Source organism: Hesperophylax consimilis, chromosome 1, assembly GCF_061612785.1.
Source record: "Hesperophylax consimilis isolate HC1 chromosome 1, BYU_Hcon_1.0, whole genome shotgun sequence".
Taxonomy (NCBI): Eukaryota; Metazoa; Arthropoda; class Insecta; order Trichoptera; family Limnephilidae; genus Hesperophylax; species Hesperophylax consimilis.
In genome coordinates this window covers 33,529,331-33,637,215 of record NC_142836.1, presented here as the reverse complement: position 1 = coordinate 33,637,215, position 107,885 = coordinate 33,529,331, and the positions used below count along the sequence as shown (strand labels likewise).

At 35.4% G+C, this 107,885-nt stretch overlaps 5 protein-coding genes across 8 annotated transcripts; 2 read left to right on the top strand and 3 right to left on the bottom strand.

Moving 5' to 3' along the window:
* Nucleotides 1-3,550: 3,550 nt before the first annotated feature.
* spz4 (Spaetzle domain-containing protein 4) lies at nt 3,551-23,899 on the top strand. Its single transcript, XM_089632963.1, has 4 exons — nt 3,551-3,956; nt 20,914-22,067; nt 22,283-22,444; nt 23,395-23,899. The coding sequence occupies exons 1-4, from the start codon at nt 3,882-3,884 to the stop codon at nt 23,639-23,641; spliced, it is 1,638 nt and encodes a 545-aa protein (XP_089489089.1). The 5' UTR covers nt 3,551-3,881; the 3' UTR covers nt 23,642-23,899.
* A 5,368-nt stretch (nt 23,900-29,267) lies between these two features.
* LOC149426698 (uncharacterized) lies at nt 29,268-30,870 on the bottom strand. The gene has a single exon (XM_089632922.1). It carries the CDS (start codon nt 30,868-30,870, stop codon nt 30,109-30,111), a length of 762 nt encoding a protein of 253 aa, XP_089489048.1. The 3' UTR covers nt 29,268-30,108.
* Nucleotides 30,871-30,936: 66 nt separating this feature from the next.
* Dlg5 (MAGUK family member discs large 5) lies at nt 30,937-70,535 on the bottom strand. Of its 4 annotated transcripts, none has more exons than XM_089632905.1 (25): nt 70,442-70,535; nt 69,977-70,030; nt 61,833-62,143; nt 60,173-60,288; nt 58,706-58,855; nt 56,511-56,628; nt 55,429-55,670; nt 53,428-53,664; nt 49,574-49,680; nt 49,290-49,429; nt 49,086-49,181; nt 48,788-49,000; nt 48,533-48,696; nt 47,722-47,918; nt 45,499-45,578; nt 45,268-45,410; nt 44,749-44,990; nt 44,594-44,667; nt 44,412-44,484; nt 42,303-44,335; nt 41,760-42,037; nt 41,167-41,396; nt 35,559-35,788; nt 31,839-32,058; nt 30,937-31,073 (listed from the first exon to the last, which is right to left on the bottom strand). In XM_089632905.1, exons 2-25 carry the CDS (start codon nt 70,017-70,019, stop codon nt 30,967-30,969), a joined length of 5,844 nt encoding a protein of 1,947 aa, XP_089489031.1. In that variant the 5' UTR covers nt 70,020-70,030; nt 70,442-70,535; the 3' UTR covers nt 30,937-30,966. The 4 variants fall into 4 exon arrangements, with proteins under 4 accessions (XP_089489031.1, XP_089489018.1, XP_089489038.1 ...); XM_089632892.1 differs by having other exon boundaries at nt 70,406-70,527; XM_089632912.1 differs by having other exon boundaries at nt 42,303-44,326; nt 70,406-70,527.
* A 1,984-nt stretch (nt 70,536-72,519) lies between these two features.
* LOC149426696 (U5 small nuclear ribonucleoprotein 40 kDa protein) lies at nt 72,520-75,763 on the bottom strand. The gene is made up of 6 exons (XM_089638036.1): nt 75,506-75,763; nt 75,284-75,416; nt 74,794-74,997; nt 74,375-74,617; nt 73,962-74,140; nt 72,520-73,444 (listed from the first exon to the last, which is right to left on the bottom strand). Exons 1-6 carry the CDS (start codon nt 75,626-75,628, stop codon nt 73,265-73,267), a joined length of 1,062 nt encoding a protein of 353 aa, XP_089494162.1. The 5' UTR covers nt 75,629-75,763; the 3' UTR covers nt 72,520-73,264.
* Nucleotides 75,764-92,963: 17,200 nt separating this feature from the next.
* MAGE (necdin, MAGE family member) lies at nt 92,964-100,290 on the top strand. The gene is made up of 5 exons (XM_089638023.1): nt 92,964-93,255; nt 94,024-94,192; nt 96,977-97,089; nt 99,032-99,127; nt 99,579-100,290. Exons 1-5 carry the CDS (start codon nt 93,037-93,039, stop codon nt 99,645-99,647), a joined length of 666 nt encoding a protein of 221 aa, XP_089494149.1. The 5' UTR covers nt 92,964-93,036; the 3' UTR covers nt 99,648-100,290.
* The last annotated feature ends 7,595 nt before the right edge of the window (nt 100,291-107,885 follow it).

Genomic DNA, 107,885 nt, shown 5'->3' with positions numbered 1-107,885 from the left:
ATTCAATTGTTATTGAAATCGTCATAGAAAACTAAAAAAAAATTCTCTCAGATGGGAGGTATTCCTAGATTTAGATGGAATTTATTGAACTTAGAAATGCGTTACATAATTTTCTTGTTCCTGCAACATTGCGTTAGAGCAAATGAAACTTTGTCACCGGTCGAATAAGCAGGAGGAAAAAGCGAAACGGTAATGACTAGAAGTAGATAGATACTAGTAGTATGAACATAGGTACTGTAAATATATATTACGATGTAAATAGGTCATTTCAATGTTTACACCAACTAGTACCTAATATTTGTACTTGTACCTCCAGATCGACATGTTTAACTTTGCAGTCGGTGGGGTACCTACGTGTAAACTCAATCTATTTGTCTAAGGCCGGGAATACGTCTGATTTTTTCCACCCGATAGTCTGGACCTTCGTTCTATACATCTGTTGATATAGTCCATACACAACCATTCCGACTGTCAGATCAGGCAGCCGAATCGGAAGGGCGTGGCCTATTTTCTGATGACGCGTTTTGCCTACTTTTGCATACAACTGAAATACATGTCCGACTTTTTCTTCCGACTATACAGGGTGTATCGGCACGTACCCGACAAACTTTAACCAGCTATTCCTTAGCACATTTGGAGTACAAAATGTCATGGGCACTTTGCTGTCCGGTAACTTTTTTCTTCAATTAAAAACAAAAAATTATAAAAAAATCCACACTCCGTCACTGTCATTGGCATTGTTTCCCGGGTTCAACAGCTGTTATTAGCAAGTGTGTCAAAAAGCGTCGTCGCTCTTTCATACACACTAAATAATAATAGTTAAAAATGAGACGAATGGTGCCATCCCATTTCGTTGTGATTGTAAAAGCGCGCCAATGTAGGTAAGTTCGTACATTATTCAACGAAACTCGAATAAAATATGGCCAGATGGGTTTTCAAACTTTGACAAATGATAAAACATTGGTGACATGTGGTGAAAATATGAATGATAATTTTTTTATTAAAAAAAAATGTTACCGGACAGCAAAGTGCCCATAATATTTTTACTCCAAATGTGCTAAGGAATAGCTGGTGAAAGTTTGTCGGGTACGTGCCGATACACCCTGTATAACGCAAGGAAGGAATACCATAATAGGGAAATAAAGGACTTGTCCTGGGAGAAAGTTTGTAAATAAATTGCGCCTCAGATATAACATTTTACAGTGATTGTAGTGTTTCGCTATACAGTTCGGAAACGACTGAGACCACAAATAATCGGACTTGTATTTGGTTCATCCAATCCGATAGTCTGATCGGACATGTATTCCCGGCCTAAGGTGTTTCAACATCCGTCATATTTGATTGACGATCAACGCCATTTTGATTTTTTGACATTTGAACTGTCCCTGCGTCGATTCTCGGCCCGTTTCAGTTTTGATCAAATTGTGAAAGCCGTCAAGCGTAATAGCATGACATTTATACGTGACGGCTCGTTTATTTCAAACCATTATTAAAATAGTGGAAATAAAAGTAAAACTTTAAATTAGAACTTGTCCAGAGATATTAAAATTACCGGGGGTGTTAAAGGCTTGCATGTATCACTTTTCATAGGTTTTCCCACTTGTATCATCCCATGTAATTTTTACTTCTTATTTCGGCCAGCTTTAAAGTTTATTCAACAACATAAATAAATAGGTTATGTGTCATTAAAAAAAAAATGAGAAATTAAAATTAAAATATTTTCACGGGTCAGCAATTAAATGGAAGGTTGACTTTAGCGTCTGCTAAGAGATGTCGTTTGTTACCTACTAGATCCAAACAAGATGTATCAATTGCTCTTAATCCGTCGCTTTCTTCTGTTTGTTGTATGTGTTTGGTTTTCGCAGGAGTTTGTATTCGATCCATCCAATTTGTATGGAGAGTTTCGCAATCATTATTATTACCTGCCCAGTACAAGAGGCAAGCTCCCACAATACCTGATACCCACATCTTCAAGAAGAAACTTCGCTCTCCAACAAAAAGAAACAAGACATCGCAAGAACTTGAAAATAGTCATAATACAATTGATTAAACCTTTTTACTGCAATCTGTATTTTCTTCGGTACCTACATTTTCACGTTCGAGACCAGGCCAAATGCACGATACTTCATTCAACATATTGCTTAGCGCGGATAACGGTACGTCTCACATGAAATCTCACCTGAGGCTGTGTTGATGCACAGTCGTCCCTCTCTGAGACGTTGTTTTCTCATAGGGGGGGAAGGAGACGGGCCCGGTGGCCTCCGCGATGAGAGTGACCTACTGAGTGCACACACTTTTTCTTACGGTAACCGCGGGACCCAATTTCTTCGCTAGTCTCTTTCTCTCTGCTGTATAGTACGGTTCAAACCGTATGGCAACTTTTTAATACTGGCCATAAACATAGAAGAAGAAGATTTAAAAAAGTTTTATAACTGTATCTTAAGATCAATCATGCAAATCTTTTCAACTCATTCTTATTCATTATTGTGTAGGCATCCCTTCCAGCATTAGCTAACTATTTGTTTAGGCATCATATAAACATTATTCTTCATCACGTTTGGTGCAATTGGTAGTTGGTTGAGTCACACAGGAAACATTTTGAATACGCAATGCTGCATCTTCATAAGCCTACAAAAAGCGTATAAGATTAGGCAACTAGTAGCTTTTGTCAATTTACCATTGATAAATCGATAAAAACTTTCCACTAACGGGGACCTCTTTAACTTATTTATCATCCCTTATACACATGTATCTCTCGATTCCACGATGACCTAAACTAAAAATGTTTCCCCGAAGGCTCCAAGGGGGAAGAGTCCACTTTTGACCCATGAGTATCTAGGGAAATAAAAGGTTCACCCCAGCAGAGTCCTTAGTGCTGGGGTAAGGTCTAAATACTCGGAGATGAGACCCTGTATTTCGGAGGCACCGTTCGTGACTCTGTTCCCAGAGCCATTTAGCCTGAACACGATAGCTCACACCTTGGCTTGGGATTGCTATTGCAGGTCATGTTTCCATTCGCAGAGCGATGGGTTCGCCACACCCCGCGCTACGATAAAACAAATAACAAAACGCTGAAACTTGCCGGGATCGCCAGAACGGGTACCGTCTCAAATGTTCAAAAATCAAAATGGGGTAAATAATTGATTTGATCCTCGAAGATATTTGACGGGGGTTCAAACAACCTAGGCTAATAAAAGATCGAAAATGATAAATTGTAAATGTAAAACGTGAAAGGGATTTGCAGTAATTATTTTGCCAAGTACGCTTGCCCGCACTTTGGTGAAAGAAGAAGGGTTACTATCAGCCATCAGCGGCAAGTGTCTGTGACGCCTCCAGTGGTCACCTGGCCCTCGCACCACACCACCACCACCACATCACTGACACCACCATCACCACACTCGGCAAACCACCGCCCGCGACCACCACAGCCGCCCCCGCCCCCGCCCCCGCCCCACACCAGTGCGCGCCGCCCTAGCGATGTCATTCTGTCACTGTCACCCACCGGCTCACTGGCACTGGCTCATTCAGTCACCAGCCGTTGTCACGGACACACGCGCCCAACTCCAAGAGACCTACAGTGAAAACGAAAATCATCGTCTGTTATTATCAACACAAATTTACGAAACTATCGACACTTAGCAAACCAAATAAACAGAAATAGTGAACAAAACTAAAAAAAAAACAGTGAATATATTAACAAAAATCATTTCGTGAAAAGCGTCTCGGGTTTCTTTGGAAGTTTGTGAAAAGGAGTTCGGAAAATTCAACGATAACTTTACCAGATTTGTTGTGGACCTTTGGATTGTAGATTTGTTGTGTTATTTGAGTTGTGTAGTGAAATCAGAGCATTAGTGGATGTGTGAAGTGAGGTGTGTTTCAGAATGGAGAAGAAAAGAGGTGAACATGTCTCACCCCGCTACTCCACCCTGACGATGCACCCTTGGACCACCTGTATTGTAAGTATATTTAAGATTTTGTAAATCTACCTTATTACTGTGATTATTCCTGAAATTCCACACTTACTGAAAAATACTAAAACACATTTGAAACTGGTGTCACTAACCTGAAACTCCATTAGTAATCGAAGAGCTTTCTTTTATTTAAAACTTTCATAACTTGGTTAGGTTCTTTAATCTTACGTATTTATACATTTGAAACTGGTGTCACTAACCATAGATATTCAATGAATCTATTAGTAATCGATGAGCTTTCTTTGATTTAAAACTCTTATAACTGCGTTAGATTCTTTAATCTTACGTATTTATACATTTGAAACTGGTGTCACTAACCATAGATATTCAATGAATCTATTAGTAATCGAAGAGCTTTCTTTTATTTAAAACTCTCACAACTGGGTTAGATTCTTTAATCTTACATATTTTTATTTGTGATTTCGTTTCTTTGGAAAGACGTTCAAATAGTGTAAAAAGTTTAATGCCAAATCACTATTTAGATTAATCTTTATAACGAATTGGTGTACATTATGAATACCACAAAATATGCTTTAGATAAATTGTAGGTTTTCCTATCGCTTAGCTTGAGTAGAATACAAATAAAAAATAAATTACTCAATAAAAAATATAAATTGAAACTACTAAAATAAATATTTTTTCAATAGAAATGTATGAACGCATAAAAGAAACAACTTTTTAAAAATACAGTATTATAGCAAAAGTTTATCTGTGACAGTTTCACTTGATTAACTTTTTTGCTTTCTTATAAAATTATTTACAAAATAAATAAAAACCAGTTTTTTGCTTGAAATCGAACGTTACTAGACTCCGTTTGTCAAACGATTTTAATGCCTATTACCTACGATATAAGGTATACCAAAAATGTACACATTTTTGGCTTGTAGCTTCTCCTCTTAAACGTCGATAAATAATGTTTGTTTTACATCCATCTCGTATTACGTTTAGACAGAAACGAAAAAAATTACTGTTATGAAATAAATACACTTAATAATAATAATATGGGTAGCTGCATTTCTCATTCGTTATATTTAGAAGCTGACATGAGTTTAACCGGTAATAAAAATCAAATTCGATAATTTCCTCACAATATTTGTTTAATCTCTATATTAATCAATTTAGACGGTAAAATATTTTCGATACTCTATTTTCGTCTAAATTTCTGAATATATTTGTTTAATCACTATATTCAGCAATTTAGACGATAAAATATTTTCGATACTTTATTTTCATCTAAATTTCTGAATATATTTTTTTAATCACTATATTCGGCAATTTAGACGATAAAATATTTTCGATACTTTATTTTTGTCTAAATTTATGAATATATTTTTTTAATATACTATATTCAGCAATTTAGACGATAAAATATTTTCGATACTATATTTTCGTCTAAATTTATGAATACATTTGTTTAATCACTATATTCAGCAATTTAGACGATAAAATATTTTCGATACTCTATTTTCGTCTAAATTTCTGAATATATTTGTTTAATCACTATATTCAGCAATTTAGACGATAAAATATTTTCGATATTTTATTTTCGTCTAAATTTCTGAATATATTTTTTAATCACTATATTCAGCAATTTAGACGATAAAATATATTCGTCTAAATATCTGAATATATTTTTTTAATATACTATATTCAGCAATTTAGACGATAAAATATTTTCGATGCTTTATTTTCGTCTAAATTTCTGAATATATTTTTTTAATATACTATATTCAGCAATTTAGACGTTAAAATATTTTCGAAACTTTATTTTCGTCTAAATTCCTGAATATATTTGTTTAATCACTATATTCAACAATTTAGACGATAAAATATTTTCGAAACTTTATTTTCGTCTAAATTTCTGAATATATTTGTTTAATCACTATATTCAGCAATTTAGACGATAAAATATTTTCGATACTTTATTTTCGTCTAAATTTCTGAATATATTTGTTTAATCACTATATTCAGCAATTTAGACGATAAAATATTTTCGATACTTTATTTTCGTCTAAATTTCTGAATATATTTGTTTAATCACTATATTCAGCAATTTAGACGATAAAATAGCAGCTGACCCAAAGCTTCATACTTCAGTGAGAACGCAGGTGGGTTTAACAGGTAACTCAAGCCAACTATAATCTGGTTTTGTGTTCCATTAAAAACTTTTAAACTCTTGCTCTTCTGGCGTCACGAAAATTGCAAAGTTTTTTTTCCTGCCAACGTCTTTATTTACAGCTAACAATGTCATTTCCATTTATGGAGATAGGAAATGTTAATTTAAGTGTCATAAAATATGACCACAATTAGGTAGTAATTCGTAAAAATACCATCGAAGATGTTATAAAGACTTGATCACATTATGTAGAGTAAAGATTAAAAAGATAAACCGTGAGAAAAATATGTTTCGTGTTGTTGTGTGTTTCTAAAAATATACAGTAAGTTACTTTACAAGTTATCCAACATGTCGGCTAGTTCCCAGTTCCCGCGGATGTTCTCAATGATAAGGAAATGTTACAGTTCGACGTGATCTTGCATTGCATTGTATTGTTTTTTTTTTTTCGAGGAAAGCGCTGGGAATGTGTTCTTCATTTGCATTGTGACCGGCGCTAGCTACCAATACCGTCACAGCTAACACCTAGGTACATTCAGCTGCATACTGTTGAACGTTGAAATAACAGACCCAAATTACGATTCTGCGTCATTAAATTGCAGCCGGACAAGCGAAAAGGATATTTTCCTCAACCGTTAAAATTTCAGTTTGAGAGGCGGGTATGGGAATCATTAATTGGGTAACCTACATCTCTGCAATATTTCACCCCAAATGTTTGGTGACTTGTGGTGGGGGTGCCCGGTTCATGGGGTATGGCAGCGAATGCGTTTGCCCACTGGCAGCGGGTGCTTTACGCAGAAGCGGCACCAAGATGATTGTTACTCTTTGCATTCATTCTGAATGTCCGAGGTGATTGCTTTCTAAGTGATAACTTCCTAAATGTTTTATAGTAGGTACATAACTAGATTTTTTTACAGTTGACTGTCATAAGATTTTGCTGCCATTTATTAGAGCTATGTTCATAAGTGAATCCAGCTAACTGTACCAACCCACTTCTTTAGAAACTGGACTGTCTACATTCGATTTCTACATTATAGTGGGCTGGCCAAATACAGCAGGGACAAATTCGTCGCAGTTCGCAGTCGTCAGGATACCACATACCTCCTTGTGGAATGTTAATGATTGCTATATGATTGTATTACTGGGCCAGCGAAAATACTTCCTTCCTAATTACAATGACACTGTCGTACTTGGTTATAGTTAATTGAATAACTTTCTATTATTTATTGTATCTTAATTCTAAAACTATAATAAACTTGTGAAGAAAGTGACATCATAGTTTTTAGATCTTTTCTAACTGTGTTAAACGTCCTTGATGTGATAATGGCGTTACATAAATTGGCTAAATAATGTCATCATTATTATGAATCTCAACGTCGGCGTTGTTATTTTTTATCGTCTTTCTTTAAATCGGTCCAGTTGAGTTTCTTTCAGAAATAAATTAAAGTTCACAGTTTTTAAATAACTTTGGCAGGTTGTCCTAACTCAATGTTATACCTACTGCATTATAAATATTAAAAAAATGAAATTGACACTCGTGAGATTCGTGGGAAATATTCCTGGTTATGTTTAGACCGGTCAGTGGATGATTTTCAGGGCCGTGATTATTGCCGAGCAGGATGGGCAGTGCCCGGGACCTCGGAGCGAAGGGGGACCAAAAATTTTAACCAAAAATAGATCGATTTTTTCGCTGTTCCTATAAGCATTTTTATCTAAAAACTCTTTGCTGTTTTCTTCTTACCAATCCGTTAAAACTTTCACTCTACAAGAGATAATAATGGACTACTGCTCACTGTCGTCAAGTTACAGCAGTGGTGTCACGACACGAAATACCTAAAAGTTTGTGGTGTTTCTGGGGAAAACAAAGAAGCCCCATTGTCAACAACAATAGAGGGCCAACAATTGTTAAATCGGCATTTTAAGAAAAAAGGTTTGATATGCAACAAATGTATTATTATTGCAATGGAATATAATCTGAATCGAAACGGTGACCGGATAAATCATCACAGTGATAATTCATCGCATCTTTAAAAAGTTAAATAAAGTTATGGAAAGTGATGAAACAAAAACTTTATTAACTGGGTTAAGTAGGTTAGGTTAGGTTAGGTTAAAAAAATGTTCATTGTTTCTAATGACTTTATATCACTTTTTAAAAGTGTGTTGAATTGTCACTGTGTTGAGTTATCGTGGAACCAATCGAAACATATTAAAAAAAAACGTTTAGAATTTTAGTCCATGGGAAAACATCGTTAGCAAAAAACAAATAAATAAGATATTTCTCGGCTCAATCAAATATTTTGTTAAGTACAAAATTTATTTATTTTGTTAAATACAAGAGTTTTGATATTATTTCTCAGGAGCAATCGAATGAATTTCTGGGTGTTATGATCAAAATGTTCAATGGTTTCTGTTTTGTTTTGGGCGGCTAGTTTTAGTCCTTCCAAATTACTAACAATTTTATTTTTTTTAATTTTAATTACATTTGGTTGAGATCTAAGTTTGATACAACTTAAAGGTTTCCGTTTTATGATTTTCAAAAGATTTTTTTGTTTTTGTTTATAATCTGACTTTCCTAACGATAAGAATTACCATAATTTTTTGGTTTGACTAGGGCCTAGCAAAATAATTATTTGAGCATAATATATCATAAATGACATTTTAAATAAGTTCCGTTTTATGGGGAAACGCGACCAATTAAGTTCACTTCACAAAATCAAAAACACCCATCAACAAGAGAGGTGGGATGGGGACAAAAAGGGAAGCCTCATTATTATCTGTTGCCCGGGCCCCCTAAGCCTATAATTACGGCCCCGGTCTGGTATCCATCCAGGCCACGTGAATTGAGTTTCTCAGCTCTCTAAGTCCTCCATCATTGCACAAGCAACATCGTCGGTTTATAATTCTTTATTTCAAAATTTAACTTTATCTGTCCATACGATTTCTTCCTTTTAATTATTAATACTCATATATTCATTAGTTAAGATTAAGGTTCTGTAGTAAGCGTTTAAAGATGATTTAAAAGCGAAATATGTAAATAAGAATGTTACAGCTCTGCCGTTCTTATCCCAGGCGAAATTGCTAATATTTTATAGGTACTTTAACCATGTTTATTTTATTATACCTTATCAGTATCACTTTTAATACAATGTACTCTGTATGCCTTAAAAAACAAATAATGATGGTAGTATGTGATCTTCAAATATTGTCAGGTTATTTCGTAACCCGGTAATGTTTGTCTTTCTTTGTATTAACCCATATTGTGCGGCTGGCTACATTTGCAGTCCAGTGAAATAATGACTACCTTGAAGTGCTAGTGCGTGTCCATACAAATTACAGTGTGCGGCGTGTTGAGCTAGGTTTATAAAAGTTTTTAACGCATTTAGTTACTGTCCATAAAAATAGAAGTAAAAAAAATGAATTTTTAGAATCGTATCTATTATTTCAAATCTAATTTTCATTATTAAATTTCGCTTTGAAATATTTACAGTATTTAACCAGTCTCATAGGCAGTGGCGGCTTATGACTATTGGAATTACTATAGTGCTAATGTAGGCTAAATCATTATTTTTTTTTTAGAAAATTCATCTTAAACAACATAATAATAGCGTCGTAGGGAGAAACATAAACGATAACACTCCATTTGTATCATTTCACATTGTTAGGAGTTAGGTTATTTTATGACTATACTTGATCTCAACTCAATAATTCATTAAAAATGATTGTACTTTTAGCACATATAAAATAAAATATATATAACTTGGCGTTCTTACATGTAAAAATACCCACATAATGCTTTATAAATAACAAAATTCTGAGAAAAATCACTTCTGAGATACATGGGAAATGTTCCTGGTTTAAAAATTGCAATACTCCATTTGTACCCATCTAACACCGGGGTTCACGGTTACAATGCTCCCCAGTATATAAACCAGAGGTGACATTAAATAAAACGGGTTTTAGACGATTTTCCACGAAACCCGCTGCCAGCGAACACATGACATGAGTGACCTACACAGAGCACCGGCACAAGTACCCAGCCGACTATATCGAGAGACTAATCGAGACTCGTACGAAAGTAGTATGGTCTAATCGAGTGATTGATTAATTATTGTCGAGTGCTTTTTACTGAGAACCGCTTGTTGGTCTCCATCACTATTCACTGCCTGCACAGAATAAAGAAGAAGCTCTTCGGTGACTGCCTGACTTTTATAAATTAAATGCCCTTGCATGGACGCCATTATACATACAAGAATGCAAGTAAACTCGCGAATTCGAAGAAAGCGCAGATTTATTGCTCTGATCGGAGGGATCAGACTGCGAGAAAAAATGTATTTTTTGCAATATTATGCTTTGTAATGAGAGCGGATAATAATAAAAATATTCTGCAATTAAAATACTCTTCGTGTTTCAAGGGCTACATTTGTTGAAATACAGTAGGTACTAATTTGTAAATAATTGATAGCTATTTTATATCTCGGAATATTTATCAAAATAGAAACGTTCGGGGCACGTTTTCATTTAAGGCCAGTTATTTCACAGAATTCTAACAATTCATAAAATTTCAAAGTTAATTTTCAAGTTAATTCTGCCTCAACACAGGCTAGCCTAGTGAGGCGGTATTTGATAAACCTCAACTATATAACTGTACTTTTATTTTCTTTGTACATTCATCATATTATTTTTATATTTTTCTGTTAATTTTATAACCATAAAAAAAAGTTACAAATCAACGTACAATATACACCATATTATGCATTTTTAGTTGTAATGTGCAAACTTTCTTAAGTAAAGATATATGTTATTATTATTATAGTTCTGTGTGGGTTCTATTCAAGTTATGTTATTATTTCAGTTATTTAAAACAACTGGACAATAATGATATAATAACAGAACCTAAATAGAACCTTTACAGGACATGATAATTACTTTTGAAATTTGATTAATTGTTCAAATTCTGTGAAACAACTGGCCCTAAGTTTTTCTACCTGACTAACCCAGAGGTGACAAATCAAACAGAAACACCATTAAAAAACTTCATTCAGCTATTTCTAGTTGATAGTCTTTCTTTTCAAGACCGCCCACGATCCCTGATACGTTTCTTCTACTTAAATTTTTAGTAAGCATGAAATCTTCATTGTTTGTTGTTTTTGCGACATAGTTCACGCATTGAAAAATTGTTCTACTTTTGAAATGATTTTATTATTATTTTTAAAGTCTTTATTTTTTACCAGATTTTACTAGATAAATAGGAACGCACATTTTAGAAGAAAAAAAGGATATGTATAAAATATAAAACAAAGGTAAAAAAATACTTTCGTTACTTTACATTATAACAAGCAAGTTATAATGTAAAGTTATGATGTAGTAATGTAATAATGTCGTAAATATATATAAAGAACACAATTTTAAACTTTTTTCCACTTGTTTTTAATGTTTAAGTTTAAAATTGTGTTCTTTATATATATTTATAATGGAATTCCACCACGAAATAACAGTTTCAAAAATTAAAATATTAATAATGTCGTGAAAAAGTGTAACATAAAGTTTTACGTTTTTTTTAAATACAATAACAAGTAGGTATATATACGTATAATGCAAATTTAGACGTTATGGTAATAATGTAGTGAAAATGAAAGTTTGCAAAGAATTTATATGAATAGCGTTTCAACATCTAAATCATTCAGCCATAATTTTATTTATTTTACATTTGAATTCGGTTAGCGATTTTCTTGGAGAAACGAACGAAAAGTCTACACAAATGTTTCATATATTCAAAGACTCACTTCCTTTTCAGGTAATTATGTAATTTAAATAATATGCTATCGTTTTAATTGGTAGATAACTAAGGTTCTGAAGAGATATTTTGGTTGGAAAATATAAATCCCACACATATTTAAGATGGAATAATTTGACAAAATGACTTTTCATGACATCAGCTGTTTAGTGTGAAAGTAAATACAATTGCAAAGCGAGTCAGGGGTCGGAGGTAGCGATTGGCCCAGAACAAGCGAGACCAGTGGGCGACCAACACAGCCCCAGGGCTCTCAACACTTACAGGTACAGACACCACATGTACACTCTACCAGTGTACAGACTTGTCGGTACATCCGATACACGGTCCGGTAGACAGCACGCCCACTTCATTGAACAAGTTCCGTCATTATCGACACCATCATTCCCATTCACAGAGAAATGGAGCACCTGTGTAGATTGAGTTATCGCCGTCAGATTATTTAGTGAAACCATCACCAGGCGATTAACTTGCTAGATGCTAAGTGGTAGATACAGACGAAAAACGCTTATCATCATATCAATAGCGAGTGGGTTCGAATCTCTGATGTGATTCGATAAAATCTTGCTAAAGTTGCAATCTGTCTACTGAAGCAACAAAACTCTCCAACGGACATCATGAAATTGGCGCAACCCTTTCTACGAGGGATTTCTAGATCAACACTTCTATTTTCAGCATGCAACATAATTTTCATCTTCAGCTGTATACCTGCCCGTGCCTAATGCAAAAGCCCATGTTCTTCGTTCCATATGTTCAATATAGTTCAACAAGCAAAAAGATTTCAAAGATTGCGACAACCGGGTAAATACAAACGGTTTCGTCACGAATATAAATAGTCACACAAAACTAGTAAATGGTTAATAATTTGAATATTTCGTAACACATGAGCCGGTATTAATTAATTTAGATTGATGTGATCCCACTGCAGTGGGTAGGTCTACTTGTTATTTGAAATCCATTGACGCGAGGCTGTCGAGAAAGAAAGTGTTAATAAACTTTCTACGCGACCAAGGACACGGTCAAAAGTAAGATTGGTTCCCTCGGAGGTCCGCGGCGACCTGGCCACGGTGGCTACCTGTTGTAGACCTAGCTACCTAGCCTTGCCGGGAGACCGGCGTAGACCTTTACCTTCGGAGCACCGTATGTTCAGGTTTTTATCTGAGAACTTTCGCTTATTCTAATGAAGTCGGATGGAATGTGAATCATTACTATCATTGTATCATTAGATTAACATGGGAATATTGTTGTGCAATCTATGACAAACTTCTTCGTAGCATATTTGTGTCGATGGTTATCAAATAAACCTAAGTCAGTTCAATTTCACTAGCATTTTCAATTTACAATCATTTATCTCACGCTAATGGATTTTTTTGGAAGATGAAATTTAATACAACATTTTTTTTAACGAAATCAGTAATTTTTTAATTGTATTTCAAATAGCTTATAAATAATTAAAAAAAGGTTTTCGATCTGGACAAAGGCACTTTTGACATTAACTATTTGTTTTAGCTAATAATTATTAAAAATAACACGCGCCACTCCAGGCCACCGCGCAGAAAAGTAAAGTCCGAGAGTAACGTAACGGTTTAGAGCCCAGTTCGTTGTGATACTTTTCTGCGCGGCGGCCTGGAGCGGCGCGTGGTACCGCCGCTCCTAAATGTACGTGTGGCAGAACCTATTACACGCTCTCAAAACAAAAATTCAGCCTGACAAAATATGTCATGTAGACTTGTGATGGCGTCCTTGATAATATACACGATGACTTGGAATTAGGCACTTGTGAAATAAACTAACATTTTCTATTCAATTTCATTCAAAATACGGACTTAAATTCGTTTATCACGTACACAAAGTATTTCCATGTTTACGTACATAAAATGAGTAGCAACAAAAATCTTAAATATTTCATGTTGGACATAAACGAATTTGATATTTATCGACTTATTTCAGATGTGTTTAAATAAAAGGAATTAGCATAGATCGGTACCGAACAGATGAACCATGTTAGATTATAAATTATAATACATATTAATGTAATTAATATTAGGTATTATTTGTCGTCATGTAATGCCTGCATATCATTTATATGCCTCGATCTTGTTGTCAGCAGTGGGATTTTTCAGCTTTTGTGTTTCCTCCCTCCTAAAACTCGGATCTTTTCAAGATCCTGTCAGACACCTTCCCATCGTTGAAGACGTTCTCTTCAAAGTATCCCTAAATATGACATAGGCCACGAGGGAAAAATAACAGTACAAATTTTTTTTCAAAAAAATACTAAGTGGGTACAATTTTTAACTTCCTGAATTGGCTTATCTTTCAGATGTATTTTATTACGTATCTCTTCCTATTGAATATTGGAAAATATAGATACTAACATGCACGAAGTAATCTAATATAATATAATATAGTTTAAACGTTACATCGATTTTTTAAACTTTGCAACTACGTACCTATAATTATTAGCCCTGAAGCCCTGACCTAAAAAAATCAGTCAAGTACCAACTACCTAGCAAATTTTCTTTTAAGAAGGCTTATGCTATCTTAGGGGTTGATGTGTAGAGTTTATTTTGAAGGCTCCGTAGTAAGCGTTCAAAAAGAAGAAGAAAATGGTTTGAAAGGGGAGATATGTAAATACGAATAAAAAAAACCGATTATAATTGAGCAACAATAATTATGAAAATATTTAATAAAACACGATCCGTTTACAATACAGCAAAAATCTCTCGACAAATTCATAAATTGCCTGCATAAATACCCTGTGAATTATTTCATACCTATTATAACAGAACAAAATGTGTTTTAACGTTTTTTTTCTATCCAGGGAATTTCATATAATTACCGATTCGGTTTTACAAATGTATGGATATTATCTTCTAAAAATGTTTATCTTCAAAAAAGAAACTTAAAGTTTTCAACAAACATATGTTATAAATCGGTAGAAATTCGGGTAGTTCCCGGGGCAGCGGTACCCATATCCACCTCCCAAATATACAGTAAAATGTATTATGTACCTATCTACGAGTATATTGTAAAATAAGTCAATAATTCATTTGCCACTTTTCTCTGCTGGCAATGGCCGTTAACAATTATTTTCAGAAGGTTATATATTTTATTTCTTTCATCTAATTAAAATTATTATTTAATTAAAATCACTAATTAAATACTTTTCATTTTTATTTTAAAAATGCAAACAACTTTTTAATATTTCTTTCTCCCTTTATGTCGTGTTTCTTTAGTTTTAGATGTCGGTCTGGGCGTTGATTGTTGATTGCCGAACACTTTTGTTTGAATGCGATCATCGAGACAATAAACCGATCAATAATATCTTCACAATCCCGTTGTACTCGTATGATGCGATTGTAAATTGGATTTAATGTTTCTGGTGCCTGTTGAAGAGATGCAATAAATACACATGGAAGATCACCACAAATGATAGGCAGAAGGAGTAGGTATTGGTGGTTAAGATGCTCCTCTTGTCCGGAGGCGATCTTCCAGTCTGTCCGTCCAACACTATCACTAGTGGACTGGCCCACTTCCCAGGGACTGCTTACAAGCACCTGTGTTCACTGTTCACTTATCCCAAATTACTTTACCGCCTTCTTTCTTTATTATTTTTACATTGGTACCTACATATTTACTTACATACGGTTTTATTGCAAAGCCTTTGAATAGTTAGGTACCGAATTAAACCTTCAGAATAACGAACTCCAGTTAATTTTTTTAAATCAATACTTACCTATCTTAAATACCAGTTTATTTAAAAAATTCATAATTTGCTTACAAATATTTTATATAAACTTATTTTTTATAGTGAGAATGAATTAATTTTCCATTGTTCGTTGTTATTAAAAATCTATGAAAAATCTATTTCGCCAGGAGATAGAAGTAGTAAAAGCAAAAAAAATATATGTTAGGAACGGTGTGACCGGATAACTCATCAAAATGACAATTAAACACACATATAAAAAGTATTATAAAGTTATGAAAAGTGATGAAACAAAAACTAGGTTAAATTTGTTTCGTCACTTTTAATGATTTTATGTCACCTTGAATTGTCATTTTGAGGAGTTATGATGGAACCATATGTGTGATTATTAATGATATCTTTCCTGACAGTAACTCGTTTATAAAAAAATGTTTGGAGTTTGTTATAAAACGCATTCACATCATTTGCCCAAGTAATTTGAAGAAAAGCGCATCGTAGGTAGGTACACGTGAAATAAGTATGTGTGTAAAATGGTGGGTAGGTACCTACTTTTTACAAGAACATACGTGCGCAAGCTCGCATAGGCTTGCAGTAATGGAACGTTATAATTTTATTGTTGAATTATCTCGCATAATGAAAGGCAGGCGATCTCTCCGCGAGAATCGAGATGCTAAGTTCGTAATGTAATAATATCATACGAGTGCATCAAACCTAAGTATCTACGTATCTGCCCACCGCCTGCGCCCATGGACCCCACTTACTTTCTTTACGGGAAACGGTTAGGTACCTACCTACCAATTTCACCTCTACCGATATCTATCTACATCTCTACCAGCGCCATTGCCGTTTTATGGCGCGGGAGAAATTTTATTGAAAAGTCGGTCCAACGATTCGAGCGGAATAACAAGTGACGCGTTCTAAAGCACACGTTGACCTTGTATGAACAAAAATGTCACGCAGTGAAAGTTCAGCTGCTATTAGTTATTCCTAGAACCGATATCCATTTGCCTAGGCACTTTACTAGGCCACTTCGGGCACGCATGGACTCGAATGGCCATAATCGCGTATATTCTATTATACAGAACCTGAAACTAATCTATTTATAAAGGAGACTGTCTGTGGCCATTTTTATTTTTACATTACGTACTAGTAATTATTAATAACAAAAGATATAGATAGTTGTTTCCCATTTATTTTAGTTCAAACTTTCAAATTACTTTCAACAAACAAAATTTTAAAAAAAAATGTATTTTTTAATAAGAATTTCAGGCTAATGTTTGAAGTTTCCGAGAACCGCCACCGTACGGAAAATCTTCAGTGAATTATGATTTGACTATTATCCATCAAATGGAGCTTATTCTACTACGATTATGGATGCTGGCATTTGAATTATTCTCATATTATTATTATTAAATCGCATGACTCATGGAGAAAGATGACGTAAATATTTTAAAGTGAAATCATGAATATCATTAGAATGTCTAGGATTTACTATACAGGATTGCATGTAGGCGACTAAACACAACAAAAAAAAACCACTATAGTATCACCAGAGATGTGCAAAATGGGTACCCAAAACCATTTGAAATGCAAAAAGGAAATGGGTCAAAACTTTTCCATTTGAAAATGCAAAATGGTTTTTAGAAAAGCATTTCAAATGCAAAATGCAAAATACCTATTTTCAAAATGCAAAATGGTTTCTTAGGTCAAACAATTAAAATAATTATAGAATTTTTAAACAATTTTGTCAATTAATAATGGACATCAATGTAGAACAAACATATTACATGATGGTAAATCCAAAAACACCACGACTACAGATTATGAAACCACAAAAAAATTGCGCGGGACTAATGTTGCCAACGTAAAAACCGCTATCTAACATTTAATATTACAGCGTCATGGCCCCATGTTCAGTATTTGATCAGTATTTATTGTAATGGTATCACTCAATTGCCAGGGCTCCTACCAGGGAGCAACTTGACAAATGTAAATTATCTCATAGCGAGGTTGAGGACCAAATATGATTTAAGATTTTCAGGGCCAAAAGTATTTTTGTTATTTGTTTTTGGGGTGTTATGCCGTGTTTCGCTAACTCCTTCTTTAGCCAACGTTTCGGAGACATCTGCCTTCATGATGGACACTGCAATGCTGTCCGAAACGTTGGCTAGAGAAGGAGTTAGCGAAACACGGCATAACACCCCAAAAACAAATAACAAAAAAAGGTTGAGGACCGACTGATATTTGGGGCTTAGGAAAAAAGATGAGTGGAGATAGTAGGAAGAATGTTGCAAAAAAGTATTTAAAATGGAAAATGCATTGAGAAAAGCATTTAAAATGTAAAATGCAAAATGGTTTTTAGAAAAGCATTTAAAATGCAAAATGGAAAATACCCATTTTGCATTTTGCATTTCCATTTGAAATGGATTTATTTGAAATAAAGCACATCTCTGAGTATCACTAAGTTTTTAGAGTGATTTCAACGTTTAACTTCAGCGAATAGTTATATAACTTTTTACTGGGTATCTATTTTTATCTGTCCTATATAAGGTTAAGTTTTTTACGCATTTACACGCTTTGTTTGACTACACACTGATCAAGAAAAAAAGTTTTCCACTATCAAAACTACCGACTGAAGTAATACATACTCAGCATAAGATAAAGTTTAATTAATCAACGCAATTTATTTAATGCTTTTTATGTGATTATTATTTCGAAAAAAAAACTTACCTATATATATTTTATTTTGTGGGTACTTAGCACAAATTAAATATTATCTACTAATTTCACTTCCTGGAATTTAATAAGCCGAAAATGTTTAGTTGTTTTATTGATTTTGACTCCACTGTTAATGCGGACGATGGTATTTGAAAATGTCAGTTTTATGTAATAAAATTATTAAAAAATTTCATTTTGAGAATACGTATCTATCGTGAAAACTACTCACCGTGATTATTGCTCACCGTGACCTATTATTTTAGGTCAGTATCTAAGTTAAGTTGTAAGTAGGTACGTATTATTAAATATATATAATTATATTTTGTTTCGGAGGCAAAAAATAGGAAAATAATTTATATCGTAGGTATCCGCACCTTTTTATTTATCAAAAAGATATACGTACATAATATATATTGTGTACGTATATTTTTTTGATAAATAAAAAAGGTGCGGATACCTACGATAAAAATTATTTTCCTATTTTTTGCCTCCGAAATATATTGTTAATATATTATGTTTCTTTTAACTAAGGGTAAATATATAATATATGTTTCTTGAAGTTAATTAATACCTCCCTATTGAGAATAATGGTTAGTACACACGCAAAGCTCACATCAAAAGTTAATGTACAACGCATCATCTTTTCTACCGACACACGACGCTATCAAATATTTGTACCTATGGTAGGAGAGGGGGTCAGTTGAATTCGAGAGCGGCCGAGGAACATAATTTCATCTGTCAAAGTGACAACTTTACTAAGGGAACACGGAACTTAGTTGGTAGCTCCGTAATTAAAATGACCCCCTCTCCTTTTTGCGGCGGAGAGGGGGACGCATAACTTTTCAAATATCGCGTCGGGAGCGGTTACGTAAAATAAATTCGGTTAGCGAAGTTCAGAACCACACTTATAGCGCGTTATCTTTTTACGTGTGTCGGGTCTGTATGGGATTGTATGGCGAGCGCTATTGTGCTTTATATTATCTGTTGATGTGAGCTTTGCGTGTGTACTAACCATAACTCGTGTTTAGGGATGGAGTATCATCTTGAGTTGTATACATTAAATAATTTTTGGAGTACTACCAAAAATATAGACATTCAAATTAATGATTATTTCAAAGATAATTGAAAATTTTTAAAATTCATTACGTATTATATTTTGTATACCTACTGATTTTTTTCAAATGCATACAATATTATACCACACAACCAAATTAGTTTGAAGTAAAGTTTAATCGTTTTTTTTTTCGCCCCAGCTGGAATTGTTTGATATACGATTTAAAAGTGTATGCCTTGAGAAAGTGCGTACATTTTTTTTAACAGAATCGCTTGCCCTTGAAACAAGTTCGAGTTCATTTTTGATTCCATTTTTGATTTCATTAAAAAAGGGTCTAGTGTTTTTAAGGTTAAACATTTCATAATCTTTTTCAGCTTGTATTTCTTTATATAATATACTTACAATGCCTATAAACTATGTATCTGATTATCTACAGTTTCTCTGCTATTAAAGTAGTCCCAGAGAGAGGTCGTCTGTGACTTCATCATTCTAGTACCTTCTGTCTTTTTCGTTTTCAATAAGACGTTTGAGAAGGAAGATTCTTATGCACGCATTTTAGGACCATCGTCGTTACTATACACGAGTTTTCGAACATTTGAATTTTTTCGAACGTTTGAATTTTTGTAGTTGGGTAGGTACCACGGATTTGTGTTGTCATTGAAATATTTAGGAAATTGGTTTGTTAGCAGAAAGTGTTGCACAATTTCTATTATTATTCTCGTGAAATTTGGTGACTTGACCAGCGACCATTTATTTATGCCAGCGACACAGACAGTGTCAATATTTTATCAGGAATTAACATTCTTGGAATTCACTTTCACTAAGATATTTCAGATGATTATTTAAGAATAAGGTATGCCTTGATGTGAGGATAGTAATTGGAAATATTATTTTCTTCTTCATTGCAGGTACCTACTTTTTATGAGTTTTCAATTGTTGCTTAATAAGTAATATTAATTAATTGTAAGGCTAGCTTTAGACTTGTAAGTTTTTCGTAAATTTACGACTTCTAGCCAATGGGCATATTGCATTTTGAAAATCCAATATGCCCATTGGCTAGAAGTCGTAAATTTACGAAAAAACTTACAAGTCTAAAGCTAGCCTAAGCCATAACTGCGAAATAAATCAAATTAATATTTTTTGTCAGTAAAATGCGTTTTTCTTGTAGCGGTAAATACTTGCTATTTTTTATTATCATCAAAATAAAGAAACAATAAAATCTAAGAAACTGTTTATTTAATTTATCTATCTTGATTGCTTTGAAATTTTTACACAACGTTTCATTCGAATACGCATGTGTTTTTATATACCCATACTATATAGATGTCACCTGCGACAGTTAAAACATGCTTTAAAAAACGTAAAAGCAACACGCGATATTGTTTCTCTGTCACAGACATAATGAGTCACAGCAATACGTGGCGGGGTACAGCTACTAAGAAATAAGATTTGTCATTTAAAAAAAACGTACCTACTTATTGTGTTTATTTACTGATCCTTGGATGTTATAAGATTACCAATCAAGAACATATAATAAATAGGAAATGATTGTCTTTTTAGGTGGGCTGGCTGATTATACACGGAGTCACCAGCTTCAACTACGACTACTCCTCTTCCTGCACACGCCCCTACCGGTCAGCCCGGGCACACGCCCCAATCTCCGTTCCCTGCGACCTCAACAAACAGTCCTACTGCAACCTGCCCGGGGCCGGCTACCCCTGGCACGCCGTCCGCAGGTTCGTTCACGAAAACCAAGGCCTCATGCGGAGAATGTACGGTGACCAACGGCACATATCAGTCCTCAAGGCAGAAATAGAAACCAACGACATAGATTCAGAATCTGAGTACGATACTCCGAGCAGAGATGAATCCTTTGCCAGAAGTTCCAAAGATCACGACATCATCAACACAAAGCAATTGTATTCTAAAAGACCTTCAAGTCGAACAAGCGAGTCTTATACTGTCCCACATTTCCGACCGGTACAAACCACCCCCACTTCCACTAAATTAAAAGCTACCAAGGAAAAAGAAAAACACACCCCCGTACAAAAGAAAGAAGAACTTATTCTTATTGAAAAATCTACAAAAGAAAGCATTAAATTAAAAGAGGAACTAGAAAAGTTCAAGTTATCGTCTTATAAAACATCAATCCTCGAAGATGAAATTAACTTAAATGTTGAACCAAATGGTAGTTTGGAAACTAATAAACTTGAACCAGAAATCATCTCACTCCAAGCAGCAATCAAACAAAGCATTGAAACAAATAGCGTTTATCCAAACTACGGGGCTGCTCCCAAAAATCTCACAATCATTACCTCAACGTCCACTTCTACCAGTACTCCAACCTCAAATTCCAAATCATCTCCCATCGATACCACTACATCGAATTACGTAACTTCACAAGAAACAACACTTCCCCAAGATTATGATGCAGATATGACACCTAGTGATAACGAGGAAGAAAATGGGGGTTGGAAACCAGTTGCTATGGATAAAATGTCTACCCTTCCACCTACAATGCTCTTCTCTGAAAGTATCAAAAGTGAAAAGATTTCAATCGATAGAACGGAAGACCAGAAAAGTGAAGCGAGTGAAAACAAGAAAGCAGAACTGACTGGAGCAACCTCAAGTGTACCGACTACGAACATGGAGGGACAATTATTTCAAGATGTCGTTCCAGAAGAACCAAAGCCAATCGTTAAACTGAGAGGAGTGTGAGTCTACGATAGTAATATAATAATACATTGATTCAGAATACAAAATTTTTTCAATCAAATATTTATTTCAAAGAAATACATGTTAACAAATCGATCTTAAACAATTATGTCAACTAGAATGCCATGCCATGCCAGGGTTAAATGGAATATCTTACAAATATTAAATGAATGCAATGAAGATTTCACTAATTAAATATTTTTTATGTTTTCAGAAATGCCTGTCCAGTCAAAGAAGAAGTAGTGGCTCCTTTCTGGGCCAACAATACACGTGGAGAAGTTCTGGCACTATTGAACCTTTATCCATTTGAGCAGTATGTGCATTGGGAGAAATGTACCAATGAATACAAACAAATGTTCTGCCGGGATGGATGCAGGTTAAAAAACGTTGCTTATCTTAAAATGTTGCTTAAAATCTTACCTTTGTTCCGTTCACTTGGATTCGATTCCTAATATATTTTTAAAATAATGAAAGCATTTTTTCTTAGTCATTGAATGAAAGCCACAATATTTTATCTTCACTCCATTGTCGTACCAATGAAATTTTTAAGTCATTTCCACCCATAGACATTTAAATTGATAGACCAACCAATCAGGGAAAGGGGAATAAACCAAGTTGCATCGAGCGCAGAGACCGTCTCCGTTTCTGTGATTTTTCAATAACAGTAATACCATTATCCAGTCCTCAAAAATAAAATCTGCTTACCAGCCCTTTTTACAATAGCATGTAAATTGCCGGCTACGTAAAAAACCTAATTACAAATCCCAAATCGGATAAACAAAAGTTTGGGCTTGCTTACTTACAGAATTGAAGGTGTCATTACACTATTTAGTAAGACCCTTTTACAAATGTGTTATAATTTACCCACCTCACTCATTTTTAGTGTTGCTACGCCGGGCAGTCCATTTAAAAATGAATATTCAGATCCTGTGTAGAGAACTCCCACAATGTACTGCGCTGTAAACCTTTGCCTTAGTTTAGTGAACTTTACTTTTCTGCGCAGAGTCCGGTCATTTCAATGTGCTTTCTTCGGCAGTCAATTTATATCTGATTAGTTTATTCAAAGCATTTTCGAACCTTCCTGGTGCCAAATATATGGGTCATGTGGTTTGCCTTCAGCTCGACGAAATGATACCCAGATTTCATGGGAAGTCTATCAATTTGGACGTGTTAAAGAGTTTGTGTAACTAGGTGTTAGGAAGGATTGTAGCATGTAATGGGATACACATTCATAAACATTGCCCATCTCCGATATGATAAAAACGAGGGCTTTGGATCACAGGGGCCTATCTTATACCATGAATTCAATACTTATAATAATTTCAGGTGCGAGCAACAATACAGACTGCATCGACTTTTGGCGTATGATCCAAACAATGAATGTAGAGGAATTTTCTCAGACTGGTTCCGGTTTCCTTCTTGCTGCGTCTGCAAGTGCTATGATATGCCCCTGGAGTTCAGAGTCACATCCCGGAGTCCCCGCTCCATCGAACCTGAGATGGATGAAAGTGTTAAGAAGGAGATGTACCAACAAGCTGCTTCCGATTGGTACACAATTAATGCTGACGAATAATTAATTCAGGAGTTGTATAATATTTTATCTACTGCATCCATCAGGAGTCATGGAATGGAATCATGGAGATATATTTAAAATATAATATAGATATATATGAATCATAGATGTATATAATTAGATGAGACACAGCGAAAAAAGTGGTCCACTTAATTGGGGGTAAGTTCTTCCAACAACCAGCAACCATCGACCACAGTTTACTCTGATATATCGAAATACAATGCTTTGTTGCGTAAAAAAAGTTTTCAAAGGCCGATGGAACTACTTTCCATATGAAAGTGGATTTCTTCCTGACCGAAGATTGGAACACGATGTTATGCGACATATCATAGGGACTGTCTGCTCTATTGTAATAACTCTTTGGGACTAATAATAGGAGCAAACAGAAAACAGGCCATTCCTTCTGTGTATATAAAAAAATAATATTTAGTTGATTCAACAACCTCAAGGGGGTTTGTTTCATCACTGTCAATGTAAAGTTATTTTTTTGTACATAAATACGTAGCATTATTGTTGATTAATTTTAAGTGAAGAAATTTTTGTTATAAATGATTAGAAATGAGAAAAAACAATGCAAGAAACATAAGTTTTTTTACTAGGCACCAAGAGCCAGCTCCAACTGTTGATGAGAATTATTCTTACAATTTAAGTTTTTAAATATTTTATTGGAATCATTGTGTAATGTGATATAATGTGTGTAAATAGTTTCGTCATGTACAGTAGGATTTCGTAATATAAGGTGTGTAAATAGTTTTGTCATGTACAGTAGGATTTTGTAAAATATATCAACGGATTTTATATTTGATTAGAAGAATACTTTAAGATGTAATTTAATGACTATAGCGTAGAATTATCATTGTACAAAGGCTAGTGAATGTGAATAACACACCATTGATTTAAACATCTGAATGATATTTTATAGTAAAACATGTTATTTGAGGAGCACAGGAGCACAAAGAGAAATATCTACCAGATGGCTAATGCCTAATTCCGATTTTCTAAAATCGATATGCTTTATACAACCTGCAACATGTATTATAGAAAATGATTCACAAAGTGAGACATCTAGGTTAGGTATACAATGTAAAAGAGCCATTTGTGACTTATTTCAATGTATCTGAGTAGACCACAAACCTTTATTTCTGATTCCTTATCATTATTGATTCCTAGATATTACTTTGCATTTTTTATATGTATGTATATATAAACAGTAGATCAAAAACCATAATTTTATTGAAGTACTAAAATGTACCTATTAGTAAGCTTTGTGAAAACTTTTTTTTTTCAAATATATAGTAGATATTTGTTCTCTTTTGTTAAAATTTATACATTTTCGACTTCTTTTTAAATACAGATGGCTTTTCACAAATTAATTAAGTTTTCTTATTATTCATCATGTTTAACAGTTAATTGATTTGCATTCAAAGATTATCATAAAATATCGACCCCGATTGAAGCCACTTAAAACTGAATCAATAAAAATAAAAGTTTTTGTTGATATTTCTCTTTGTGAAAACGCTTCTCATTTAGTAAAAACAATGAAAAATAATTTGTTAAAAAATCATTGTTAATTTTTTCTTTAAAAAAAATATTTCATTTCTGACATTTTAACGATATATATGTAATAATATATTAAAGTTTTCTTTGTTACTTTTATAACAATGTAATATTAACAGTGAAAAATAAAAACAATACATTACAACATTATTAAAGTTTTATTAAAGATGCAGTATGTCTGGTTGCATTGCATTGTTAGTTAGGTTAGCGGTGTTCATCAGATTTGGTACATTGGTAAACGAGGAAATAATACATTACAACATGAGTGTTTTATTGAAAATGCAGTATGTCTGGTTGCATTGCATTGTTAGTTAGGTTAGCGGTGTTCATCAGATTTGGTACATTGGTAGACGAGGAAATAATACATTACAACATGAGTGTTTTATTGAAGATGCAGTATGTCTGGTTGCATTGCATTGCTAGTTAGGTTAGCGGTGTTCAGCAGATTTGGTACATTGGTATACGAGGAAATAATACATTACAACATGAATGTTTTATTGAAGATGCAGTATGTCTGGTTACATTGCATTGTTAGTTAGGTTAGCGGTGTTCAGCAGATTTGGTACATTGGTAAACGAGGAAATAATACATTACAACATGAGTGTTTTATTGAAAATGCAGTATGTCTGGTTGCATTGCATTGTTAGTTAGGTTAGCGGTGTTCATCAGATTTGGTACATTGGTATACGAGGAAATAATACATTACAACATGAATGTTTTATTGAAGATGCAGTATGTCTGGTTGCATTGCATTGCTAGTTAGGTTAGCGGTGTTCAGCAGATTTGGTACATTGGTATACGAGGAAATAATACATTACAACATGAATGTTTTATTGAAGATGCAGTATGTCTGGTTGCATTGCATTGTTAGTTAGGTTAGCGGTGTTCAGCAGATTTGGTACATTGGTAAACGAGGAAATAATACATTACAACATGAGTGTTTTATTGAAAATGCAGTATGTCTGGTTGCATTGCATTGTTAGTTAGGTTAGCGGTGTTCATCAGATTTGGTACATTGGTATACGAGGAAATAATACATTACAACATGAATGTTTTATTGAAGATGCAGTATGTCTGGTTGCATTGCATTGCTAGTTAGGTTAGCGGTGTTCAGCAGATTTGGTACATTGGTATACGAGGAAATAATACATTACAACATGAATGTTTTATTGAAGATGCAGTATGTCTGGTTGCATTGCATTGTTAGTTAGGTTAGCGGTGTTCAGCAGATTTGGTACATTGGTAAACGAGGAAATAATACATTACAACATGAGTGTTTTATTGAAAATGCAGTATGTCTGGTTGCATTGCATTGTTAGTTAGGTTAGCGGTGTTCATCAGATTTGGTACATTGGTATACGAGGAAATAATACATTACAACATGAATGTTTTATTGAAGATGCAGTATGTCTGGTTGCATTGCATTGCTAGTTAGGTTAGCGGTGTTCAGCAGATTTGGTACATTGGTATACGAGGAAATAATACATTACAACATGAATGTTTTATTGAAGATGCAGTATGTCTGGTTGCATTGCATTGTTAGTTAGGTTAGCGGTGTTCAGCAGATTTGGTACATTGGTAGACGAGGAAATAATACATTACAACATGAATGTTTTATTGAAGATGCAGTATGTCTGGTTGCATTGCATTGTTAGTTAGGTTAGCGGTGTTCATCAGATTTGGTACATTGGTAGACGAGGAAATAATACATTACAACATGAGTGTTTTATTGAAAATGCAGTATGTCTGGTTGCATTGCATTGTTAGTTAGGTTAGCGGTGTTCATCAGATTTGGTACATTGGTAGACGAGGAAATAATACATTACAACATGAGTGTTTTATTGAAGATGCAGTATGTCTGGTTGCATTGCATTGCTAGTTAGGTTAGCGGTGTTCAGCAGATTTGGTACATTGGTAGACGAGGAAATAATACATTACAACATGAATGTTTTATTGAAGATGCAGTATGTCTGGTTGCATTGCATTGCTAGTTAGGTTAGCGGTGTTCAGCAGATTTGGTACATTGGTAGACGAGGAAATAATACATTACAACATGAATGTTTTATTGAAGATGCAGTATGTCTGGTTGCATTGCATTGTTAGTTAGGTTAGCGGTGTTCATCAGATTTGGTACATTGGTAGACGAGGAAATAATACATTACAACATGAGTGTTTTATTGAAAATGCAGTATGTCTGGTTGCATTGCATTGTTAGTTAGGTTAGCGGTGTTCATCAGATTTGGTACATTGGTAGACGAGGAAATAATACATTACAACATGAGTGTTTTATTGAAGATGCAGTATGTCTGGTTGCATTGCATTGCTAGTTAGGTTAGCGGTGTTCAGCAGATTTGGTACATTGGTAGACGAGGAAATAATACATTACAACATGAGTGTTTTATTGAAGATGCAGTATGTCTGGTTGCATTGCATTGCTAGTTAGGTTAGCGGTGTTCAGCAGATTTGGTACATTGGTAGACGAGGAAATAATACATTACAACATGAGTGTTTTATTGAAAATGCAGTATGTCTGGTTGCATTGCATTGTTAGTTAGGTTAGCGGTGTTCATCAGATTTGGTACATTGGTAGACGAGGAAATAATACATTACAACATGAGTGTTTTATTGAAGATGCAGTATGTCTGGTTGCATTGCATTGCTAGTTAGGTTAGCGGTGTTCAGCAGATTTGGTACATTGGTAGACGAGGAAATAATACATTACAACATGAGTGTTTTATTGAAGATGCAGTATGTCTGGTTGCATTGCATTGCTAGTTAGGTTAGCGGTGTTCAGCAGATTTGGTACATTGGTAGACGAGGAAATAATACATTACAACATGAGTGTTTTATTGAAGATGCAGTATGTCTGGTTGCATTGCATTGCTAGTTAGGTTAGCGGTGTTCAGCAGATTTGGTACATTGGTAGACGAGGAAATAATACATTACAACATGAGTGTTTTATTGAAGATGCAGTATGTCTGGTTGCATTGCATTGCTAGTTAGGTTAGCGGTGTTCAGCAGATTTGGTACATTGGTAGACGAGGAAATAATACATTACAACATGAGTGTTTTATTGAAGATGCAGTATGTCTGGTTGCATTGCATTGCTAGTTAGGTTAGCGGTGTTCAGCAGATTTGGTACATTGGTAGACGAGGAAATAATACATTACAACATGAGTGTTTTATTGAAGATGCAGTATGTCTGGTTGCATTGCATTGCTAGTTAGGTTAGCGGTGTTCAGCAGATTTGGTACATTGGTAGACGAGGAAATAATACATTACAACATGAGTGTTTTATTGAAGATGCAGTATGTCTGGTTGCATTGCATTGCTAGTTAGGTTAGCGGTGTTCAGCAGATTTGGTACATTGGTAGACGAGGAAATAATACATTACAACATGAGTGTTTTATTGAAGATGCAGTATGTCTGGTTGCATTGCATTGCTAGTTAGGTTAGCGGTGTTCAGCAGATTTGGTACATTGGTAGACGAGGAAATAATACATTACAACATGAATGTTTTATTGAAGATGCAGTATGTCTGGTTGCATTGCATTGCTAGTTAGGTTAGCGGTGTTCAGCAGATTTGGTACATTGGTAGACGAGGAAATAATACATTACAACATGAGTGTTTTATTGAAGATGCAGTATGTCTGGTTGCATTGCATTGCTAGTTAGGTTAGCGGTGTTCAGCAGATTTGGTACATTGGTAGACGAGGAAATAATACATTACAACATGAGTGTTTTATTGAAGATGCAGTATGTCTGGTTGCATTGCATTGCTAGTTAGGTTAGCGGTGTTCAGCAGATTTGGTACATTGGTAGACGAGGAAATAATACATTACAACATGAGTGTTTTATTGAAGATGCAGTATGTCTGGTTGCATTGCATTGCTAGTTAGGTTAGCGGTGTTCAGCAGATTTGGTACATTGGTAGACGAGGAAATAATACATTACAACATGAGTGTTTTATTGAAGATGCAGTATGTCTGGTTGCATTGCATTGCTAGTTAGGTTAGCGGTGTTCAGCAGATTTGGTACATTGGTAGACGAGGAAATAAAACTCATTGAATTAAGTGCATAGTTTATTGGATGGTTGTTTTTGCATCCCGGGGGATTTAAACAATTAGAAGCTCACAATATAATCACTGATCCCTTCCATAGTGTACCTAATTAGTTGTAGAACAGATGTTACTACTATCTTATACTTGAAACACATGCCGTTACATCTACACATTAACATTGCAATGTCACAATGGTATAATATAAAAAAATATATACTTCTTTTAAAAACATTTCTATTGTCGTTTTGATATCTTTATTTATTGACAAATAATGTCTATCGTATAATATTATCTACATTTTATAATATATGTAATTATATCAGCAATCTGATATGTTGACGTCATAATTTTAATATTGCCATACCTAATCTATGATTATTATGCAGTCTAATTGACATATTAAAGAACTTTGGTCATATATACCTAAACCATAAAATACATGTGATGAGAATTCTTAAATAATTATTTCTCGCAAATATTCCCAAATACTCTGGTTAAATAATTTAACTTTGTTTCATTCAATGAAAATCTGTACCTATGTGATATTTTTTTAATATATTTTCAGGTGAAATTGGGGTTTAAAAAAACCTTGAAAAAGAATCAATTACCTGATAAAATTACACATCATAGCGGCGGAACCATTTCTGTACAAAGTTTGTCCATGTAAATATACATAATAATTATTAACATTAATGTAAGAGAATCAAGTCTAAATACAATTCATAAAGCTAAAATAAAATTTCAAACGAACATAAATAAATATTTCAATAACTATCAGATCATATAACATTCAAAAATATATTAAAAAGTATTAAAAATTTATTCCATTTTACAACACTCCATAAATATTTATAAAGATTTCCAAAGGCCCTTTATCAGGCCCACGGAGGGGGACTTTCGGCGCGGTCTCTCGCGGTCGTCAAAGGACATGCGGAACCCCATCAGGATCTTGTCCTTCAGGCTGAAGCGCGACGAGGACGGCTTCAGCAGGAACTGCTTCAGGTCGTTGGTGAAGCTCTTGCCCGTGTAGTCGTGCCCCGGGCTCTTAGCCTCCTTGATGTCCTCGATGAAGGACACGGACTTGACAGAGTGCACGGAGCCCCGGCGAGCCGCCACCGAGCCACGCTCCCCCGAGTAGCTCCTGCGCTCCCTGCGCCCCTCCTCTGAGCTCTGGGAAGTGGCCCACGCGGCACTCGCGCAAGGCATGGCGCTGCCCGTCTCCTTGTTCAGTGTGCATATGGAGCAGGACAGGTATTCGCAGCAGGGCTGTGGGTTGTAGCGCTTGGACATTTTGGTTTTGCGCCGTGTTACCTTTCTAGGCGTTCTCTCTTCACTATCAACACTATAATTATTTACCAATTTTTCGTACAAAACATAATGCCTTTCTAGGGAATTAAAAGTATTTCTTTTAGTATTTTTATTTCTCATGACTTTGCGTCTGTATTTGAGATTAATCTCTGCGAGTTTGCTAAGCTGCTTTAAGAATTGATAGTCGATTTCTAAATATTTAGCATCTGGTTCGGAATAGTAACCTAAATATTTTTCAGGGGACGGTGTTACTTGAGGTTTATTCTTGTTGCGGCGGGGATAGCCGGGGTCAGAGTGGTACATGCCGTCGGGGTCGGAGTAGTGCGGCTCTGGCGAGGGGTGGCAGAAAGTGACGGACTTGGGCGGCGGCAGGGGGGGGCGCGGGGTGGGGGGCAGGGGTCAGGCCTGGGGGGAGGGGACCCACAGCGCCTTGCCTTGCTCCTCGTCCACCGCTGCCTTCAGCTGTGTGCACATGTAGGCAATGTTGACCCCCGCAGGAATTACAGCTACAAATTACCAAAACTCCAATTAATACACATTTGCTGGGTGTTTACAATACATACATTACACCACTCAAGAAGAGCAAATTCCAAGCAAACTTACGAAATGAAATAGACTTTCTGCTTTAGTAACTCTTAAGATTATATCATTTGACTGATCACTGTCAATTCTCCATGTTCAGAAGAATGATTATGGTCAGCCTAATTATTATCCTTTTAAGAATCATATTTATGATGGGTCAATTATTATTTTTGATGTTCGGAAAGCTTTACTAAATAGAATGCATTCAAATAAATAGAAAAATCTACCAAGAAAGTACTTTCACGATAATTAAACATAGGTACTAAGTTCGGTTGTCGGTGCATGCATGCGTAATTTGAAATATTCCTACATATTTTCCCGCGTAAAATTATTCAAGTTCAATTAACTTATAGTTTTCAGAATCGCATCTTATCACACAAGCTATATAGTAGGTGACAAAATTATTTTATTTTAATTATTAATAATAATAATTCTACATTTGTATTATTTCTGTTTACATATTTAATCTGAATAAGGATTTTTTAAGTTTACTAACGGTGTTCATTCGAATGGTATATTTCTGATTGTCTCTAAATTTTTTTTGATAGGTTATAATGTTCCTGAGGCAAATATTTTATAAACACTTTCAGCTTCACAAAACCTACAATTTTTTATAATATCCCATGATTTTTCACGGGTGTGCACTAATAATTATAAATAAAATTAAATCAATAAAAATAAAAGATTACCTGAAACATATTGTCTAAACTGGGTCTCCATCTTCAAGGAATGCTCGTACATTTCTTTGATAGCTTTGCCAGAGACTTTTTCCAACGACGAATGCTTATCTTTGACTTCCTTTATCTGCTTTGTGGATTTAAATTTGATTTGAAGGACTATGGGGTAGATTTGCTGTTTATGGAGTTTCTCAATGGATGCCACGCTCACATCGAGAATACAGTGCATTCCCTATAAACAAAAAGAAGAAAAAAAATTGTTGAATTTTACAATAACAGGAGCATTACCGAAATAATACGTTATATTATTATGTAGCTTATTGACTGAGTCCTAGCGAAGTCCTGTTTTATCTCGACGATATAATCGGATTTCAAGTCATAGTACTGGATTTATTTACAGGAAAGCCTCGAATGACTTATTTTTATTGTGAAGAACATTTATTTAGCTGGAAAATATAATAAAACTCAAGAATATTTTCATATGTCTTCATTATAGAGGGTGTCCGAGGGTAAAGTGCGCTAACTTCGGGAGGTGATTCTACATGATGATAAGTTTTTTCGAAATTCCAATGTTTATTTTTCCACACAAAAATATATTTCCATACAAACAATTCAATTTTTTCACCTAAAAACTACCTTGAGATGCTGGAATTTCTAAAAAAAACTCATATCATTTTTACTTGTGCTATCGTGTAGAATCACCCTCGAAGTTAGCACACTTTACCCCCGGGCACCCTGTATAATATTTTCTTAGAACACCATAGAGAGAGAAAACATTTCTCTGAATATAAGTAGCTAGCGATCCTGGTGAAACAACAAAGGATAGATGAATGCTTTTTTTGTAAATATAGACAAACACAATATCTGATAAGACGGTACAAATTACAAAAACATTTTTGCAAAAAAACTAACACTGCGAAGATAGTGTTAGTCGGCATATGATACATATATATATATATATACAGGGTGTATCGGCACTAACCCGACAAACTTTAACCAGCTATTCCTTAGCACATTTGGAGTAAAAAATGTTATGGGCACTTTGCTGTCCGGTAGCATTTTTTTTTCAATTAAAAACAAAAAATTTTAAAATTTCCACACTACATCACTGTCATTGGCATGCGTTTCGTGTTCAACAGCTGTTATAAGCAAGTATGTCAAAAAGCGTCTTCGCTCTTTCGCACACACTAAATAATAATAGTTAAAAATGAGACGAATGGTGCCGTGCTATTTCGTTGTGACTGTAAACGTGCGCCAATATAGGTACACACGTGCATTATTCAACGGAATTTGAATAAAATATTTGCCAGGTGGGTTTTCAAACTTTGTTAAAGGATAAAACAGTGGTGACATGTGGTGAAAATATGAATAATAAATTTTTTATTAAAAAAAAACGTTACCGGACAGCAAAGTGCACATAAGATTTTTTACTCCAAATATGCTAAGGAATAGCTGGTTAAAGTTTGTCGGGTACGTGCCGATACACCCTGTATATCATGTCTGGCACAAAGTCATCAAATGACCATTTAGCGCCATTTTGTTATTTGAACTGAAAAGTCCCCGTTAAATGCTGATTCTAAGTCTGTTTCAGCTTTTGAACAAATTTTGATGAGAGGAAGAGGACAAATATTATGTAGTTAAGCTTGTCAGCTTATTACAATTTAGCAGGTGACCTTTCAAATGTCAAAAAACAAAATGGCGCTGAATGGCCATAATAGATGATAATGTTACATTTGAATTTCTGCTAAACAACCGGGCCCAAGATAGTTTTAGTTTGCGGGAGCTTGGAATTACCTTTAACAAAGTAGTTTATTGGGTCTTTTTTCGTTTTTGTATTATTTCTTGTGAAATATTGTAACATGTTGAAAATAATTGTTTGTTTAAAAATACAGTAGAACCTCGTTAATTCGAAATCCAGCGGACATCAAAAATCAAATTTTGAATTAACGAATTCCCACGTAATTCGAAATTTTATGAAAAAAAAAAAAAAAAAAAAACGCCGAAAATCGATTTTCTCGGCCGCCTCTTCAAATCCGGGTGGTATTTTAGTTGTAAATTCGTATTAATACCAATTATTTCTTTATTTTCGCGGTCGATTACCGTAGCGGCCGGCCCTGTAAATTCAGATATTCGCAATAAATTCGTAAAAATGCTATATATTTACGCGTAAATCGAGAATTCGCTGCCGATTTCGGTCGCGCCCTGCCCTTTAAATTGAGATATTCGTAAAAATACGATATATTTCCGCGTAAATCGAGATTTCGCGGTAATTTTCCGTCGCGGCCGGCCCTTTATTTCAAATATCTGAATTTGAATTCGTAAAAATACGATATATTTCCGCGTAAAACGAGGATTCGCGGCCGTATTCCGTCGCAGCCGGCTCTTCAAATTCAGATATTCGAAATAAATTCATAAAAATGCTATATATTTACGCGTAAATCGAGATTTCGCTGCCGATTTCGGTCGCGGCCTACCCTTTAAATTGAGATATTCGTAAAAATACGATACATTTCCGCGTAAATCGAGATTTCGCGGTAATTTTCTGTCGCGGCCGGCCCTTTATTTCAAATATCTGAATATGAATTCGTAAAAATACGATATATTTCCGCGTAAATCGAGATTTCGCGGTAATTTTCTGTCGCGGCCGGCCCTTTATTTCAAATATCTGAATTTGAATTCGTAAAAATACGATATATTTCCGCGTAAAACGAGAATTCGCGGCCGTATTCCGTCGCGGCCGGCTGTTATAATTCAGATATTCGAAATAAATTCGTAAAAATATGATATATTTCCGCGTAAATCGAATTTTGTCGGCAGTTTTTCGTAGCGGCCGGCCTTTTAAGTTCAGATATTTGAAGTAAATTCGTAAAAATATGTCATATTTCGGCATGGATCGAAAATTTTCGGCCGATTTCCGTCGCGCCGTATTTTTTCAACGCGGATATTCGAAGTAAAGTTAGTAAAAATACGATATATTTACGTGTAAATCGAAATTACGCGGCCGAGTTTCGTCGCGGCCGACCTTTTAAATGCAGATATTTTGCGTAAACTCGTAAAACTACGACATATATCCGCGTAAAATGTATTTTCTCGGAACTCGGATATTCTAAATAAATTTGAAAAAATAAGACATTCAGTGTAAATCGATTCAGATTTACAAAATAATAATACTAATTAGGACGATGTATAACCACGTAAAAATACATTTTTCGGCGTTTCACCGCCACGGCTGACTTTTAGATTCAGATTTACGAAATATTATGATTTATTTTCGCAAAAATCAAATTTTTTCGAATTACACGAACAAATTTTCGTGCGCGGACAAAAATAAATTTCGAATTACGAATTAACGAATTTCGAATTAAAAAAAATTTTGTATGAAAAAATTTTTCAGCGGAAATTTTTTTTGCGAAAATTTCGAATTACGCGTTTTTTCGAATTATCGGGGTTCGAATTAACGGGGTTCTACTGTACTACAAAAAAGGGTTAAATTAGAGAAAATAAGAAACATACTTTTTATAAACGAGGTCTACAGTTCACGGAACTAGTCATATAAAGTGAATCCTAATAGACAGGAAGAAAACTTTATTTAGGTAATTCATTATTCACCTTCTTCTTCTCAACCACCAGAAGAAGATGACATATGTGGCAGAGCATTTAACTCCTTGGCTCTGGACCCAGAGGTCACTGGACAAATAATTCCCATGACGGAATACGTTATGTAGGTCGTACCTTATCGCAGGTCTCCTTGATGTTCTGCAGCGCTATGCACTCGAGGTAGTGGTGGCGCATGCGCGGCTCCAGCAGCTTGCCTAGGCCGAGCGCGCGCTCCAGCGCAACGCCGCTCAGCTGCACGGGCTCGGGTGTCGCGCGACAGAACTCGCTGGGGAAGTCTGTCACCACCTTCTCCACCACACACTCCCACAGCGGACCCAGCACCACCACGGGCCGGTGCGAAGGATCTGCAATTAACCACATTTGAATGATGAGTTCGTTTCTTATATATCACTAAAAAAAAACACTCAAAAAATTAATAAAACACATTTTGCATCCAATCCTAGGAAACACTTCCATGCAAATAGAGTAGGGGATGCATGGAACAAACTTCCGCAACATCTCATTGATTCTACTAATATAAAACAATTCAAAGCTAGATTGGATTAATATTTGGAGAGAAGAAAGGTTTAAATTAAAAAAAAACTCAATTACTGTTTAACTTATTGTGAAATCATACATGATGAAGAATGCTGCCTGCTCATAAAATAATAATAATAATAATTTGGATGTATGTATGTATGTTTCACCAAAAAAGGAAAAATGGCGGTAGAACGCGTGGTTCGCCGTTCTACCGCCAGAGTGCAGTAGTGCTGATTTCACCATTGAGAGGAGAACTCTATCAGTTAAAAGGCCAACTACGTCAAAACGCTGAACTTTAGTCCAAACTAAACCATCCATAGTCCCGAGCGAAGCCGGGTACACAATAGCTAGTTAACTACAAAGTGGAAATCAAGTCATCTAGATGGAAGCCATTAGGTTGACTTTAGAAAATATCATTGAGAATAATTCTTCAAAAAAGGAACTGTACCATATAGGATGGTTAAGTTCTTCAGGAACAGAGCAAAATTCATATGTACTACTTTGAAGGACAATGCATGAACTCGCAGGAATTACACAGCGATCCAAGAATTACATAGTATGTGGTACACTCGATCTGTAAAACCTATTATAAATAATGCGTCATGAAATTTGCTCAGCTTTATCAGGAGGGTTATTGTTTCCTTACGTATTTAAATTTATTATTTTACTAGTGACCCACCCCGGCTTCGCACGGGTGCAATGTGTAATGTGGCGTCACAAGTGTCCGAGTGATTTAGACACATGAACTCTCCAAACCATTTTTTTGCGCAGACATTGACAGTTTATAGTTCCACAAATTGCATTTAGCAATACTTTCAAAAATTATTTTACTTTACGTAATGTGTTTTATTTTTTATTAATATTTTATTGTTAACAAAGTTTGCGGGGGGGTTTTTTAATCAATCTACGCCGTAAAGCAGGCAATTTTTGTCAGGTTCGCGCGTGAAATTACGTTTCATGTAAAATAGCTATAACTTCTGAACCATTGATCAAATTTAAATAAAATTTTCAGTATTTTACCTTATTCGAAATCTTTTATTATGATCTGGTCACAAATTTTTATATTTTTGGATAAACAATAATGATATTTAAGTTTAAATTTAAAAATTTTGACTAAACTGCACTTTTGTCGTATTGCCGATTTAGTCATTTTATGCACATTCAACATAATATATATATACATATTTTGTAAAATATAAAATAATAAACACTAATATTGTTTGAAAGTATGAAATCGTTGGAAACAATTCCCTTTATGTAAAGGTACATCACAGAATTTACACATACACCGGGTTTAGCTACGTACTTTGTGGAAAAAAATTTTTATGAAAAAATATCCCTTTATGTATTATGAAAACAATATGTAACAAATAACTTTTCAACACACATTACGAATGTATCATACAATGATAGATATTTTGTACAAAATTTTTAAAGCGGAATGTAGGTAGAAACGAAAATAGAGAATGTCTTGAACGAAACATATATAACACTGAAGAAATGTAAAGATTAAAAAAAAACGAAATGTTTATCTTACAGCTGTTGTATTTCAAGTGTTTTATGAACACAGTCAGCCACCCGACCCTAATTCCACGAATTGCCGGGTACCTAGTACACTTCTCACGAGAGCTTATGCCTAATTTTTACTTCACAGAGTAACCAACAACATACTCGTAATATATTGTTACTCTAAATGTACAACGCGTTTTGGCGTCTCCCACGCTTTACCAATAGTGTTCAAATACAAAGAACGCTTTTAAGCGTTTTATTTTGGGGATATTATGCCAAATAATTGACAACGAAAATCTCATGTTGATTTGAAGTTAAATTTATTTAAATAGTGCCAAAGGTAAGATCATTTTATCAAAGCATTAATTTCATCAGCACGTGTCCCTCTCATCACAACCAGTATGATTTGACGAAAGTTACATGAGAAAAAAATTGTACGATTAATGCCTTCACGGAAGTCTTGTTCGACATTGTAGCTTCGTTCCAAACTATTAATAAGCAGTCACGCATCAATTTTCCAGTAATGCTTTGTTCGGAAATACTAACGCTGTTAGTATCATCAGTAGCAATTTTTAATGGGAATGTCGCGTGTATGGTTAGGCCTCCTTGAGATGATCCGATTTTATCAGTACATAGATCTGACTTTGGCTTAGAGCAAAAAAAATTCACGTGCCTCCTGGAGCATCAAGGGAAAATATTTTTCCTTCGTTCCTAGCAATCGATGTTAATAACGCATAGCATTTTGAACGAACTTTGGTCAACGTTCATCTTGAGCTACAACTAGTAAATGTTTTGATTGATTATAGGATGTTTCTCTTGTGTATTCGGCAATGGTAAAATCCGAATCCGCATCGGCAGTCCAAAATCCCCATAAGTAATTTTACTACTTTGTTTAATTCACAGACATAGGAATTAATAGACGAGAAGATAATGGCGAGGGGTAAAATCAACTGTTGAAGAACGAAGGGGGTTAAGCTGACTGTGATTCGTCAATAAATCAATCTGACAGTAAATAGGCATCTCGCATTATAATATCACCATTTAGTTCTTAAAAGTAAAATCTGCTTTTGAATGAATAGACATTTTTACATGGGAGCGCAAATTACTCGCCACGTTATGAACTAATTTGCAAAGTCCAAATTCGGCAAAGTAAATTTCTTCTGTTTGCAGAGTCGTAGTTAGTTTCAGAGTATTTAGTTAAGACACTTTTACAAATGTTTCATAATTTACTTACCCCAGTAAACAACGATGAGCACACTTGAGAATCGCTACATTGTGATGTGATAGTATATGTTTCTAAAACTGATCCATATAATACGGTGTGAATAAGCTTAAAATAAAGTAAAATAATGCTTACTTATGGAATGTAATACGACAATTGGGTTTATTCTCTTTTTCACGTCTATTTTTACAAGTTTTCATATCACAAGTCAACATTTTGCCGTGTTATTTCGTAAAATGAACCGATGATGCCTCGACCATAGTTCGCACAAGAATGATGACGTCACGTTTTCAAATTTCACTTGAGGCCATACGCGAGCCCAGCCGGCTCCAATGGAACCGGTATGGGGAGTGGGGATAATACGCTTTTAATCACTTAGGGCAGGTCTACTAATATTCATATGTCTATGGTTTAATTCAAATAACGTTTTATCAAAGAAGTTTTGATTATATTATTGAATCAAAATGTCTTCAGTAGAATTACAGAGTGGGTAACTTGACAAAACTTACTCAATGATCTAGCTGAACTGCAAATAGCAGCTTCTGATAACATGTTTTGTTGTCCCAATCAGAGTCATCTTTCAAGAGACCCATTGCTTTGCATTCAGCTTGATAGGTATTATAAACAACTCCTTGTACAGTTTTGATGTGTGCAAAATATGTTGGGCCTTTACAACATTAAGAAACATTCTCAAGTAAAAACATTCGCTGTTGTTGGAATGAACCACAAAGACCCTCCCAAGAGCATCCTTTTTTTTAAACTCCAGGACAGCTGTCAACTGGAGTACCTTGCTTTCTCCGTTGGAAGGTTTTGGTAGTCTGATTCCACGTATAATAGTTTGGAACTTTGTCATGTCTGTGTTTTTGTGAAACCGTCTTAAGCACATAACTTTCAAAATTCTGTTAATGTTGTATCCCGCGGATTAGTAACAACATCACAGTGAAATAAACCTTCTGTCCATTTTCTAAATGGCCAGAACTTCCCGTGACGTCACGGCACATTTAAATAATTATAACTGATGTAAGAAAGTCCCAATATAAAAACATTGGATTAGAATTGAAACCACGGACTTATTTAAAGGAAAATTATCACCCTTGGCCGTGATTAATGGAACTGACATTGCGGACTAATGTTATAATTAAAAGTTTCGTCAAAATTTATACTTTTGAAAATATTACTTCATGTTGGAATTCTATTGAAATCTTAAAATACAAAGGATAAAAAATTTTCACGAATAGTAAAAACTCTTCAACCATAAGCTCTGACTGCATGAAATTCACCCAAGTCTGGAAATTGAATTTCTAGAGAAATAGAAGGATAATATATCTCTGCACGTCATGCACGTTGAATGATAAGATTCTTCATAGATTCTTCGGAGCTGCAGATGTAATGACCAGATTGATATTTCTCCACTTCATTTGGTGATTGTTTGCTGAACGCATTGGATTGATATTACTGAACTGCACAACTCAATGTTGACGTCATCGAACATTTTTATAAGTAGTGAGTTATAGGGAACGACCCACCGGATTCTCAATTTTTTGGTTTCCTGCTTTTATGCGAGACGCCGACCGTTTTGAGTGTTTTTTAAAATTGTGATATCTTCTAAGAATGATAAAAACAATGTTTATTTACATTTAAAGCCAAATGTAACTAATATGAGTAATTAGGTAAGGTTTAAAACTTATCGGTAAAAGAAGCTTGACCCATTTTCTGCCGTTGTACGTAATTTTAAATCTATGATATCTTCTAAGATATTGATTTAAATGATATATTGTACGGGGTAATTTTGATCTACATTAAATGCCCAACATAACTAACACATTTAATTAGATAAAGATCAATATTAAACACATTTAATTAGATAAAGATCAATATTATATTATTATTTTGTTGTCTCATAAGGTTTAGTCAAGCGTTAGCAATGTAAGCGCCGGAAAAAATATTTTATTAAGAAAACCCTATCAAAATCCGTTGCATAGTTTAGAAGAACTAAGCGCACAAAGCGACTTTGTTTTATACTATTTAGAGATAAACCTTTAGAATTACTTACAAGTTATTTCTATGACATTTAGGCACACTTTACACTAAGTCTAAAACTTATTCTTTATAGCATTTAGGCATAACCCACGAAAAGCTGCAAGGCTTTTAGCTTCTTTAACATCCTTCTGTAATTCATTGAATATCTTGAATCCTTCAAAATAGAGATTATTTTGGGTTCCCAAGGGTTGCCAAGGAAATAAAGTAAAACATGTCAAGCCAGTGAGACTATGGCATCCCCAATTTGGGTATGTTGTGAGGCTGAAGGTAGTGGGGATGGAAAGGAGATGGGGAAGTACCTGGCTACTTAGATCTGGTCACCAAATACGGCTAAAGCAGTCTCAAGCAACATTTCTATTCTAAATGGTGGTCTCTGACCAGGATGATACCGACAGTATCTTTCACACGTATGTTAATGAAAGTTACACTTACAGTGCAGGCGTTCGACTCTCTGGTAGGAGCAGAGCGGGAACTCCTCGTTGAGGTTCCCCGAGTCGCTCCACCAGCCCAGGTTAGTGTTGGAGAAGGACGCTAGCTCCTTGGGGTCGCGGTGCTTCTTGCGCTTGAAGAAGGAGCGCCGTGCTGCTGTCAGCCCGCGCCGGCTCTGCGTGCCCTCCGTCCCCTCCAGGGAGCCCGCCGAGCGACGAAGAAGTTCTTCCACCCTGATTAAACACATATTGCATTATTGTAGTAATGTGACAACTGAACTAACAGTAGTATTGGTATACTACCGCTGACAGATCCGTTACAACCTATCTTTATTTAATATTAGAAAAAGGATCACAGACTTTTATTCATGCGGTCATACTCCTGCTCCAGAGAGTTTAGTTGTAAACTTATTTTCTGTTAAATGCCTAGTTTACGAGAAAGCGGTTTCAATAGACCAATCAGAGTCAGGTGAAGAGTTGAAAAATAAATGGTTCAACAGAATAGTTATTAAGTTAAGTTAAGTCACATTTCTCAGTACTATCAAAGCAAACTGCTTCTTGTTACAGATAATGAACACAATCTGAATATGGACTCACTTAAACTTGCTTGGGATTGTGCCCCACTGCTGTTTATTGCCCTTGTGGTCCAGTTGCCAAGCCCTCCACAGCCCAGGCGCCCCGTTGAACAGCGTGTTGTCAACAAAGATGACCTCGTCTCTTCGGAACCACAGGGAGTAGGCATCAAACTGCGGGTCCACCCCGCTGGATCCCAAGTCGGCAGTTCGGTCAAAGCCGGCCCTCACGAAGAATGCATCTCCAGGCTTGTCTTTGATTTCGTGATATCTTTGTAGATCGTGTCGAGCTAGAACACTCACCTAGAAACAGAATAGAATTATGTGGTAATTTATTTTGTTTCAATTATTATTTTTTTGGTAAACTAATGTTTTAAGACAAGATTTTTTATGCATAGCACAAAGGGTAACAATTATTTTGTTCCGTTGGCGTCAAGTATCTTTTATCAGGAGATTTTTCAATGTGGATGAGAGTTTCAGGCTAATAATTATTGCTCATAAAATATTTTGTTTCAATTCAATAAGGAAATAATATATAATACATAATAGCAATGAATGTAGCTCATACCTTATCAGCTGGTTTAGCTAATTCCAATGCAGCCTGTTCAGCCGTTGCGTGCCTCAAGTCCGCATTGTTGTATTCCAAAATCTGATCCCCCGTTCGCAATCCGGCATTATACGCCGGGGAATCTATCTGAACGCCGTGCACAAATATTCCCACTGCGTTTCCTCCCACTAGGCTAATGCCAAGATCAGAACTCTTCCTCATTTCAATGAGAAGGAATCTGGGCTCGGACAATTCTTTACTCTGGGACTGCCTGTTACTGTTCATGTCGGAAGTAGGGGTTTCCAGCCTCAGAGACTGTTGAGGTCCCGGAGAGTTCCGGGGTGTGGGAGATCCCGATACTGAAACTTCATCTCCTGATCTTTCTCCAGAAGATGAGCTTCCTGAACCCTCCAGCTCGTTGTATTTATCAGGACTGTATTGAACAAGCATCGTAATGGAGTTTCCACATTGGCGTAGAACATTAGCAGCTAGCTTGTATGTTGCAGATCGCATATTGATTCCGCACACTTCCAAGAGTTGGTCTCCTACTTGAAGACCGACTTGACTGGCTAACGAGTGTTCATTCACCGTAGATACAAATACCCCGCCACTCTCTGGGGGACATGATATTTGGATACCCAGAGGTTGTTGGCTCTTATCGATGTGTACCCTTCTCAACTCGCCTGGCAAGGGTTTGTGCCACCCCAGCCCGCAGTACTCGGGCATGGAATTGCGAGTGTTGGTGTGTGGTAGTTGTTTGGCATGTGCTCCGCGTCCGGGACTTAAAACTTCAACGTGAAATGTGGGCATCGGTGAACCTCTTTCAGAGCTGCGTTCTATAGAACCTGTGCTCACCTTGCCCACAGAGTTTTTTGAATTCACGCTGGGATTGGATGGAATTCTAAATCTTGGATTTTCTTTTTTTCTAGGAAATGTGCCGCCTTCATATCCGTGATGATGATAATGATCACTGGGATTACTTCTGGGACCTCGTATGTTGGGCTGGACATCGGAAGGGTTGTGCGAGTGCGATCCAAAAGTGGCGCACTCATAGCCAAGTCCGATACTCTCCCCCGACTGGCTTTGGGTCATAGACATGGTGGGGCTGGCGGGGTGCGGATATCTCACTGGGGGTAGGTGGTGGGGGTGGGGGTTCACAAAGGGAGGTACAACCCCCGTGCGGTACAGTTGGGACTGGATTCTGGAGTGGGAGGGAAGAGTGCTTGTAAGCCCCATAGACAAGCCACTGGTTAAACTATCAGGGCCTAAGCTTTCACTGTCAGAAGGGTATTTGCTTACAGTTTTTGGAGATGATTTCATACGACTGTAATAATCAAAAACATCTTTACCGTGGACTTTTAATGAAAAGTCTAATGCATTGGGATTTTTAGATAAAGAGGAGATAGGAGGTGCAAACTCTAAGGAACTAGGACCCTTAGTTGCCGAGCCCATAAAGTCCAAAGAGTGCGGACTTTTACTGTCTCTCGTAACTGATTGGTAATCCAGAGAATCGTCGGAAGGGTTTAAATTTCTACTTAGTCTATTAGGGGTCATATCGTGTTCACCAAAGTCTGAGAGACCGAGCTTATCTTTTTCTAAATTGCGAACTTTATCATAATTTACAATATTGGGCGGAGGCGAAAAGGGGTTATGGACGGACAAGGAAACTGGTTTAGAAAAATGCATCTGCATATTGGAAGCGTTGGGTGCAGACTCTATGGACTTGTAGACAGAGTGGCGCGAGGGGGTGGTGGCCTGGGTCAGGGGGAGGTGGCTTAAAGGGATGGGGTTGGAGTTCCTGTTGCTCCACTGCTGCTCATTCTGCTGCAGCTTGGTGGGGGGACTCAGCAGGATTGAAAGTGGCAGCCTTTCTTTTTTGGATCTGGGCTGAACAATAGTTCCAGTTGGGTTTTGTTGAAGAATAACATTTGATCTTGCTTTGGGCCAAGTTCCACCATTATTTTTCATAGATTCGGAACCGTTCTGTGAAGAGCTGTCCTTGCCGCGACGCTTGGATCGTTTCAGTACTCCGGCAACAGATGAATCTTTATGACCTGAAAGTGAGACAAGTTTATTCCAATTTGAGGAAAATTACTCCAATAAACATGAGAATAGGAATAGAACACTTACTGGACTTTTTATGGTAGCTATCAATAACAGAATCCAATTCTGCAATAGCATCACTTTCTGGAATAACACTTTGCTGTAAGAAAAACAATCATTTTACATTACATTCAAATAAAATATAAAACATAAGTAAACAGTAATACCAAGTATGTAACAAGATTGCGAAGAGAAAAATAAATCCTTACCCTATTTTGTTTATCTTTGGATTTGCTTCTTCCCGTAACAGCTTCTATCTTGCCGAGAATCATGTCCCATGTACCTGAAATAATAAATCTCACATAAACAAATCATTTCATTCAAAGTTGTTCACTATTGTTCAAAGCACATAAAGTTTTAAGACCTTTCTCGTTCCCAGAGGAGTGGCTCTTTTCATGGGACTTTCCCTGGCTGCCGGCGGTGACCTTGTAAACATATCGGCGGTCCAGATCCGTGACGGGGATCTCAAAGGGATGCGAAGTGGGCACCTTCTGGTCTCCGGCGGGCAGAATGTACTGGCACCAGGGCTCCTCAGTCTGAGAGCAGCTGTTCACCATCTTGTTGGAGTGGTGCGAGATGGCATACGAATCTTTGATGGGAGAAAACCTAAAAAGAATTATAACAAAATATATATTATAGAGATTTCGAATTTCCGTCAACATCTAGTATTATATGATCTGTCGGCGGATATCCCCGTGCACGGATGTTGCATATAAGTGATCCATAAGTTTCACTAAAACATATACATTGTGTCAAAATGTTCCTCATAGTGGTATAGCTTGGTTGAAAAGGCCAACCATAATTAACTGTGGTGATATATTTTTGGGGTATAATGCTGTGTGGCGCTTCCATTAATACCATCCAGAAGTATGTAGTTAGTTACCTGTTAGAAAGATCACTGTTGGTCGAGCCGCTGTGAGAGATGTGCTTTAGCGTTGTGATGGTGACCGTATCGAAATGTCTGTCATTGAGAATCATCATGGCATCCACAGAACTCTTCAATCCATCCATTGATTTGTTATTAATCTGAAAATGTGCAAAGTAATATATTTGACATTGCATAACTCATACCTCCTCAATAAAATGAACTGATAAAAAATTAAAAAATACTTACACTCAGGACTCTATCTCCGATAGCCAGGTTTCCTTCTTTGGCCGCTAAACTCCCCGGTGCAATCTTGCTGATGTAGATACCTGTGACAAAATTATTTTTTTAAATCCCCATTTTAAATAGTCAATTTAATTTTTTTCAGTGCCATGCCATGAAAGAACAGGTTCAGCATTATATTTTTTAGTAATTTGTATGTTGCGGCAATCAATAAAAATTACTGTTGAAGGAGTGGACCATTACAACATACATAATACCCTAAATATTATTACATCGCCGTTCAGGCAAGTCACCAAACCAGAACACACATTTTTGAGATGCTATTACTTTGAAAGCTTTACATAAACATAAAAACAAGGTTGTAAAGTTTGTACAACAGAAATTTAAAAGTTTTATCTAACTTTGTAATAATAGAAAAAAAAAATCGAATAAGTTTAATACTCTAACATTCAAATACAGACACAAATCAAGACTGAACAAGAGGTTGGTGACTTTTGCCTGAACGGCAACGATTTGTACATTCAAAATAATTAAATTTAATTATTTATAGTACTTCGAGGCACTGTTTTTGCTACCAAAGATCCGGAAACTAGGTAATAACAATAATCGTGGATATAATTGAGGTGCTCGTGTGTAGACCATGTTAACTGACATTATTGCAAAATCGTTTTTTTCTTGTAAGCGGTGTTTTCTGATGTCTTCTTTCGCTGTAGATCACTCTCATGTGGCACTGTTGTTTGATTGACGATTTGAGATATGTAATCTATGGTATTAGAAATGTTATTGGAATCACTTTTTTTCAACAATAAACAATACTGTCAAGTAGAGAATGGTAAGTGATATAAGATGGCGGATGGCCGACACAACCATGTTCTGTGTCATCACAATTGATGGATGAAATGATTGCAAACATTGTAAATTCTGAAGATTCTTTAGACAGTGTAGCAGATCCCACATTTTCTGCCGAAAACAATAACTCTTCAAGTAAGGAAGATATTATTACCTCGCTAAGATTTTGCTGCATTTTTAACCTGTTTTATGTAAGGCATGTTAAGTGTTTACAATTAATACACCCTACAACTTTGATTGATTTAAAAGGTTTTTTATTTATCTGCATGCATATACCATTCTTTATCTGAAATGTTGTTATTTCATGCCATGTCATGTTATCAATTAACTTATCCTACAACCATTTTTTTAAATCATGATGAAAGAGAAAGGAACCTTTTTCGCCCGGAGCTCTGTATGCCAATATTTCAAAAGTCATGCTATCAATTGAATACATCATGTAATTCAAGAGGATCCAGATGAATAATTGTGGATGAAAAATTATGTTGTTTTTGAACTAACATCAACATACTTACCGTGTATTTTGAATTAATAATTTTTTTCCTTTTATTAGATTTGGAAAGTATAAATATGTTATATATCATAAATTGGTTTGTGTGTTCGTGTAAAAAATGGTAACCAACATTTTATTTTAATTTTTTCAAGTTTAATTATTTTTTAACTATTTTGTTTCAAATCATATTACTACAATGAACATAACTTTGTACAGTAATATAATTTTTTTTTATTAATGTTTTTTTTTTTTTAAAGCGGAGACGGTTTACACGTAGTTCCCGTGAGCACTTAGGCCATAGGCCCATTGTGCTATCTCCCATTTTACCTCAATCCTTTAACAACAACCCAGTCCCTTTAATAAAGTTCACCGGGGTTGTCATTGTGTATGTGGCTATGTCTTCTGGTTCTACTGTATGTCTCCCCAGGTATCTGAGCCTAGTTCCCACCAGGGCAGGACATTGGCACCATAGGTGAATTGGAGTATCTTCATCCTCTTCACATTTTCTTCATCTATTGGTGTTTTCCACTCCCAATATCTGCATGTATCTCCTGAGATGGCAGTGTCCCGTTAGTATAGGGTTGCCATCCGTACCGATATATCGGGACTGTCACCTTTATTGAGCTATCTGTCCCGACGTCCCGACAAAAGCCTTAAATGTCCCGATTGAAATTACGCAATGCAAATTTTAATTTTCCGTGCGTCCCATAGGCCAGAGACTGTGGAGTCGATTTTACAGTGTCAAGTCAATTATAACATGACTTGTACAGAGTTCTACAATTATGTTAAAAGGTACCCAGAATTGTTGAGAAAAGCGAAATCGCTCGAGAGTTCGCTCTCTAATGTTATTGAGGATCAAATGTAATGTGGAGCTACACACTACTAACCTTGTTGCAACAGCAGTCCGTGGTCGGCCACATTGGCCCTGTTGAGCTGCGCCGTGTGCAAGCACCGAGAGCGGGGATGGCGCCGGCGAACCAGCAGGCGTGTGCGGCCGCCGCTCTCGCGGAGCGCCTGTTGCAGGGCTGCGCCGCTGCTCCTCACTGCGCCGTTGCCCACCACCTCCAGCACACAGTCCCACAATCTGCAAATTTTACATTTATCAAGTATAACTTTATTTACACAAAATTGTTATTCAATTTCACAAAGCACTTTTTTTAGGGTGAACTGCCTTGTTAAAAAAAATAAATTACAATGATAATTAGAGTTCATAGTCAGCACCTATAAATTCAATTATTGGTAAACCTTTTGAATGCTAATTATAAAATAATATATCGCAATAGAGCCATCCATTTAGCCCTTGGAGCCGAAAAATAGATGAGTGATTTCCAATTGAATGAAATGGATCATGAAATTCTAAATCACTTTTCTAAGCATTTATTTTTAATAGATATTTATTAACTAGATATTTTTTGGAAACATTCAACTGAGACTCTTCTTGAAGCTCGGAGCTCAAGTACTCTCTTTGCTCTTGAATGACGTAGTTGTTATTAATATTATTAGCTGTTAGTGCCTTTACCCCCTGCACGGTGACGGTTGCGTCCTTTCCAATCGGTTACAAAAAATCAACGCAGGTGAGGCAACACTACAAACAACATGTGGCGAGCACTTCAACTACACTCTCGCATTCAAACTCCTTCGGGTAGTCTCACTGAAAGGGTAGAGGGGTTTTAATCAAGTTAACCCTTGGGTACTTACTTTAATTTTCCATCCACAAGGGACCCTTTTTGTATATTGGCCACATAGATTCCGTAATCATTGGGATAGTATGGATCGTCCCTTCCGCCGACCAGTTCAAACCCTAAATCTCCATCCGTTGGTAATCCTGACAGATCTACTTCTAGAATTTCTGATTCCCATTCCTGAAAAAAAAAAAAATGATAACTGAAAGAACAAGAGATCAGGAGAACAGAATGCAGAAAAAAATAAACTGTAAATAAAGAATGTACGTACCTGTAAATCTGCATCAATAGCAGAATCCCTTGAGTGATTATGGGTCATAGGAGAATGGTGAACACGGCAATTATTGGCTCCATCTTTTTCTAACTCAGACTCAAACTTCTCTTTCAGTTCTTTAAGTTCTTTCGATGCTTCATTTCGTTGCTTTTTTATATCATCAGAATCCCTCAGGGCCTCGGCCAGATCACTTACTGCTCTATCACGCTCCTGTATTTACAATAACATGTTATTACTTGTGAGTTGAAACTTTAAAATACAATATATATTATGTTTAATAATAAATTACCCTTACCTTTCGCAATCTATCACATAACGTTCGGATACTTTCTCTTTCTAATACAATTTTATCCCTTTCTGAAAATGCCCAGTCGCGTCTTCGTTTTGATACCTGTAAAGATAAATCATTCAAGAAGTGTGCAATATATGTTCGTAGTTTATAGGAGAGTAGTTGCATGATAAATCTGTTAGAAGTAAGATTATAAATGAAAAGACAAACCTCAGCTTCCTGGTGTGCCTCAGTAAGTTCACTTTGGATTTTGTCAAGGTTCTTTCGTAATCGATCAAGTTCTTGATTGGCCGTTTCCAGGTTATCCACTCTCTCCTTGTGCCGAGGGTTCAATACCATTCCCACCAGTCCTGAGGAAAGTTTACAGATAAGTAAATACTTCATTGAAAATATTTTATAGCTCCGCTGAATCCACAATGATTCCTGATTACTTTACAAATTGTGCTATCAATGTACATTGGTTTTATTGAATTTCAGTATAAAATGAATAATACCTTGCAATTTATCCATAGATGCGTCAGTTCCTTGTCCGCCATTGTTGCCATCTTTTCCAGAACCAGAGCTGCCATGTCCGTGGTGATGGTAAACCGAGTTATCCAATCTGTTGATAAGCAAAAAAACACACTTTTATTTTCAGCGGAAGATTGCACAAATCTTTCATAACTTAACCTTGGACTACAGTAAAGCTAGCGCGTACTTGAGCAGTTCGATCTGATCCCACAAGCTCTGCATTTCATCGCAGAGTAAAGACATTGTGCGGTGTGAATATAGTTTTAGCCGAGTACAATGAAATTGGAAAAAACATATCAACTTTTGTTTATCGCCAAACAACTCAATCTGTGAACATAAAGCAATCTATCCTTATCAGGTGATGTCAGAATATTGATAAGGTGATAACATATCGTTCCTTTAATGGTGGCAGAATTAGAAACACAGAATTGATTATATGCATTAAATTACCCTTAATGTGGTTTCACTTTTGACTATTACGTAATCCAATCATTAAGCAGCAGTCTTATCTTATCTTATATATCTTCGGTACAACACTGAAAACAAAGCAGGGCGCCCTTTTTTTGTTATTTTTTTTTTTCCTCCGCTGTCCATCTCACTAGGGAATTCCTGTGTCGATATGAGCAGTCCTGACAGTCAGTTTATTCACAATGGATACGGTATACTTATTTATATTATCAATGTGCCTTATGACAGCTGTTGAGTCATTTTGATAAAGTTCATCAAACAATCAAAATCACAAAACCGAGAACTGATGGTATTCTTTTCCACAGTGCGTTAATCCACAATCTCCCAAATCCAATTCTAACGCACACCACAACCACTATGCTACGGAGATCAAATTCAATGAATAACCGTTCTTACCAGCCTTTTAACTAGCCCTTATCAAAAATAATTCAATACAACAATAAATATTCGTTAGAACATACCAGATACATATTATAATACATATACACGGTGTTAAGAAACTCCTAGTACAAGCGAGAAACTGGTGAATCTTCATCACACTTAGAGTTAATTTGTGGAATAATTTTTTATTTATTTGAGCTTTCGTTTTCGTGTAAATTGAGTCCAAAGTTAAAATTTTAAGGTCAAATTTAAAAAAAAAAAAAAACCGTCGCTGAGGATGAACATCAGTCGTTTAGTGTCTTTTAAAAATGCTTTGAAGCGTAGACCTGGCTCTGAAGTTTTTTAACCCTTTAGTTGCCGAAAAAATGGAGAAAACATTCAAAATGCTCAGATCGAAAAAAATAAGTTTTTGGGTTCTCTATGTGATATAGATTCACGAGTTTCTCAGTTGTACTACGATTTCAGGACACCATTTATAACCCTGAATAAAACATTATAAGTTATTTTGAGAAAATAACATAAAACGCGCTTTCTTTCTTTCTTTCTTCTTTCTATCTGCTGTTCATTTGGAGAGCTAAAAAGTTTAAGAAAATGCCCACTGGACAATGCTTTTTATCACTTAAAATATTACATGGCACTTTAAACCATTTTGAAAAAAAAGTGTTTAAGGTAAGTCCTATAAATATATAAATCTAATCATTATAGTTAGACAATATAAAGTATCACACCTTTTCAAAATAAAAATTCTTTTTAGACAACTCCCTTTCTTTCCTGTACCCCTCAATTACATAAATCATGAATGTTGTGTCCTGGAAAATACAGCTCCATAAAAAATACATTCGTTTTGCTTATGCCAGCGATAGTACTGCTATGTGTTTTAATAATCATAATATCATTTAAAAATAAGGAGAAAACTTATTTATTTACGTCAAGTATGTAAATAATATTGCACAAACATTAATATTATGGCACTCCACCTTGCAATCAATCTGTTATCAGAAACAAATATATGAGATGCAATTTCTTATCAGAAGCACCTTGAAACTTCATAAAAAAGCTGTTTAAATAGCTAAATAGGTACCGGATTGAACCCACTGATAGGCTCCAATAGACATGGAGAATTATGTCACTAAATATAATACATACAAACAAACACAAATAATATGTACTTGCATACATTGATAAGCCAACATATTCATTTCTTATCTATTGTTAAGTCTATAAAAAAATAATGGTTTTAAAAGTAGAATCACAAATAAATTACAGGGTGTAAAAGCGGAAAAATTACTTTGCTTTGTTAAATTTTTAATAAATATGTGAAATTTCAATTTACGCGGAAATATATCGTATTTTTACTAACTTTACTTCGAATATCCGAGATAAAAAATACGGCGAAAATAATACACGCCGAAATATGACATATTTTTACGAATTTACTTCAAATATCTGAACAAAAGGCCGGCCGTGATGAAAAACTGCCGATAAAATTCGATTTACGTGGAAATATATCATATTTTTACGAATTTACATCAAATATCTGAATTTAAAGGGTCGGCCGCGCATTCTCGATTTACACGGAAATATATCGTATTTTTGCGAATTTATTTCGAATATCTGAATTTAAAGGGTCGGCCGCGAAGGAAATCGGCCGCGCATTCTCGATTTACACGGAAATATATCGTATTTTTGCGAATTTATTTCAAATATCTGAATTTAAAGAGCCGGCCGCGACGAAAAAATAAATTGGTATTAATACGAATTTACTCCTAAAATACCACCCGGATTTGAAGAGACGGCCGAGAAAATCGATTTTCGGCATTTTTTTTTTTTTTCATAAAATTTCGAATTACGTGGGAATTTGTTAATTCGAAATTTGATTTTTGATGTCCCGTGGATTTCGAATTAACGAGGTTCTACTGTATTTTTTAATGCTCATACAAACTACAGAGTAGAAAATCTATTATAACAACTCATGGCTAACAGTTTGCATCCACCGGATCGTTGATCAATAATACAAAACTTTATGTACAAGGCATTTGACCAATGAATGTGATGCTGCATTAAAATACGTCCTTTTCGATCGATCTCGATTCTGGTTCCTTATCTCCACTTTGAAACACCTCGGTGTTACCATTTTAAGAATTAAAATGATTGCAGCGCCCTCCATTTATTTCTATATTTTCGCGAGACTGATATACAGGGTGTATCGGCACGTACCCGACAAACTTTAACCAGCTATTCCTTAGCATATTTGGAGTAAAAAATCTTATGTGCACTTTGCTGTCCGGTAACGTTTTTTTTTAATAAAAAATTTACTATTCATATTTTCACCACATGTCACCACTGTTTTATCCTTTGTCAAAGTTTGAAAACCCATCTGGCAAATTCCGATTCCGAATTCGAATTCCGTTGAATAATGCACGTGTGTACCTATATTGGCGCACACTTACAATCACAACGAAATGGCACGGCACCATTCGTCTCATTTTTAACTATTATTATTTAGTGTGTGCGAAAGAGCGAAGACGCTTTTTGACATACTTGCTTATAACAGCTGTTGAACACGAAACGCAATGCCAATGACAGTGATGTAGTGTGGAAATTTTTTTTTTTTTTTGTTTTTAATTGAAAAAAAAATGCTACCGGACAGCAAAGTGCCCATAACATTTTTTACTCCAAATGTGCTAAGGAATAGCTGGTTAAAGTTTGTCAGGTTAGTGCCGATACACCCTGTATATATATATATTTTTTTTTTTTTAAAAGAAAGACAAACATTCCCGGGTTACGAATAACCCAACAATGTTTGAAAATCTCCTACTACCATCACAGAAAGCCGAAAATGTTGCTTGTGTTGTGATGGAGGACTTAGCCAGCCGAGGAATCGAACACGCGACGCTCGGGTGAGACCCAAGCGCTATGCCCACTCAACCACTGACCGGTCAAGAGACATTATATACCTATATATATTCTTTGAAAATGAATTTGTCACCTCGTCTTGGCCTGTGTGGGATTATTGGCGCTTCTCGTGAGGTCAGAGCACTCCCTGAGGGCGCGGTCGCGATCCAGCAGCGCCGAGGTGATCTCACGCCGCAGGGACTCGGCCTGCAGCTCGAGGGCACGCCGGTCCCGCTGCGACGCGGCCAGCTCCAAGTCGGCGCTCGCGGCACGCTTTACGGCGCGCGTCAAGTCGTCAGATAGCTTCTCCATCTCTTTGTGTACAGTGTCCCTGATTAAAAAAATTGGTATTAGTTCACAGTTCAACATTGATACACATATACCCCCCTTATTAAAAAAAATATTTAATTTTACACAACTGTTATAGAACCATTGATGGTTGTTTATCAGTTGTGTAAATTTTAAAATAAGTTTAGGAAACTGGGCTACCTAATTCGGTAACCGGATAAAATTTGAGCAGTGACAAAACGCAACATTATAAACGAATAGGTTAGTTGTTTTTTTTTAATTTTCCTCCAATGTTCCGGTTTGTGACTGTTAGGTTAGGTATTGTTTTTTTATTTATTTTTCTTCATTTTTCCTCTATGTTCTGTTTTGTCATGGAACCATCTAAATCTAAGCCAAACGGTATCTGAAAGGATGTCGGCTGTCATGGAGAGGGTGGGAGCAGAGGTGGCTCATTACTAAAATTACCATCAGTGCAGTGCAGCAGCTTCAGTTTTAAAATGTACCTACCTAGTATGTAATACAGGTGAAACGAACTAATTAATAGGGGTAATGCAATAATTCATTCACTTCACTAAGTTACATTTGTAAAATAATTAAATAAATAATACTGCTCCGTTAGCGTTTGCAATATCATCTTCGGTATTTCTTAATCTCATGAAACAGTTTAAATTCAGCGTGCACGAGTCCCAATGTATAAATGATGTAGCGTTTCTACAAATAGTAACTACTCACTAATTAATATTCCTTAACTAATCTATTCCAGACGCATTGGATTACGCTTGACCAAAGTAGTGCAAAATTTACTTGCTTTCAAGACGCTTCACGCATGCGTCGATAGTGGACGGGATGAGTTATATATCTGCACTGCCCCAGCACATGATTTGCCGTTAGGAGCTTGATCTGTCACCCTCATGTTACCTTTTCCGCGGGCCGGGCTGTCTCGATACTGCCCAATACTGGCCCCGTTGTGTGGTTAAACACAGTTTTGTGCTCATCGGAATGTGCACAACTTATTTGCGTTTGAGCGGGAGTCTTGCACTAGAAGATAGCTCAAATAAGACCGGGAGGTAATTGTGACCGGAATATACTTTTGTATATTGATGGCTGGGGCACAGATGTTATTGTAATTTAAATGAAGACTGGAGACAAGTAGTGCAGTGCACCAAACACGGCTAAAGTCATTTCAAGCAATGTTTCGATTGTGGTGGTTTTTCACAAGGGCAGTACATACTGAGATTATCTTCCAGTCTGTTATGTATTGCTTATCTGTTTTAGCCGAGATTATAACACTATTTTTTTCACAACATTTTTTTTATTTTTTTTTTTTATAGTTAATACCTCACAAGAGTCCCAACTGCTCCCGTCTGGAGCTAGTGAGACTATGGCATCCCCAATTGGGGGATGTTGTGAGGCTGAAGGTAAGTGGGGAAGGGAAAGAGGAAGGTGGGGAAGTACCTGGCTATTCAGATCTAGTCACTAAACACGGCTAAAGCCATTTGGAGCAACGTTTCAATTCTGAATGGTAGTCTTACACCAGGGCGATACTGGTAATATCTTCCACTCTGGAACGTGCCGCAAATATACTATATATTATTTCAATTAATTAATTGTGAAATAACACAAATTAATCAAATAAAATTTATTTGCGCACGCCGGGTTCGAACCACTGGACTATGCCGGCCGTCAAACATACCCCAATTGGGGATGGGATAGTCCCACCGGCTCCAGACGGTTCGAAACATTTGGGACTATTGTGCGGTAAATTACAGTTTAAAGATGTGAATTTTTAATAGAACGAATTAATCACCTTTCGCTCATGATGAGAGAATACTCGTGCATGGCGGCGTTTCTCTCCTCGGTCAGCCGCTTGATGTCCTTGGTGGCCTTCACCCGCACGCTCATGGCCTGGTTCATCTCGCGCACGGCCTCCTCGTGCTGCGACTTCACCTTGTCCAGAGCCTCGCTGTAGTTGTTACGCTCGCGCAAGGCAATGTCCCATTGCCGAATAGCGGCCGTGCACTGCTGCTTGAGCCCGTTGCGCTCTCGAATCTACAAATTAACATAACACATTAAAAGATCACCGATGCGTTGAACTGATCCAGTGTCACAGGCGTCTGGAACGTCGGTGTTTGAGGATCTCCATGGCAGAGTTATGTGCCTTGTAGTTCAGTAAACTGTAAATTGCTGTCGTCGATATTGCAGATTTCTGTTACTGGCTTTAGGCTAATGTCATCTTATCATCTGTAGTAAAAATCTCCATTATCAATTGGAGATTGAGGTTTTGCTCCATATTGTTTGTATTTGTACAATAATTACAGACGGCTGAGAGAAGACGGCTTGTAAACATGTTAAAAATGACAATCGACTGTGAATCAAATCAGTCACCCAGAGACAACGAGGTTGTGGAATTTTTTGTGATATTTTTTAATGTGCCTAAATAATAAATTTTTAAGAATATTTTAAAATCATTTTTAAGTAAAATAAATGTTATTGGAAGTTAATATAATTAGAAGTACGTTATGTGATATCGGCAGTATTGCAATATTGAGCGCCCACTGAAACCTGGTACCGTTAGTTGTATAAGGAAAGTACATCGCATCGCTCCCTCTTGCCCCCCAACTTGTTTGTACTGTTTGCGGGCCCCAATACAAATATACTGATCGGTGGGCTCTCGGTATACCGCACTCGGTTTTTGTCGATTCTTTACTGACCCGTTGGACAACTGCCTAATACGTACATACATATTGATTTATATATATTTATAGGACATCCAACATATTACGATTCCAATAAAATGAACACTCTTTTGTAATCATATTTGAAACTAATGTACAGGGATCTTTTTGGTAAATGTAGTAGGTATTATAACAGTTAGTTATATAAACTTACGGCCGAGTTCCTTTCCTGTGTCAATTCATGAGCTTGTGACTTGAGGCGGACATTTTCCTCCTGACAGACATTAAGTTGTTCTGCAGTAACGCTATGCGTAGATATAACCTCATCGTACCTACAAAATAAAAATCAATATTTTGCACAATTGTATCAATTTTACATCTCCCAAACTGTAAATAATTATTAAACAATGCCAGGTAATCTGAAAAGCTCGACGCTATTTTTTTTTCTGGAATTATGAGAATTTTTTATTGGTTTATATTTATGTATTTTTAAGGCACAATCCACTTTTTCGTACCTGTTAATCACTTGGAAACTCATGTCCAGACGTTCTTGCAGAGCATCATAAAGGCACAATAAATATTGAGACATTTTAATTAACTACTATTACTAAATGACTGACATGATATCCAACTAAACCAGCGCCAACGGCAGATTCATGCATTTCAATAGTTCTGGGAATGAAAAAGGTATGAGGGGTGAGTATGAATCCATCCCTCCCACTGCAACGCAAGGCAAAGGGTAGAGAGAGTCCGAATGAAGACGTCAAAAAGTGTCTCTCTCGACCAGCCTCACCCAATAACACCTGTCAAACCTGTACCTGGACAAACCTCACCTCATGAACCCGGGCACCCCCGCTAGGCCAATTGGGGAGACCTACGGCAGAGGTGTTGGTTATCAAATAAATGGTTCCCGGGGCGGTGGTACCCATACCCGCCTCCCAAATGGTAGATTACATGCCATTGGAGTTCAAAATCATCAAATTCAAAAAGTGTGGTGTGTAATAACTATTTATTATTATTGTGTTTAATTCGTAGAACTCCAATAAATTTTTTGAAAAGATTTGCAAATATTTAAGTTTTTATTATTGTGGTTCAAGGCCATTTTGAAATAGTGTTTATGTCACATTCTAAAAATATCGTTGCACCATGAGACGAGGAAAAGAAATGAATTGAGACTCCCCTTCAGGAAAAAAACACAGAGTGAAAAGTCATTGATGTACGGAGCGTTGAAGATATTTGGAGAGCTACCAGAAGAAATAAAATCAGAAGAAAACATAAAAACATTTTAAATTAAATTACGAAAATATGTGATTGATTCATTTTAAATGTGTTACTATAATTATAAGTATATATTATGTATATAAGGATTGTATTAGGACATAGATAACTATGTATCTACTTAAAATACCACAATAAACAATAATAAACATTCAGACCATTTTTTTATATGACTTTATTTACCCCTACCCTATTTTTATTTGTATGATGTTAAAGAGTGATGTACTTAGATCAATTGCATGAGGCAATTACTATAAAAAACTTGGTTTTCCCCCTTTGTTAACCCTTTGCACTCCTAATTTTTTTTTTAATTACCTACTACCAACTCCTTAATTAATTTACAAAAAAGGGATAAAAAGTGGCCTCAATAAAAAGTTATACAAAAATTTTTAAAATATGTAATTTTTATTACTCTTTCTTTACATAGAGTACAAAAAACATAGAAATATATAAAATTAACAACTTAATATGCCCTTATTCACTACTAACGAAATATTTGCTACTAAAAACAGTAAAAACAAATGTAAATACACAAACAGAACAAAATATTATGTGATAACAAGTGAATAGGTATAAGAATCCTTTGTTATGAGTTGGGAGAAATCCCTCAGCGCTTCCTATTGTTACGCAGGTAGACAGGCAAGTACCTACCTACTTACATGCGTCGCAACCAAATAACTGCGCAGTGCATTTACAAGGTTAAAAATAATACGATTTTAAAAATTATCTAAAAGGCGAAACTTGACGAGATATATGTATTTTGCGTATTCGGAATATTCAGAATGAGATATAAAGTGTTTAAAAGAAGAAAAAAAAACATTTGATAATTAAAATTATTTTTCGAAATTGCGTTACTATAATGTCGAGTATGACTCGACATAGGAGTTGGTGTAAGAAATATAATGTCGAGCCACACTCGACAAAGGAGTGGTATGAGTTAAAGATGTAAGGTTTGTCTTAATTGTTTTATAATGATGTGAATACTATTAAGTCATTAGCTATTCATAAATAATAACAAAACAGTTGTGATTATCAAGGCAATTATCAAGGAAGTTAAAATTAAATATCAAAGTCTCGGCATAATCAAGAAAATCCAAATCAATAATAGTTAATAATTGACAGTAAATATACCTCTTCCTTAGACACTCGTACTCTTCCTTGAGAGCGTCGTATTCATGGAGGGTGTGCATGAGAGCAGTGTCCCCTTCAGTCCCCCCTCCGCCCCCACCCCCACCACCCGCTGTGCCATCTTGCTTCAGTCGTTGCACCTCCCTTTCCAACCTGAAAATCAATAACTTACATCATGACCAACATACATACATTTCGAAATTCGTTAATTCTTAATTTGAAAAAATTTGATTTTTGCGAAAATAAATCATAATATTTCGTAAATCTGAATCTAAAAGTCAGCCGTGGCGGTAAAACGCCAAAAAATGTATTTTTACGTGGTTATACATCGTCCTAATTAGTATTATTATTTTGTAAATCTGAATCGATTTACACTAGAATGTCGTATTTTTTCGAATATCCGAGTTTAAAGGGCCGAGAAAATACATTTTACACGGATATATGTCGAAGTTTTACGAATTTACACCAAATATCTCAATTTAAAGGGTCGGCCGCGAAATTTCGATTTGAGCGTAAATTTATCGTATTTTTACGAATTTATTTGGAATATCTGAAAAAGGGTCCGCCGCGACGGAAATCGGACGCGAAATTTCATTTTATGTGGAAATATACCGTATTTTTACTAACTTTACTTCGAATATCCGAGTTATATATATGGCGCGACGGAAATCGGTCGAAAAATTTCGATTCACGCCGAAATATGACATATTTTTACGAATTTACTTCAAATATCTGAACTTTTAAGGCCGGCCGCGACGAAAAACTGCCGATAAAATTCCATTTACGCGGAAATATCATATTTTTACGAATTTACATCAACTATCTGAATTTAAAGGGTCGGCCGCGACGGAAATCGGCCGCGCATTCTCGATTTACACGGAAATATATTGTATTTTTACAAATATCTCAATTTAAAGGGTAGGCCGCGACCGAAATCGCCCGCATAATCTCGATTTACGCGTAAATATATGGCATTTTTACGAATTTATTGCGAATATTTGAATTTAAAGGGCCGGCCGCTACGGTAATCGGCCGCGAAAATAAAGAAATAATTGGTATTAATACGAATTTACTCCTAAAATACCATCCGGATTTGAAGAGGCGGCCGAGAAAATCGATTTTCGGTGTTTTTTGTTTTTTTTTTATCATAAAATTTCGAATTACGTGGGAATTCGTTAATTCGATATTTGATTTTTGATGTCCCGTGGATTTCGAATTAACGAGGTTCTACTGTATTATTACATGCTAATATCTTGCCGAAACGTGTTCCAATATTAGAAAGCGATAAGCAGCACGTATACTAAATTCGGTAGTGTCCGAGCGTTTGGTGCATTGAAACCTATTTTTTCACTTCATGTGTTATCTAAATAAAATCATCTACTAAACAACAATGTTCAGCCCAGCACAGGAGTGGCCGGTCTCTTGTATCTGTGTATTTTGAGCTTGAAAGTTGAAAGATGAATAATGTACCTTTGCTTGTCATTTAGAAGTTCCCCGTACTTGCCACGAAAAGTGTTTGTTTCCTGTGCGGTAACCTCCAGTTGGCCCATAGCAGTCCTGTGCTGCGCTCTGAAGTACTCCAACTCCTAGAAACGTTACAATTCATTGTGAAATTAACAACAGGGACATGAATCATGCTTGCCATTAGATCATAACATGAGTAATAACACCACTCTCACTTCTATTATAAACCCAATGTTGGGAATCCTTCTTGTAAAGGGTAATAATACTTGATTTTGAAAAACTCTGTATAAAACCTGGGCAACGCCGGGGACTTCCGCTAGTTAAATAATAAAATTTTCCTTCCTACATGGTTGTTGGGTGTGAAATCCAAAGTGAAAAAAATATTTTACGATGTTCAAAATAAGATTAATTTTAAAAAGATGGTAGGTCTTACAACCTTCGCACACGGGTTAAACAAAACCAAAATAAAACTGGTTTGTGACTAAGCTTCTCTCACGATGCTACTCAAGTTTTACGATTTCAGTCATTATCTCATCTCGTTTAATAGTGTGGGGTTATTATTGTTATATTGCGTTCAAAAGTGATAGTGAAGACGCCATTCTTTACTATTATTATCAACAAAGGCAGAATCGTCTAAAAAGAAGATTTTATGTTCCTTTTCCTGTTACAACTTTTAGCACAAAATCAGAAAGCCTATAATCATTAATACAAGGGTATTTTTTAAACTCCTGAACAAATTTAATGTTTTTTTGCTTGGACATGGCCCAAATTTCTGGAAAACATCTCGCAACTGAAAACTGCAAACGCGCAAATGACTAGAACGACGAGTTGGTGGCATCGGCATTGAAAACTGGTTTTCAAGAAGTTGCTTCGTGGACAGATCGCCATTGAAACGGGTTCTTTTTTAGTTGCTCCGCGTGCCAAGGGTCTTAAACAGGTCAAATAAATAAAAGGTCCCTTGTAAAATGCCAAATAGTTCATATTTTAGGCTCTGCGGGCCAAAAGACTAAATCAAGAAACAGGATAAAAATAAGGTTAATCGAAGAAAATACATATTTTTTTATTCTTCAATGAAAGCGCCGAAGCAGTTTGTGAGCAACGACAAACATAATAAAATAAAATAAAACATATTATAAACAATAGTTATTTAAAATATAGATTAATTAATTAAGCAATTGGGGTTCATAGTTAGTATGCGTGTACTCCCCGAAATCAAGATTAATTATGTGTACCATGAAATTTTAAAGAATTTGTGGCCCTGCAAAAGGGGGTGCCAGGTTGAATAAGTAGTTTGCCGACCACTCATTTAGAATCAATCCTTACGTACTTTAGATTAATCAAGATTATTGACTGTACCATTGCACAGAAATTATATTGATGTTGACGAAAACTGACAGTGCCAATTTACATATATGTACAAGGCCTTTGGACTCCTAGACCACTACCACCAGCAGGTTAATGAAATTTACATATACAAGACCTTTGGACTCCTAGAACTAGAACTAGACTCCTACCACTGCCACTAGCAGGTTAATGAAATTGATTATCAGTTCAATAAAGATTGGAAAATTTGCAATTTCACCCCAAGTGAGATAAAATTATTAACCTTACTTCGGGCACAAAACACATTTCTGTCAGTGTCGTCTGTTCAGTATTGTGTACCAACCTTCATGGCGTGTTCGCATCGACGGCTGGTCTCAGAGTGCTGTCGCCGCAGCGTATTGAGCTCGTGCACCGCCTTGTCACACTGCAGCTTGAGCCCCTCGCTGCTCTGCTTGCCGTCATACTGCGACTGGGTCTGCGGGTCGTACGATGGATTCATCCCCTCGAACGTCGGCTGCTTGACCACCCGGTAGGCGGCGGGTGCCTCATAGCACGAACTCTGCGCCAGAGTCTCAAAGTCCAGCGGCAGGGGGATCGTGGGCAGGGTCACCGTAGTGCGTTCACTGGAGGGTAGGAAGGAATGTGAAATGTTCACTGCAATACAAAGAAAAACACTTATTACTTAGATTAACTCATTGGAAAGCTTCCGAGAACGTCATAAGGACTATTCCAAGACCCCAGCTGTCCTGGTTAATCTAGCTACCCGAACCCAAAACGATTTGTGTCTTAACCTTAACCTTTGATGCATGTAGGATAACAGGTTTACGTAGACATTCGGACATTTTCTACTAAAATGAAACATACATGAATGAGCGTAGCGTTGGAGGCACTGTTTGTCAACATTTTTTGGTGGATATTCTTATTGCCCTCACCAAAAATAAAATAACAGATTCCGCGAGGAATGTCACTATGAAGATTATACTCGATGGATGTTAAATAATAATTGTAGAATTCTCAAAATGGTTTATTTAAGGTTCTGGGAACTAACAAACAAAAGGTTAATCTCAGAGGATCTTCTGATAAGAAAATAAAAAAAAGCAATCAATGTATACTGCTTAAATAATATAATAAAATGAACTCTTGGACTTTCAACTGAGCAATAAAAAAAGTAAAATAAAAACGATAAAATAAGTAAACAAGTTTAATAAAAATTACATTTGACTATGTAAGTGGGTACTACAATGGGAATTAATTTATTGCAGAATATTTCAAGTAAATACTACTTTTAATAGCAACAATAACAATGCATCCACCAACAGTCAAGTTTAATAAAACATTATATTGACTAAGTAAGTGGGCACTTCAATGGTAATTAATTTATTGCAGAATGTTTAAAGTAAATACTACTTTTAACCAGTGGCGGCTCGTGACTTTTGGGTGTACTAGAGTGCTAATATTACAAAAAATGGCATTCTTGATGTTGTCGTAGCTGAAAACGATTTTTTTATTTTTTTAGAAAATTCGATTTTTGTAAGAATAATTTCAGGAAATTTCAGTTTGGCCGCACAGATTTCTTGAAAATCTTCAAAAAAAAATTAATTTTAGAACAAAAATAAAAAATTGTTTTCAGCTACAAAAAAATCAATAATGACATTTTTTGTAATATTAGCACTCTAGTACACCCAAAATTCATGAGCCGCCACTGATTTTAACTAGCAACACTAACAAGTTTAATAAAAATTACATTTGACTATGTAAGTGGGTACTACAATGGGAATTAATTTATTGCAGAATATTTCAAGTAAATACTACTTTTAACTGGCAACACTAACAATGCATCACCAACAGAGTCAACAGCAGAAATAATAGCTTCTTGTCATATTATGCAAGATAAAACGGAAACAAAATCACGAAGCGTGAAATATATTGGTGCTCGTCAGATAATATAGATGCTAAGCAAACTTTCTCTTATTTTAATTGCTATACATGGTGACTGGTAATTTATTATTGTGGAGCGTAATCTAAGAAACGTACCATTAATGCAAAATTTACATAATAACAATTCTGAACCTTTATAAATAAGGTGAAGAGAAAAAACTATAACATTCATCCCCATACTTTCAAATTATGACTATTTTTTCTTATTGAACAGTTGAAAAAAAATTGAACTAACAACAATAATATGTATATGAAGTTTTCCACAGTTAACCCCACAGACCTCTGGCATATCCTGTCAGAAAGTCGGAGTATTTCTGCTGTTCAATAAAAATTCAAATAAATGGAATATTTTTTAACATATCCAAACTGTTTTGAAAGGTGATGAAATACACTTTCAAATTTTATTAATAGAAGTAAACATATAATTTACGAAATATCAAAATTTTTAATACAAACATAAAAAAATTCAAAAATGGCTTTGTAACTAAAATTACCGATTATGAATAAAGAAAAACACACACACATTTTATTAGACAAATGTATTATAAACGTTATGGTCACATCCCTTTTTTGACATTTCATATAAAAATAATTAACAAAAAAATTGCAGTTTAATAATTTTTTTTCAAATTACGGTCGGAACCTTAGGTTTCATAGAGGTATACATTTCAATTCTTCTGTGGTTAACTTCTGGATTTGAATATAAAACTCAAAGTTTTCTCTTTCAACACTGTTTAGATCATATTTCTCGTCATGACAGTAAGGGAGATACAACGATTTATAAAAGATATTTCAAAGGACATGATAGAAACGATGCTGTGAGCTGACAACAGTAGCATCAACCTAGAAATTCGAAACAGTAAAATCTGTACAAACGAATGATACCAGTTCACCACTAGACTTGACGGCCGGCGTGGTCTAGTGGTATACGCTTTTGACTACAGATCCGAAGGTCGCGGGTTCGAACCCGGCGTGCGCAAATAAATTTTATTTGATTAATTTGTGTTATTTCACAATTAATTAATTTAAAATAATATATAGTAATATAGTATATTTGCGGCACGTTCCAGAGTGGAAGATACTCTCAGTATCGCCCTGGTGTAAGACCACCATTCAGAATTGAAACGTTGCTTGAAATGGCTTTAGCCGTGTTTGGTGACCAGATCTGAATAGCCAGGTACTTCCCCACCTTCCTCTTTCCCATCTCCCTCCCCTCCCCAATACCCTCAGCCTCACAACATACCCCAATTGGGGATGCCATAGTCTCACTGGCTCCAGACGGGAGCAGTTGGGACTCTTGTGCGGTATTACTGTAAAAAAAAAAAAAAAAAAAAAAAGAGGGTTTTTTTTTCAGCAGGACACTATAAAAATGATAAAGTTTATACGTTTATACAAACGTGCATATCCTTCTTTTTACTATATACATAAATGATATAGTGAATGAAGTGCTTGAAGCACTCTTCAATCAAATATTTTGCCGATGACACACTTTTATACATTATAGCAAATAATATTGAAGATGCCATCTCAAAAATACAAAGTGAACTACATGAAATATCTGAATGGTTAAATATAATTTAAATTGAATGTAACTAAAAGTAAATTCATGGTGTTGGGTAAAAAAACAAAATGGAATTATTACCCTAAACTAAGACAAAGAAAATATTGAAGAAGTAGAAGAAATTAAATACTTGGGAATCATTTATCCATAAAAATGTAAACTTAACACTAACAAGGAAATTAAATACTTGGGAATCATTATCCATAAAAATGTAAACTTAACACTAACAAGGAAATTTTAACTTAAAAAATAGCTAAAAAAAAGTTAACTTCTTAAGTAGGATAAGGGGAAAATTAAACCCTAAAACAAGGAAATTGGTCTTCAATACCGCTGTAGCATCCCACCTGAATTACTGCACAAGTGTAATTTTTTTGAGCAATAAAACGCAAGTTAAATGTATGGAAATAATTCAGAATAGAGGTATGAGCTCTACGTTGTGCTGTAGCAGATATACTAAGATAAAAACAATGCAACGCCAACTCAAAATCCTAAGTGTGTGGCAACGTTTGGTCTATAATACCCTAGTATTTATATACAAGTTCAATTTTTTTAGGCTTCCTAGGTTAGGCTTAGATTTTAGGCTTCCTAAGACAAATCAATCGGTAACACAAAACAATATTTACTATAAAGGTTTCAAAATTTTAAATGAATTCCCTTTAAATGTTAACCGTTTGAGTGCCAAAAAAATTCATACAGTTGCTTGTAAAATGCCACCAAAAAAACATTATTTTTTATGAAACTATATATTTTTTTAAAACCCCATAAATTCTTTGAATTTTCAAGGATTTCGATGATTTTTTCGGTGTTTTATTAAAGAATATTGGTTTAGAATCACGCGGAGGAGGATCCCGAAGTCCAGGCGTTTCGAAAAAATGAGAATTTTACGTACAGACGTATGCGCGAATCAGAACACGACTGACGCAATCGACGGAAATCGACGATCGGAAATCCTCGTTAAAACACGAATCGACGAAAATCGACGATTGGCACCCGAACGGTTAAGGAAGCCAAAAGTCTTGCAGTTTTTCGTGGGTTATGTCTAAATGTTGTGAATTCCAAATATTAGTATGTAGGTAATATTTAGAGTAGTTTTAGAATAGATGTACAATAGATATAAAATGTTTAATTTTATAAATATATTTTTTAACTTTCCTCCTATATTTGGCATTGACTACAAGTCATTCTGTATATATGAAGAAATCTAGAGCGTGTAAGCTACTCAAGATTGCAGCGTAGATATAGGTAGAGCATACAGCCTACATATAGTGTAAACCATATGCGCACTAGATAATGATATCATGCAACATTTAGAAGTCACGCACACATGAACCACACACCTTCCTTCTGCTAATACTACTCAAATGTTATGCACTATTGACTCAGGTGCTCCATTAGATAGTGTGTGCATTTAAAACAATCAAACATAGAAATTGGTTCCATATTTTATTAAATTTGAATACACAAAAATATGAGCATGATTTATTTTGGTTTTTTTTAAAGAAAGACAAAAATTCCCGGGTTACGAATAATATGACAATGTTTGAAAAATGTTGCTTGTGTTGTGACGGAGGACTTAGCCAGCCGAAGAATTGAACACACTAAGCCTGGGTGGGACCCAAACGCGATGTCAACTCAGCCACCGACCGGTCGATATTTATACAGGGTGTATCGGCACGTATCCGACAAACTTTAACCAGCTATTCCTTAGCATATTTGGAGTAAAAAATCTTATGTGCACTTTGCTGTCCGGTAACGTTTTTTTTTTAATAAAAAATTTACTATTCATATTTTCACCACTGTTTTATCCTTTGTCAAAGTTTGAAAACCCATCTGGCAATATTTTATTCGAATTCCGTTGAATAATGTACGTCTGTACCTATATTGGCGCGCTTTTACAATCACAACGAAATGGCACGGCACCATTCGTCTCATTTTTAACTATTATTATTTAGTGTGTGCGAAAGAGCGAAGACGCTTTTCGACATACTTGCTTATAACAGCTGTTGAACACGAAAAGCAATGCCAATGACAGTGATGTAGTGTGGAAATTTTTTGTTTTTAAATGAAAAAAAAATGCTACCGGACAGCAAAGTGCCCATAACATTTTTTACTCCAAATGTGCTAAGGAATAGCTGGTTAAAGTTTGTCGGGTACGTGCCGATACACCCTGTATAAATGGCAACACTTGGAAACAAGTTTCTCTTTGGGGCTTACAACATTATCTGATATAAGAAGGAAATCCAGTCCATTTTTTTTAACAACCTTCTAACTTAAATACCAGAACAATTTTTTTTTTCAAGTTTCAATAGTTAAAATAATTTAAGTTTTCATTTTTTTATTATAAACCTAAAATATTTTGTGTAACATTTTTTTTTAAATTTCAAATAAGGAATTATATAATTTGTCCAAAGAAATGTCTCCATCTTACTGACAATACTTTTTTCAAACATTCTTCGGGCCGGTAGGTATCATAATATGGATTATTCCGATTTGACAACTCGTAGTAGGAACCACGATAAAAAAATTTAGCTTTTCCTTAAGCTGGGTCCAGACATGTTCTTTTCTCCGTACCGTACCTCCGTTTCGTATCAGCGTCGCGATCAAGAACGCTAGTTTGGACGCCTGTTCGGTACGGTACGGTGGTACGGCGTCTCGATACGGATAGAGGTACGCTCCGATCCATCGCGAGTCGATTTTTCGACCCGTTCAAAGGCGATACGGTACGGGTCTGCGCCAGTCTGGACGTGTTCGCGGCGTGCATTGGTCGTGTTCTCTGTCACTACCCGAATCAGCGTGAAAAATGCAGTGGGATAACTATAATATTGTGAAGCTTATCGATGGATATAGGGCCAGGGAAGTTCTGTGGGATCCCGGAAACAGGAATTATTACAATAAAAATATAAAGCAAGATGCATGGGAGGAACTGTCTTTCGAAATGGAGTGCGGTGTCGACGATATGAACAAGAAGATGGATGCTCTTGATCGCGACGCGGATACGAAACGGAGGTACGGTACGGACAAAAGATGATGCGTCCAGAGTTTTTGGATCGCGACGCTGGTACGAAACGGAGGTACGGTACGGACAAAAGAACATGTCTGGACCCAGCTTAAACTAATTTTATATTATATTAACCGTTTGAGTGCCAAAAAATTCATACATTTGCTTGTAAAATGCCACCAAAAAAACATTATTTTTTATGAAACTATATATTTTTTTTAAAACCCCACAAATTCTTAGAATTTTCAAGGATTTCGATAAATCAAAATATGATATTGGTTTAGAATCACGCGGAGGAGGATCCCGAAGTCCAGGCGTTTCGAATAAATGAGAATTTTCGGTAGAAAAATTGGTTCCGGGAAGTACATTTGAAAATGAGTAATTTCCGGTGTTACTCTCCATTTCTTGGTCACGATCTGAAGAATTACTGGAAATTCCCATCCTGCGGTTGGGAAACACAGGTATGACATCACTGACATCACTTTCATCAGAGCTACTCTTACTCGAACTTGAATTAGAGGAGTGGAAATCGTCGCTCCCGCTGTCAGACATTTCAGAGGACTCCCTCGACGTTATATTTTTTCAATTAACTAAAATAAAAAAAATAATAAATGAATCTGAAATTTAAACGGTTTACTACGATCTTACAACTATTAAGATAATATTAGAATAATATTTACCAACGCCGCAGCACCACACCCGACGTACGCGCGAATCAGAACACGACTGACGCAATCGACGGAAATCGACGATCGGCAATCTTCGTTAAAACACGAATCGACGAAAGTCAACGATTGGCAATCAAACGGTTAAACGTGAACGAAAACTGAACACAAGTAATAAAATGATGTACAAAAAATAATGCCAATATTTATAATACATTTCATAATCTCGGCAGCTGGTCATTGATTTTCCCATGATTATATCTTATACTCATCTATCTATATAAATAAACAAGTAAATGTTTCCTGGTTCAAAATCTTAAATCTGGGAAAGTTCTACACCGATTGGTTTGAGATTTTGACACAATGTTGCATTCGAATAAGCTTGTGTTTTTATATACCTATATTATATAGATGTCACCTGTGACAGGTAAAAATGTCTTTTTTTGAAAAACAGTGCCATTATTTGGATGTAAATGCAACACACGCTATTATTTCTCTATCTGCACACACAGAGTGAGTCACAACAATGCGTGGCGAGGTACAGTGGTGTTAACCAAGCAGGGCGTTTTGTTGTGATGGTGTTTTATTCATTTTTATACGATTTATTAATTCTACATATAATTTATATGATACTAAAATTTACATATTCAAAATAGGCGTTTGATGGTTTATATGAGTCATTCCCAAAGTGGCCAAAAATTGGGGGTGCATAAGATGCAAATTGGGGTCTACGGGAGTGGAACTTACACATTTGATACCATTAGCAACGCCTTGTGTCCATGCGCTCTAAAGCTATGTTTTGAGAAGTTTTTGTCCGAAATGGAGGATACGAAAGGCGTGGGTAATCTATTTGAATACATGTATTTTTAGCCATAATATTTTTCACTGGTGTTCCTTAATGTCATATTGTCACAAACACATAATACAAAAATTCTCTTCCAACCTAATTTTATGGCCGATTCGCCATTAAAATTAAAAATGTCAATGCAAGAGTTAGTTTTTATTACAAAGGCATACAATTATGTACATTTGAAGTCCAGCATAAAGAAACGGGAAAGGACTACATTATTTATTGATTAGTTTAAAAACAAAACTTTAGAAAATCATCAGCAACTTAATTGTTTTGAAATTATTTTTGGTTTTGTAAAAAGTAGGTACAATATTTTTTTGATTTTGTAAAATTTGTTTTTATACATTGCGCAAATTGGTACTTTTCAGCATTAGAGTCGGCTTTGTAACTTCGCAAGTCGTATGGAAACGAAAACAAAAGTAAGAAATAGAATATCATGATTGTGAAGGATATAATGGAAATAAATATTTCTCACCACCACTTTCGTTACTGTCCAGGGAAGATGCACCTGAAGCCATTGTCTACCATCCTAAAAATAAAATAATTATATTTTCCGATAAAGCGAAACCATAATGACAGTTCAACAAAAGTATTACAAATAAAAAAAATGGTAAAAGAACAACTGGTGAAGGTTGATGATGTGTCTAACAGAGGCAAAATAGAAAGCAGCGGCGCAAACTACCTTCTGGAAGTAAACAAAGGTGCTATATAGACACTAGACAACAAGCAGCACTTTATTATTTTACTATAAATAAATAATGAAGTTACAAAGTAAAAAAAAATAGAACAATATCAGCTGATCATACTCGAAATTTCCGATTAAAAACTCATGTTTCACCTGTTGAGATCAGTTAAAAATGTTAATCACTTCACAAAATATTCACTGATAACTTGATTCACTTACCAAAATACATAACACCAAATATTAAACATATCGCACCTGTTACAACTTAAACTTCTGACAATTCGCCATTTTAGCACTACTACGGGCAGTACAAAACAGTCGTCAACAAATATAGCAGTTGCTGACAGAGTGTAAATTTCTATCAGTTGGGTAACCTTATTTCGGGTTAGGGTCCGTTCACATCGACTTTTCATTCGCTGTATTTTATAATTAAGTGGGGTTAGTAGTATTTTATACGTTCGTAACCCCAACAATATCAAAATGATAAACATTTCCGAAAGAATGTGTTATTTTACATAGCTAAGGCATGTAATGTGCATTTATGTCGAAGTCGAAGGATGAAAAACTTTTATCATGGGCATAGTAAATGCATTACAGAATGGAAGAAACAAATGCGTACCTACATTTTTTTTATTTTTCACTCGCACACAAACAGTATTTTTGCACCTTTGGTTTACATAATAGAGAGCTGATATTATTTATGAGTTCAGTTCTACATTTTAATGATGAGGATGTAGTAAGGTCGTGCGATTTCGTACGAATGACATTGACGCCAAATCCAGGGCGAGAGGAAATTACCTAGCAGCCATCTTATATGACAAACTTTTGAAATGGTAGTGTCTGCTAAGTGTTATTATTTTCATACTTTTAATGTAATTATAACGGCTTATGAAATTTATTTAGGAATTTTATGAGACAGGGAATGGGATAATGTTATAAAAATTAGCAAGTTTTGATAGTTTTCATACATCTTCCCCCGTGGCTTCAAATTTATCTCGGATAGTTCCGTCCAGGGCTTATTAAGTCCACAAGTAAGGTGAATGAGTAGGTGAGGGAGTAAAAAATTGCATTTTCGTCCCGTGAGCGAGGGTAAATAAATTACCACTCCACATTGAAAACTCAGTATACCCAGGGCCGGCACAATTTGAGCAGTCCGCTCCGGGCGCTGAATTGTCAAGGCGCTGATAATACCTAACAGTCCTTACACATCGCCCTTGAAATTATTTTTCAGAAAAACGACGCATCACAAAAATACAAATCAACCGAATATTATTGATTACAGTGATCACCTACCTAGGTGTTTACTGGTTTTGGCAATGGGGGGTCAAAATTTTATTCGCGCCAGGCGCCGCTTTGGCTCAGGGCGTGAGTGGTTTATTAATGCTCAGGGCCGGCGTGAGTGGTTTATTAATGGGCCCGGCCCTGAATGTACCCCATTACTTCGCAAATGTTTCTGATTTCAAGAGCATTATTCCAGACTACTGTGCGCCCTGGAAATTGATATTTATTTGCCATACAATATTTATCTGCTTTTTTACTAACCCTACTCTAAGTTAACATTTTCGGCTGGAGAAAGGATGTTCGATATTCCATTTTTTTAAATGTAGGAATCTTGTCAAATGAAATCACCTGCCAAATAACGCTCAACCATGGCTCAACCCTTGACGGTAAATGACATGAATAACACAACATAACTCTTTTCCTTTCTCGTACTTCTCTATTCTGCTAAGACTCATCCTCATAAAGAGCTCTTGTGAGTGGTTTATTTATGGTTCTTGTTTAGCAATTTACATCACATACATAATGTTCTTTTATTTGCAACTGGCTGAAGTCCCCGGCGTTGAACAGGCTTTACACAGAGTTTTAAAAAACAGATGTAGACACTAATAATCCTCTTATTTTGAAAGTCAAGTGTGCAAAATTTCACCAAAAAGTATCCAAACTCGGCATGGGAAAAGAGGATGGGGTGGTTTTTCGAAATTTCAAGGAAACAGTGACCTTCCTCCTCTTTTGAAGTCAAGTGTGCAAAATTTCATCAATTTCAGAATAAAACTGTAGATTTGTTTAAAAACCAAACCCACGCCGGGACACTCTTCTAATATAGACTGGTCGGTGGCTGAGTTGAAATCGTGTTTGTGTTCCGCCGAGGCGTCATGTGTTCAATTCCTCGGCTGGCTAAGTCCTCCATCATAACACAAGCAACATTTTCTGTGGTAGTAGGAGATTTTCAAATGTCAGGTTATTTGTAAGCAGGGAATGTTTGTTTCTTTAAAAAAAATAATACATATATATACTATATAAAGATGATATATTTCAATCAAAACATTAGGGCTCTGAAAATAACTACCAGCGCAATGTAATTATAAAGCATAAAATATTTTATTAATAAGGACAGTAGAATGAAGATATCACAACACATGAACAGGGCCATTAAGATTTTAGTCAAATAAAAACAAATATGTCCAATGTGGCAATTGCATCAATTCTCATTGTATAAAATAATTGTAAAAAGTTCCATCTTGTGTTGGGAAGATTGCAATTTATATTACTTTGGAAATTATTTAAAAATGGAATAAAGGTGCTTGAATTGATGCAATAAGGTCGTCTGCTAATTTTTTATTTATTAAAAATGTATCACTTTAGTATCAATTGAGTTATTAACGACAGTACATTGGTTTTCGGTTATCTCAAAAAATTACGAGCTTTCAAAGTGAACATTGGTAAATTGTATTCAATAGTGTTCATTGAAGTCATGGAGAACAATTCATAATTCAAACCGCTACGCACGTCCCGTGACATTACACAATTTTTGGTCTTACATCTTCGTTATTTTTCAATAATTCAAATGTTATGCCCTCAACATGCTCGAATGAATATGATACATTTGTAAAAGATGTATTAAATTTCATTGCAGAAGACGACTTAATTGTTCCGTACGATGCATTTATCCGACTGACTTCATATGAATTCACAGAAATAGATTTATTTGTAAAATTAACCCAAATAATATTTTTTTTATATGCACAATATAGAATCAGGTAGAAAGTTTGATTTCACAATTTATTATATTTGTATGTATTACATTTCAATTTCTCCTAAATAAAGCTGTTTATCGCTGGAAGCGGATAATACAATGGGTTCTTTAGGGTGGAAGCCAATATCATTTACACTTCCATTGTGTCCAGGAAGTTTGTAGAGAATTCTTCTGGTGGTTGTATCCCAAATGTAAACAAAACGATCACCAGAACCAGCAGTCACCTAAAATGTTAATTATAATCATTAGTTATAATATGTAATATTTTTATAGCGAAATAACTCAAATTGTAATATTTTATCCCTCAAGATAATGCGGTTACAGTATTTTTCTAAGAATTTTGAATTAAGCGTTTAATGGTGGGATGAAATAACATGTCATATTACATTAACAGCTAGATTATATTTAACTAAATTTATCCAATATCTGTGATAATACGATTCAGAAAACAACAACAAAACACTCCTAGCACTGACATAAAGATGGTCGCCGATATTCTTCAAACATTATAAGCAATGGATGTTGATTTATTTAATTCATATCCCCTCATTGAGAGTTCTGTTATAACCTCTCTTTCTCTTACTTATGTCATTTATGGGACCATGGGAAGTTAGCGATAAAAGTCTTATAGGAAATGTATTTATGACCACCTCTACCCTTCTTTTCTTCGTGGTTTTCATAAAACCAAGTGGGAATGCACATTAAAGAATATGTTATAAAATGTTTTTTTGGTAAACTTACTTTGGAACCATCAGGTGACCAAGCACATCTTAATAGATTTTTCTCAAAATTGTGCTGATGGCCAACGAAGACCTTTACACATCTCTCAACTGGAGCAAAAGGTCTGATGTCCCAAATCCTCATAGTGTTGTCCATGGAGTTAGAGAGCACATATGATCCATCCGGTGATAATGATAAACCTGCAAATATAGAACAATGTAATCTATTGAGTACTGAATTGTTAAGGAATAATATGGGCACCGAATACTGAATTACTTCTATGGAAACTTCAAAAATTCTGTCGTGGTTTCCTGTAAGTAATGCAAGTTAATCTAAAGAACTTTGCTTTCATTATTATTTTTTTTGGTAAACTAATTAATATTTTTTTTGGTAAACTAATGTTCCCTAATGTTTAATTATATAAAAAAACTTACCAGTAATAGAATCAGTGTGACCCCTTAGTCTGTGAACAATCTCGTTCTTTCTCGTGTCCCAGACTTTGATGTCGTTGTCAATGCCGCCGGTGATGATCTGTTCGGCCGTGTCGTTGAAAGTGACGGCCAGCACCTGGTAGTTGTTATTGAGCGAGCTCACCACATTCCTCTTCCTCGTGTCCCAGATTTTGATGGTGGAATCATCCGAGCCGGAGATCAGCATCTGTGGGCCTCTTCTGTTTCCTGGAAAAGCACAATATTATGGTCTTAATTCAATTACTAGAAGGCGTCAGTTTAACATTGTGATCATTTCAAGCCGGAGCAGATCGATTTTATAAAAATCCATACTATTCAAAACCAACACGATAAGCATTTTTTGCATTTGCCTGCTTACATAACCAACCTTAAGGCTGTATTACCTTGAATTGAGTTGACAAATCCGGTGTGTCCTTTGAGTTTCTTAATACGCTGCGAAGTGGGGACATCCCAAATTGCCAGGGTATTGTCGGTGGAGCAGGTAAATAGGTTGGATCCGTCAGGAGAGAACTGGAGTTCCATTATGGAGCCAGTGTGTCCGCTCATAACACTTACATTTTCACACTCTCCGTATACAGTCCATAAAACTGAAAACAAATCAATCAAATATTATTATAAATATAACATTTTTATTATATTGAAAACCCAATCTGGTGTTTTAGCGCAAAGGTTTTTTTTTAAATTTTATTTAGAATCTATGATTTTTGTGTCTCCACATACTTTTTAATTTAATTGAAATATACATTATTTCAGTCGTTTAATTATTTACAATTGAAAAAATGATCCACTATGAAAACTGAGAGGTTGGAATCACTTTTTGAATGTTCAAGGATTCTGCCCTTTATGTAGGTAATATTATTAACAGAAGATTACATATTTGTCTGTCAAAACCAGCAGAAGCCAGGTGTTGACCCTCGGGATGGAACTTCGAAGAAAACACTTCTCCTTGGTGGCCTTCCAAAAGCATTATGGGGGCAAACAATCCAGAAGTTCTTGGGATTTGATTCTAGAAAGCATAGAATTAATCATATTAGCATAATTAACTAACAAAACGATGATTATTACTAAACAAGTCAAAATAAATACGATGCTTACCGACGCTGAAATGACTGCCTTCTCTCTACTACCGATAACTGATAATTCATTTCGGTTTCTCTTATTGGCAGTGACAAGGGAATAGTCTTCAGCCTTTCGTTTGTTGTCTAAAGACGGCATCATTGAAACTCGAGACAATATTTTATATTAAAAATGCAAAATGTTTCTTAAAAAGTTGTATGCATGTATGCAACCGCAAACATGAAGTTATTTTGTTGTAAATTGTAAATGGTTGAAAACTTCTATGGCAATCTAGTGTAGTTGACAGATTGACACTTACTTACCCGACCAAAAAATAATGCATATTTTTTTTACCTGGCAATGCGTCCGGAATCCTATTTTTTTCAATGATCTGAAATCTAGGGAAATTTTCTATACGAAATTTAGGGAAATAATAATTTTGGGTATACCATCACTGGGTGTGCGTGAGCAGATTGGCAATTCGCGGGAAATTCCCAAAATTGATGGGATTTTTTTGGTTATTTTGCGGGGAGAATCTTTTAGTGGGAAAATGCGGAGATTCTGGAGATTTGATTATTCTACCATGTTGAAAATAATATTTACAATAATTGTGAGAATGTAATAACCTTTCGTTTTCCAGCAGCAAATTTTTAAATAAATGTCGATTTTTAAAGAATATTTTTAATGAAAGAGAAAATCCTAAAATGACTAGATAATAAAAAAATAATCCTAATTGCGAAAGAATTTTATTTAATCTTGTAGGTAGAATTTAAATTCACATGGAACTTGTGAGGAATTGTTATTTTGTTCTCCATAATTTGGGGATTTCGAGCACTTATTTTTCGTTTGGTCGTTTCATTCTAAATACGCCATTTCACTTAATCAACCCAGCTGTATACCTATCAACCTATTTTGTGTACGTAAATAGTTGTTTATTGTAGTAATTATTGCTGAAACGAGGCGTATTTTCCATAATGTGTGCCTCAAAGTACGGTCGTAGGGCAAATAATTACCAAAATATTTTATCAACGAAGTTTTTCAATCTCTGTGAGCAATAGTTATGTTAAAATTGTTTAGGGCCTAGTCTACGTTAGCACAACGTGTAAAAGACTACTTGGCCGTTGCATGCGTACATACATAAACCACTCCGTGGATAAATATGACTTCATGCGTCGGCCGCCATCGTTATCCGGTCAATTCGATTATTGTCGGTTTTCGCGCACACATCAAAGCAGGGGGGTATAACTAGGGTTGCCAGAAGTCCGGTTTTGGACCGGACACTCCGGACAGTACGGTTTTTTGAACGGCTGTCCGGTCTAGAAAAATTTATAAAAACCGGACAATAGAATGTCCGGTTTTTTTAATAAACCGACATTTATACCTCACTCACTAGATAATGTACAGATCAAAAGCCGTGAGCGATTCTGGCAGGTGGTAGCAAGACTTGTTCAAATCTGTTGAAAATGGTACAATATGTGTGCAGTTTTCCCGTCTCCAATGCCTTAGTAGAAATAGTTTTTAGTGTAATGGGTAATATATGGACTGACGAAAGAAATTTACCAGGTGTGAATACCGTAAAAAGCGAATTATGTGTTTTCTTCAATTTAAATGTTAGTTGCACTGAATTTAAAAATACAATATCAGTCGACGAACGATTATTTAAAGCTGTAGCATCTAGTAGAAATATGTTAAAAAGTGATTTTATGCTTACCAATAGCAATAATAAATATAAGTATGAATGTTCACTAAGTGTTTCATTGGGTTCACCCTCAGAAATTTTCGATTATTTTCTCTGTTTGTTCTGACCAAAATCAAAGGACCCTTTGATTTTCGACAACTTGTACGAAAAAAAATCAAAGGGGGGACCGGCTGATAAAAAATTGTTCGGTTTTTTTTTTATCTGGACCATTTGGCAACCCTAGGTATAACTCCGATCAAAAAGTGAAACTGAAAAAAGACACGGTAATCTCTGTGATCTGAAACGTCATCCAATGAAAAATCTGAATTTTGGCTGAGTAGATATCTGTGGTGGTTTCATTTGACATCTTGACAGATTTGAATATATTCAAATTACTTCAAATGTATTGTTAGGATGAGAATGGTTTAGTTATGGTTATGATATTGTTTATCCTATATTACCGAGATGTCCGTCATTTTGTGGCTCGTGGAGTATGGCTGTGTAGTATGCCGATAGTGGAGGGTGGCCGAAACCCCTGATCGAAAAATACTTCCGCAGATTATGCTCGGGTTCCTTTCAGCGCATTCGCATCAGGAGTCAAAAAGTGGTTGACTTTCATATGAACCTCCCTTAGTACACCACCAAGGATATGGCGGTGAAAGTGCCTGAAAGGAACCTGCATTGAATTTCTCAGGTAAAAAAATCAACAAACACACATCTTTGTGAAGTTATGATGTATTAATAATTTCTGATAATGGTATTGCTGACTACTTGTGAGAAACATATTCTGATCAAATCCCACGCCAGGATCTACCATCTTTACGATGATGTATTCAGGACAACGCAAAATGATTAGTAGAAGATAAGACATTACATGTAATTCATCAACAATGTCACCGGCCAAATGCCAGTGTTATGAATCGATCAATTGAAACTATAATGTGGGCAAAACCAACAATTGGTAAAGGTTACGAATTACGCTTCACGGTAAATATGGAATGTTTACTTTGAATTAATACTTGAATTTAGTTATATTATTACTAAAAGTTACTATAAATGTTGGGGAACCTTTAATAACGCCTGCTCGCGTCCCCTTTAGAGTTATATCCCAGTTTTCAAGTAGTTTGTGGGCTACGCTAGGTTTGTATAGACTGGTTTGTGATTTAATTCTAATATGATATTATGAATATAATCCAACTCTTGATATGAACATAGTCGTCGTCGGCTGCGACTATAACGGCGCCGCATACTAACTGACATATCGCGTAAGTGACTTAATAAACGAAATTAAAATTGCGTATTTTTCCGTCTCCCCCGACATAATAAATCATGTTTTGAATTAATAAAGCTAAATCCATTTATTTGAAAGTGAAATATTGCGTATTAAGAGTGAAGCGGAATAAGAGAAAAATAATCAACAATTATATGAACCCACTGCTTTCAGGAAAAGTAGGAATGAGTAGTAACATTGATTGGAATGAACCAGAAAATCCAAATTCTGCTGCCAATATCGAGGCTTTTTAAAGAGGTTTTGAGTTCACAGTAGGAAAACATCTTTAATTTATCATTGATTTCATTTCATGACCCTATAATATATTTTTTGTTAAAATGATTTTAGTGTTTCATGCTTATTAAATAATTTCTAGGCAGGGTGGTACGATCATCCAATTTTCTCTGAGGAAAGTGACTACCCCATAGTATTCAAGCAGAAGAGCCCAGTGTAGTGCGCAACAGGGCTTCAGCTCCTCTCGTCTTCCTGCCTTCACTCCTGAGGAAATCGAGTGCGTCAAGGGGACCTATGACTTTGTCGGACTAAACCACTACTCCAGCTCATTATGTAACCTTGTTCCTGCCAGGATTATGCGTATTGGATCGTTATTATATCATGCAAGGTATAATTCCATCATTCTAATACATTAATGATTTAACCTATAATTTATTTTCTTGCTAAAATAAAAATACTTAACATGTAACTGAGATTTCATTTTCTGTTACCACCAGAGAAATATCAAAATTCGATGCTTCAAAACATTTGACTTTCTATTTTTAAAATATTTTAGGCCAATGAATGTGGCAGGCTCCTGGCTCCAGACCATGAGAGTGATATTGTCTATGGTCACAACATTTTTTTGAGTTTCCTCTATCCTTCTCGATGGTGTGTGTGATGCAGCCAAGTTAATCAAAAAACAAATGTTAGTAAATATATGGTTAAACAGTGGACCAACTTGCTAGGAACAAAAAGCCCGTAGTTAACAATCTAGTGGTGGTTTATTTATGCATCAAAGGATTTTGGTGTTCACACGTTGGCCCTGTGTCCAGTTCGCAATACGCTCTCAGCGGAGACAGTTGTGCTAATTATTGCGTGAGTGATTATTTACGTCTACGAAATACGATGATTAATAAATTGTTGCAGCTGTGATAATTTCCACATCCATCTAGATTTGACGGCCTTCGTGGTCGAGGGGTAAGGCTGTCGACTAACAATCCAAAGGTCGCAGTATATTTTATTTGATTAATTTATGTTTTTCACAATTTATTCATTTAGAGTGGTAACTGAGATATTTTCAGAAGGGGTTGGCAGAGAGGACGGACCGCCAAACAACTCGATGTTGGCACACAGTTCTTGCCTCATTCAAATTCATACATCATCTCATACACACTCTTCTATTATTCTGACTCTTGACATGGCCCGACTCGAGTATCTTATTCACTTGATCGTGCCATGTCTTCCTCGGATGTCCCCGACTTCTGCTACCATTTGCATCATATATCCTCCTTACACTCCTTTTTTCGCTCTACATGCCCAAACCATCTAAGCGTCCCTTTCTTAATCTTACTCATTACGCTTACATCAGCCTTGCACTCTTTGCGGATCTCCACATTCCTCACACGATCATACATGGTTTTACCACGCATACTTAGGGCCTTAGGGATCTCATTTCAACAGCATTCAATCTACTTTCATCCTTTCTCTGCAGGTTCCATGCCTCACTTCCATACATCAGGGTAGGTATCAGCACTCCATTGTGGATTGCTAACTTTGCTTCTTTGGACAATTTTTTTTTAGCGCCAACTGCGTTCAGTCCTCCATTAATGGAGTTACCTCACAGACATATGAATATATAGACTAGAAATTAAAGGTGAGGGGTAAAATCAACTGTTGAAGAACGAAGGGGGTAAAGCTGACTGTGATTCGTCAATAAATCAATCTGACAGTATATAGGCATCTCGCATTTTAATATCACCATTTAGTTCTTAAAAGTAAAATCTGCTTTTGAATGAATAGACATTTTTACATGGGAGCGCAAATTACTTGCCACGTTATGAACAAATTTGCGAAGTCCAAATTCGGCAAAAAAAATTTCTTGTATTTTCATAGTCGAATATTTTGTTTACGTATTTACGACACTTTTATAAGTGTTCATAATTTACTTCCCAGTAACAACGATGCGCACACTTGGGAATCGCTACATTCGACCAATGTTGGAGGGTTGTCACAACCGCTATGTTCCTATTAATAATAAAATATTGAAATCTTTAAGAAAAGTAAAACAACTAAAAAAACAAATGAAATTATATACACACAGTTTTTACCAGCGATTCCTAAGAATATTTGGAGTAAAAATTTGGACATCATTTTGCCTTCCGATGACATTTTTTCAATTAAAAACAAAAAACATGATTTTCTTCAACACATCGCCACTCGGTATAACCTAGCGCATTACGTGATATGCACTCCTTCTCGTTCCAGCAGTACCGTACATACGAAACAAGCGCGTACCTAACACGTGGTACCTAAAGCGCAAAAGGCAAAGGCACATCCTTGATTCTAATGCGAACGGCTTTGTATTTTGCATCCAGATGTATCTCGATGTGATAGTATATGTTTCTACAACTGATCCATATTATACGATGTGAATAAGCTTAAAATAATGCTTACATATGGAATGTAATACGACAATTGGGTTAATTCTCTTTTTCACATCTATTTTTACAAGTTTTCATATCACAAGCCACCATTTTGCCGTGTTATTTCGTAAAATGCCTCGACCATAGCTCGACGCTAGTTCGAACAAGAATGATGACGTCACATTCTCAAGATTCACGGGAAGCCATACGCAAGCCCAGCCGGCTCCAATGGAACCGGTATGGGGAGTGGGGAATAATACGCTTTTAATCACTTAGGGCAGGTCTACTAATATTCATATGTCTATGAGTTACCTGCATTTACCCTTCGTTCCATATCTCTTGCAGCCTTCCCATCTCTCGTAAACATACTTCCTAAATACACAAATTCATCCACCTGCTCCAAGTATTCCCCATTCACAACTATATTGCACGCTGTTTTCGTGCTCTCTCTTTCAAACACCATAACTTTAGACTTTTTTTTTTTTTTTTAAAGTCGGAGGCGGTTTACTTACGTTCCCCGCGAGCACTTAGGCCATAGGCCCATTGTACTATCTCCCATTTTACCTCATTCCCTTGCCAGTAACCCGGTCCCTTTTATGAAGTTCACCAGGGCTGTCATTGGATATGTGGCGATGTCTTCTGGTTCCACACTGTGTCTTCCCAGGTATCTGAGCCTTATTCCCAGCAGAGCGGCACCATAGGTGAATTGGAGTCTCTTCCTCCTCTTCACATTTCCTACAGATGTTGGTGTTTTCCACTCCCAACAGTTGCATGTGTCTCCTGAGATGGCAGTGTCCCGTTAATAGTCCTACCAGTTCCCTCAGTGAGTTTCTGTCCATATCGAGTAGTTGCCTGGTTCGGTTAGGGTCCGGTCCGTTTATGAGTACTTTAGATTGCCTCATTCCGGGTGCCTTCTTCCATTCCTTCCAGTGTTGGGATTTGACCCACCTCTTGATATGTAGTTTGGTGTGGCAAGCTGCTACTCCTACGGCCGGCTCGGATCCCGCAAGTGGTGCTTTCGCCCCTTTCCTTGCTAGTTCGTCAGCCCGCTCGTTGCCCTCAATACCTTTATGTCCTGGTACCCAGAGCAGGGTTACTTTATTGATGACTTTAGACTTACTTACATTCATCATTAACTAGTTCTTCATGCATACTTCGTTCATCCTAGACACGAGAGACTGTAGTTCATCCATACTATTAGCAATCAGCACAACATCATCAGCATACAACAGGTGACATACTTTGAGATTACTTAAATTCGCGCCCAATCCCACCTCTTTCAATTCTTGCATACAATTATCCATGCATAGATTGAATAACCACGGTGACATTACGCAGCCATGTTTAACACCTTTTGTGATATCAAACCACCCCATAAAATCACCGTTCACCCTAAAACATGCAATTCTTCCCTCACACAGAGACGCAATTGCCTGAGTCAGATTCGTATTCACTCCATACTTGGACAACACTTTCCATAGCTTTTTTCTGTCGACTCGGTCGTATGCTTTTTGTAGATCTATAAAGGCACACAAAAGTTTCCGGTTTTTTGTCAGAAACTTCTCAGTGAGCATACGTAATGAGAAGATCTGGTCCATGTACCCCCTTCCACTCATAAAAGCACCTTGCACATCCCATATTTTATCCTTCGTTTCCTTTCTTACACTTTCAATCAAAATTGTACCATACAGCTTGCCAACTGAACTAGCAGGCTAATAGCCCTATGATTCCCAAATTCCATACGTGACTTTACCTTTATATAATGGCATGATCACAGCCCTTCTACAATCTAAAGGCGTGTGACCCTCTTTAAACATTGGTTAAAAATATTGCACAACCATGTGAAAATTATACGGCTATCTCCATTAAAATATTCAGCAGCAATATTTTCGAAACCGACAGCCTTACCATTCTTCATACATTTAATCGATCTTTCTATCTCATCCATCCATTTCGGTAACATTCACTCCATCCTCATTCATATCTGATTCGCCGCTGGAATCACTGTCAATCAGGTCGCTTTTACATTCTTCGTAGATATAAAAACAAACTTGTCTGTAATAATAATAATATTTGGCTAATTTATATAGCGCCTTTTTCGTGAGAAATCACCTCAAGGGCGCTGTACAAATATATTTCTTAAATAGTTAACATTACCTATTGATAACAAAAAGGCCTAGGCCCTGCAGATGTTATCAGGGCGTTGTTAATTTCTGAACGTCTTATTGTAATACAGTGAAACCTCTATCTATTGGTTTTAAAGGGACCTATTGAAATAAACGATGAATGCGGGAAAACAATGAATGCGGGATTAAGAGGACAAAACACAAGGAGATACGATCCAGTAAAGATACCTTCCTCCCAATCTGCATAACCGTTGGTAGATTAAAATTATAAGAAGAAAATAAGTTTTAGATGTAAATAAATGTATTTATTTAAAAAAATACAGAGCTAAACAGAACCAAATTTTTTTTAAGTTTATTGCATTGTAAATACATAATTTTTCATCGATATTTGTTTTTTTACAGTTTTATTTCCGCAAGTCAACAGTATATTTTCAGCTTTGCAAATGATATTATTTTCGGCATCAATTATTGAGTGTGGTAGGAGAAAGTTTTCAATCTTTCAAAGAGTGTTCATGCTTCTGAAAATGAAGGTACAGGCAGCGGCTCCTCTTCATCAATATCGACCTCTTTTGTTGTCTCCGTCAATCTTGCGTCACACAAGCTTTCGATAGTTTCTATCCCACAAGTTGGAATAATGTCGTCGAAAGTAACAAAATTGTTAAAATTTGTCAAATTTGGTACCAAGAGATAAGAATTTTCTCCAGTTCGCTAAACTTTGATTCTTTACTGGTTTTTCTAGTTTTCGAAGATTTTCCGCACTTTTGAATTTGCTCCCGAATTTCGTTTTTTTTTCAAGAAAATAGAATTTAACGTGGATGCCGCGATTCCTAAACGCTTGGCTATATCGACGCGTTTTTCAGCGGGGTTTTTTTCTACCTCTTCGATAATTTTCAATCTTTCTTGATGAGTACGTACTTTTTTCATCGAACGGCTCATTTCGAAGATAGTTTAAAAGCTCAAAAAATGGATAACTGCAAACACTCCACTAAGTTCGGGTATCTAGCGACAACTGACGACAACTGTTATTCTTTCTCTTTCTCTCTCAAAAGTTTTGCGCATCGTAACGAGTGCCGTCTGGCGCCGTTTTAACACAGACAAAATATATCAAATACACGACGTAATTCCTACGATGAATGCGGGAAAATGGTGGACATAGAAACGATCGATGCGATCTATTTTTGTATGAAATGAATTCGGACTAGAAGAAATAAATGATACATCCGGGAAAACGATTATTCGAGGAACGATAGATAGAGGTTTCACTGTATTAGGTCAACTATCATATTCATGATAGATTATGTTCCATAGTTCATGTAAATAGATTCAAGGTTTAAGGAATTAAATCATCACCCATCAGGAAAGCTTTCACAATCATATGCCCATGTTTAAATATGTTTTCTTATTATTTTTGCAACAGCACATACCTACCATTCAAACTCTCCAGATTTCATATTTTTCTCTGTATCTGTACCAGTCATCTAGTACTTTATAACTGAGTGAGACATGCACATGATAGTTTTTCTGCAAATAAATACACACTTTTTTTATATTGCCGGTAACCTGGTCGTTTATTAACATAAATAGTTATTTAAAAATCATGTGCGCTACCCGACTCACTAGACAACTTCTGTTCTGAGCCGGGTAGCAGTATCATTATATACATTTTGTAAACAAATCAGGGCTTAATAAAAAATACAAAATAATCTAGATGTAAAATATTACATACATATATATAAAAAAAAATTGAACAAACTTTAGTGTGAGAGTTCTTATTTAGATGGAGTAACCCATAAAAAATCCTATCTTGAAAATACCTAGTTTATTATTTGTTTTTTCGGAAATTTATCTGAATACGGATGATCAGTGCCACAAATATTGCTGAGTTGGTTTTCTTTTATAGACCTAGCGGCGACCCAATCAAACATAATTTTTTTTTTTTACTTTTGCGCTCCATTCATCATCTTTTTTATTGCAAACATTAATCAATGTTTCTTTAATTTCTAGTGTCAGCACTATATTTATATTTTCACAGTATTCATGAGGAAGCTCAACAACAAAAACTTTTTTTTTGGTCGAAAATAATCTTCTATAAAATTTAATTTATTTTTTAACTGCCTCTGAATGGCTGATTGATGCCGTAGAATTAATATTGGCCAAGTACACTATACGAACTGACTGTTTTAGCTTAATATTTTCATGTCTTTCAATACTGGCATTAATTATCGTCTGTAACATTTTATTTGTGGTTTTACATAAAAAAGGTCTTCCTCAGACATAATTTTTCACTATGCAAACTTCTTATAGTTTTCCAATATTTTTAAATTGTTATCTGTTGAAGGTGGTTAAGTGTGCAAAACACTCATATCATATAACGCACAAAACCGTTAGTTACAAGAGAACATGCTAACTATTTATTTTTTCGATCTGTTATAACTTGGTAAAGAAACAAATTGCAAAGTGTCGCTCACCCCTGGCGTGTCGTGCCTACCCACTATTTTGGATGAGTAAGGAGATCAAAATTAATAAATTTTATACATCATTTGAAAGCTAATTAAATTTGGAAAATAGTTTTAATGAAGACATTTATTCGTTTTCATTCAAATTTAAAAATATATATTAACCTTAACAAAATATTTACAAAAAAATTAATTTTTTTAACAATGAACTCATTATTATTTGCTAAACTATTACAGATAACATAAAGTTTTATTTCACATTACTTTAAGGTAATTTTATAAGAAGTTAATTTCTGGAAATAATTTTGTGATATATTTGTGTTTAGGAGATATAATGGCTTTAGTAGAACATTCAATTAAATTTCTGAGGGGGCACAGAGGAGGAAGCAAGCGGGGGAGGAGTGGGGACTTTTGTGAAAATACTCCCTGCAGTAAGTACTATTAACCGACAAAAATTCAGCTTCAGATCGATTGGGCTATGGTACGAGCTGGTAAAACATGCTAGGTATTTAATCAAATGATTAGTCTCCATTTAGCATCCATGTGCAATTTTTTTTTGGATCATCAGCTCCCGTATCATGTAAAATTAGGCCAGTATACTTCTTTGGGATACTAAAAGCAATTGTAGCTGGATTAGGGATTAAATTCTATGTTTACTTTTTAAAAGGTTTCGCACAAGTGACGCTTGTTTTGGTAAGTGTTCTAAAATATCGTCACTCACTTCGGATAAAACTTTTTCAATAACATATTTGGGAGTTGCACCAGCTGCCCGTATGTCTTCTTTCATCATATTTTTAATAAAGTTTGCATGTGCTTTTTGAGGATTAGAATCATGACAGTGTTGTGGGACCTCTCCAATGATTTTTTGTTCTTGTGTCCTCAAGATTGCCTTGCATTTGGTGGAAAAGGATACCCTGCATCTCCAACTGATGACTCCACTCCCGTTTTCCCTGAATTTGGAGTATTCATACCCTTGGTATAGAACAGTTGAATTCCCTCTTTGTGTCTTAGAGAACTCTAAAATCTCTACTGCGGGGTTTTCCATGATAGGGGATCTGAAAGCACAATACATTATATTCAAGCTTTGTCATAGCACTAAACTAACTGTGTGGTAGATCGAGGGTTCCCAATCTGTCGATCTTAGAGCATATTTTGGTGGATCTCAATAATTACAAATGTAAATTATGAAAATTTACAACCATGAATGAAAATAATATGTTCTTGTCATTGTATGAAATGATTGCTAATTTGTCTCTCTGTTCGTGGTAAGGTTTCTAGGTTTAGCAGTATTCTGATTCAGAATTCTACACAACACATGTTACCCAACATTACCTTAAAATTAAGAGAATAATCAAAATCAAGCAAATTCGTGAGATATAAATACTGTGCGCTGTCAAATTTAACGTTTAGAAGACGGCTTATATTTTGTAAATATCTCAAAGCCAAATATAATATTTTTTTTATATTTTTTTTTATATTGAATACCTCACAAGAGTCCCAACTGCTCCCGTCTGGAGCCAGTGAGACTATGGCATCCCCAATTGGGGGATGTTGTGAGGCTGAAGGTAAGTGGGGAAGGGAAAGAGGAAGGTGGGGAAGTACCTAGCTATTCAGATCTAGTCACTAAACACGGCTAAAGCCATTTGGAGCAACGTTTCAATTCTGAATGGTGGTCTTACACCAGGGCGATACTGGTAGTATCTTCCACTCTGGAACGTGCCGCAAATATACTATATATTATTTTAATTAATTAATTGTGAAATAACACAAATTAATCAAATAAAATTTATTTGCGCACGCCGGGTTCGAACCCGCGACCTTCGGAATGGCAGTCCAATGCGTTACCACTGGACTATGCCGGCCGTCAAATAATATTGAAAATTGTATTTTAAATAATTGACAGGCATCTACAATGTCAATGTTTTACTTAGGAATTTTCATGGACAATATTGAAATGCGTTCAAAACTTCTAAAACCTAGCTCTATACACTGCACACTGCAGCGCACCTGAAGGTAGTCACGATATCACTGAACTGATATTGCAGTTGGTCGTATCCTGAGGGTTAATTGGGTTCAATAAATTTCAATAGTTCTGCGAACAGTAAATACACAGAAAATAAGGACACGCTTAATACGCACATTTTTAAAAACGGTAACCGGGTATGTCATCATAATGACAATTCAATACACCTCCAAAAACTGATAATAGAGTCATGAAAAGTGATGAAACATAAACTACCTATGTAACCTAGTTTTTGTTTCATGTGGTGGTGAGGTGTGTTTAATTTTCATTTTGATGAAATATCATGGAACCTTTAAAAACACTATGTACCAATTAGATAATAATGAGAAGTATTTCAGTTTCCGGAAATACCGCATTTTAGTAGCTATTTCGGTAAAAAAACGGATTATTTGATGCTTTTTCTTCACGCTATGTTTTGACATAATTATTTTGAAAGTAGCTACATATAACTATGGTTATCCATTACAAATAAATAAATTAAACAATGTAACTTTGTTTGAACCACTATATATATATTTTTTTTTAAACCTCGACCGGTTTCGGAACAAACGTTCCTTCCTCAGGGCATAATACATACTAACTTAACATTACAAAAAAATGCTCGATTATTTCCAATGTCAAGACGTGTTCTATTCAGTGGCATCTCGTGACTTTTGGGTTTACTAGAGTGTTAATATTACAAAAAATAGCATTATTGATGTTGTTGTAGCTGAAAAAGATTTTTAATTTATTTTTGAAAATTCAATATTTTGGTATGAAGAATTTCAGGAAATCCGTGCGGCGCACGGATTTCCTGAAATTTCCTAAAAATCTTTAATACAAAAAATCGAATTTTCGAAAAAAAAAAAAATCATTTTCAGCTACAACACCAGTAATGTCGAATTTTTCAAACTTGTCATGAGCCGCCACTGGTTCTATTCACATTATTTAATTATAATATAATAATAATACCTAACAGTCTAACACATTGAGATTCTTTTTAATAAAACCTGCGATACACAAAAATACAAATCATCCTAACATTATTGATTACTGTGTTCACCTACCTAGAACGTTTGCACCAACCCGCAAACAAGTGCAAATGCTCTTGGCTAAATCGTGAATAAAAACGATCATGTCGTTTGGGCGGCAAATCGAAAATGGTACATTTTAAATCGTTATAGAAAGTTTATTCGTCAATATAAAATAAAATAAATATACCTTAGTTATTGTAATTTTTTTGCAAGAATAAAAAAAAAACAACGGAAATAACCTATTCTGCTTTGGCCATTTGATCTTTTTTTATGTGAGTACAGCACAGGGGTCCCAACTGCTCCCAACCATCTCATTTTTACTTAATAAAAACAACTTAAAGGTTTAAATATTTTTTATTTTCTCGCTAAAGAATAACTTTTTTTATGTGGATACTGCGCAAGAGTCCCAACTGCTCACTACCATCTGGAGCCAGTGAGACTTGGCATCCCCAATTGGGGTATGTTGTGAACCTGAGGATAGTGAGGAGGGGAAGAAGATGGGAAAGGGGAAGTTGGGGGAGTACCTGGCTTTTTAGATCTGGTCACCAAACAAACTATAGCCATTTCAAGCAACGTTTCAATTCTGAATGGTGGTCTTACAATAGGGAGATAGTGAGAGCATCTACCACAGGGCGATATTGAGAATGTCTGCCACTCCGGAACGTCCGCAAGTATACTATGTATATATTATTTTTTTCATGAATTGTGAAATAACACAAACTCATCAAATAAAAATTTGGTTTTAGTAATTAAGGTAAATCAGAAGGTTTTATTAAAAAATATTTCGTATAATCCGTGTCCAGCGATTCCGAATATTTACCAAAAATTTCTTACGCAGGCTGGGATTTTAACTCGCGACCTTCGGATTGTTAGTCGATAGCACTGGCACAATATTTTCATATCCTCTAGAAAATTTCAGATACAAATTTCCCCACAAAATTGAAATATTTTGTAATTTTCACTGAATATTTAAATAATTTGGTAAAATTTCGATTGCGCTGACATCGCTTATTATGAATATTTTTTAGATAAAACCTTTAGAGTCACCTTAATTACTGTACGACACAACTTTTTGCATTCGGGGCGGTGGAAAATATTGCAATAAAAATTTCAATTACGTAAAATTAAAATCTACTCTCGCATACGAAATCGGCGACGCGGCGACGGTCGGCCTCCATTTCTAACACTCGCTGACATTTTGTTATGTTGGTATTCCTGACACTTTACGAAGAGCTAGGAGCTAGATGCTAGACAATCGTAGCCGACTTCATACGGATACATAAATGATTCGTATAAAAACACTACATAATTTGTAATAATATAATAGTTATCTCATTAAATTTTAATAATCTAATACTAAAGATAATACAGTCATTATTAGGTTTGTGTAACATGGTTTGTGATACAAAAGAAAGTGCCCCCTTTATAGCGCCTGCTCGCGTCAAGGCAAGAAAAACATCCCAGTTTTCAAGTAGTTTAGCGGCTACGCTAGGTTTGTGTAACATGGTTTGTGATTCAAAAGAAAGTGTCCTCTTAATACCGCCTGCTCGCGTCAATGCAAGAAAAACATCCCAGTTTCCAAGTAGTTTAGCGGCTACGCTAGGTTTGTGTAACATGGTTTGTGATTCAAAAGAAAGTGTCCTATTAATACCGCCTGCTCGCGTCAATGCAAGAAAAACATCCCAGTTTTCAATTAGTTTAGCGGCTACGCTAGGTTTGTGTAACATGGTTTGTGATTCAAAAGAAAGTGTCCTCTTAATACCGCCTGCTCGCGTCAATGCAAGAAAAACATCCCAGTTTTCAAGTAGTTTAGCGGCTACGCTAGGTTTGTGTAACATGGTTTGTGATTCAAAAGAAAGTGTCCTCTTAATACCGCCTGCTCGCGTCAATGCAAGAAAAACATCCCAGTTTTCAATTAGTTTAGCGGCTACGCTAGGTTTGTGTAACATGGTTTGTGATTCAAAAGAAAGTGTCCCTTAGAACTGTCCTTTAAAACTTAGCGTAGCCGCTCAACATCGCAGAAATAGTTAACTTAAATAAAATTTGAACGTAAAAAAATAAAATAGCTGCTGCTAATAAATTTCAATCACAACACACACAATGCATGCATATTAGGTAAATACTAATTTGACGGAATTTTTTAACATTAAAAAAAGCGCCCGCGCGATTATGTCTCTAGCCACTTCTAGCCGTTCGTTTCGTCCTATAGTAACAGAAATACCAACAAAACAAAATGACATTTGACAATAAAGTTTGAAAATGGACGGTCTCGTTTCACAAAACGAAAGCTAATTTTAATTTTACGTTTTGAAATTTTTATTGCAATATTTTACACCGCCCCGAATGCAAAAAGTTGTGTCGTACAGTAATTAAGGTGAATCTAAAGGTTTTATTTAAAAAATATTCATAATAAGCGAGGCCAGCGCGATCGAAATTTTACCAATAATTTCCCTAGAGTTTTGTACTTCATTCCTTTTCTCTAAATTTTTTTTCTCCTCTAGATATAGGGAAATTTTCCTAGATACTACATCACTGGATGGTAGGTATGAAACTGACAGTTCATGAGGTTTGCTTAATTAATATATACCTTCAATTGGTTAAGTTACCTTGGTATATTTATGAGTTACCTCTACTAGCTTCTCAGCAGCTTCTGTATTCTCAGATTCCACTTGAAGCTCCGATCAACTCCCCTCGCTGGGCAGGGAGTCTACCAGGTACCAGGATATCAATGAGGGGGGCGAATAGAAGGTTAGAGTCTGGGACTCATTTCCGTCAAAACCTGTGAATTTACCAGGCGTAGAAAAGCATTGAAGAATACCGATTATATTGCAGATATGCTCAGCTTGCTGAAATAAACAGAAAAAGTTCATTTGGTGGGTAGAAACATTCGTGTGCTAGTTGTTCTCAAAGAAATATATATTGCCGTTTGATCTGCTGCAAGATATCGAACCTGGTTGATTGTGTATGAACACGTATACGTAATCAAACGAGCTGGATTTTAGGAATGCAAAAACAGTTTGTTTTCAAAAAGTACAATCGTTCTGGTTCCGCGGTTCACTTTTGCTTGTTTCTTGTTTTTGTTTTGCTTGGTTTTTGGTTTTGCTGTATTTGCTAGCGATCGCCAGGAATTAACAGTAATAAACAGTGTTGCCAACTTGCCAACTCGATTTTCAAAATAAACCCGCACATCACCCGAATACACAGGGCGATTTTAGTTGATCAAGTCAGAGTTGAATGACATTTGAAAACTAATCGACAAGTGAGAATAGCCTTAGAGTTGATCAAGTTTTTAGTTGAGCGACGAAAGTTGAAAGCCCGTCTACTTTTATGTTCAAGTATGAGTCATCGATCGATTTTCCCACCGAATCGAAACGTGTGAACATATGTTTCAAGTCGATTGCGATTTTTAGTTCCCTGCGGTCGAAATTAGACGTTAGTTTTAGAGTACTTGTCATAATGACATCTACTTAAATCAAAGAATGTATTGAGTGGTCGGATGATATGATGTTCAGATTTGTGGATATACCAAAGCCATCCATCTCCATCCCATACAAAAATAAGAATGCCCGTGACACTGCAATTAATAATATTATTTTTTAAATGTTACTGTAATTTAGTAGTTAAAATCATAACACGACTCTGAATGTTTCAAAAAATAATTATTGTTTTAACTTCATAACAAATTTAAGGGCATTAACTATTGCAACGAACACATGTTTTATAAAGAATAATATCGAATTTTTTGAACTCTGTGCCTATAAGCCAGACTTGAAAAAGAATCCCCCGTGCCAGGTATCTAAGGGTAATTTTTTGCCGTGACAGCCGCTCGCACAACTGTGTTCTGTTTTTGGAATTTTTCTTGATTCTTAGACAACAGTACATCAAATTGTTCTTCCGAAAATCGCATGTGATTGCGATAGCCTTCGGTCTCTTCTAACGCCATATCTCTCAATAGATTGATAGAAGCTTATTCGTTTATCCGTATAATCCATTTTCTAGCCCACATACGACGTTTTTTGCGCTTTTTCATATTCTAAAGTTCGTTCCGTAAAAGGTCCGAAATCATAAGGACGCACGCAGCGATAACTTCACTTGACGCCATCTTGATTAACAATATCGGTTCGAGTTAGATTGAAACGTCTAAATGATATCTTGTCCAATTTTTGTCGTTCAACTAAATCGCCCTGTGTGAATAAATATTATGCGCACAAAATAAGGGAAGGTTTTGAATGCCCCCATCACTAGTCCGTTTCTGATGTTTCTGTTGTATTTTTATCTGAGGTAATGTTGTGTCAAAAGTAGAAATATTCGCTTTTGGCGGTTCGTATCTTGAATTAAAAGTTTTTAAGAATTAAATATTTCACAATGAGTATGAGTCAGCCAAACCGATCCTCGACAGGCAGAGTACCCGAAGGTGACATAGAAGCAGTTTCGATCGATCTTACAAGATTTCTGATTAATAAGAGCCTTACAAAATTTCCCATAAAAAGAACGGATATATTAAAGTTTTTAAATTCTATACGCGAAGGACTGTCTCGCAGCGCAAACGAAATCCTAATAAATGTTAACAGGAAACTAAAAAATGTAAGTATTGATAGTTATTTCATGAATAATGTAATATATTTCTATTGATATGCTTGGTGTAACTATAAGTGACCAGCTCAGGTACGGGGGCTCCATCGAAGCTAGAGTAAAGTTGGCCTCTCAGAAGCTGGGCGTACTGTACAGGGCCCGCAGATACTTTAATAGTACACAACTGCTCACCCTGTACAAATCGCAAGTGCGCCCTACTGTCGAATTTGGCAGCCATCTCTGGTCTGGAGCCCCAAAATACCTGAAAAAAACCCTTGACTCTGTGCAGAAACGGGCGGTCCGTTTGATAGATTCCCCAATCTTAACAAACGGACTGCAATCTTTAGAGCACAGGCGTCAGGTAGGTATGCTGTCCTTGTTCTATCGGTATTACAATGGAAGATGCTCTGAGGAACTAGCGTCATTGATCCCTTCGGCACCGGTGCGTAGTCGGGATACACGCCAAACGCGCGCCCAACATTTGTACACAGTTGACACTTGTCACATGAGAACGGGTCGCTTCTATGATTCGTTCTTAAGTTCAACAGCTCGGCTGTGGAACGAACTGCCGGCCTCTGTGTTTCCTCCCTCCTACAACATGGGACTCTTCAAGACCCATGTTCACTCCTTCCTCTCCACAAAAAGACCCTCCACACAGCATCCCCAAAGATGACATAGGCCCTGAGGGAAATTATTTTCTTCAGGGCCTCCTGTGTGGAGTAAATATATAAAAAAAATAAAAAAAAATCATATAAAAAAAAACAATTATCATCTTTTCAGGTTTATGGATTCAAGTTAGTTGAGCTAAATTCTAAATCGCAATACATATTAGTTTTATATGAAGAAGACCTCACTTCAAACACAGAAGAAAATCAACCAATTAAACACTATTCTTTATTGATGGCATCTTTAGCTCATATTTTCATGAGTGGAGGTTCTATTAAAGAAGGTAAAATATAATATTATATGCCTTTACTAACTTGAGACATTACTAATTCGAGGACGAATTGAGTCGTGGAGTTGCAAAACCCATCCTGGATTTTTTTGGAAAACTAGTATATATTTGCTAAAACCTGTTTGAAAACTAACCATCACTCTGTTTCCTGCAGGGAGGCAGAGAAGATGGACTGCCAAACAACTCGGTCTTTGCTTTATTTACATTCAGTTAGTCTGAATTTTGACAGGGCCTGACTCAACTGTTTGGAATACCTTGAATATACATTTTATGCTAAATCTAAAAAATAAATTGAAAATTATTCTTTTGATATTTACTGAAAAATCTACATTTTATTTATTTACGTAAATAGGTACTATTTATTAATTTAAACGCCCTGATGGACTTTTACATGATACATATTTTACATGATTTACTTCATAATACAGTGCCAACAGAAGGTTTTTTTTTCAAAACAACAACAAATAATAACTATATATTTATCAAGTACGTATGTACATGCATAAAGTTATTAATATGTGTGTTAAAAACAAAAATAAAGTAAAAAAGATTATGCGATGTCCTCTTAGGGAAGGTATAGAGCCAAGCATAAATAAACCACTCACTAGATCAATATCTGCGAGCTTTTTGTATGAAACAAATTGGTCCTAAAAAACCATAGATATGCCAATACAAAGACGATAAAATTCTCATTCGGAGCCTACTTATTATAATATACACCAATGAAAAACTCTGAAAATTTATTCCATAGACTTTGAGAGTTTTTCATTGGTGATAATTAGGCAATCCTATGACGTCATAATATTTCAGTTCCAGTTTTCGATCGGAGTTATACCCCCCTGGAGCCAAGATTTAAAAAAAAGATGAGAAATGATATAAGATAATAACAAACAAACAGGTCTGAAGTCATTTTGAAACCCACAACATTATTAACACCAAATATATCAATAAGTTCACAGCGTTTGTTTGCAAGGTGATGAATTCTTGGAATTGGTGAATAAATAGAGTAATTAGTATTGAGGTTATTGTTAGATTTAAAAGTGTCTTTGCTTCGAGTTAATCTGGCAGGTACATTCATCTAAAATTGTAAATGAAAGCCAATAATTTATGCCATAGTCTAACTGGCTCCGGTTAGTAGGGAATGTTGTGAGATTGAGTGGAATAGTGAGAGAAAGGGATGGGAGGAGGAAGGTGGGAAAGTACCTGGCTATTCAGATCTGGTCACCAAACATGGCTGAAATCCATTTCTATTCTGAATGGTGGTCTTTCACCAGGGCGACACTGTGAGTATGTACCGCTCTTGTTTACTTGCGTGTGACGTGGAATGGATGTAGTTTTTTCAAAGACTTTTCATGGACAGTAAGCTTTTCGTTGTTCTTCAGCTTATTTTAAATTAAAAAAAATATTCTGTAACAATATCTCTGTATTCAAAAGAATAGTAAACTTTGTTTCTAAAAAATAAACATCACAATACCATTAAGAATAGCTAAACTTGCAAATTTTTAGCTAATTGGCCACCCAGGCCCAATGCCATGCATTTCACCACGAGAACTCAAACTTCAAATTCATCTTAATACAATTTTTATGTTTTAAGTGTTAACAACAGTACGGCAATAACGGTAGTGTATTACTATTGCACTACCATAAAAGCAAAATATTAAAGAAACAAACTGAAAAAATTCATTCATTTGTGAAGTGAACATGGCACCGAAGACAGTAAGCAAGGGTGTCAATTTTATAAAATTTTAAAAATAGATCATGTAACTGTGGAACTTATACTAAACGTGACATTCAATTTTTGGAACAACCTTGGGGTCCCTCATCTACAATTGATAGGTTATCCACCACATAACGGACACCTTGTATATCCGATATAATCTCAATCCATGAAAACCTGAAATCATATCCATCGACAATAAATATCACACTATAATATATGTCGCAATATATAATTCATCTGTGATATATAAGGTGTTCGGGGGCAAAGTGCACTTACTTCGAGTGGCGATTCTAGATGATAGTACAAGTAAAAAAATATAAATAACCTTTTTCAAAATTTTACGTAGTTGTCAGGTAAAAAAATTTAATTCTTTGCATGGAAAAAAATTGTATGGGAAAAGGGCAATGGAATCACTTTGTGCAATCAAGTTAGTACACTTTACCCCAGTATACCCCGTATATCATTCGAACCCTTGTATGATATTGAATGTATCATAACCAGCAGAAAGAGTTGAATGTATCATAACCAGCAGAATGAGTCAAATGTATCATAACCAGCCGAATTAGTCAAATGTATCATAACCAGCAGAATGAGTCAAATTGTATGTATTGATATTTTTATATTGCTTCCTATAGTGTACATATTAAATTGTTTTTTTCTTTCTTCTACCATAATTTTAAATATGTTTATGTTAGTCATACTTATCTACTGCACTGTTTATGACTATATTTTATAAATCATGTGAATGTATATGTAAAAGCCATTTTGATGGACGTAAATAAATTTCCAGAGTGGTTTTTGCAACTCAACATCGACAAAATATATATTGGCTTAATAGAAATATGTACTAAGTAAAGTTGCCAGTGATGACCGGGTACTACACATCCAATGAGAAATAATGTCAATATTTCAATGACAGCATTCCTTGCAGTCATTTTGAGTTTAAGTCTGAGGCGTTTAACAATTTATCTATAGTAGATCCTTCATTGTATTGAAATAACTAACCAACAACTTTTCTTGATTTAAATTTACTCTAATTGCTTTCTTGTTTACTTAAGATGCCATGTGGAAATTTTTGGAAAGGGCCGCCTTGATGGAAGAAAATGATGCAACTGTCAAAAAGATATTAACGCACCAATTTACCAAAGAATTGTATCTCAATTATGTTAAAGTGAGTATAAAATCGAGGGCTTAAAATTAAACAATGTTATCTACCATAGACATATGAATATTAGTAGACCTGCCCTAAGTGATTAAAAGCGTATTATCCCCACTCCCCATACCGGTTCCCTTGAGCCGGCTGGGCTCGCATATGGCCTCAAGTGAAATTTGAAAACGTGACGTCATCATTCTTGTGCGAACTATGGTCGAGGCATCATCGGTTCATTTTACGAAATAACACGGCAAAATGTTGACTTGTGATATGAAAACTTGTAAAAATAGATGTGAAAAAGAGAATAAACCCAATTGTCGTATTACATTCCATAAGTAAGCATTATTTTACTTTATTTTAAGCTTATTCTCACCGTATTATATGGATCAGTTTTAGAAACATATACTATCACATCACAATGTAGCGATTCTCAAGTGTGCTCATCGTTGTTTACTGGGGTAAGTAAATTATGAGACATTTGTAAAAGTGTCTTAACTAAATACTCTGAAACTAACTACGACTCTGAAAATAGAAGCTGCCTTACTTTGCCGAATTTGGACTTCGCAAATTAGTTCATAATGTGGCGAGTAATTTGCGCTCCCATGTAGAAATGTCTATTCATTCAAAAGCAGATTTTACTTTTAAGAACTAAATGGTGATATTATAATGCGAGATGCCTATTTACTGTCAGATTGATTTATTGACGAATCACAGTCAGCCTTACTCCCTTCGTTCTTCAACAGTTGATTTTACCCCTCGCCATTATCTTCTCGTCTATTAATTCCTATGTCTGTGTTATCTACCAAGAAACATAGTAATAATAATTGGTTTGTTTTTTGTAGATAACATTGTTTAGCTTTAAGACCTAGAATTTTTTATATGTCTTTAGTAGATAACTATGTTTGACTTAAAGCCTTCGAAATGTGGGTAGTTATAATATATGGTTCCATGATAAAAAAACTTACAACAGATTAGGGCGCCTGCAGATGAGAGACTTTAGCTGCGGAGACAGTTGCGTTTAAACAGTTTTGAGCATAAAAATCCATTACGGTATAGTGTAATAGTCGCTAACTGTCGCCGCCACTAAAGTCACGGCATCCTTAGTTCAGGCGCACACGAGCCACTTTAGTATTGGCGACAGTTAGCGACTATTTCAAAATCCATGCAAATTCAAAAAAGGTACCATTGGGTCGCACAGCCTCATGTGCGCAACTCCACATACCATTGGGTCGCACAGCCTCATGTGCGCAACTCCACATACCATTGGGTCGCACAGCCTCATGTGCCCAACTCCACATACCATTGGGTCGCACAGCCTCATGTGTGCAACTCCACATACCATAATAGATTTTGATGCAGCGACGCAACCTTTGCCCGCAGCTAAAGACAAAACAGAACAGTTACTAAAAGCAATGAAAAAAAAACTTAAAACCTAATTTAACCTAACCTAGCCTTACCTATTATTTTACCATGTACTGTTTTTGTTGTTTGTTTTTGGGGTGTTATGCCGTGTTGCGCTAACTCCTTCTTTAGCCGACGTTTCGGACAGCGTTGCAGTGTCCATCATCAGGGCAGATCCGGTAGATCCGAAGATGGTTATCCGAACATCCACATCTTCGGATCTACCGGATCTGCCCTGATGATGGACACTGCAACGCTGTCCGAAACGTCGGCTAAAGAAGGAGTTAGCGCAACACGGCATAACACCCCAAAAACAAACAACAAAAATGCTTTTGGCCGTGAGAATCTAAAAACTTACATGTACTGTTTTGTTTATACCATTATTTATGTACTGACAAATAGATAAGGATTTCACACAATCCGAAAAGTACACTTAAAAAGTTGGACCAAAGAATCTACCAATATAATACTAGTGGCCATGAGGTTATTTTTATTGCCTGATTGGTGTACCTGGTTTCAATTTATGTAATTTTATTATTTACTGACTTTTTAATTTTAGACGGGCGAATTAGACAATCCTAAGTACGTATTCAACTGGGGCCCTCGAGCTGCCGAGGAGATGCCCAAAACCTTCCTCTTGAAAAAGATAGGAGAGGTTAGTTATTTTTCATATTTTTATCGAAAAATCATAGGAAAATTATTAAAAATGTGTTTTTATCCCTTAAGCCTAATTTGTTCGCTTTTGGGAACAACTGATATTGTCTCACAGAAATCGTTTTCCCTTGCTATTGTGGTGAGAAATATGATCTAAACGGTGTTAGAAAGAGAAAACACCATACATATCTAATAAAATAAACAAAACAATCTTATTTTGAATGTATAAAGATGTTTTTGAACGCAATTTCGCAAATTTCACCTATGTCACGCGTTCCGAATGGTCCATTTGAAAACTGTTAATAATGTGAATTATATATTTTATCAAAAATTCATCTGCTCTGTCACCCCATATTAATTAAAATCTTTTTCTCATTTTTGATCTTATTTACCTACAGCAAATTTGCCACACATTTTTTCATATTATGATAAGTATTTTTAATTATTTCTAGGCATTCAACAGAGAACCGGAGTACTGGTATGAGCAGAACAAAGATGCCAACTCAGCGCCATCACCATAAATTCTGTCCATTTCTTCCTAATAAAGCATTTAAATATTTAGTCAATGGCGGCTCGTGACTTTTGGGTGTACTAGAGTGCTAATATTACAAAAAATGACCTTATTGATGGTGTTGTAGCTGAAAACTATTTTTTTTTTCTAAAATTCGTTTTTTTGTATGAAGATTCTCAGGAAATCCGTGCGGCACACGGCCAAGCTGATTTTTTTTTTTAAATATTAGCACTCTAGTACACCCAAAATTCACAAGCCGCCACTGCATTTAGGACCAATTTTTCTCAAAAATTCAAATGTAGCATTGTCATCAAATGGTTATTCAACGCCTTTTTGATTTTTCTTCTAACATTTGAAAGGTCTTATTAATCTTTCGATTCTATATGCCTTTCAACTTTCTATTAAATTGTAATAAGCTGACAAGCTTAACAGCATGTTAGTTGTTAAAAGTTCCCAGTCACAATTTTTTCAAAGCTGAAACGGAGTTTAACAGGAACCTTTCAATTGTTAAAAAAACAAAGGCGCTGAATGACCATTTGATGACTTTGTCACATGTGAATTTCTGTGAAAAAACTGGGCCTAAAAACGACTATCTGCAAATAATGCATGGTGTGTGTATTACCACAAACAGGAAGAATTTTTCGAAAATTTCACTCCTGAAAAGATTGTTTCATTTACAAATTAATAAATAATACTATTTTTGAAAAAAAAAACTTTAATTTCTTGATGTAGGAGTTAAAATTACTTTTTAACCTCTGGAATGCCAACGGTCCATATGGCACGTCCACTGGCACCGCTGTACCGTTTGGGTATCTCCGCCCCGGGAACCATTTATAGGATAACCAACACCTCTGTCATAGATCAGCCCAAGTGTTTCGATACGTTTAGTGATTTAGCGGGTTGCCCGGGTTTATCAGGTGAGGTGCGTTCAGGATGCGTCTACCCACCAGATGCGTGGCGTGCCATATTGGAAGAGGCTGGTTTGGGGCAGACCCTTTGACCTCTTTCGACCAATTGCCTTGCACCATAGTAGGAGGGATATATTCATATGTTCATCACTCCTGGACATACCGATCCCTAGATTCCTATCCAACCCTTGCCTTTTACCTTAAAAGAACTTCCTCTCATTTCTTTCCTCAAAAAGACCCCTCCACACAGTATCTCCAAAGATGACATAGGCCCTGAGGGAAATTATTTTCCTCAGGTCCTGGTGTGGGGTTAAAATTAAAAAAAAAAAAATCCACAATATTCCGTTGAATGTCAACTGGCAGTATGGCACAGATTCAGAATGGTAAGTTTAAAATATTCTCTCTTCTAATTTGTCACATGCGCTCAAACTGAAAAATAAATAATATCCTGTCACCGATATCAGAGTTCGCCGCCGAGTTGAATCTCGTGATTTGTATCAAGTTTTTTTTATCCAAATCGTCAAAAACACACTGGTTTCCAGCGATCTGTCAGCCGAAAATTCGGCACTCAAGAGGTTAAACTACTGAATAGATAATACACACACCTTCAAATAGAAATCCACATATGAATGGAAACCAATGTCGCCACTGACATATTATTGTAGTACCTTTTGACTATTAGACCGAGACAGATCTTCAACATTGCGCACTCTGTCTCGTTTACACTGCGACTTTGTATTTGCCTTTCCATTTGATTTTGAATTTGTACTGAATTAGAAGTTTAAGCAAAGAATGGTCAGACTTTTGGATCATGAAACACGTCCATGTCGCGTTTCTTGTGCTCTTCTTAATGTTTTAAACCAATTTATACCTATATATGTGCTGTATTTGAGTAATTTCATTGAACAATTGAGGATGCCATAGTTCCACTGGCTCCCTACAGTTGGAACTATGTTAGCGGAATTCACATAATAAAATTATATGTCCTTTTCTTAGTTAAACATTAAAAACGGGTTATGCATAAAATGAACTCTTATTCATGTATGGAAAACCTCATAATATTATTATAAAAGGAAAACCTTGTAATAATAAGATACATAAAATATAATATTATTTACCTCATTATCTCGAACTTCGATGTTGTTGTTATATTGTTATTGATAATTTTATATTGGCAGGGCCTCACAAATATGCTACGGTGATTTTATAGATATCTCATTTTATAGAAAGATATATTGTTTTAATGAAAAATTCATACGGGGTGAAAAGCGGGATATAATACGCAGTGAAAAATGAGAAAGATATACCTAGGCGCAAAAATAAAGTAATGAAAGAATGAGACAGAGCTATTCGAATTTACAGTGCTTTCGCATTCTTCCAAGCCAGAGATTTGGACAATGTTTGTACCGTAAAGATGAATGCAAAATAATTTGATATATTATATAATATTTATTTACTAAATACCTTACTTTTTTCTATCTATATTTTTGTCTTTTTATTTGTTATACCTATAAGGCTGGCCGCATACATACGTTTTTCGTATTCGATTTCCGAATTCGTTTTCCGTATTCGGACATCCGAATGCACGGAATCAGTAGAAAATACATTAACTGCCGCACACGTTCGTTTTAGTTCCGAACGGAACAAATTCCTTACGCACGTTCCGAATGCCAGCCAGCGCGTTCGGAGAAAACGAATGGAAAAAACCTAATGACGTCATGTGGAACGCAGCTATTGCATACAGTTTGTTTGTGCCGACGCAAACGTACGGAAATTTCCATTCGTAATTCAGTGTTGCCAACGGATCTTGACCTAATATCGCCGTTTCTCATACATAAGGTAGCGTAAAGTAGCCGAATTTGCTGTTAGGTGGGACATGTTTAAAATTGATGTTTTTACGTGAAAATAAAAAAAAATTTGTGGGGGGGGGGGTGGCTAGAGAATTTCAAAAAAATAAAATTTGTCCCCAGAAAATAAAAAAAATTCATGGGGTAGAGAATTTCAAGAAAATATAAAATTTGTCCCCAGAAAAATAAATTTCATGGGGGGGGGGGGGGTGGCTAGAGAATTTCGGGATGTTTAAAATTGATGTTTTTGAAGTAGCTTAATTGGCGACCAGTCGCCTTTTGGATTTTTTCGGCATTCTCGCTCTGAGTAGCCTAAATGGCGACATATCGCCCTTGTTGGCAACACTGGTTCTGACGTTTATACATTCCGAATGAAGAAAAACGAACGTTTGCGCTAGTCTCACGGAATTCCGAATACGAAAAACGAATTCGTAAATCGAATACGGAAAACGTATGTATGCGGCCAGCCTAAATATTATGTTCTATTCATTCTTTTCCTATCTTATTTTGTTTAATATTTTTTGTTTGCCAATACGGATAAATTGAATGGCATATCTCATTTGTGTAGCTGGCACTAAAATAAACTATTATTATCATCTAAATTTTAATACAGTACATAATTAAGACTTGTTTTATGAAAAACACATAATAAATAAATAATGAACATGAAGTTCATTTTTGTATACCAAGATAGTTGTTTGATAGTTAAGATATAGAAGGATTTAGGAAACATCTAGTTAGATAGCTGGTGTTTAATATGTTTATTTTTTTATGAATTTAAGCCATTTCCTAAAAATGGTTTAGTGTCAAGGATAAAAAAATTTATTGAGAAATAAAAATGCTTAACAAATATAATATACAAATCATCATTCCGCCATTTTTTAAAGAACACGAAAAAATTTTAGCTACTTCTCGATCTTCATTATTAGAATACATAGGATGTCTGGGGGTAAACTACACAAACTTCGGGAAGTGATTCTACATGATGGTAGAAGTAAAAAAGATAAATAGCTTTTTGAAAATCTTTTTTGTTTTCCACGCAAAATATATTGATATTTTCCCATGGAAAAATAAACAATTCAATTTTTTAACTTCAAAATTACCTAAAAATGTTGGAATTTCGAAAAAAAGTTATTAGTTTTTTTATTTTTTTTTATTAGTTTTTGTATACATACATATGTAACATAATCATGAGTAATTAAGCCTGCAACATTGATTAAAAAACTGTAAAACACATATATGTATACAATATAATATAACCTTTACGAGAGTTAAATTACTCGTGTGTAAAGGCGAGAACATAGAGAAGTTTATTAAAAATTAAAATTAAAAATTATAACACAATATATACGTGCATAGATAAAAAATAATAATATTTATAAATATATATAATAAAAAATAAATTAAAAAAAGAAACTGTCAATTAAGTATTCTTAATCAATTGCCAATGCGATTCTAGGTAGCCAAACTATTTAAGATATCATTGTTTAGTCTATTTTTGAATTTATTATAGTCAGATTCCAACCTCAGTTCCATTCCCAATTGATTAAACCACATCACTCCATTGTATGTGTAGAAGTGTTGAGCAAAACTGGTATGTATTAATGGCGTACTTAAGCGACCCACTGTGTTATGCCTATTGCTCTCTACGCGTACCATGGCGTGGTGTGACTTCTTAGAATCTTTGTGTATTTGAAGGAGCGTATTTTTTATATATATTTTTTTTAGAGGTGGGACTTGAAAGTCTTGAAAAAGTTGAGAGGTTGAATAATCTGATGGTTTCCTAGTAATAATTTTTATTATTAGTCTTTGGGTAATTTCCAGTGGCAAAATTGAGGTTTTGTAAGCTCCTCCCCACGCAACGATACCGTATTGTATTATTGAATGGGCTAGTGCGTAGTATATATTTTTAAGTTAAGTATATTTCTTAAATTAATAAATAGGTATATGAGTTTTCTTAATCGATTTATGATATTGGTTATTTGAGTCTTCCACTTAAGGTTATTATCTATTATTACACCCAAATATTTTATTTCTTTTTTATTTGCTATGCATAGACAATCATTATTTTGGCATGTTAATATTTTAGTGGCGCATTTTCTTGAATGAATTTTAATATTTAAGGCGATAGGAGGTATTTTTTTGTTATTTATACTAAAAAGTATATAATAGGTTTTTTCAATGTTTAATGTTAATAAATTTTTGTCGAACCATTCTTTTATGGTATTGATATCAAGATTAGCAGTTGTTTCAAGTTCATTCCATGAATTTGCTTGGAATATAATTGCAGTATCATCTGCATATGAAATAAGTTTTCCTGTTATTGGTAATTCAAAGATATTATTAACATATAAGATGAATAGAAGAGGGCCCAAAATCGTGCCTTGTGGTATTCCAAAGTCGCTTGTGCTCGGTTCACTAAGAATATTTTTTATTTTTACATATTGATTTCTAGAGTTCAGGAAACTTTCAATCCACGTGTTAGCGTTATCAATAATTCCGATTTCGTTAAGCTTGTATAGTAATTTTTTGTGACTTATGCTGTCAAAGGCTTTCCTTAGGTCTATGAAAATTGCAAGAGATTTTTTGCCTTTGTCCAGTGCTTCATATATTTTTGTTGTTAAATCTATGATTGCATCCTGCGTGGTTATTTTTGTGCAAAATCCAAATTGTTGGTCACTCAATATATTATTAATTCCAATAAAATTTTGTATTTGCTTTTTGGCTACCTTTTCGAAAATTTTTGAGATATTTGATAGTACTGATATGGGTCGGTAGTTATTAATTTCTTTTGAGTCACCTGATTTATAAATCGGCGAAATAATAGTTTTTTTGTATATTGATGGAAAGATTCCCTTTTTTTTATTCCCTTATTCATTTATTTTTCTTCTACCATCCTGTAGAATCACGTCCCGAAGTTAGCGCACTTTACCCCTGGCCAACCTGTATAAGCACATTAAGAAAAAAACATTACATAGAAATGTATGTTTATCACATTATTTAGGAATTATTCAAATATATAGTCAAGTTTTCTTGTAAACCCTAGTCACCTAATACATACAGGGTGTCCGGAAACTCGTAGTACAAGCGGGAAACTGGTGAATCTACATCACATTTGGAGTCGATTTTGTAGTATATTTTTTTTTTATTTGAGCTTTCGTTATCGAGTAAATCGAGTTTGAAGTTGATTTTTTTTTTTTTTTTTTTTTTAATCAAATTCTTATAAATTATTACTGAAGATCAAAGTACCCAACTAATTAAAACTATTTGAAAGTAAAACAAATGAAGAAACTCGGATTTGAAGCATTATTTTGAAATCACCCTTCATTTAACCCGGTGTAATCATAAAATATTTCTGCTCTGCAGGGTTAAAACATCTGTTATTCAACCCTAAACACCAGAAAAAACTTTAACCCTAAAATAGCCGAAAAATATTTTTTTTTGGTTTTTTTTTTTTTTGAAAATGCTCAAATCAAAAAACTTTATGTTTTTTTGGGTTCCCCATGTGGTGTAGATTCTCCAGTTTCCCGCTTGTACTACGAGTTTCCGGACACCGTGTATATACATTATGTGTCAGTTTGCTGTACATTGTACTTGGAAACAGGTTATTTAACCTCTGCAGTAATTCATCATAATGTACCTTTGTTCTTCTCACTAAATCAGTTCTTGATTAGTTTTATCATTAAAAAACTAACTGTTTGCTGAGTAATTTTTTAATGGTGTATTAAAATATTGAATTATTTCTAAGAAAAAATAAAAGGGTAGGTAATTCTGATTTTTGTATTTAAAAGTTAACAAATGTAAATATATGATGGGAATTATGTAGAACTGAAGATATAATAATGGTGTAGATTGCTGTGAATAATATTTTGTAATTACGTAATAGGAATATTACATTTGTGCGGAACCTAAAATCATATTATATATTTTAGTTGTGTTATTTTGTTCTGTGCCTTAATAGCAATATTATTGTTAACTTATTATCTTATAGCTTTGTACTTAAACTTTAAAATATTAAGAAAAATTATTTGGTGGCGACTGTACGTACGTAATATGAATATGATTTTTTTTTTTTTCTTTATAAAGAAAACAAACATTCCCGGGTTATGAAAAACCTGACAATATACAGTAAGCGGAAAATGGAGGACTTAGCCAGCCAGGGAATTGAACACACTATGCCTGGGTGGGACCCAAACGCGATCTCAACTCAGCCACCGACCGTGGAATATGAATAAATTGTTTTGTCCATATAAAAATCAATTATTTTAAGAAAGAAATACAATATTGGATTGAATCACCAATACATTATTGTATTCGTATGCCTTTTTTCAAAGAATTAAGTTTGTTTATGGACATTTTGCGTATTCACGGGTGCAAATAAATAATTTTAAAGCGTAACTTACATAAAGTGTATTTTAATAAATAATTAAATTGGCGGCATCTACGAATGCGTAGATTATAAGATACGTCATGTTGACCCTTAATGTGCGACATCTATTGACTTTTCTACTAGTCTAGGATGAATATATTCTTTATTTTTGATATTGTCTTCTATGATTCAATAATACAATTTGAGTTTTTACTCATTAAGTTTATTATAGTAAAGCGCACTTGATGTGAAATAGCACAAATTTGCGCTAGTCAAATATCATGTTATTATTATTATATTAGTGATATTTATAAAAAAAACTGCATGCATGTTAATTTTTATAAAAAAAATAATAATGAACATAATAAATCAGATCATTTTCATTTAGTCATGTCACAAACTAAAAACACAATTTTTTTTCATTTATTGTTTCAAAAAATATATTTTCAGCAGAAAATCTTTTAAACTCAAATTATGTTTAAATTGTTAAGATTATCTTTGTGAAAAATTAATTAATTAATAATTTAAACTTTTTTTTACTTTATAAGAAATGAATTCTACTTATGTAATTAAACATCGTACGAAAGAAGAAAAAGAATTAAACAATAAAAAATTTAATGGAAGTGGCTCATCACAAAATTCATTATAATAAATTCATTTTTATAATACTTTAACAAGACCTAAAATGTGTTTTCTCTTATGTATTATCTCTTCAGTATTTTTACTGCTAATACAATACATTTTTGTACAGAAAAACTTAAAATAAGTAAGTAATTACAAATAATTCCACCCAAGTAATATGTGACTTCATATTTTACAGATGACTTCTCAAATTACTATATATTTTATAACCACTGTCCTCTTTCACCTGGTAACAGAAATATACTGCCAAACAAGTAGTTCCAATGATGACAGCTCTATAAGTCTCATAGGAACTGCTTATTCGGCATTTAGTCCTTGCAATGATGGTATTATTTTTATGTCGCGAGAAAGTGGGAGAATTCCCTCTGAGGATAATTATTGGACTGGAAGTATCCACTTGAAGGATTATAAAAAATATGGAGAAGCAAGGGTCGAGTTAGTTCTGGATAACGAGGCAGTTATTAAAGTGGTTTGTATTTTCA

Excerpts from the sequence above, each read along its gene's own strand:
- MAGE (XM_089638023.1), top strand. The coding sequence starts at position 93,037 with ATGAGTATGAGTCAGCCAAACCGATCCTCGACAGGCAGAGTACCCGAA. Across the intron at positions 94,193-96,976 it reads TGGAGGTTCTATTAAAGAAG|ATGCCATGTGGAAATTTTTG; the intron begins GTAAAATATAAT and ends TGTTTACTTAAG. Across the intron at positions 97,090-99,031 it reads TGTATCTCAATTATGTTAAA|ACGGGCGAATTAGACAATCC; the intron begins GTGAGTATAAAA and ends TTTTAATTTTAG.
- LOC149426698 (XM_089632922.1), bottom strand. The coding sequence starts at position 30,870 with ATGTACCACTCTGACCCCGGCTATCCCCGCCGCAACAAGAATAAACCT.
- spz4 (XM_089632963.1), top strand. The coding sequence starts at position 3,882 with ATGGAGAAGAAAAGAGGTGAACATGTCTCACCCCGCTACTCCACCCTG. Across the intron at positions 3,957-20,913 it reads ACCCTTGGACCACCTGTATT|GTGGGCTGGCTGATTATACA; the intron begins GTAAGTATATTT and ends TTGTCTTTTTAG. Across the intron at positions 22,068-22,282 it reads ATCGTTAAACTGAGAGGAGT|AAATGCCTGTCCAGTCAAAG; the intron begins GTGAGTCTACGA and ends TTATGTTTTCAG.
- Dlg5 (XM_089632905.1), bottom strand. The coding sequence starts at position 70,019 with ATGGCTTCAGGTGCATCTTCCCTGGACAGTAACGAAAGTGGTG. Across the intron at positions 53,665-55,428 it reads TCTCTCATCATGAGCGAAAG|GGACACTGTACACAAAGAGA; the intron begins GTGATTAATTCG and ends TTTTTTAATCAG. Across the intron at positions 32,059-35,558 it reads TCAAGGAGACCTGCGATAAG|GGAATGCACTGTATTCTCGA; the intron begins GTACGACCTACA and ends TTTTGTTTATAG.
- LOC149426696 (XM_089638036.1), bottom strand. The coding sequence starts at position 75,628 with ATGATGCCGTCTTTAGACAACAAACGAAAGGCTGAAGACTATTCCCTT. Across the intron at positions 74,998-75,283 it reads TGGTTTTGACAGACAAATAT|TTTTATGGACTGTATACGGA; the intron begins GTAATCTTCTGT and ends ATTTGTTTTCAG. Across the intron at positions 73,445-73,961 it reads GGTCACCTGATGGTTCCAAA|GTGACTGCTGGTTCTGGTGA; the intron begins GTAAGTTTACCA and ends TTAACATTTTAG.